The 142753-nt window shown below is 48.7% G+C and overlaps 5 protein-coding genes across 5 annotated transcripts; 2 read left to right on the top strand and 3 right to left on the bottom strand.

Annotated features, from left to right (window-relative positions):
* Positions 1-46058: 46058 nt before the first annotated feature.
* On the top strand, positions 46059-54437 carry LOC136647562 (protein THEM6-like). Its single transcript, XM_066623178.1, has 3 exons — positions 46059-46230; positions 51082-51626; positions 54324-54437. The coding sequence occupies exons 1-3, from the start codon at positions 46059-46061 to the stop codon at positions 54435-54437; spliced, it is 831 nt and encodes a 276-aa protein (XP_066479275.1).
* An 8346-nt stretch (positions 54438-62783) lies between these two features.
* Positions 62784-66442, top strand: LOC136647560 (protein THEM6-like). The gene is made up of 2 exons (XM_066623171.1): positions 62784-63296; positions 66329-66442. Exons 1-2 carry the CDS (start codon positions 62784-62786, stop codon positions 66440-66442), a joined length of 627 nt encoding a protein of 208 aa, XP_066479268.1.
* A 2363-nt stretch (positions 66443-68805) lies between these two features.
* Positions 68806-106871, bottom strand: LOC136647559 (ly6/PLAUR domain-containing protein 2-like). Its single transcript, XM_066623170.1, is given in 5 exon segments — positions 68806-68831; positions 73154-73172; positions 73174-73283; positions 73684-73803; positions 106799-106871. Coding segments are annotated over 5 exon segments (348 nt in total).
* A 4626-nt stretch (positions 106872-111497) lies between these two features.
* LOC136647557 (lymphocyte antigen 6E-like) lies at positions 111498-118258 on the bottom strand. Its single transcript, XM_066623167.1, has 3 exons — positions 118207-118258; positions 115206-115307; positions 111498-111703 (listed from the first exon to the last, which is right to left on the bottom strand). The coding sequence occupies exons 1-3, from the start codon at positions 118256-118258 to the stop codon at positions 111498-111500; spliced, it is 360 nt and encodes a 119-aa protein (XP_066479264.1).
* An 8419-nt stretch (positions 118259-126677) lies between these two features.
* LOC136647555 (lymphocyte antigen 6E-like) lies at positions 126678-137971 on the bottom strand. The gene is made up of 4 exons (XM_066623166.1): positions 137852-137971; positions 137062-137281; positions 129577-129696; positions 126678-127547 (listed from the first exon to the last, which is right to left on the bottom strand). Exons 1-4 carry the CDS (start codon positions 137969-137971, stop codon positions 127336-127338), a joined length of 672 nt encoding a protein of 223 aa, XP_066479263.1. The 3' UTR covers positions 126678-127335.
* Between the last annotated feature and the right edge of the window lie 4782 nt (positions 137972-142753).

Raw genomic sequence — 142753 nt, 5'->3', positions numbered from 1 at the left:
CCATGAAGCTTCCTGGATGACCCTGGGCCAGCCACTCTCTCAGTTGCACCTACCTCACAGGGTTGTTGTGAGGATAAAAAGAGGGGAGGAATGAGATATGCCAGCCTGACCTCCTTGGAGGTATTATTGGCAACCTTCAGTCTTGAAAGACTCTGGTATCGTGCTCTGAAAGGTGGTTCTGGCACAGCGTCTAGTGTGGCTGAAAAGGCCAATCCCTTCCACACCAGGAGCAAGTGCAGTCTGTCCCTGGTCTGTCTCCCTGGTTATGGGCCTTCCTTCTTTGCCTCTTTGCCTCTTTGCCTCAGACTGTTGGCCAAGTGTCTCTTCAAACTGGGAAAGGCCATGCTGCACAGCCTGCCTCCAAGCGGGCCGCTCAGACGCCAGGGCAGGATAAAAATGTGAGCAATAAATAAATAATTAAGTTTCCACTGACATATTGAAAAATATGCAACAGACTGATGTACATTTTAGGTGATGCTACCTAAATGTTTACTGAACAATATGTTTTGCTGCTTGTTTTAATTGTAAAAGTGAGGTGTTGTCACAGTATGTGTCATGTTCCCAGTAATGCAGCTTTTTAAGCTGCCATCTGTTATCCTGTCTATGCCAGCTTAAAAAGCAAGTGGCCGCAGCTGGTGAGTGACCTGCCAGACACAAGAGGTTGGTCCCCACAGCACCCCCTACTCCCTTCCTGCCATCCTGGACAAGACTGCGAGGGGGCCTATCTGCTCTGGAGACAGAACTACCTGTATGAGTTAAGTTTCAACTTGGCTGCTGTTTCCTAACTTCCCCCTGAGGCTCCTGGGCTACTGGAAGCATTTCAGCCCTCCAGCCCTCTAGGAAATTATCACCCTCTGATCAGGTCAGAGGCACTTTAACAAAGAGAGGGCTTCCATAAACTTCATCAGCAAATCTACACTACACTTTGAAACAGAAGAAGCCCTGCAGGCAGCATCTAAACTGCCTGTTGAATGCGCAGACATCTGATGTGCAATGGAGCATGGGGATGGGGGGAGGTTTTGACTGAATTCAACCAACCACAGGCAGGTGAAGAGTTAAAACCTCAAAGGAGTTTATTAAAATTACAAAGGAGTGGGGGTGGATAATTCAGGTAGGAAAGAATAAAATGAGCAGGTTTGGAAAACGGCTTGTGTGCTGGCAGTGCTCAGGCGAGGCCCTTAGTAAAACAGCAAGCAGGTGATTACAGGCAAATGTAAAACCAACACAAATCCGGAAGGCTTTGGGCAGCCCAATCCTACCCTGCACTGGGCTGCCAACCATAGCGCCTTGTGAGAACTGAGTGGCCATATGGGAAGTGCTGCAACAAGAGGCAGCAGAGCTCCTGGGATGTCACCAGGCCTCATTGCACCTGCCATAGGAGGTAAGGCCTGGACCATACACACAAACGCTTCCTCGGAGGGAGCCAGGCCAAAACACACACCAACCGCCTTGGGCTGGACTATAAGAAATCCTAAGCTCAATTTTGTCATTGAACCATCCAATTGGTTGGATTTGCAATTGGTTGGCATTAGCCCAGGTCCATTCGATGGGTTGAGTAGGATGCATCAAGTAGGATGCTTTGTTCAGAGGGAAACCAGACAAAGACAAGGAGCCCCCAAAACAATTGTCTGCTTGTCCGAGCTGTCTTTCTGCAGTGGCACTGATTTCGAAGTGTCTCAGGAAAGCCCCTTTCCTATTGCCTCCTACACTGAGGCTTTATTCGAGGAAACCTATGGGGGGGGGGGGAGAAGGGAGCAAGGAGTTCAATCACTGCAGCCCCCTTTCATGGCCTTTATCACTCCTATATTGAGTAGCAGGAAGCATCCTTAATGTTGACCCCTCTGTTTAAAAATAATAATAATAAGATAAAGATCTTTTGCTGTTTGCTTTTGGCAGGGTTCATCTTGAAATATTTGGCTCTTTAATGCCAATTCGTTGTAGGCTTCCAGCCAACATCCTCCCCCCTTTCTTTCTTGGTACTTCCAGATCTGGAGGGCAAGGTGCTTCAGACAGCAAAAGGCCCCACCCAAGCCAAGACAGTGGCTCTCTCTCTCTCTCTCTCTCTCTCTCTCTCTCTCACACACACACACACCTGTCCATTTGTTCATTCTTTTGTGCTATTTGTCACAACTTCCCTAGGCTCAAACCTGACAGCTGATTTAAAGGGGCAATGATTCATGACATTCAGCATTTGTATGAGTCCTTCTGGCTAACCTAATTAAAAACTCCTTTCTATGCTGCATAGTGATTCATGCTACAAGGACTCATTTGGTTTCAAAAGTAACAGAAGATTGGATCAGGTTGCATCTGAATGGGGCCGTGATAGTCAAGGAGAGGAAGCCCTGCACTCAACACCCTTTTTTTCTCTCCTCCAACCTACCCCTAAAATGGTTGGCAACCTTCAGTCTCGAAAGACTCTGGTATAAGCCTACAGCACCCGGTATTCCCAAGAGGTCTCCCATCCAAGTACTAACCAGGCCTGACCCTGCTTAGCTTCCGAGATCAGACAAGATCAGGGATGTGTAACAGTTGCTACAACCTACCCCTATTTCATAATAAAAGGGTAGTGCTCACTGCCACTACCAAGGCTAAGGCCAGACAGAGGAGGAACACTTTGGAGATCACCCCTCCCAGATGCATTGCAGGAGATCCAGATCCCCAGCAGGGTCACACAACATAGATGCAGTAGCACAAAACTAGTGGTTCTTCTGGGAGGGAGGTAATCCTCTCTCCATGTTGCTAACAGGCCAGGCAGGTTAAAGATCAAACTATGAGGGATGCTCATTAAAACAGGGGTGGCAGGAAAAAGGGGCTGAAAGGGAAGGTGCAAGAAAATATCAGCAATAAGGCTTAAGCAACAGTTAGCTATGCAAGACCCTTACACTGCTAATGGCTATTGGGTAGGCAAGCATGTGAAAAACAGAAAACTGTTGTGCCTTTCTTACCCTACACCCCAACCCCTGCCACGGTATAGAATGCCGATGTGCCAAGATTGGCATAGAGAAAAGGGGACTGGGTGAAGATGGGGGATCCTGACACACCAAGGCCACCAGGATTCACCCCCTTCCTCCCTTGATCCCCAATCCACCTTGAAATGATCAAGCCTTTCACAAACATTGTAAATCCTAATTTGGCCATAGGTGCTGGCTGCCCCCCCCCCCCAGCTCTTGATCCTCTAAGAATTTGATAAGTATCCCCTCTACCAGGTCATTTATAAAAATGTTGAACAGTACAAAGCCCAAGATAGAGCGTTGTGGCACCCATTCAGTACCTCCACCCAGACTGATGTGAGCCATTTAAAGTTTCTCTCTGAGAATGGTTGCTCAACCAGCTTGGAACTCACCTAACAGCTGCACCATCTAGCTCACATTTTACCATTTTATCCTCAAGAATATCATGGAAGATTTTGCTTTGCTGAAATCCAGGTACCTTATGTTCACCACACTAGTCACCCTACCAGAGAAGGACATGGAAGTTGCAGAGGAGAGCGACTAAGATAAATTACTGGGCTGGGGCACCTTCCTTATGAGGAAAGGCTACAGCATTTGGGCCTCTTCAGCCTAGAAAAGAGACGCCTGAGGGGGGACATGATTGAGACATACAAAATTATGCAGTGGATGGACAGAGTGGATAGGGAGATGCTCTTTACACTCTCACATAACACCAGAACCTGGGGACATCCACTAAAATTGAGTGTTAGGAGAGTTAGGACAGACAGAAGAAAATATTTCTTTACTCAGTATGTGGCTGGTCTGTGGAACTCCTTGCCACAGGATGTGGTGACGGCATCTGGCCTGGACGCCTTTAAAAAGTTTCTGGAGGAAAAATCCATTACGGGGTACAAGCCATGATGTGTATGCGCAATCTCTTGATTTTAGAAATGGGCTATGTCAGAATGCCAGATGCAAGGGAGGGCACCAGGATGCAGGTCTCTTGTTGTCTTGTGTGCTCCCTTGGGCGTTTGGTGGGCCACTGTGAGATACAGGAAGCTGGACTAGATGGGCACATGACTTGATCCAGCGGGGCTGTTCTTATGTTCTTATGAAATGACATATCATTGGGGTGACATATTCTTGACAAACCCTCACCCCATGAAATCACCCCATTGTTTTCTAGGTGACATTCCACAGACATTCCACTTAATAATCTGTTTCAGGATCTCTCCAGATATTGCCATCAACCTGGCCAGCATGTAGTTTCCCGGATCCTCCTCCTGTCCTCCCCTTTTCAAAGCTAGGGACAACATTTGCTCTTTTCCAGTCTGCCGGCATTTTGCACTCCAGTCTCCAGGAGTTCTCAAAGTCTTACATGTAGAGGCTCCAAGAGCAATTCCACAAGCCACTTCAGTACCATGGGGTGTAGTTCTTCTGGGCCTGGGGGCTTAAATTCACCATGGGTCCAATCCTATACTTTCTGTGCATTTTCGTTCCTGGAGCTCCGCTGGTGCTGTTGTAAAACCGTCAGTGCCAGTCACAAAAGGCACTCTGTCAGTGCACTACTTAGCAGAGCCGGCTAAGGACTCTGTAACACCAGTAGGAAAGACTGCAACAACATGCCTCCCGACACTGATCAACTAAGGGTGCAATCCTAACCCCTTCTGTCAGTGCTTTCCGCACTGACATAAGGGCAATGCAGCTCCAAGGAAAGGGAACAAACATTCCCTGACTTTGAGGAGGCCTCCGTGAGTGACACCCAACTGCAGGATGCAGCACATGCCCCATTGGCACCGCTATGCCAGTGCTGACATAAGGGGATAGGATTGAGCCATATGGTAAGTCAGTGGGAGAGGCAGGAGGGGTGGCAGGAGGATGCAACACGGGCAGGAAGGGGGCAAAACGTGGCAGGAGAGGGGTGGCAGATCAGGTCCTGGGAGGGGGGGGGACTTGCCAATATCCTAACCCCCTTCCTGGACCCGATCCTGCGGCGCAGTGTCAACATGGATTTGTGACAGCTATTTAGCTGTCGCAGGTCTGAGTAGACTACTCTGTGCTCCAGCAGCTTATCCCTGGGTAAGGGAATGATTGTTCCTTTACCTAGAGGAGACCCCTGCAATTGCCTCTTTTACACCAGCAGTTGCCATTCTGGTGCAGATACATCGATGGGGATTAGTGGGTAGAATTAGACTGTATATCAAGTACAGTGATGACAAAATACTCACAACAAGAAGAACCTGTACTGGATCAGACCAAATATCCATCTTACAACACTCTGACCAACAACAATATCCAACCCTAATACTAGACTAATACTAGACTAGTAGTTAGCAACCTTCAGTCTCGGAAGACTCTGGTATTGCGCTCTGAATGGTGGTTCTGGAACAGCGTCTAGTGTGGCTGAAAAGGCCACACTCTACTGAAAAGACCTTACTAGACTCCACTCTAGACTATTGAGGAAGAGGAGGAGAGTAGTTAAATATTCCCACCACTCCAGCTACTACAAAAGACAGTCAACTGTCAGCATCAGAAAGAGAGGGAAAATCCCACCCACCCCCTTTTTCCACTGAAAGGCTTTCAGCTGGCAGCAGAAAAGAGAATGGGCAGAACCAGCTCTCCACGTTTCCACCAAGGATAATCTTCCATATGATGTTGCACTAAGTTATTATAACTGTTTTGTGCCACAGCATTTGGTCGGCTTGAGCATCCTGACGAAAGGGTAGACTACCAACCCTGCAGTGTTTGACAGCCTCTCTGTGGGCACTGCATGCTGCATTAACCCTTGCTGGCACAGATGGGTTTAGAAGCCTGAGTGGTCAAAGGGCACTTTGGCTGGCTGAGAGAGGCTGAAAGGGCCCCTGCAGTTCTTCAGGAGGAAGTCCACGCTCCAGTTGCTGCCAAAGCTCTGCTCTTGCAGTGACCTCTTCCTCCCCTGCTTTCCCCCTGGGCAGGTCTCCAGAAGAATAGGGTGGGGAGGAGTGAAGGAGGTGGGGCTCCAGCCAAAGCATATCTTTCCCACACTTGAGCAAACCAGTTCTCAGCAGCTACATTTCTGAACTCGGAACCAAAGCTGCAAACACCTGCAGCCTGCACAGCCCTCCAGGATGAAAATGGCCCTGGCTACTTTTCTCACTCTTGCCACGTCCCTGGAGCTAGGTAAGGTGGCTGAGCATTTCCTCAGGGAATATTTGTGGGCTGCCGCAGTTTGGCTCTGCAATTTGATTTTTGTATAGAAGATGAATAATAATAATAATAATAATAATAATAATAATAATAATAATAATAATAATAATAATAATACAGGTATTTATATACCACCTTTCTTGGTCCTCAGATTTCTCCTCAGACTTTATTCAAGGCGGTTTACAAAGGCAGGCTGTTCTAAATCCCCGTAGGGATTTTTACAATTGAAAGGTTCTATCTTTCAAGAACCACAACATTTCGGATGGATCTTTCTGATCTGGTACCACATTCTGGCCTCCAGTTTCCTCCCACGCAAGCTGACAAGCAGCTCCTTCATCTCTCACATGAAGGGCAGCCAAGACGCTTCTTTGCTCACACCGAAGAGCACGTGGAATAACTCGGCTTGACTTGTCAGTTGCTTCAAGGTCTCGCCATTCACGGTGCCGGTGGCCTCGAACTGGCAACCTGTGGATGTTATCTTCAGGCAAATGGAGGCTCTACCCCCTAGACCAGACCTCCTGCACAAATGGAGCAGGAGGTGGAGAGGGAGATGGGAGAGGGATTCAGGCTAAATCTTGTCTCTGAGTCACACAGGTTGATTTTGGTGGCCTGTCCACCAGCCCAAAGGTGTGGCAACCGCTTGCCACTGCCCTGTGCATGTGGAAGGCATGTACATGTGAAAGGCAGCCTGCTCTCACTCAGGCACAATCTCTCCTTTATTATTTCTTGAACCTTTATTTATTCAGCCTATTTCCCACCCTTCCCCCAAGTAGTGTTCAGGGTGACATACCTGGTTCTCCTCCCTACCCATCATTTTATCCTCACTTTTGTCCTTGTGGGGCAGGTGAAGCTGATGGACCTGCCCAAGGTCCCCCACTGAGGTGCAGGGCTGAGTGGGGCTTGATCCCTCATCTCTCCAGTCCTAGACCCATCTCACACACACACTCATTTTGTGTGGCTTTCCCAGGGTATGTTTCATTGCTTGATTGTTCTCTGGTCTCCCTTCTGAGCTGTTCTATGATGCTTCTATTGTTATTTTTGTTTGATCGCTTGGTTATTGTATTTTAAATTTTACTGGTACTAGCAAGAGGCAGGCTAAAAATCAACTCATAACAGGTTGAAGTATGCAAATGAATAGAGAGATGGTCTCTCAAGCTGGGAACTGTGCATGATGGTGTAGTTATTAATGATTATTGGTTTTATCAGCCATAGCACTACTAATGTACATGGCACTTTATAAAAGGCCATAAACAAAAACTGACCACAGAGACAGTCCCCTGCCCCCATGGAATTTGCAATCTGCACTGAATAGCAGGGAAGATGTAGGCGGCCAGTGCTTGGCTGCTTGAAAGGGATCCTAAATCACAGGTAGATCACTTGTACTTTGCACCGATCAGGTTATGGAAACCCAGAACAGGAAATGCTTCTACCTGAGGCTCTGGGGAGAGGCTGGACATTCTGGGCTGAGTCATTCTCAGTTGGCACATCTACTTCTAGAATCTGGCTTCCCCCAAAGTCCACGTATATGGGAATTGACCTAACAACATCTCTGCAAGGTTGACTAGCCAGGCTGTGGCATGCAGAACACTCCTATACATGTTTACTCAGAAGTAACCCACAGTGTTTTCTGTCAATGGCACTTGCTCCTTGGTAAGCATGCACAAGTATTCAAATGCAGCTACCCAGGAAACTCTGTGGTAGATTTGCACCCAGGTTTCTCTGGTCTGAGAGCAATGTTCTCTTCATTGCAAATTCTTCAGTGTTCCCCCAATGAAAACAGAGTAGTTCTGCATGCATGCCACATCCCTGATCTCACACAAGAATGATTGTCTGAATGCCCCCTTTTATACACTTGGAGATGCAGATATCTGAGTCTGCTTTATACTGTAGGTGTCCTCTTTATGATGAGCTCACAATATTATCAGATCACTTTAGAATGAACTCTCCCTGGCAAAACAAGGCTCACTATGCAAGAGTAATAATGGGCTCCAAATAGCAGCATGTTTAACCAGTGGTGTAGCTAAAAGGGGCGCAAAGCACTAAGTTTTGCAAGGAGCCTCACCGCAGCTTGCAAGTGGACCTCCCCTTTGGAGCCATTCTGGGCAGGGGCAAAATGGGGAGTAAAACAGAGGCCTTTGCCTCTTCTCTGGCTTGCACCTCTGTTTTGCTTTCCCTGTCCCGAATGTCTTCGAAGCAGAGGGGGAGGGGCCATATGCATGCCATGTGGAGGCTCCCTGCAAAACTTAGTGCTTTGCACCCCCTCTTGCTATGCCACTGGGAGCATGTCCTCTCTGCTTACATGGCATGGAGGTTAAGGCCAGGTGTCTCAACTTAGAATTTCCATGCTCTTAGGAGCATGAGTGAATTTCTGAGTGCCTTAATTCTACCTTTGCGTGAACCAAACAGATTCTTGAAATTTTAGAATATATTCAAGCATTCCATAAGCATCTCAGGCTGGAATCCTATCCATGCTTATCTGGGAGTAAGCTCCACGGACTACAATGGGACTTTCTGAGTAGACACGTCTAGGACTGGGCTGTTAAGTGTCTCCTCCTCACCAGAGGTGGATTCAGCTCTCAGATTGCCACTTGCAAAAATATGCTCTAACAGCCATTCCTCCCTTTGTAGTTCTCTCCTTGCAGTGTTACACCTGCAAAGAACCCACCGACCTTCACAACTGCATGTCCTACATGAACTGCTCAGTGGGGGAGACTGCATGCAAGACAACAGTGCACTCAGTGGATTCTGGTAAGAGCAAAGTTCACACACTCAAAGCCCCAGAGGTCATTTCTCTGTATTCCTATCCCATCTTCAATACAAGCCCTATTAGTGTAGCACAAGTACATCTGGTTTCCACTGACAAGATGCAGAGAAACTTATGATTCTCTCTTATTTTTCTTTCAGCCCAATCCTAACCTTCTCCCTCCCACTGCTGCTGCAGCCGCCCCAAAAAGGGGTGTACTGTATCCAGTGGGGAGGGGGGCAGATTAGGTCCTTTATGACTGTTTTTCAGCAGCAGCCAGTGGAACATGTGTTCTGCTGGTGGCTTCTACCCATGGAATTGGGAAGTTTGTTTTTAAAACTAATACTATCTGGCCTTCATAGTATTGGAGATTACCATAAAAGCATGCTGGCAATTTTTGCCGAAAACTTAATTGTAGGTGTTCAAAACAATTGCCAACAGTATAGATATTCCTGTGGATCCTGTGATCCAAAGGTGGTCCAGTGTGCACATCAGGAGCTCTCAAGTGCATGTGAAGTTCTCCATTCACTTCAAGGAATGAGGCATTTGCATGCCCCAAAAGCTACCCACCCCACTGAAAAAGAGATGCTCAACCATGGTACGTATAGGAAAGCTGGAGCAGCTCTGAAGGAGGGTGGGGAGTTTTTCCAGTACCTGAACATCAAATATGATGGAAGGAGAGCCTCATTTGATTGACTGCTCATAGTTTACACTCTGCATAAGTGGCAAGAACATGCAGGACAACATAACAGGGCTTTTCTTCTTTTGGATGAGAGAGCATAGGAGGCTAATGGGATTTTGTGAGAGCTCTTTATTTGCAGCTGTACAAGCAGAGCAAAATACAAGCCAAAACAATGAGTACTGTATTAGAGAATTCCTACACTGCAAGCAAGCTTCAGCCAATTCACTATTATCTTCATGTGTCTCAATAGAAACTGCAAATTCAGCTTCAGATGGTTTCTCTGCCTCTTCCCCCAGCTCCCCAAAGCAGTTCCCCAAAGTCTGACAGGTATTACAGTTCAAAGCTGGAGTACAGACAGGGAGATTTCCCGCTGCCAATCAAGACACCTTGTCCCCTCATTAGCTCCTGTGGATGAAATATGAATCAGCCACCTGGAAGATTGGCAAGCCATCAGCCAATTAATGGGCGATCTTGACAAATCTAAAACAATAGGTTTCTAAAACAGCAGGGGCTTGCTTGGAGTGACAGCTAAACAGCACACCTGAGACACCTCCTTTCTCACACCGTTTCGCCCATATCTTCCAGGCTACCCCTTTTTCGGAAATATCACTGTTTCCAAGTCCTGTGTCAAGAACTGTGTCCCTTCTGACCCGGATGGAATTGGTGACAGTCACCCAGACTATTGCTGCTACACTGATCTCTGCAACGTTGGTGCCGGACAGGAGGCCACGGTCACCTTTTCTGCCCTGGGTGTGTCAGCAGCAGTGGCCTTTGCCCTCCTGTGGACCAGATTCTGAGGCTGCGGGATGGGTGGCTTTGGAGAAAAGAAGCCTGGAAAACCTATCCTGAGGACAGAAATGACTGAGGCTGCAGGCAGGCTGGTTGGCTTCCTCCAGAATGCTATGAATGTTCTCACTTGAAATGGAACACCCCAGAGCAGGAAGTCAAGAATCTTCAAGACTACAATTGCACGACAGAAGGGCAATTTCAGGGTCACCATCAGTAGTTTCTGTACCCTCCATTTGGACCCGCTTAATAGTTACAACAACATCAATTCCTTGCAAGATGTCCTGGTTGGGGGGGGGGGTCATTTGTACTGCACAGATTCTTAATATTGGAGCAGTTCTTCAAAATGTGCCTATTTAACAGTAAAATAAGAGGCTCTTGCCTTGGTATTTGGTCTACCTACTTGACTTCTTTATAGTCCAGTCTTTGAAGTTATAAGGCTTCTCATATTTGGGACCTTGGTTTGAAATGTATACTGAAAAACAGGTACATTTGTTGTATCTAAAAGTAAATATGTATCTCCTAAGACATGGGGGGGGGTGTATGATTTTTTTTCCTCCATGGGAAGGGTCAGCCACCAGTTCCACTGGAGACATGGGGCTTCTACAATAGTCACTGCCCAATTTAGAGTACAAGCCTATTAGCATAAAACAGGCATAGCTCTTTTCAGCTGACAGATGCTTGAGGGATGCAGAGAGTCCTGAACATGGCAATTTTCTCCCTTTGCTTTAAAACGTTTCTGGTCCTCATGGTTACAAAGACAAGCATGGAATCATCCTGGTTGTTTTGCTGGGAAAGCTTACTTGGAAACCCACAGTCCAGGCAGTCCAGTCCAGGCAGACAGGCAGTCCAGCCACAGTCCAGGCATACAGAGACCAAGATAAAGGTGACCAGAGACCCTTTTAAAGGCATCCAGGCCAGTCGCCAGTCTGGCCTGGACGCCAGTCACCAGTGATGGCCAGTCGCCATCACCACATCCTGTGGCAAGGAGTTCCACAGACCAACCACACGCTGAGTAAAGAAATATTTTCTTTTGTCTGTCCTAACTCTCCCAACACTCAATTTCAGTGGATGCCCCCTGGTTCTGGTGTTATGTGAGAGTGTAAAGAGCAGTTTCCAGACAGTATGTTCTGATGCTTTTCTAACCCAGTGAACAGGTCTTTCCATGCAATAAACCCTTTCCACAAAACGACCAACGCTTGATTCACTATAGCCCGCTTCACACAGTATGTCAGTGTGGTCGGTGACCACAGTTACAGGGAGATGGGACCATGACAGGGGGCTCTGCCCCACCCTAGCCCTGCTCCCCACTCTTCCTCTAGAGGCAAACACTATACTGGGGAGATATCACCCAGTGATTTCAAATGCTGGGAGTCCAGTAATCGAACCCGTGGCTCCCAAGGGATCCTTTGACCTCATAATACTTTTTTCTCTTTGTCAGGCCAAGTTTCCACCCACTTAAGAGATCACAAAAGCTTTCAAGTTACACTTTAACCAGCAAATTCTGCTCTTTTGTAAAATGCTCTGTATAACTCCAAAGCTTACAAGTTTGTATGATAAAATTATCCCAATAAGGGTGCAATCCTAACCACCTTCCAGCATCAAGGTAAGGGCGATGCAACTCTGAGGTAAGGGAGCAAACATTGCCTTACCTTAAGGAGGCCTCCGAGATGGCCCCCCAACTGCAGGATGCAACACGTGCCCCACTGGCACAGTTATGCCAGTGCTGGAAAATTGGTTAGGATTGCACCCTCTTATAACCAGGGTTGTATGTATTTTGCAATATTGTATGCTCACATGCACAAGACACAGAACTTTAATGAGCTGAAAGTCTTAGGCTGCAATCCTATGCATATTTTCCTGGGAGTAAGTCTCATTGAACACAGTGGGAGTAGACATGCATAGGATTGGGCTGTTAGTTTTCTAGCCTTTGTTGACTAAGGACCAAATCCTAGCCAACTTTCCAGCCCTGGTGTAGCCATGCCAATGGGATATGTGCTGCATTCTGTAGTTATGGAGGCCTCCGCAAGATAAGGGAATATTTGTTCTCTTGCCTACGGGCTGGAAAGTTGGACAGGATTGGGCCCTAAGGCAGCAATCCTATCCACACTTTCCCAGGAGTAAGCCCCATTGACTATGATGGAACTTATTTCTGAGCAGACCCGCATAGGATTGGGCTAAAAATCATGAAAATAAAAGACAGAGAGCCCATTGCAGGGCCAGTGCAGCCATGCCAATGGGGAATGGGCTGCGTCCTTTGGTGGGGAGGCAGTCACAGAGGCCTCCTCAATGTTAGGGAACGTTTGTTCCCTTACCTCCAGGCTGCATTGTGGCTGCACCAGTGCTGGAAAGTTGGATAGGATTGGGTCCAGAGGCTGCAATCCTAGCCACACTAACCTGGGAGTAAGCCTCATTGACCCTAATTGACTTCTGAGTAGATATGCATAGGATTGGGCTCAGAGTCTGTAATATATCCCAAGGTAGATGAAAGATACCGAGCTCGATACCGAGCTAAACAAATGCATCGGTAAAGCAGCTACCACGTTTTCCAGACTCACAAAGAGAGTCTGGTCCAACAAGAAGCTGACGGAACATACCAAGATCCAGGCCTACAGAGCTTGCGTCCTGAGTACACTTCTGTACTGCAGCGAGTCATGGACTCTTCACTCACAACAGGAGAGGAAATTGAATGCTTTCCACATGCGCTGCCTCCGACGTATTCTCAGCATCACCTGGCAGGACAAAGTTCCAAACAACACAGTCCTGGAACGTGCTGGAATCCCTAGCATGTATGCACTACTGAAACAGAGATTCCTGCGTTGGCTCAGTCATGTTGTGAGAATGGATGATGGACAGATCCCAAAGGATCTCCTCTATGGAGAACTCGTGCAAGGAAAGCGCCCTACAGGTAGACCACAGCTGCGATACAAGGACATCTGCAAGAGGGATCTGAAGGCCTTAGGAGTGGACCTCAACAGGTGGGAAACCCTGGCCTCTGAGCAGCCCGCTTGGAGGCAGGCTGTGCAACATGGCCTTTCCCAGTTTGAAGAGACACTTGGCCAACAGTCTGAGGCTAACAGGCAAAGAAGGAAGGCCCATAGCCAGGGAGACAGGCCAGGGACAGACTGCACTTGCTCCCAGTGTGGAAGGGATTGTCACTCCCGAATCGGCCTTTTCAGCCACACTAGACGCTGTTCCAGAACCACCTTTCAGAGCGCGATACCAGAGTCTTTCGAGACTGAAGGTTGCCAACTAAGATGAAAGAGGACTTAGAAGGCCTGGCAGGGATGAAAGCACGAGACTTTAGTGCCCTCCCTCCCTATCCCTGGTAGAAAGGAAAAGCAAAATATGCCATGCAAATAGATAAATATATGCAAGTGGTGGGCATCAGGTGGGCCACTGTGAGATACAGGAGGGTGGACTAGATGGGCCTTTGGCCTGATCCAGCGGGGCTCTTCTAATGTTCTTAAGTGGGTTTAAATAAGACATTTTTCATAAGGGGGTTGAAAGGGAAAATAGCTGCTGGTGCACACTTTTTTGGGCTGGTGGTGTTAATGCATCTCTGCAGTGCCATAGCCAGAGAGGGGTCAAAGCAATAAGGATGCAATCCTATCCACACTTTCCTGCAGGTAAGTCACATTGACTTTAATGAGACTTCTGAGTAGACCACATAAGATTAGGCTCTAAGTCTTGCAGGGAGTCTCACCATGGCGTGCAAGGGGCCCCTCCCCCTCAAAGCCATTCCAGGTGGGGGGAGCAAAACAGGAGCAAAACAGAGTGCTTTGCCCCCCCTCTAGCTATGCCACTAGCACCCAGCCCAGGAAAATGCACTGAGCTTCACTGCTGCCACTCCAGCATGGGAGGGGCAGGAAGACACAGGGGATTCATGCACACCTGGACAGTTTCCATGCATCCTTTTCTGGGCGTCTGCGCCCTCTGCTGGTGCAGCTGCACATAGTGGGCACCATCCAGCAGATCTGCCCCAGGAAAGTCACAGCCCAATCCTATGCATGTCTACTCGGAAGTAGGCCCCATTAAATTCAGTGGGGCTTACTCCAAGGAAAGTGTTCATAGGCTTGCACCCTTAGGCTCCCAGTGCAGTTGAGCCCAGTGGGGTGCAGAAGCACCACCGCCAGGTGCATGCGGGCATGGACACCGCATCAGAAATCTGAAGAACATCAGAAGAGCCCCGTTGTATCTGGCCCATCCATCCAACTTCTTGCATCTCACAGTGGCCCACCAGATGCCCAAGGGGGCACACAGGACAACAAGACACCTGCACCCTTCCACCTGGCATTCTGAGGTTGCCTGCTTCTAAAAGCCTGCTTTTAGCTTTTAGCAGGCTTTTGCCTGCTGAGGTTGCGCGCACCCATCATGGCTTGTAACCCGTGGTGGACTTTTCCTCCATCAGTCTGTCCAATCCCCTTTTCAAGATATCTCGTTCTGGCTCCATCGCCACATGCTGTGGCAAGGAGTTCCAAAGACTAATCACACGCTGGATAAAGAAAATATTTTCTTTTGTCTGTCTTAACTCTCCCAACACTCAATTTTAGAGGATGTCCCCTGGTTCTGGTGTTATGCGAGAGTGTAAAGAGCATCTCTCTATCCACTCTGTCCATCCCCTGCATAATTTTGCATGTCTCAATCATGTCCCCCTCAGGCGCCTTCTTTCTAGGCTGAACAGATCCAAATAGTGCAGCCTTTCCTCTCACGGGTGGTGTCCCAGCCCAGTCATCATTTTGGTCGCTCACTTCTCTTCAAAAGCAGGCAGCAGCCCACTCAGCAGCCCCCCCCCACCCAAAAAGACAAGGGCAGTCACAAAAACTATCACACACACCTACACCTGCCATTCCACTCTGTACCTGAAACAACAGAGCGGGGGCACTGAATGGAAGCTCACCAGGGCCCCTGGGAGGAATTTTATCAGGGTGTACAAAGTTCCTTTGGGGGCTTCTTCCCTTCTCCATTGGATCATGATTTCTATGCATTACAATATATAAAACCATGCCGGCTTATGCAAAATGAGAATGCACATCTTCACACAACATATGCAAACATTTTCTGAGATCCCAGGAAATTTCAGGCTCCCCTCCTTTGGCTTCCAGGCCCCCTTTTTGACTCCAGGACCAGGTACGATGTATCCTCTACACCAGGGGTCTCCAAACCTTTTGGCCAGAGGGCCGCATCAAATATCTGGCATGGTGCGGAGGGCCAGGGAAAAAAATGTAATTATAAAATTTAAATAAGTAAATTAGAGATGGAACTTAGATGAGTGAATAAATGACTGAATGGGCTCATTCATTCCACCTCTTTGGCCCTCAGAACACCCTCCAGACACAATCAGAGCACAGTTCTGGTCATGTTCAGTTGAGTGGGCCAGAAGCTTTCAGGGGACAAGAGGTTGGCCACGGGCCAGAAAGAGGTTTGCTGTGGGCCACATCTGGTCCCTGGGCTGGGTTTTGGAAACTCCTGCTCTACACCCTCTTCTCATGGGCCCTGCATGAGATATGGAAATGTAAGTCCCCAGGAATTTTTTGGGCCTCCTCCGTTGGCTCCCGAGCCCCCACTTTTATCCTGAACTCGGATACAGTTTATCCCTGCACTCCCTCTCATGGTCCTGGAGCTCGCCAGAGAGTGGCAGCAGTATATGTCTTGTATTCTCCCTGAAGCCTCTGATGGGCCACTTGTGATTCAGGAACCTGGGGTAGATGAGCCCTGGGCCTGATCCAGCAAGGCTCTTCATAGGTTCTTATGAATGGACACCCTGTGGAAGGACAGTACACCACTGTTTTGCTCCCACTGCCTGGAATGGCTCCAAAGGGGGGAGGGGGAGAGGCCCCTTGCACGCTGCAGTGAGGCTCTCTGCAAGACTGAGAGTCCAATCCTATGCGTGTCTACTCAGAAGTAAGTCCCATTATAGTCAATGGGGCTTACTCCCACGAAAGTGTGGACAGGATTGTAGACTCAGTGCTTTGCACCTCTTCTAGCTACACCACTGAAATGAGGCCTCTCCAAGAGTGGGGAGGCATAGCTGAGTCTATGCAAAGGGAAGGGCTCCAGGTTTAATGCCTGGCCTATCTAGTGAAAAGAAGCAGGGAGCAGCTGGGGCAATGCAAGGCTCTGAGGTAGGTGGGAGGAAGGCTTTCTGGGCTAGGGGAGGATGGGCGGTGGGCAGTCCCAGGGGGCTGGTGGTCTGAGAGCAGTAGGTGGGGCTGGTATCCAGCAGTTATCCCGCATCCCAACCCCTGTTCCTGGGGAGATCAGAGCGGCTTCAAGCCACTCCGCTCTCCTCAGACTTGTGCCACCTCAAGAGGTGGCACAAATCCGAGGAGACCCATAGGGGAGAAGGTGCCTTACCCAGAGGTAAGGAGGAAAGTTTCCCCTTGCCTCTGGCTGAGCCACTTTTGGCCTCTATCCTGTGCTGGATACAGTGCAAGCCTCCTGGTTTCCAGCGCAGGATAGGATTGTGCCCTTACTTGTGTTTGTTGCGTTGCACCTGGCCTTCCAACCCAGAAGTAACTGGCAATGATGTTGTCGCCAGTCACTTCCAGCGGTACTTCAGATAGATGGACCATGTGAAGTGCTACGACAGAGGACTAAAGTTGAGAACACTGGGTTAAGGCAAACAGCTTTCCTGGGGAACTCGGTTTTGTATCCCTGATACAAACCTGTGCAACTTATTTTACACCATTTCTTAGCACTGAGGGCATATTAAAACAGAGACCTGGTTCTCACTGAAGTGGTCCGTCTGTGTTTGGGTTGTCCCATGTACAGATGTTGGGCCTTGGGGTCAAATGAAGGAAAGGGACCCTGCTGTGTATGGAGAAGATTCCAGATTCATCCCCAAGTGGAAGAAACCCTGGAGAGCTGCTGGCAATCAAGTGGAGGCAATACTGAGCTGGTGAACCCACAACGGTCTGAGACATCATGTTCTGCTACTAGATGTGACACAGCAGTCCCAAGATTGGCAATTCTGACATCTCCAGCCAAGTTAGAGAGGCTGTGAAGGGCAAGAAAGCTTCCTTCCGTAAATGGAAGTCTTGCCCTAATGAAGAGAATAAAAAGGAACATAAACTGTGGCAAAAGAAATGTAAGAACGTGATATGGGAGGCCAAGCGAGACTATGAGGAACGCATGGCCAGCAACATTAAGGGGAATAATAAAAGCTTCTTCAAATATGTTAGAAGCAGGAAACCCGCCAGAGAAGCGGTTGGCCCTCTGGATGGTGAGGGAGGGAAAGGGGAGATAAAAGGAGACTTAGAGATGGCAGAGAAATTAAATGAGTTCTTTGCATCTGTCTTCACGGCAGAAGACCTCGGGCAGATACCGCTGCCCGAACGGCCCCTCCTGACCGAGGAGTTAAGTCAGATAGAGGTTAAAAGAGAAAATGTTTCAGACCTCATTGATAAATTAAAGATCAATAAGTCACCAGGCACTGATGGCATCTACCCAAGAGTAATCAAGGAATTGAAGAATGAAGTTGCAGATCTCTTGACTAAGGTATGCAACTTGTCCCTCAAAACGGCCACGGTGTCAGAAGATTGGAGGATAGTAAATGTCACGCCTATCTTTAAAAAGGGAAAGAGGGGGGATCCGGGAAACTATAGGCCGGTCAGCCTAACATCTATACCGGGTAAGATGGTGGAATGCCTCATCAAAGATAGGATCTCAAAACACATAGACGAACAGGCCTTGCTGAGGGAGAATCAGCATGGCTTCTGTAAGGGTAAGTCTTGCCTCACAAACCTTATAGAATTCTTTGAAAAGGTCAACAGGCATGTGGATGCGGGAGAACCGTAGACATTATATATCTAGACTTTCAGAAGGCGTTTGATACGGTCCCTCACCAAAGGCTACTGAAAAAACTCCACAGTCAGGGAATTAGAGGACAGGTCCTCTCGTGGATTGAGAACTGGTTGGAGGCCAGGAAGCAGAGAGTGGGTGTCAATGGGCAATTTTCACAATGGAGAGAGGTGAAAAGCGGTGTGCCCCAAGGATCTGTCCTGGGACCGGTGCTTTTCAACCTCTTCATAAATGACCTGGAGACAGGGTTGAGCAGTGAAGTGGCTAAGTTTGCAGACGACACCAAACTTTTCCGAGTGGTGAAGACCAGAAGTGATTGTGAGGAGCTCCAAAAGGATCTCTCCAGACTGGCAGAATGGGCAGCAAAATGGCAGATGCACTTCAATGTCAGTAAGTGTAAAGTCATGCACATTGGGGCAAAAAATCAAAACTTTAGATATAGGCTGATGGGTTCTGAGCTGTCTGTGACAGATCAGGAGAGAGCTCTTGGGGTGGTGGTGGACAGGTCGATGAAAGTGTCGACCCAATGTGCGGTGGCAGTGAAGAAGGCCAATTCTATGCTTGGGATCATTAGGAAAGGTATTGAGAACAAAACGGCTAATATTATAATGCCGTTGTACAAATCTATGGTAAGGCCATACCTGGAGTATTGTGTCCAGTTCTGGTCGCCGCATCTCAAAAAAGACAGTGGAAATGGAAAAGGTGCAAAAGAGAGCGACTAAGATGATTACGGGGCTGGTGCACCTTCCTTATGAGGAAAGGCTACGGCGTTTGGGCCTCTTCAGCCTAGAAAAGAGGCGCCTCAGGGGGGACATGATTGAGGCATACAAAAGAAAATATTTCTTTACTCAGCGTGTGGTCGGTCTGTGGAACTCCTTGCCACAGGATGTGGTGCTGGCGTCTAGTCTAGACGCCTTTAAAAGGGGATTGGACAAGTTTCTGGAGGAAAAATCCATTACGGGGTACAAGCCATGATGTGTATGCGCAACCTCCTGATTTTAGAAATGGGTTATGTCAGAATGCCAGATGCAAGGGAGGGCACCAGGATGAGGTCTCTTGTTATCTGGTGTGCTCCCCGGGGCATTTGGTGGGCCGCTGTGAGATACAGGAAGCTGGACTAGATGGGCCTGTGGCCTGATCCAGTGGGGCTGTTCTTATGTTCTTAACTACAATTCCCAGGAAGCCTTGCATGTCTCTTGTTATCTGGTGTGCTCCCTGGGGCATTTGGTGGGCCGCTGTGAGATACAGGAAGCTGGACTAGATGGGCCTATGGCCTGATCCAGTGGGGCTCTTCTTATGTTCTTATCTCAGCTCACAAACCCTTCTCGGAAATCTCCTCCCTTAATCATGAGATGAAGGGAATGGAAGTTTACACCCTTTCATTAGTCTGATGAGTTGTCCACGATAGCAAGGGACATTGAAGGTTCTGATGTCCTGTTTGACAAGGGACTTGACAGGTGGGAACCCCTTGTTCCAGCCCTTGCAGTTTGGCTTGGGGTAGAGCAGGCAGGCAGGAGAGGTGGGTGGATGTGCTTGCATTCTGGGTTGCTTCAGGACTTTCCACATCTAGCAATTATATTAATAATTAGAGGATTGCAAGGGCAGCCTTTCTCAATGGGACAGCTTCGCAAGCAACGATGTGATGCCACTATGTGAAAGAACCGGTTGCGACAGCAGTCATTTTGGTGGCTGCTGGGCACGGTGAGTTTATGGGGCTTGAGTGTTCAGGGGCACTTTGCCACAGTCAGTAGTGGCTACTAGGAGGGGCACTTGCCTTCAGGACAGGCTTTTGGCTTTCCAGAGCCATCTGTGGCAGTCAGGATGCTGGACTTAGTGGACCTTCATGCTGATCCAGCTGAGCTTCTCTTAAATAGCCCTTCTGGTGCTCACACCAAAGCTGCGCTTTCTGACGAAGGTTGGTGGTGTCTCACTGATGGCAGCTTTGGTGGCATAAGACTCTCTCTACCTGGGACAACATGACCATCCTCTGCAACAACAAATGTCTAGTCTGTTTCAGGGCTCGGTTCAGTATGCTAGGAGTATTGGTGTTGGAAACCTTAAATGGTCCAGGGACTGCTTGACAGAGGGGATGTAAGAACATAAGAACATAAGAACAGCCCCACTGGATCAGGCCACAGGCCCATCTAGTCCAGCTTCCTGTATCTCACAGCGGCCCACCAAATGCCCCAGGGAGCACACCAGATAACAAGAGACCTCATCCTGGTGCCCTCCCCTGCATCCGGCATTCTGACATAACCCATTTCTAAAATCAGGAGGTTACGCATACACATCATGGCTTGTACCCCATAATGGATTTTTCCTCCAGAAACTCGTCCAATCCCCTTTTAAAGGCGTCTAGGCTAGAAGCCAGCACCACATCCTGTGGCAAGGAGTTCCACAGACCAACCACACGCCGAGTAAAGAAATATTTTCTTTTGTCTGTCCTAACCCGCCCAACACTCAATTTTAGTGGATGTCCCCTGGTTCTGGTATTATGTGAGAGTGTAAAGAGCATCTCCCTATCCACTCTGTCCATTCCCTGCATAATTTTGTACGTCTCAATCATGTCCCCCCTCAGGTGTCTCTTTTCTAGGCTGAAGAGGCCCAAACGCCATAGCCTTTCCTCATAAGGAAGGTGCCCCAGCCCCGTAATCATCTTAGTCGCTCTCTTTTGCACCTTTTCCATTTCCACTGTCTTTTTTGAGATGCGGCGACCAGAACTGGACACAATACTCCAGGTGTGGCCTTACCATCGATTTGTACAACGGCATTATAATACTAGCCGTTTTGTTCTCAATACCCTTCCTAATGATCCCAAGCATAGAATTGGCCTTCTTCACTGCCGCCGCACATTGGGTCGACACTTTCATCGACCTGTCCACCACCACCCCAAGAGCTCTCTCCTGATCTGTCACAGACAGCTCAGAACCCATCAGCCTATATCTAAAGTTCTGATTTTTTGCCCCAATGTGCATGACTTTACACTTACTGACATTGAAGCACATCTGCCATTTTGCTGCCCATTCTGCCAGTCTGGAGAGATCCTTTTGGAGCTCCTCACAATCACTTCTGGTTTTCACCACTCGGAAAAGTTTGGTGTCGTCTGCAAACTTAGCCACTTCACTGCTCAACCCTGTCTCCAGGTCATTTATAAAGAGGTTGAAAAGCACCGGTCCCAGGACAGATCCTTGGGGCACACCGCTTTTCACCTCTCTCCATTGTGAAAATTGCCCATTGACACCCACTCTCTGCTTCCTGGCCTCCAGCCAGTTCTCAATCAACGAGAGGACCTGTCCTCTAATTCCCAGACTGTGGAGTTTTTTCAGTAGCCTTTGGTGAGGGACCGTGTCAAACGCCTTCTGAAAGTCCAGATATATAATGTCCACGGGTTCTCCCACATCAACATGCCTGTTGACCTTTTCAAAGAATTCTATAAGGTTTGTGAGGCAAGACTTACCCTTACAGAAGCCATGCTGACTCTCCCTCAGCAAGGCCTGTTCGTCTCCGCCTTCACGTTCTGACTTGCGCTTTGAGAACTGGGGGTCTCTTTTGTGATGGTGCATTTGGCAGTGACGAACTTCAGAAGAGACCTGAATCAGATATGGCCCAGTTTCATCCTGAAATGAACAACTGGAAGCCTCCAACCTGGCATGAAGGCCAATGATAATCCATAGCCATTCTGCCTCTGAACAAGAAATTTCCATATGGCCACATAAGAACATAAGAGCAGCCCCACTGGATCAGGCCAGAGGCGCATCTAGTCCAGCTTCCTGTATCTCACAGCAGCCCACCCAATGCCCCAGGGAGCACACCAGATAACAAGAGACCTCATTCTGGCGCCCTCCCTTGCATCTGGCATTCTGACTTAACCCATTTCTAAAATCAGGAGGTTGCGCATACACATCATGGCTTGTACCCCGTAATGGATTTTTCCCCCAGAAACCTGTCCAATCCCCTTTTAAAGGCATCCAGGCCCGTCGCCATCACCACATCCTGTGGCAAGGAGTTCCACAGACCAACCACACGCTGAGTAAAGAAATATTTTCTTTTGTCTGTCCTAACCCGCCCAACACTCAATTTTAGTGGCTGTCCCCTGGTTCTGGTATTATGTGAGAGTGTAAAGAGCATCTCCCTATCCACTCTGTCCATCCCCTGCATAATTTTGTATGCCTCAATCATGTCCCCCCTGAGGCGCCTCTTTTCTAGGCTGAAGAGGCCCAAACGCCGTAGCCTTTCCTCATAAGGAAGGTGCCCCAGCCCCGTAATCATCTTAGTCGCTCTCTTTTGCACCTTTTCCATTTCCACTATGTCTTTTTTGAGATGCGGCGACCAGAACTGGACACAATACTCCAGGTGTGGCCTTACCATAGATTTGTACAACGGCATTATAATATTAGCCGTTTTGTTCTCAATACCCTTCCTAATGTTCCCAAGCATAGAATTGGCCTTCACTGCTGCCGCACATTGGGTCAACACTTTCATCGACCTGTCCATCACCACCCCAAGATCTCTCTCCTGATCTGTCACAGACAGCTCAGAACCCATCAGTCTATATCTAAAGTTTTGATTTTTTGCCCCAATGTGCATGACATTACTGCACTTACTGACATTGAAGCGCATCTGCCATTTTGTTGCCCATTCTGCCAGTCTGGAAAGATCCTTCTGGAGCTCTTCACAATCACTTCTGGACTTCACCACTTCGCCACAATGGACCTTCACAAATTTGCCTTATCCCTGTTTTCAGGTCATCTAAGCGATCAGCCACCACCGCATCTAGAGGTCAAATCACCTGGTGCCACAATCCAGAACACCACCTGAGGCTGCCTCTGCGATCAAAACACACTTCCCATGCTTCATGTGTGCTTCCATGGAACCCGGAGGTCCCGCACTTCCAGGTTTCATAGCAGTGCATGAGGAGCAGGGTAAGGGGGGGAGGGAATATCTGTTCCTCCCTCAAGCAAGTGGGAAGCAGATTGTTGTGGCTTGCATTGGCTACAGGTTGGAGGGAGGCAGCAATGTTGGCAGCTTTAGATGACTGCACCACCCCCTCAGACCTCTTGCAATCTGCTGCTGATGCAACCTGCATCCAGTGGCCTTTTTAGATGGTCCAGCAGTAGGAGGCACACCTGTCCATGTCCCTAACATCAGCTCTGCATTCTGAAAGTAGCAGTTCTGATATTCTGCCAGTGATGTCAGTAAGTGAGGCCCAAGCATCTCGAGATTGACAGCAGGAAATGCAGAAAGTTTCCCAAATTCTGTCACACTTCACATAAGACCACAAAATGAGGGCAGGGCAGGTGGACGCTGACAAAGTTTTCAGGTGCTCCCATGGGATCTTATAGGACAAAGGAAAAAGGCAGCTATTTGGGACAGAGTAGGGAGGCAAAATATTTTTTTTCTCATTGGGGGGTGGGGTAAAGTTGCATTGAGGAACATTGTTAAGAAGAGAGCTAAACCCAGTCCTTACTCCTACTGTCTTCCTGGATCATGGGTGATGCTTGGGGCTGCCCCCTCTCAAATGCATTCCAAATTACAGTCTTTTCCTATAATTTTATGGGACAGAGTTGGAAAGAATCTTAGAGGTCATCCAGTCCAACCCTTTGCTCAGTGCACGCAACTGCTACAACATCCCTAACATGTCGTGGTAAAGTCTTTACTGGAAAACCTGCAACACATTTGCCATGTCTCATCTAAATTAACCTCCTGTCTATTTCACGCCATTGGTTCTTGTTGTGTCCTCAGGTGTCTCAAAGATCAAGTCCTCCCCTCCTTCTGCTGGGCGGCCCTTCGGTTGAAATCGGTGGTTGTATCTCCTTTAGTCTTCTCTTCTTCAAGCTATATATCTCTTAACCGTTTGTCATAAGAGTTTCAGACCCCTTCCCATCTTTGTTGCCCACCCCCCCCAAACCTGTCCCAGCTTGGTAATGTCCTTAAACTGTGATGCCCCAATCTGGATGCAGTGTTCCAAATATTATTGTTGGCAACCTTCAGTCTCGAAAGACTATGGTATCGCGCTCTGAAAGGTGGTTCTGGAACAGCGTCTAGTGTGGCTGAAAAAGGCCAATTCGGGAGTGACAATCCCTTCCACACTGGGAGCAAGTGCAGTCTGTCCCTGGCCTGTCTTCCTGGCTATGGGCCTTCCTTCTTTGCCTCTTAGCCTCAGACTGTTGGCTAAGTGTCTCTTCAAACTGGGAAAGGCCATGCTGCACAGCCTGCCTCCAAGCGGGCTGCTCAGAGGCCAGGGTTTCCCACTTGTTGAGGTCCATCCCTAAGGCCTTCAGATCCCTCTTGCAGATGTCCTTGTATCGCAGCTGTGGTCTACCTGTAGGGCGCTTTCCTTGCACGAGTTCTCCATAGAGGAGATCCTTTGGGATCCGGCCATCATCCATTCTCACGACATGACCGAGCCAACGCAGGCGTCTCTGTTTCAGCAGTGCATACATGCTAGGGATTCCAGCACGTTCCAGGACTGTGTTGTTTGGAACTTTGTCCTGCCAGGTGATGCCAAGAATGCGTCGGAGGCAGCGCATGTGGAAAGTATTCAGTTTCCTCTCCTGTTGTGAGCGAAGAGTCCATGACTCGCTGCAGTACAGAAGTGTACTCAGGACGCAAGCTCTGTAGACCTGGATCTTGGTATGTTCCGTCAGCTTCTTGTTGGACCAGACTCTCTTTGTGAGTCTGGAAAACGTGGTGGCTGCTTTACCGATGCGTTTGTTTAGCTCGGTATCGAGAGAAAGAGTGTCGGAGATTGTTGAGCCAAGGTACACAAAGTCATGGACAACCTCCAGTTCATGCGCAGAGATTGTAATGCAGGGAGGTGAGTCCACATCCTGAACCATGACCTGTGTCTTCTTCAGGCTGATCGTCAGTCCAAAATCTTGGCAGGTCTTGCTAAAAGTATCCATGAGCTGCTGGAGATCTTTGGCAGAGTGGGTAGTGACAGCTGCATCATCTGCAAAGAGGAAGTCACGCAGACATTTCATCTGGACTTTGGACTTTGCTCTCAGTCTGGAGAGGTTGAAGAGCTTTCCATCTGTTCTGGTCCGGAGATAGATGCCTTCTGTTGCAGTTCCAAAGGCATGCTTCAGCAGAACAGTGTTCCAAATGAGATCTGACTAATGCAGCCTGCAGTGAAACTATGACTTCATGTGATCTGGACTCTGCCTCCCTTAATGCAGCCCAGCAGCGCTTTTTCTGCCACTGTAAAAATCCCATGGGAACCCCTGAGAACTGGCTATTCCACTTCAGTCTGCAGGCAGGGGCTCTCACATGATTGAATGCACCTCCATATTAAAAATCAAACACCAAACTCCCTGCTTGCACATAGCCCCGGGGGGGGGGGGGGCCTCTAAGGGCTAGCAATGCTCTGATCAAGTTTAAACACACACAGGCAGGCAGCCAGTCAAAACATAAAAAGAGTTTATTAAAACTACAAAAGGGGGGGTTGGGGGAAGCAGGTTGGAGAGAAAAATAAGTAGGCTTGAGCAGCGGCTTGGGCGTTGGCAATGCCTGGTGTGGATCTCAGCAAAAATACAAGCAGGCATTTATAGGCAACCTGGGCAGGAGGTCTGGTCTAGAGGGTAGAGCCTCCGTCTGCCTGAAGATAACATCCACAAGGTCGCCAGTTCGAGGCCACCGGCACCATGCAACCTTGAAGCAGCTGGCAAGCTGCAGCTGAGCTGCTCCATCTGCTCTGAGCGTGGGAGGATGGAGGCCAGAATGCTGCAACCAAATCAAGAAAGAAACATCTGAATTTGTTGTGGCTCTTGAAAGACAGAGCCTTCTTTCAATTGTAAAAATCCCTCCAGGGATTTATATTAGCCTGCCTATGTAAACCGTCTTGAATAAAGACCAAGAAAGGCGGTATATAAATACCTGTTTAAAAAAAAAAAAAAGTGAAATGATTCCCTAATGCACCAAACTCTATCTGGTACTTACTCCGAGGTCAGCCTGAAGAGTCCATCACACTTCTCTGATCCCCGGGTGGCAGCTTGACCACACACATGTTCTTCCTCTAAGACACAGGTCTCCAAACCCGGCCCGGGGGCCAGATGCGGCCTGTGGCCAGCCTCTATCTGGCCCACGACCAGCCTCTGATCCCCTGAGAGCCTCTGGCCCAGCTGACCAAACACAACCAGAGTTGTGCTTGTGGGGTGGGGGAATGGGGGTCCATTTAAGTGTGTGTGTGTGTTTTGTTTTTTTTCTTGGGTTGTGTTTGTTCTTGGAGAAGTCTTGGACATTTGAGCCCATTCATTAATTCATTCATCTAAGTTCCATCTCTAATGTGTTTATTTAAATTTTATATTTAATTTTTTTTCCCGTCCCAGATATTTGATGCGGCCCTTTGGCCTAAAGGTTTAGAGACCCCTGCTCTAAGAGAGCCAAGCCAGCACTCACTCAAACACCTTTGGATATGATTTGAAGAGACCTGGGTCAATGGCCCAATCGGTTGCCATGGTCCCTCTGATCGCACGACCACCTGCACTCTCCTAGCTGCCCTCTGAGCTGGTCAGGTGGGTTTCAGTGCCCCATCAGTGCGTGCACTCAGTCCCAGCAGGTGGGCTCATTGTCCTGGCTGCACGCAGATAAAGGCACTGAATTCACAGAACGCCTGCAGTCTTTCTGCAGTGGGGCTGATTTCAGAGCGTCGAAGGGGAGCCTCTTTCCTATAGACTTTACACTGGGGCTTTCCTTAAGGGGAATAGATGGTGGGAGGAAGCAGAGAGCAAGAGGGAGCTCAGTCATCACACTCCTTCTACACGAAAAGTTGCACGACAGCAGAAAAGCCTGCCTTTCTTTCTGGAGTGAGAGTAATGCAGGAGCCAACAGTCGTTCCTTGGGTTTCATTTCCTAGATTTCCTCAGACCATGGAGTGTGTGCCTTTTGCCAGAGTTCAGTTGGCATCTTCTTTTTTTACAAACGGGTTACCAGTCTGTTGGAACACCAGGTCGTATGCCCATGGATGAAACTACAGGGCCAAAAGCCATCCCGCTATGATCTCCAAGAGGCCTTTTTGCCACAGCTGGGTTTCATGCAACTGAATGGCAACTGCGCACTGGGAGAGGCTCCAGCCTTCCCTATTCTTCATGGACAAGGAAGCTGCAATCTGAGCAGGACAGGCTGCCTTGTGGTGTACAGCTCTGATGTTCAGCTTATCCTATCAGCAGCACAGCCGGCTGAGTTACTGATTGTGACACCAATAGCATTGGGACAGCCACTGCATTGGAGTTAATTAAAAGGAGTCGAGGGAGGGAGAGAGTGGGCAGGACTTGTTCAGACCTGCTCTGCAGCCAGAGTTCAGAAGTTCTCTCCAGAGCCAAAGAAGCAATACTGTACTTCCAAGGTGTGATAGCCCTTCATCCTGAGCGCCATTCTCTTGGGGTAGTGTCACAAAAGCGGTTCTGCTTTGAGTCACATCAGAATGTCATTGCAGGACCATCTTGGCCAGCGTTTGCTTTCCACTAATAGCCACCTGGCTGGGCACACAAGCAGAGCATGAAAGGCAGCAGCTCTCCTGCGCAGCCAGCATCTGACACTCACAGTAATGTAGCCATGCACATGACAGTTTCTTTCAGCTGGTATGGCTATTAGTTCTTCCTAATCTCTTTTTTTTCAAGCAGCCTAAGCCAGCAACATTCATCTTGTGGTGGTGAGTTCTATAGGTTACACATGCATTGGTGAGGAAGGTCTGTTTCTCAGGACTGATTCTGCTGCTCAAGCCCTTCCTGATACATTGGGATATGGTGTGATGACCATGTTCAGATGTCCTTTTGTTGTCATACATGCAAAATAAAACATCAGATCTTAGGTTTTTCTAAGCCTGGTAGTGAACGACTCATTCTGGAGAGCAGGACTAGAGAACCCCAACTGAAAGGTCATGTGCTGTTTCCTAGTACTGGGGTGAAAAATTTACTTCTGGAGTTCCTGGCAAGGAGTGGCAGGCCTGGAGGTGCTTTGAGTAGCTATGTGGCACTTCCCGTCACACTTTGGGGGTGGGAGCGTGATTGGCTGACTGAAGAGAGACTCTTCTGCATCCTGGAGTCAAACTGCACACCTTGCCAAGGGGAACTTTTCTCCCAGGTCAGAGGAGACTGGTGGTGAGCAACAAGGGCGGGTGCAAATAGTTAAAGCCCCCCCCCCCGTCCCATGCTGTGGTTCTGAACCAGGGCCCCCCGACACCCCCAACAATTGCTATTTATTATTGTGTTGCAGCCAATTAACTGCTCAGGGCACAATCCTAACCAACTTTCCAGCACCAAGTAAGGGCATTGCAGCTTTGAGGTAAGAGAACAAACATTCCCTTCCCTTGAGGAGGCCTGCAGGATGCAGCACATGCCCCACTGGCACAGCTGTGTCAGCGCGAGAAAGTTGGTCTGGATTTGGACCTTAATGTAATTTGATTCTGTGGCATATTTTTATTCAATCTTCTTTTTATCTTTTGTCTCTTCCAAATTGGGGGGGGGGGCCATGTTCTTTCCGCCAGCACCATTCAGAATTGTAGAGCCTTTGATTTACAAGAAGACTTGAGGTGCTTGCAAATTCAGAACCCACCAATAAGCAAGCCATGGTGCATAAAGCTGCCCGGGCTCCATCTGAGTTATATAAGCCACTCTGCCTCCTCAGGGGTTGTGCTTCTTACAGGTCAATTCGACAAGCCTTTATTAGGCATAGATATATGATAAATAACATCTCCGTGCAAATACCATACAAAGAATAAGCTTGGCCTCCTCTGTGTACCCAGGCTTGACAGGCTGGGAGCAACAGTGATGCTCAAGGCACTGTGGGGACAGTGGCGCCCAGCTGCACGTGGACTCCCTGCTTCCATTTAGGCTGCTTTTTTCTCCTCACAGCACCCTGACCTCTGTGATCTTCTCTATGGTCTTTGCCTCTCGCGATGACTCTTCCAGGTTCTGCTGCTCTGTTTCTAGAGCAGGGGTGCCCAAACCACGGCCCTGGGGCCACTTGTGGCCCTCGAGGCCTCTCAATGCAGCCCTCAGGGAGCCCCCAGTCTCCAATGAGCCTCTGGCCCTCCTGAGATTTGTTGGAACCCACTCTGGCCTGACGCAACTAATCTCAGCATGAGGGCGACTGTTTGACCTCTTGCGTGAGCAGTGGGACGAGAGCTCCCTCCACTGCTTGTTGTTTCATGTCTGTGATGCAGCAGCGGCAGCAAAGGAAAGGCCAGCCTTCCTTTGTGCAAGGCCTTTTATAGGCCTTAGACATCTGCAAGAGGGATCTGAAGGCCTTAGGAGTGGACCTCAACAGGTGGGAAACCCTGGCCTCTGAGTGGCCCGCTTGGAGGCAGGCTGTGCAGCATGGCCTTTCCCAGTTTGAAGAGACACTTGGCCAACAGTCTGAGGCTAAGAGGCAAAGAAGGAAGGCCCACAGCCAGGAAGACAGACCAGGGACAGACTGCACTTGCTCCCAGTGTGGAAGGGATTGTCACTCCCGAATCGGCCTTTTCAGCCACACTAGATGCTCTGCCAGAACCACCATTCAGAGCGCGATACCATAGTCTTTCGAGACTGAAGGTTGCTAACACATTTTATAGGCCTTGAGCTATCACAAGACCTTCATTCCTTCATATAAGTTCATCTTTAATATATTCATTTATGTAAACTAATGTAAATTTATTCAAATTTTAAATGTAAATTAATTCTTTTTTTCCCCGGCCCCCGACACAGTATCAGAGAGATGATGTGGCCCTCCTGCCAAAAACTTTGGACACCCCTGTTCTAGGGCAACTGTGTGCAGTAATTGTCTCTCTTCCTCCACAGAGCCGGTGAAGGAAAAGGGACAGACAATTTGATACTACAGACAGTTGCCCAAGTAACACAGCCTCAGAACTTGGAAGTGTTTCTCAGTGATTTTCAATCTCTGTGCTCCAGCAGCCCGCCTGTGGACCAATGGGCTGTGACACACTGGTTGAAAATCGCTGGGCTAGAGAGGATAGCGGCCAGCTGTACCTTGAGAACACAAGGCTGGTAGACGGTTGGAATGTGGCAATTTGGGAGAGTGCGGCAAACTCACAGGGGAGGGCCTATACACCATGTCTGCCCACCACCAACAGAGCTGCTGTGATCCAGTGAGCACGAGGAGGATCCAGACACCCCATTCTTCTCCTAGTGCTACCATAGCCACCTTGCTCTCCTTGCTCACACTAGACTGTTTAGGAGAGCAGTGTAGTTTTTACCCAGAGCCCTCCTTACCTTCAGCTGCACACCCATCCTATTTATTTCAAATAAATCAATCCTGTTTATATTGATTTTACAAATGGGTTATGTCAGAATGCCAATGCAAGGGAGGGCACCAGGATGCAGGTCCCTTGTTATCTGGTGTGCTCCCTGGGGCATTTGGTGGACCGCTGTGAGATACAGGAAGCTGGACTAGATGGGCCTATGGCCTCAGCCAGTGGGGCTGTTCTTATGTTCTTATGTTCTGTTTATTTTAAACAGGAAGGGTGGAACATACTGAGACAAACCCTTCTCATTATAAATTTTAGCGATAATTTGTTTGTCGTTTAGACATAGTTCCCTTTCAAATTCTGATTTGTGCTGTTCAATGCCAAAGGTTCTTTTGTCTTTCCTGAATTTGCAAGTAATGAAACCACTGGCACACATATTCTTCATCTAATATTTCCTCTCTTGATCTTAACACACTTTCTCCCTGGGAAAATTTTAACACATCCAATTGGATAAGTCAACCAGTTATGTATAGTTATCATTTCTTTTCTATGCAGAGCTTCTTGTGGTGATAACCGCAATGGAGTTTTTGGGCAAAATCTAACTTTATATTTATTCCAAATTCTCAAAATGGCACACCTAACAGAGTGGTGATTAAATTCTGCATTAATTTTAATTTTGTCATACCATATATACTCATGCCAGCCAAACCTCAAACCATGTCCTTCTAATTCCAGTAATCTTCTGCTTCTCAATTTTATCCATTCCTTCATCCAAGTTAGACAACAAGCAGCAAAGTATAATTTTAAATCAGGTAATCCCAACCCTCCTCTTTCTTTAGCATCCTGTAGAATTTTATATTTAACTCGTGGCTTTTTCCTTTGCCAGATAAATTTGGATAAATCTTTTTGCCATTGTTTAAATGGTATATCAGATGTTAAAAAGGAATTGTCTGGAACAAGAATAGCATTCTTGGTAGAACATTCATCTTAATTGTTGCTATTCTTACCATAATCGAGAGTTGAACTTTATCCCATCTTTCTAAATCTTTTTTTTTTTATTTCACTCCATAGCTTAACATAATTATTTTGACAGACTGCAATTCTTGTTTGTCAAAATGATACCCAAATACTTTACCTTCTTTTCAATCTTAAAACCTGTTTTATTTGACAATTGTAATTGATCTGGTATTGGCATATTTTTAGTTAAGATTTTAGTTTTCTCATTGTTAATCCGAAATCCAGCAACTTCTCCGAATTCCTTAAATTTAGCCATTAAAATGTCAATCCCTTTTTATTGGGTCTTCCAATATCAACACCAAATCATCTGCAAATGCTCTCAACTTATGCTCTTCTTTCTTAATCTTTATACCCTGAATTCTATTCATGGTTGGCAACCTTCAGTCTCGAAAGACTATGGTATCACACTCTGAATGGTGGTTCTGGCAGAGCATCTAGTGTGGCTGAAAAGGCCGATTCGGGAGTGACAATCCCTTCCACACTGGGAGCAAGTGCAGTCTGTCCCTGGTCTGTCTCCCTGGCTGTGGGCCTTCCTTCTTTGCCTCTTTGCCTCAGCCTGTTGGCCAAGTGTCTCTTCAAACTGGGAAAGGCCATGCTGCACAGCCTACCTCCAAGTGGGCCGCTCAGAGGCCAGGGTTTCCCACTTGTTGAGGTCCACTCCTAAGGCCTTCAGATCCCTCTTGCAGATGTCCTTGTATTGCAGCTGTGGTCTACCTGTAGGGCGCTTTCCTTGCACGAGTTCTCCATAGAGGAGATCCTTTGGGATCCGGCCATCATCCATTCTCACGACATGACCGAGCCAACGCAGGCGTCTCTGTTTCAGCAGTGCATACATGCTAGGGATTCCAGCACGTTCCAGGACTGTGTTGTTTGGAACTTTGTCCTGCCAGGTGATGCCGAGGATGCGTCGGAGGCAGCACATGTGGAAGGCGTTCAGTTTCCTCTCCTGTTGTGAGCGAAGAGTCCATGACTCGCTGTAGTACAGAAGTGTACTCAGGACGCAAACTCTGTAGACCTGGATCTTGGTATGTTCCGTCAGCTTCTTGTTGGACCTGACTCTCTTTGTGAGTCTGGAAAACGTGGTAGCTGCTTTACCGATGTGTTTGTTTAGCTCGGTATCGAGAGAAAGAGTGTCGGAGATCGTTGAGCCAAGGTACACAAAGTCATGGACAACCTCCAGTTCATGCGCAGAGATTGTAATGCAGGGAGGTGAGTCCACATCCTGAACCACGACCTGTGTTTTCTTCAGGCTGATTGTCAGTCCAAAATCTTGGCAGGCCTTGCTAAAACGATCCATGAGCTGCTGGAGATCTTTGGCAGAGTGGGTAGTGACAGCTGCATCATCTGCAAAGAGGAAGTCACGCAGACATTTCATCTGGACTTTGGACTTTGCTCTCAGTCTGGAGAGGTTGAAGAGCTTTCCATCTGATCTGTTCCGGAGATAGATGCCTTCTGTTGCAGTTCCAAAGGCCTGCTTCAGCAGGACAGCGAAGAAAATCCCAAACAAGGTTGGTGCAAGAACACAGCCCTGCTTCACTCCACTTCGGATGTCAAAGGGGTCTGATGTGGAGCCATCGAAGACAACAGTGCCCTTCATGTCCTTGTGGAAAGACCTGATGATGCTGAGGAGCCTGGGTGGACATCCGATCTTGGGGAGAATCTTGAAGAGGCCGTCCCTGCTGACCAGGTCGAAAGCCTTCGTGAGATCTATGAAGGCTATAAAGAGCGGCTGTCGTTGTTCATTTCCCCTGCATTGGCCATTTTCGTTCATCTTCCCAGTGCTGAACTGACCTAAGCAAGTGGGCCACAAACTGTGATCAGCACCAACTCTAGCATTGAAATAGTTGAGGATGAAAAATGGCTCTTTTACGGGGATCTTCTTGATAGTGGTGGCCATGTCATCGTAGAATTTGTCTTTGGCTTCTTCTGGAGACAACAGAGTCTGTGCATAAGCACTGATGAGAGTGACAGGTCCTGCTGATGACTGGAGCTGCAGGGATAAAATTCTTTCACTTCCTGCAGTAGGTGGGATGATGGATTCCAGCAGGGTATTTCTGACCGCAAAGCCAACACCATGTTCCCTGGTTTTGTTTGGTGGTTTTCCCTGCCAGAAAAACGAGAAATTTCTCTCCTTGACAGATCCAGAATCCGGCAGCCTCGTCTCTTGAAGGGCGATGATGTCCATCTGCAGTCTGCTCAGCTCCATGTCTATGACAGCTGTTTTGCATGCATCATCTATTTCTTGCAGGTCGTCAGAGAAGCGAGGTGTCATTGTCCTTACGTTCCAGTGGTCAACTCTTCCTTGGGGGAGGGGACATTGCCGCTCGCTTTGAAGCGGTTCGCCCCCTCCTGAAGAAGCCCTCCCTGGATTCCACTGTGTTGAATAATTACCGGCCAGTCTCCAACATCCCATTTCTGGGCAAGGTAATTGAGCAGGTGGTGGCAGCCCAACTGCAGAGGGTCTTGGATGAAGCAGATTATCTGGACCCTTTTCAATCTGGTTTCAGGCCGGGCTTTGGGATGGAAACTGCCTTGGTCGCCTTGGTGGATGACCTACGCCGGGGACTGGACAGGGGGAGTACGTCCCTGTTGGTCCTGCTGGACCTCTCGGCGGCTTTTGATACCATCGACCATGGTATCCTTCTGGGCCGATTGGCCAAGTTGGGAGTTGGAGGCACCATTTTGCGGTGGTTCCGCTCCTACTTGGAGGGTTGGTCCCAGATGGTGGTGCTGGGGGATGCCTGTTCGACACCCTGGCCTTTGAAGTGCGGGGTGCCGCAGGGTTCAATTCTGTCCCCCATGCTATTTAATATCTACATGAAACCGCTGGGAGAGGTCATCCGGGGGTTTGGAGTGAGGTGCCATCAATATGCTGATGACACCCAGCTCTATCTCTCCTTTCCTCCAGACTCCAGGATAGCGGTTGAGGGCGTGGAGCACTGTCTGGAAGCAGTGAGGATCTGGATGGGGGCTAACAAGCTGAAATTAAATCCGGATAAGACAGAGGCTCTCCTGGCTCGGAAATCCTCTATGCAGGTGCTGGATTATCGGCTTGCTCTGAATGGGGTTGCACTCCCTCTGAAGGAGCAGGTCCGCAGCTTGGGGGTCCACCTGGACTCGCAGCTGCTCCTGGATTCCCAGGTGGCGGCTGTGGCTAGGGGGGCCTTCGCTCAGCTTCGGCTGGTGCGCCAGCTGCGGCCATACTTGGATCGTGCAGACCTGGCCACGGTGATCCATGCTACGGTGACATCGAGGTTAGATTATTGTAACACGCTTTATGTGGGGCTGCCCCTGAAGACGGTTTAGAAATGCAATTAGTGCAGAATGCGGCGGCCCATGTGGTCACTGGAGCTAGGTGGTTTGACTCGGTCAGTCCGCTTCTCCAGGGACTACACTGGCTGCCCATTCGTTTCCGGGCCCAATTCAAGGTGCTGGTTTTGACCTTTAAAGCCCTATACTGCCCCGGGCTGGGCTATCTTAGAGATCGCCTACTCCCGTACAATCCGGCTCGTCCTCTCAGGTCATCAGAGAAGGCCTTTTTACAAGTGCCACCACCCAAGGAGGTTTGTGGGGCGGCGGCAAGAAATAGGGCCTTCTCAGTAGTGGCACCAACATTGTGGAACTCCCTTCCCCTTGACTTGAGAATGGCTCCCTCTCTTGAATTTTTTCGGCGGGCCCTGAAGACCCTGTTCTTTAAACAAGCCTTCTGATTCCATACCCTTCTTAACTTTTTTATACATCTTTTAGTTTCTGTTTACAGGCTGGATTCCTATATGACTTGCTGTTTTATGCTCTTTTTATTCTGACTTTATTCTGACTACTGTTTTTATGGCCTCTCTTAATGTGTTTTTAATATGTTTTTATCTTGTTAAATCATGCTTTAAAAATTGTTTTTATATGTTGTGAGCCTCCCTGGTTCCCTTTTAGGGAGAAGGGCGGGATACAAATAAAGTTTATTATTATTATTATTATTATTATTATTATTATTATTATTATTATTATTATTATTATTATTATTATTATTATTATTATTCCAGGTGCCCAGCTTTAGGGCAGGAGTTTTCTGTTTTCTGTTGCATGGTGCAGAGTTGTCGATCCGCTGGTCGGTTTCCACCCTAAACCCCATGCACCCCATGAGTTTAACAGACTGTGGCGAGGCAACACCTTACTGGCTGGGGACTGCCCAGCTTAAGGCGGGCGGTAGCTGCCCAATGAGATGCAATGATCTCTCCCACCATTGGAAGCAGCCTCTGGCGTCACACTCTACGCCAATTGAGCAAAGACTTATAACCGGTAAACTGCTGCTTCGTATGTTGTGCCAACGCTGTATGGGGAAGTTGGAGTGTCCTCTCCAGTGCGCAAGGCCTGGGTAAAGTGGGTATGGAGGATAGGCTGTTACCCATGCAGCAAATCCCCCCTCTCCACATCGCTGGAATGGTCCAATGAAAAGGCAGAAGCCAATACGGTAGGTTCCAGCAGGAAAAGGAGTTGCCAGTGTGTGACTGTGTACAGCCGTGAACTGCCTCAGGGACTCTGGCTCCTGATTTTGCCTGGAGGTTGACTCCTGAAGCCTTTTCCACAACTAGATATAGCCACAAGGCAGTAAAAGTTTGAGGTCAGAGTTTCCTTCTCGTAGATGAGCCGCCTTCCCAGGCTGACGAGTCCCATCTACCCAGTGGCTGTTTGGTTGCCTCTTACAACAAGTACAGCCAAACTGAGGGCCTGTTCTTATCCCCAGCCCCCAGGGGATGATACAGGAATGGAGGGGCAGAAAGGGAGATTGTGGGGGATGGAGGGCGAGAGAGGAGGGTTGTGGGTAACGGAGGACTGCAGGGAGAGAGGGGGGTTGTCAGGAACAGAGGACTGCAGGGGGTTGTGGGTAATGGAGGATTGCAGAGGGAGACAGGGGATTAGAGTAATGGAGGATTGCAGAGGGAGAGAGAGGATGGGGTAATGGCGGATTGCAGACGGGGAGGGAGGAGAGAGGGGGTTGTGGGTAATGGGGGATTGCAGAGGGAGAGGGAGGATGGGGTAATGGAGGGATCATTTTTTCATATGTGGTGATTCTGCAAATTTGCAAAAATATTTTGGACACAAATTCATTTGCAGATGCAGAAAATTTTAAAGATTAATATACAGTGGAAGCCAGCGTTTTTCATGTTGGTTGTGATGGACAAACAATTGGAAAGAGAGCATGGGTTATGATTGCTGTACATGATAACAGCAGCAAGGATACTTTATGCGCAGAAATGGAAGTGCTCCAGTATACCAACAATAGAAGATTGGCTGGCAAAGATGCTGGAGCTGGCAAAGATGGCAAAGTTTACAGCTTTAATTAGAAAAAAGAAAATAGACTCATTTTTGACTGAGTGGAAGCCGTTTGTAATTTTCCTGCAGAGCTCAGATTGTAATGAATTATATACCTGTGGGTTTGGAGACTGAATAGAAGAGACGGATATAAAAGAGATCTAATATTAAGTTTATTATTTATATTGTATTAAATATTATAAAGAAAGATATTCTTATTATGTATGTTTGTAAGCCTGTAGTAGAGAAAAGTGGAAGGCTTTTAAAATTTTGTGTTAGTTCAATATTGTAATGTAAATAATAAAGTTCTTCAAAGGGGAAAAAAAAAACCCTTCTCATTATAGATAAAGTAGAGGAAACCGAGAAGGAATAAGTCATTGACTTGCACGCTGGACAGAATTAAGAAGTTGGGTGCTGTGAGGATCTGCACAGGAAGGGAATTGTTTTCTCCCTCTCTCACAACCAGAGAACCCAGGTTCATCCAGCAATACCCATTTTGGAGTCCCTGAGGCAGTTTGTGGCTGTACACAGTCATGCTCTGGCAACTCCTGAGACGCTGCTGGAACCAACCGTATTGGCCTCTACCTTTCCATTGGATCATTCCAGCGACGTGGAGAGGGGGGATTTGCTGCATGGGTAACAGCCTATCCTCCATACCTTCTTTACCCAGGCTTCGCACACTGGAGAGGACACTCCAACTTCGCCATACGGCGTCGGCACAACCCATTTTGGATGGACAAAGGGATTCTTCTTCAAAAAGAGCATTAATAACCTGCAGCGTCCATGGTCACAAGTTCTGACTCCGGCAGCTCACTTGGATGACTGTAAAGGGGCTTGGAGGACAGATCCGTCACTGGGTGCTGGGACTGTCACTGGGAGAGGTGTGTGCTGCCTCCAGGTCCAGCCACAGCTTGCCACTGAATATTGGGAGTGGGGGCAAGGGAGAGGTTTGCCCCTGTTTCCTGATGGCTTCCCAGAAGCGGGTCACTTTGCAAAATACAATACTGCACTGGCCGGCCATTGTTCTCATCTTAGGTCCTTAAGAAATTTGATTCCTGTGCTGTGGTGTGATGAAACCCACTCTACCCACTCTGCCAAAGATCTCCAGCAGCTCATGGATCATTTTAGCAAGGCCTGCCAAGATTTGGACTGACAATCAGCCTGAAGAAAACACAGGTCATGGTTCAGGATGTGGACTCACCTCCCTGCATTACAATCTCTGAGCATGAACTGGAGGTTGTCCATGACTTTGTGTACCTTGGCTCAACGATCTCCGACACTCATTCTCTCGATACCGAGCTAAACAAGCGCATCGGTAAAGCAGCTACCACGTTTTCCAGACTCACAAAGAGAGTCTGGTCCAACAAGAAGCTGACGGAACATACCAAGATCCAGGTCTACAGAGCTTGCATCCTGAGTACACTTCTGTACTGCAGCGAGTCATGGACTCTTCGCTCACAACAGGAGAGGAAACTGAACGCCTTCCACATGTGCTGCCTCTGACGCATCCTCGGCATCACCTGGCAGGACAAAGTTCCAAACAACACAGTCCTGGAACGTGCTGGAATCCCTAGCATGTATGCACTGCTGAAACAGAGGCGCCTGCGTTGGCTCGGTCATGTCGTGAGAATGGATGATGGCCAGATCCCAAAGGATCTCCTCTATGGAGTACTTGTGCAAGGAAAGCGCCCTACAGGTAGACCACAGCTGCGATACAAGGACATCTGCAAGAGGGATCTGAAGGCCTTAGGAGTGGACCTCAACAAGTGGGAAACCCTGGCCTCTGAGCGGCCCGCTTGGAGGCAGGCTGTGCAACATGGCCTTTCCCAGTTTGAAGAGACACTTGGCCAACAGACCGAGGCAAAGATGCAAAGAAGGAAGGCCCACAGCCAGGGAGACAGGCCAGGGACAGACTGCACTTGCTCCCGTTGTGGAAGGGATTGTCACTCCCGAATTGGCCTTTTCAGCCACACTAGACGCTGTTCCAGAACCACCATCCAGAGCGCGATACCATAATCTTCCGAGACTGAAGGTTGCCAACTTAATGTCCTTAAGAAATTTGATTCCTGTGCTGTGGTGTGATGAAAGTATCTCAAGGATAAAAGTGCTTCATCCCTTTCTCCTATATGCATATCTCAGGGGAGGGAGCTCTTCCACAACTTTTAATTAGCATTACGGACTGGCTGAATCCAAGCTATGGAGTTTATGCAGCCAACTGGGAAGCACCACTTGAAGTGAAGAACAAGCTGAGACGTTGTCGTGTGAGGTTCAGGAGGAGGCCAAGGGGAGCCGAGTGGCACTGTCCTGAGCTGGAGGAGTCTGGCCCTGGTGACCGCGGACCCACGCTGAAGCACTTTTGCAGGCCTGCAGGTTGTTTCTCTGGAGCTGGTCATGATGATCACCTGGTTCTGTGCCGTGTCCAGCATTCTCATATTTCTGATTTGGAACTTGGATTCATTACTTTTGATGAGATTTCTAATTCCGCACTTCTATACTGTGCACAGAAAAAAGGCCCTTAAAGACGTACTCAAAACTCATGTCTTCCACAGCATTGTGCTGCCTGTGGACTTGGACTTCTTGTTGCACATGAACAATGCCCGCTACCAGTGTGAGGCTGATATTGCACGTTCTCACTTTTTTCCCCGGTACAAGATGCTTGAGGTGCTCAGTTCCTTGGGAGGCTATATGGTCGTGACTGCCAAATGCTGGCGCTTCCGCCATGAATTGAATGTGTTTCAGCGCTTTACCATTCACACGCGCATCCTGGGCTGGGACGATGGTAACCTCTACACGGAGCAGCGCTTTGTTCGATCCTCTGATGGCTTCATCGTTGCCACAAGGGTTGGCTTGCTCAATGTGATGGGGACAACCCCTGCAGTGCTGATGGAGCACATTGCTGGGACAAAGGTAAGAAGCCAGGCATGGGGCCTTTGGTGCAGTACCTGGAGAATTGCCTTGAATGCTGAAATCTTTGGTCCTGACTGAAGTCATTTTAATCAGTTCTTTCTACACATCCTGTTTTTACTCCCCCCACCCAAAAAAAAAAAAAAATATTGGTCAACCCTTTTGGACACTCTCTTCTCTCTTTCCCTAATCCTCTGAATGCCTAGCAGATGGTAGACAATTTGTTCTCCAGGTTAAATTTGGCTCCTAAGTGTACAGGATTGGCAACTGCAAATGAATGTAGCAGGCAACAGATGAAGGAATGCTTCGCTTTTCCTCGATTAAGTCCACTGGCTGGCATCCAGCATAACCCTTCATCTGCATGTGTGAGTTGAACATTCCTTCCATTCACAGAGGAAAGTTCCGTTCTCAAAAGTGATGCTTTGCATTCTGCCCCCAGACTTTCATTTAACTGAGAATAATGTGTGTGCTCTTGAAATGGGCACTTGGAAAACTCAGCTCCCTCCTGGAATCTGAAACCTCTCAGCTGGAAATTTGAAAATTAGAGACCCTGTTCACGGATTTGACTTTTAACTCCTTGTGCTTAACAAACTGTAAGGGAATGAGCTTGCAGGGTTCTTGCTTCACATGAGTCTCAGCCAGGCCTGGCCCAGCCATGAAGTGGGGGAAGGCGGATTCTGGGTACCCATCATCCCAAGTTAGCCAACACAGACACAAGCTGCATTGATCGCCTTCAAACCATCTACTTCCTTGCCATGTCTGTTGCAAAGTTTCCCCAAACCAGGAAGCACAAAAGTTCCTGTTTTATTGAAAGACACCATGCAAGAAAGGATCCTCTATGGCAGGGGTGTCAACAAACAGCCCATGGGCTAAATGCAGCCCCTGGGAAGCAATTTATCTGATCCCCATTATAACTGGGTTCTCCCAGTGTGATATTTGGGATCTCTTGTATCTTGAAAATATGAACAAGGTTTGCACATTTTCTCTTCCATCCTGTAGCTAATGAGTCCCTAAGTGAGAACAAAATGCTTATTTTTAAGAACATAAGAACATAAGACCATAAGAACAGCCCCACTGGATCAGGCCATAAGCCCATCTAGTCCAGCTTCCTGTATCTCACAGCGGCCCACCAAATGCTCCAGGGAGCACACCAGATAACAGGAGACCTTCATCCTGGTGCCCTCCCTTGCATTGGCATTCTGACATAGACCATTTCTAAAATCAGGAGGTTGCACATACACATCATGGCTTGTAACCTGTAATGGATTTTTCCTCCAGAAACTTGTCCAATCCCCTTTTAAAGGCATCTAGGCCAGATGCCGTCATCACATCCTGCAGCAAGGAGTTCCACAGAGCAACCACACGCTGAGTTTCAGGCCATCATCTGCTTAATGATGTCACTTCTGGTCCTCTGCAGGCACAATGAATGCTAAGATCAGCCCTCTGTATGAAGTAAGTTTGAAATCCCTGCTCTATGGTGTGCAATCCCTGGACATAAAACAGGAAGTCCCCCAGTTCCTGGTTTGGGAAAACTGCATGGTGAAGAGATGTTTCAGTGTGCTGCTGCAGAGGCTGTCACGGAGGGTCAGTTGTGCCATCCCTGGTGTCAGCATCAACATTTGATACGCCAATCATAGATGAGGTTTTTCTGCCTTCATCTCCATTATGTATTCTTGCAGGTGAAGTCCCCTGAACTGCCCGAAGAGATCCTGCACTAGATTAACTACAATGAACTCGGCAGCCAGAGGCTAAGAGCAGAGAGTGATCTCCAGAACAAAAACAAAGTCCACTAACTCCAAGTTCCTGAGTTGATCTCCTGAGTCCTCCGGTCCCTCCCCCCATTGCACTTACAGTGCATAGATTTGGCAAGCATTAAAAATCAAATGAACACATGCACACCTGCTAGCCCAGGGGTGTCAAAGGTACAGCCCGCAGGTCAGATATGGCCCAGGGAGCCATTTCAAGCAGCTCCTGTGCTCTGGGGGAGTTCTTGGGCTGCCCCACCCCAGCTTACTCCAATCATGACCAGAGTTCTGCTCTGGTCACGCTGGAGGAAAATTCTGAGGGCTGGGAACGCCGCGCACAGCATCAGCGACCTTCAGAATGAGGTTCTGAGGCCTCATAAGGCCTTGAAAGTCACTTACGGGTTTTCGGAAAACCCAGAAATGACCTCTCAAGGCTTTATGAGGCCTTAGAACGTCATTCTGAGGGCTGGAGATGCTGTGTGTGGCGTTCCCGGCCCTCAGAATCCCTCCAGGCACAACCGGAGCAAACACTGAGTGGAGCTTGCAAGCTTTCAACCTACACAGAATTCCGCGCTGGGGTGCCTGGAATGGCTGTGGATTCCCAGCCATTCTGTAGGAAGGAGGAGTCTTTTGAATGCAGAAGTTTGTCTGTTGCACGGGGAGGAAAGCAGGAGGTCTGGTCTAGAGGGTTGAGCCTCCATTTGCCTGAAGAAAACATCCGAAGGTCGCCAATTCGAGGTCACCAGCACCGTGCAACCTTGAAGCAGCTGACAAGCTGAGCCGAGTTATTCCATCTGCTCTGAGCGTGGGAGGATGGAGGCCAGAATATGAAACCAGATCAGAGTGAAACATCCGAAATGTTGTGGTTCCTGAAAGATAGAACCTCCTTTCAATTGTAAAAATCCCTATGGGGATTTAGAACAGCCTGTCCATGTAAACCGCCTTGAATAAAGTCTGAGGAGAAATCTGAGGACCTAGAAAGGCGGTATAGAAATACCTGTATTATTATTATTATTATTATTATTATTATTATTATTATTATTATTACTTGTTACTGTACTGGTCCCTTAGAATAGCTGCTCGTGCAAAGTTACTGTATATGGAGAACATATTATTTTCATCTCATTGATATCTGCAGACCTTTGATGTGGGGTATCTTGCTAAAAAAGAAGCTATTAGCCACATTTTTGGACCTAAGGCTGAAATAAAAAGGTTACTCTGGTAGAATAAAATATAGTGTTTTGCAGAGAAAATTAAAAAAAATAAAATCTTAACAATTGTGCTGCAACTGCATTTTGGGCACAATCCTAACCAACTTTCCAGCACTGACATAGCTGTGCCAATGTGGTGTGCACTGCATCCTGCAGTGGGGAGGCAGTCAAGGAGCCTCCTCAAGGTAAGGGCATGGTTGTTACCTTACTTTGGGGGCTGCATTGCGGCTAAGTCAGTGCTGGAAAGTTGGTTAGGATTGCGCCCTTTGTGTTTTTTGGCACTTTTCTGCTACTTTCCTGCTGCTGGACTGAAAGTTTAAAGTGATGGCTAATTAGGGAGGGAGGCAGATAAAAATCTACTGGGACTAGAGTATTTGCAACCTAGATTTTTGTGTCCTGATCAAAAGCTTCTCTGGACATTGGCTGTGTTTCTTTGTGGTGGGGGGCCACGTTGGTAATATACATCCCAGTATAACTGGGCAACAAACTGTAATTGGTCAATAAACCCCCTGTTATAGGAGGTCTGTTATATAGGGCAGGAAGTCTGGTCTAGAGGGTAGAGCCTCTGTTAGCCCGAAGATAACATCAGAAGGTCGCCAGTTCGAGGACACCGGCAGCTCCCTGAACGGCTGAGAATGGCGAGACCTTGAAGCAGCTGACAAGCCCAGCTGAGTGATTCCACCTGCTCTTGGTGTGAGCAAGAAGCGTCTTGGCTGCCCTCCATGTGAGAGATGGAGCTGCTTGCCAGCCTGCCTGGGAGAACTGGAGGCCAGAAGTGAGACCAAACCAGGAAGATCCATCTGAAATGTTGTTGGTTCTTGAAAGAAAGAACCTCTATGATTGTAAAAATCCCCTTGAAGGATTTAGAAATGCCTGCCTATGTAAACCGCCTTGAATAAAGTCAGAGGAGTAATCTGATGACCAGAAAGGCGGTATATAAATACCTAGTTGTTGTTGTTGTTGTTACATACCCTTACAGAGCAATCCTATCATGTGCTGGAACCGGCAAGCCAGGAGGCTTGTGCTGGCTCAGCCAGAGGTAAGGGGAAACTCTTCCCCTTAACCCCGGGTAAATCACTGCAGCCCCTATAGAGGTGGTGCAAGTCCGAGGAGAGCGAAGCGGCTTTAAGGAACGGGGGTTGGAATCTGGCATAACAGCTGGATGTTCCTGAAAGGAAATTAGCTTCATTCACCACTTTTTGGCACACAAACTTTGGAGGGAAAAAAAGGATCAGCATTTATTTTGGACACTAGCAAATGGGGGGAGTTGCCTCCACACAAGAGATCAGCAACAAAAACCCCACAAGTTAAGCTTTCAGTACACTTTGATGGAAAAGCTGTGCATTTTACACCTAGGCACAGACACTTTCCTGTGATGCTTCCTTTGTCTTTACCTTTTGCACCAGCTCATGGCTGGCCTTGCGGTTTCCGCTCAGCACCTTTTGCAAACTGCAAGTATGTTGCTGTACGCAGCCGACACCGCAGCTCCAGAGACCCAAGGTCAGGCAAATACTCCCGGAAAATAACGAGGCACACGGCAGTTCCACCACCAGATGTTCCTTTACTTGAAGTATGTACAAGATATTTACAGTTCAAAGGCAGCTTTGCAAGCAAACAGCACAGATAGCTCTCTTTCTCGACACTCCGATCACGAATCACGCCGACGAAGCTTTCCGCAGACACTCCACATAACATCTCCCACATAGCAGCTTGCACGGGCTGCAGTATATACTGGCACTGGCCAATGAGAGGCGGGCTACAGTCTGGTGATCCTATGACTCACCATCTGGTGACACATCTGGTGACATGGTATTGCATCAGCCACTCCCATGATGCTACACTGTATGCAGGCCAAGACATCAGGGCCTTGCTCTATCCAGCCTGTAAATTCTCTACAGGCCTGGGGCATGCTGCCAGCAAAATTAGCACAAGGGCATCAAAGCAGATTGATCAGTATTGAGGGCAGTAGGATGATGATGCATTTTCCTGGTCATTTGAGGACACCCGCCCTGCCTCCCGCTCCCTGCCCACCCCTGGGGCCACCCTCCGTCCACCCTCCCCCATCCTGGAACACCTCCCTTCCGCCTCCTCCCCGCCCACCTGAGAGCCTTGTGTCAGCTGAGCTCGGCTGATGCAAGGCTCCCTCCGCAAGCTGCCACTGGGCCAGCATATCTCTGTGCACTGACACAGCTTGCTCCTGAGGAGGCGCAAACTTGCTTTACAGCACATTTGCGATCCTCCTAGACTGCCTAACTCATGGTTAGGATTACGACGGTCAGGGCAGTTCAGTAAGGGAACAGATTGCCAAGTGAGGTGGTGGACTCTCCCTCACTAGAGATCTCCAAGCAGAAGTTTGACAAGCACCTGTTGGAGATACTCTAGGAGGATTTCCTGCCTACAGGCATGGGGTTGGACTAGATGACCTTCTAGCACCCTTCCAAATCTGTGATCTGCTCCCCTTCTGAGAACAGGTTGGTTCCTTCTCTGCAAGTGTCTCAGTGGTGTTTGTAAAATTTCCTTTTTATTTTGGCCTCCCATGATCCGGGCTGACACCCCAAAAAGTGTTCTGGTCTGCTTTGCTGCCTTTGAATGCACTGTTCTTTTTAACCTTCAGTGTAGGCTGCCTTGCAGGTGGGTGAAGGAGGTGTACATGATTTTTTAACATCAATAAATAGCTGGCCAAAGGGCAGTAGCTGTGGCCAAACATAAGCAGGCACTTAGTGGCACAGAAGTGCTCACACTCTGCCTTTGTTCTACTGCAGAGGTGTCCAAAGTTTTTGGCAGGAGGGCCACATCATCACTCTGACACTGTGTTGGGGGCCAGGGAAAAAAAGAATTAATTTACATTTAAAATTTGAATAAATGTACATAAGTTTACATAAATGAATATATTAAAGTTGAACTTATATGAATGAATGAAGGTCTTGCAATAGCTCAAGGCCTATAAAAGTCCTTGCACAAAGATAGGCTGGCCTTTCCTTTGCTGCCTCTACTGCATCACAGACGTGAAACAACAAGCAGTGGAGGAAGCCCGCATCCCACAGCTCACGCGAAAGTTCAAATAGTCGCCCTCATGCTGAGAGCAGCTGAGAGCAGTTGCCAGTGTGGGCTCCACAAATCTCTGGAGTGCCAGAGGCTCATTGGAGACTGGGGGCTCCCTGAGGGCCACATTGAGAGGCCTCAAGGGCCGCAAGTGGCCCTAGGGCCGGGTTTTGGGCACCCCTGTTCTACTGTGTTCTGTGGGCAGTGGTCCCTTCTGCTCCATGGGGCCAAAGATCCCACAAGCCAACAGCTTCAGAGGCCTCCCTCTACAGGCCACTCAACTGTGCTGGGGAGCTCCCTCCCATGCTCCCCCACCCCGGTGATGCCTGAGGCTGCCAGGGACTCTAGCACTCTCAGAGCACCACAATGGCTACTCAGGTCACTGCAACCCACCCCCCAGCAGTGGAAAGCAGGAAGAGCTCATGGCAGCTTGAAGCCCTGCATGGACCTGTGAACACCACTCTTCTGGGGCACCCCCGGGAGGCACTCGCTCCCCTCCTCGCGACAGCTTTCCAGGGATGGCAGTCTTTGCCCGCTATGACGAGTTGAAGAGGGAAATTGACGCGCTTGTCGCTAAGCCTGAGGAGCTCAAGCAGCTGGTTCAGCTCCTGCGAGAGAACCAGGAGCTAAAGTCCATCCTCCGCAACCAGTACAAGGAGAACACCCTGCTGCCGGCACTTGATGGCCAAGGTTAACTTGAGGAGCGGGAGGCCAAGGCCCAGGCTGGCACCCCGACCCTGGGAGTCGGTTTCCGGGATGACTCCAGGCTCAGGTGGTGCAGATGTTGCTGGGTGGGGAGTCCCAGGGTCAACCCGATGGCATCTCCAGGTTGGGACAGGGAAGACCTTCCTCTACCCTGGAGTGCAGGGACCAAAACGTCCAAAGTCGGGAGGAGACCTGGGCACTGGTTCCAACAATGTCCACCTGGGATGCAAATTTGGGGACTGAGGTTGGCCTTGATAATTGACTAGCCCCCCCCCCGCCCCTGAAGTTCCATGACTGAAAACCCGTGGTCCCATTCCCCCTTCCCTGCACTGCACTGCAGATGGGCTTGGCTGGTGTGAATTTTAGCCGACGGTGAGGAGCTGGGGAACTTGGCTGTGGGATCCTTCCCCTCTGTGAGGACTCTCCAGCACAGGGGTCTGAGGAGAAGAGCTGGAAGGAAATGTTGCAGGTTCAGGAAAGGATGGAAGCGGACACCAGGAGGTTTCAAGGAAAACAAGCTTTTATTCTCAGCCGGCTGATGGTCACAGAGGAATAGCTTCCAAAGTCTGTGACCCCGATTTTCTCGGGGCTTTGAGCTGATATACAAAACAAATCTTCATTGTAAAGCATTGGTCAGATTTCTGATTGGCAGAATGCAAATGGCAAAGCCTTGGATACATTCTTGATTGGCAAACAACAATCAGTGGGGCTTTGTCCTGGCCTACACAGCCCCCTATTCAAATTCTGCTTTAGCATGCTCTTACTAAATATGGCACTTTACAAACATGTGAAATCTTTCTTACTGTAAAAATCCCCTTCTTCCCCTCCCTGTAATGGCTAAGAGCACACTGGAAAAAGTCTCTTTTCTTTTCTAACTACCTCTCTGTTGCGGTTAGCTAGCTGTTTCCTGTTTTTGAGGTACTAGCTGCAACACGACTTCTTTTTTAACACACACACACACGAAAGGGCACTCAAGGGGCATCTTTTAACATACCCTGTTGACCCAAGCAGCCAAGCATAGGGTCTGCTTTGCACCCTGCTTATGCTCACAGCTAGGCCCAAACGGGGGCCTGAATGGGTTCAAACACTTTAAGTTCTGGGGGTTCCCAGAGCAAACATAGCTTTGCAGGGCAGCTTAAGATTAGCTTTTGAAGAGGTTGATACAGACGTGGGCAGCATATGTTGGAGACTGCACTGGTGCCAGTTGGAGGGGGGGGTGCAAGACTTTCCTGCACGTACTTCTAACTTCTGCACAGGATGTGGTGACGGCACCTGAGGCTGTGGCCCCTTTGCAAGGGGACTGGAGAGACAGGGAGGGTGTCGATCGCAGGTGACAAGAGTGTCATTGATCCACGGAACTCCTTGCCACAGGATGCGGTTGTGGCACCTGAAGGCCTGAGCCCCTTTCAAAGGGGACTGTGGGGGGAATCAATCGCAGGTGACGAGAGTGTCATTGATCCGCGGAACTCCTTGCCACAGGATGCAGCTGTAGCACCTGAAGGCCTGAGCCCCTTTCAAAGGGGACTGTAGGGGGAGTCCATCGCGGGCGGCGAGAGTGTCATTGATCAGCAGAACTCCTTGCTACAGGATGCGGTGAAGGCACCTGAAGGCCTGAGCCCCTTTCAAAGGGGACTGTGGGGGGAGTTCTGGGAGCCCCCTGCCTGTGGCGCATGTGCTCTGCTATTGATCTGCAGCCCACCTATCTGGGCAGACCCCCAGTGTTTTCTGGCCCAACGCTTATTGAGCTGGGGCCAACTATTTAAAAAGCTGTATGCAGGAAGACTGCAACTGGGAAGGGGCTGTTGAGTCAAGGGATAAAATGCTCCTGAAATAAGAGGAGAAACTGTACAGGGATATGTTGGGGCAAATGCTGAAAATGAACAGAATTTTGCTTCTGTTGTCAGGAGTGTCCTGTCACCCTCATGCCCAGAAGGAAGTCAGCCTCATTATCACAGAAGGACCAACATCAAACCACTAAGGTTTTATCGTTCAAACCTGCAGAGGATTTTCTAAAAGATAGCTTGGACCAGCTGCCTGGCCCCAATCCCAAGGAACTTGCAGACCTCCTTCCAGCTTCCTTTCCTGGGCTGACTCCTGGCGGGATCGCCATCTTCGATCCAAAGCTAAGGCTGCCATCATGGAACACATTTCAGCTACTGAAGCAAAGAGTGACCAAGCGTCTAAGCCGTCTGGATCCAGGTTGGTTGGAGAGATGCCTAGAGACAAAACTGCAGACTGGAAAGGGGCAATTGGGAGATAGCTGCCCTACTTAGCTGATGGGGCAGAACCAAGCCAGAGATCACCAGAATGTAGTTCCCTGGAAATTGGGAGTAGTTTTCTTTCCCATGATGGAGAGAGGAAAGGGGTAACCAGACTGCAGGAAAGACCACCAAAGAAAAGGCCATCATTGAAACAAATGTTGTGTCTTCTGTGCTCGATCATTTCCATGAACTGGAGACATGCAAAAGGAATGCTGCTCAGAGATGCAGCTTCTGGTGCAAACTTCACCCAGAATGGGAGAAGCCTTTTGCGTATTGGCGGATGGACCATTGGACCATTCCAGTAACGTGGAGAGGGGGGATTTGCTGCATGGGTAACAGCCTATCCTCCATACCTTCCTTACCCAGGCTTCGCGCACTGGAGAGGACACTCCAACTTCGCCATATGGCGTCGGCACAACACGAGAAGCAGCAGTTTACCGCTTATAAGTCTTCACTCGATTGGTGTAGAGCTTGACGCCAGGGGCTGGTTCCGACAGTGGGAGAGATCATTGCATCTCATTGGGCAGCTACCGCCTGCATTAAGCTGGGCATTCCCCAGCCAGTAAAGTGTTGCCTCTCCACGGTCCGTTAACTTCACGGGGTGCATGGGGTTTAGGGTGAAAACTGACAAGCGGACCGTGTGTGCTTTCTGTGTGACCTTGGGCGAATCACGATCTCCCATCCTCACCTACCTCACAGGGGTGTTGTGAGGATGAAAGGAGGGAGGAACCATATACACTGCTCTGAGCTCCTGGGAGGAAGAGCAGTATAAAGATGTGATAGAAACAGTGACTTATCCAACATTACCCATGAGCTCCATGGCTGAGGAGGGTTTTGAATGTAGAACTTCCTGCTCCAAGTCTGACATTGTGACACTGTTTCACCCTGGCTGGTAAAATAGAGGCCTTTTGGCAAAATTCTACCTGGGCCTCCTGCTGATAGAACCTGTGAACTCCTGTGAAAGGTCCACCAGTCTTGTAAGTTGGAGCGGGGAGGGGGAGAGCAGGTGGGAGGGGTGGATCTAAGTGGTAAATGCACACGTTGCATCCTATCCTCAATTTTCAGCCCATCCTGCACTCCTTCTCTCCTTGGATTTTTCTCTCCTTGGCTCCACCAGTCTTGGTATGCAAGCCCTGCTCCTGAAAGGTAAAAAAAGAGGAAATGCAGAAGGACTAAATGAACCATTTGCACACTGGAAAGAACTAAAAAGTCGGATGCTGTGAGGATCTGGACGGGGAGGGAACCTTTCCCTCTCTCACAGCCAGAGAAGCAACGTTCATCCAGCAAAACAGATATTGGATGGACAAAGGGATGCTTCTTCACACAGCACATTAATAACCTGCAGCATCCGTGGCCACAAGATGTGACAATGGCCATTCACTTGGATAGCTTGGCAAGGGGCTTGGAGGACAGATCTGTCACTGGCCACTGGTCTAAATAGTCATGCACTGCCTCTGGGTTCAGCAGCAGTTTGGCTCTGAATACTGGGAGCCTGGGGGAGGAGAGCAGGGAAGAAGCTTTCCTCTATTTCCTGGTGTCTTCTCAGAGAAGGGTCCACTGTGGGAACAGGCAAGCTGCACAGAGAGGCCTTTGATCTGATCCATTCGTTTCCGGGCCCAATTCAAGGTGCTGGTTTTGACCTTTAAAGCCCTATACCGCTCTGGGCCAGGGTATCTTAAGAGATCGCCTACACCCGTACAATCCGGCTCGTCCTCTCAGGTCATCAGAGAAGGCCTTTTTACAAGTGCCGCCGCCTAAGGAGGTACGTGGGGCAGCGGTAAGAAACAGGGCCTTCTCAGTAGTGGCACCAACATTGTGGAACTCCCTTCCCCTTGACTTGAGAATGGCTCCCCCTCTTGAGACCTTTTGGTGAGGCCTGAAGACCTTGTTGTTTAACCTTGCCTTCTGACTTTATGGCCTTTTAAACATCTTTTATACATCTTTTAGTTGCTTTTTACAGGCCCGATTCCTCTAAGAACTGCTGTTTTAATGCTCTTTTATTCTGACTTTTCTGACTACTGTTTTTATGGGTTCTGCTAATTGTGTTTTTAATATGTTTTTATCTGCTTGTTAAATTATGTTTTAATCTGTTTTTAATATGTTGTAAGCCGCCCTGGGTCCCTTTAGGGAGAAGGGCGGGATAGAAATAAAGTTTATTATTATTTATTATTATTATTATTATTATTATTATTATTATTATTATTATTATTATTATTATTATTATTATTATTATCCAACAGGGTCCTCCTTACATTCTTAGGAGGCTTGACTCCTGGGCTGTGATGTCACGAAGGTATTTTGAAGTGAGCAGTGCCTCACCTCCTCCTCCCCCGTTCACATGTCATGGGTGGAACCTCTTCTACAACTTGTAATTAGCTTTATAAAAGATCAGACTGGCTGAGTGCAAGATGCAGAGTCTATGCAACCAACTGGGAAGCACACTGCAGCTGAAGAACAAACTGGGATGTTGCTGTGTGAGGTTCAGGAGGAGGTAAAGGGGAGCCGAGTGGCAGTGGCCTGAGCTGGAGGAGTCTGGCCCTGGTGACCGCGGACCCACCCTGAAGCACTTTTGCAGGCCTGCAGGTTGTTTCTCAGGAGCTGGTCAAGATGATCTTTTGGTTATGTGCTGTGGCCCTCTTTCTCTTACTACTGATCTGGAGCACGGATTCGTGGTTTCTGTTGAGAGTAGGAATTCCATACCTCTATATCTCAAAGAGGAAAGAGACCATTAAAGATATATTCAGAACCCACGTCTTCCACAGCTGTGTGCTGCCTGCGGACTTGGACTTCATGGGGCACATGAACAATGCCCGCTACCTGCGTGAGGCTGATATCGCTCGTTGCCACTTTTTTTTCAGGTACGGGATACTTGAGGAGCTCAGCAGCTTGGGAGGTTATTTGGTGATGACGGCCTCCTGCAGCCGCTTCCGCCATGAACTGAACGTTTTTGAGGGCTTTGACATCCAGACACGCCTCCTGGGCTGGGATGACCGTACCATCTATTTGGAGCAGCACTTTGTTCGACCCTCTGATGACTTTGTCGTTGCCGTGGTGCTTGCCCGGTTCAATGTGATAGGCCCAACCCCTGCGGCGCTGATGAAGCGCCTTGCTGGGATGAAGGTAAGAAACTGAATGTTTGGTGCAGTGTCGGGGAATTGCCTTGAATACTGAAATCTTCATTCTTCTCAAGTCATTTTAACAAGTTCTTTCTATGCATCCTGTCTTTATCCCCACCCCCATCGCTTACTTTTTTGGTGGATGCTTCTGGGATAGATTTGCATGCAGCCAGTCCCTACCGGCCATTAGGTCTAAATGGGGTTCCCGTACAGATGACGATTTAAAATGTGGGCCAACAAGTGGAGACCTCTGCCGTCCTGCCCTCCTCAAAAGCTTCAAGGAGGATCTGACTCTCCTCCAAGGGAAAGAGACTGCTGGGCTAGACATTCCTTTGATCTGATCCTGCACAGTGTTGTATTTCTCAGCCTCCGTTGACAGAGGGATCTAGTTCTTTTCAGACTAGTTTGCAGTTCTCCTCCCCTTCAGCCTTGTTACATTTAAATTCATTACTTGATGCCTTCAGGGCAGGGGAAATCAGATAAGTTTCAACAAGTCCTGCCTCTGCACAATGGAGGAGAGAGTGTGCTCCCCTCCTCTCCAGTGTGCTGGTGTTGCAGGATAAAATGAGCCAAGCGCTCTCCAAATTCCATGGATGCAACTTCTATCCCTTGAGAAAATGGGGGGGGGGGAGGGCCTTCAGTGCCCCTGCATCTCACATCAACATGAAGCATCATGTTGCCTCATATATCATCTCACTTGGGTCCACACTTCAAAAGGAGGTTTGGAGTTTTGTTTCCAAAACAGTATGAGCTCCCACACACCACTATGCAAGTCTCTTGGAAAGGAAAGGAGAACTTCATAAGCTGCTTGTGATATTCCACTGTGGTGGGGAGGGGAGTGTTTGAAAGTAGAAAACTCAAGGGTGCCCACAGGGTGCAGGAGCATCTGTGTGGGGTAGATGGACCTCTCAGTTAATTCAGTTGGGCAGTTCCATCAGGTAAGGAGATCCTTCCCTTGTGCCCCTCTATAGTGTGGGCAAAACTCATCAAGGTTTGCCATGACCAAAAGCAGTGCCCAATGATTTTTAACAGCTGTTTTGCAACCAAATAGGTTAGAAACTTGCTTTTGGGATGGTGGTGGGACGGCTGAATGGTCCTGATTCCATCAGTGATGCCCTATTGCCAAGGCAATCCAGGTATAGCCATGACTGCTTGCAGTAGACCTGAAATGAAATCTTGCTTCGCATGAGTCTCAGTGATGACTGGCCCAGTCATAAAGTGGGGGAGTGCTAGATTCCAGATACCTTTGACCTGCGTAGTGCTGCACACATGCTGCATCCCCCTCAAACCATCTGCTTCCTTACCATGCTCAGTGGCAAAGTTTTCCCAAACCACGAAGCATGGAAGTCAAGAACATAAGAGCCCTGCTGGATCAGACCAAAGGGGGCCCATCTAGCCCAGCTTCTTATGTCTCACAGTGGCCCACCAGATGACTCAGGGAATACACAAGGCAACAAGATACCTACATCCTCTTGCCACTCCTTTGCACCAGGCATTCTGAGGTAGCCCACTTCTGAAACAAGAAGGTTGCAAATACTCCACACAGCTTGTAATCTGTAATGAACATTTGTTATGGAAATCTATCCAATTCCCTTTCAAAGACATCTAGGCCAGGTGCCATCACCACGCCATGTGCAAGTGTAATTATACACTGGGTGAAGAAACATTTTCTTTTGCCTGTTCTAATTCTCCTGACATTCCATTTTAGTGGATGTCCCCTGGTTCTGGTGCTGTGTGAGAAGGAAAAGAAAATCACTCTATTCATCCCCTGCATAATGTTTTGACTCAATCATCCTCCCCCCCCCCCCGCACCTTTAGAAAATGACTTCAGCAGATGACTGAAGAGCCTCAAACACTGTAGCCTTTCCTCATAGGGAAGGTTCCCCAGCCCAGTAATCATTTTGGTCACTCTCTTCTGCACCTCTTCCATTTCCACTATATCCTTTTTGAGATGTGGTGACCAGACCTGGATACAACAGTTTTTCTCAAACTGTGCGTCAGGACCCACTAGGTGTGTCATGAGCCAATTTCAGGTGGGTCCCCATTCATTTCAATATTTGTTTTAATATTCTAGACTTGACGCTCCCCTAGTATGTGACTGCATTTGGGGAAATGTGACAGACCTGTACTTTTAACAAGCTACTATGTATATTAATTTAACAATGACAGTAAATGGGACTTACTCCTGGATAAGAGTGGGTAGGATTGCAGCCTAGGGATGTTAAAAATTGTCCTGCTTGATGATGTCATTTCCGGTCATGACATCACTTCCGGTGGGTCCTGACAGATTCTCACTCTAAAATGTGGGTCCCCGTGCTAAATGTGTGAGAACCACTGGGATACAATATTCCATACGTGGCCTTACCATCCATTTGTACAATGGCATAATAATATTGGCCATTTAATTCTCAATCCCCTTTTTAATAATCCCAAGCATGGAATTGGCCTTCTTCACTGCCATTGCACACTCGGTTGACAATTTCATCGAGGTGTTCACCAGCACCCCAAGTCTGGGAAAACTGCAACTGTGCATGGTAAGGAGACATTTCTTAGTGTGCTGATGCAGAGACTGTCACGAAGGGTCAGGGGAGGCATCAGGCTGCATACCAAGTTGCACCATTCCTGGTGTCAGAGTTAACATCTGATACACGGATCACAGATGAGATTTTTCTGTCTTCATCTCTGTTACGTTTTCTTGCAGGTGGAGTCCCCTGAGATGCCTGAAGAGGTCCACCACTGGATGAAATACAACCAAATCAGCAGCCAGAAGATGAGAACAGAAGGTGATTTCCAGAACAATGGCAAAGTCCGCTAACTCCCTGAATCCGATTTCCTGCTTCATTTATGGTGGACCAGACCTGCACTTATGTTCTTATGTTTTTATGCTAAGAATTACAGAACTGCTTCTTCACTTCAGTTGCAGGAAAGCGATACTGCATAACACTCTTGACCAGGGGTATCAAACATAAGGCACAAGGGCCAAGCGCAGCCCTTAGAATCTCTTTATCCAGGCTTCATGATAATTGGACTCTCCAATTATCACCATCAGCTGCTCTCAACTGATTTCTGTAGGACTGGAGGAAAAGTCTGTCACGGGTTACAAGCCGTGATGTGTGCAACCTCCTGATTTTAGAAGTGGGCTACCTCAGAATGCCAGATGTGAGGGAGGGCACCAGGATGCAGGTCTCTTGTTGTCTTGTGTGCTTCCGGAGGCATTTGGTGGACTACTGTGAGATACAGGAAGCTGGACTAGATGGGCCTATGGCCTGATCCAGCAGGGCTGTTATTATTATTATCTTGCATATCACAGCTGCTTGTTCTTTAGCTGGACTTGGTATTAATTACTAGTTAATTACTAGTTAACTAGTCAGGCCCCATCCAGGGTCCTAGGACGTCATAATATATTTACGAATAATGTGTGCTGAACCAAGCAGGGTAACTTTTTGAATTTGACTGATAGTAATTTTGTCAACATTCAGATGTTTTAAATGCAGTTCAAGCATTTTTGGAACTGCAGCCAGTGTACTAATCACCACTGGGGTAATCACTGCTAGTCTGAGCTATAATCTTTGGATTTCAGTTTTAAAATCTTGATATTTACTAATTTTTTCATGTTCTTTTCTGTCAATTCTACTATCGCCAGGTATTGCAATATCGATGATAGTCACTTTATTTTTTCTATTACTGTGAGGTCTGGTGTATTGCGCGTCAAAACCTTTTCCATTTGTATTTGGAAATCCCACAAGATCTTCACTCTGTCATTTTCTGTTACTTTTTCTGATTTCTGCTCCCACCAATTCTTGACTATTTTGAAGTAATTTCCACATAAATTATAATGGATCATTTGAGCCACTGTATTATGACTGTATTTATAATCAGTCTTGAGATCTTCTTGCAGGAACTATGTATATAATCAATTGTGTCTTCAGATTCATTGCACAACCTGCATTTTGCATCATTTGATGATTTCTCAATTCTGGCCTTTATTGCATTTGTTTGAATAGCCTACTCTTGGGCTGCTACTATTAATGATTCTGTTTCTTTCTTTAAGGTTCCAGATGTTAACCATAGCCAGGTTTTATATTATTATTAACAACAGGATTTATATACTGCTTTTCAACGAAAAATTCACAAAGTGGTTTACAGAAAAATCAAACAACTAATGTCTCCCTGTCCCAAAAGGGCTCACAATCTAAAAAGATGCAAAAGAACACCAGCAAACAGCCACTAGAAAAGACAGTGCTGGGTGAGGAGGGCCAGTTACTCTCCCCCTGCTAAATAAAAGAGGAGTACCCACCTGAAAAAGTGCTTCTTGCCCAGTTAGCAGGGTTCTTACTGTTCTTATTGAGAGCTCAGATACTGAGTTCTGAAGTGATGCCTCGGCTGAAGCAGTGGTACCGAAAGTATGGCCCTTGTGATAACGGAAGACTTAGTTAAGCACTTTAGAAGAGAAACCTGCTTATGTTCTTGAGTTGGGATTGATGCAGATCCAGGAAGTTGGGGAAACCAAAATATAACCACAGCAAGAGCCTTACAGTGTTGGGAAGACCACCTACAGTCAAGAATCACTGACTGACAAGACCACCTACAGACAAGAATCTGCAGTGGTTGATCTCCTGAATTTTTTTACTCCCGCACCGTTACACTTATAGTGCATGTTGCCATTTTAGATTTGGCAAGTGTTAATAGTCAAATGAACACCTGCACGTCTGTTAGCCCGAAAAAGGCATACGGCATGGTTTGAATCTTACTGAGAGTGTACTGGGGAGGGTTTAAAGTTTTCAAAATTTGGAGACATTTGCGTGGGAATTCCATTTATCGCATCCATTTGCTGCAAACATACATGGGCCCGGTGGCGTAGCTGGAGGGCGGGTGGAACACCCAGTCTGGCACAGAGCCTCAGCACAGCGTGCAAGCGGCCCCTCCCTTTGGAGCCATTCCTGGCAGGGGGAGCAAAATGGAGCCGTATGGCCGCCACACTGAGGCTCCCTGCCGGATTGGATGCTCCGCCCCCTCTCCAGCTACGCCCAGAGTTCTCTAATGTTACCTGGTACTATCATTTCTTGGAAAAGGCCGCCAGCTGTGCATGTGGGTGGAAGACAAATTGTTGGGTTCCCCCCCCCCATTGTGACTTTCTGCATAGCTATTGGTGGTGGGAGGGGGCAAGCTTTTGGTGCCATGTGTAAAGCCAGCGCATGGGCTTCCCCAGGCCTCTTTGTTCCTCGGCAGCAGCAAGTAGTACACTTGGTGGCTACTTGGCAGCCCTGACTTTTGAGGCCAAGGCGCGTGGGCCACCTGACTTCACTGGGGACTTTCACATTCAGAGGATGTTAACAGGGTGGTTTACCTTTTATGGAAACCTGTAACCTGAAACACACCTAACTGGTGTCTCTGAAGTTATCTACAGCCTATTAAGAGTTTGCCCTATCTATGATGTGGATTTTCAGCTAATAGGAAGTCTAGATTTCAGACAAAGAGCCGAGAATCGTATTAAAAGTGTCCCACGCATCTGAAAAGGGCCTTTCTGGATTTGAGCTAAGTCTCCCAGAGGCCACAGACATGTCTTGCTAAAACAATAAACAGCCTTCATAGCCTTCCACCTCTCAGTGTCTTGCTTATTTGCTCTCAGCGGCACTGGACAGACCCACCCCTGTCTACCAACTGGTGCTGCCCGTCGGGGCAGGGCACAGGTGCCATCACCACATACTGTGGCAAGGAGTTCCACAGACCAACCACATGCTGAGTAAAGAAATATTTTCTTTTGTCTGTCCTAACCCTCCCAACACTCAATTTTAGTGGATGTCCCTTGGTTCTGCTGTTATGTGAGAGTGTAAAGAGCATCTCCCTATCCACTCTGTCCATCCCCTGCATAATTTTGTATGTCTCAATCATGTTCCCCCTCAGGAGTCTCTTTTCTAGGCTGAAGAAGCCCAAACGCCGTAGCCTTTCCTCATTAGGAAGGTTCCCCAGCTTCATATAAATATCCATATAAAGTGCCAGAGGAAAGTTGAGACTTCCTTTGGTTCTGCCCTCAGTGTTGGGTGGACTTGTATTCTATCCTGGTGGAGAGAAGGGACATTGCATCAGACTGTGTTGTGGTCACATGCGATTTTGGGCCAATCAGAAGAGCAGAGTCATTCCCAAAAGCAAGCCTTCTGCTCCATTGACCCCCTTCAATAGCAACTGGGCACCTATCAACTCATAGGCATTGATTTGTCTGATTCATCTCTTCTACACTGTAGTATTAGAAGGACTTTGATGCTCTGAGCTGTTCTTTGGGCACAGGACGTGGAGGTTGGGTGTACCAGCACTGACGTTTGCAGTTGGAGAGAGCCCACAGTTACCTACTATCCAAACAGGTCTTTTGTTCAGTGTATTACAAACCATGAACTTCCACCTGTATAAAATGCTATTGCAAAATGCAGTCCTGTCCACCTGAATATATGAACCAATAGAGGGCGTTTCCATCTTTATCTGCAGCCCCTGGACAATGATAGGGTAGATGCACTCCTCATCCTGAGTTCCAGCCCAAGATCATTGACAAAAATGACCAGGTTGCACGGGCCAAGAGGTCTACTTCCGTGTCCGGTGTCACCCCACAAGGCATTCTAGGGTGCCCTTGATGGCTTTAATTCTAAGCCACGATTATCCTGTATATATACAGAGGGAAGCAATTAGTGAGAAGAGGTGAATCCCAGCAACTGTTCCCAGGGCACATTTCACATGCTGCCACTGCTTCCCTTCATCTCCTAGTACTGGTGGAGAAAGCACTAATTATGCCACAATAGCTGCACTGCTATAAAACATACTCCAATTATGAATATGTGGAAAGCAGTGGAAGCCAGTGAATTGAAACAGATAAGTTAGAAGAGTAACACTTAGAAAGGCAAAGAGGAAATTAAAGAGGAGGCAGGGCTAGTTTTTCAGCCTAGGAGTCTAGGAATTAGAGGGCAGGTCCTCTCCTGGATTGAGACCTGGTTGAAGACCAGGAAACAGAGAGTGGGTGTCAATGGAGAGAAGTGAAAAGCGGTGTGCCCCAAGGATCTGTCCTGGGACCGGTGCTTTTCAACCTCTTCATAAATGACCTGGAGACAGGGGTGAGCAGTGAGGTGGCTAAGTTTGCAGACGACACCAAATGTTTCCGAGTAGTGAAGACCATAAGTGATTGTGAGGAGCTCCAGAAGGATCTCTCCAGACTGGCAGAATGGGCAGCAAAATGGCAGATGCGCTTCAATGTCAGTAAGTGTAAAGTCATGCACATTGGGGCAAAAAATCAAAACTTCACATATAGGCTGATGGGTTCTGAGCTGTCTGTGACAGATCAGGAGAGAGATCTTGGGGTGGTGGTGGACAGGTCGATGAAAGTGTCGACCCAATGTGCGGCGGCAGTGAAGAAGGCCAATTCTACGCTTGGGATCATTAGGAAGGGTATTGAGAACAAAACGGCTAATATTATAATGCCGTTGTACAAATCGATGGTAAGGCCACACCTGGAGTATTGTGTCCAGTTCTGGTCGCCGCATCTCAAAAAAGACATAGTGGAAATGGAAAAGGTGCAAAAGAGAGCGACTAAGATGATTACGGGGCTGGGGCACCTTCCTTATGAGGAAAGGCTACGGTGTTTGGGTCTCTTCAGCCTAGAAAAGAGACGCCTGAGGAGGGACATGATTGAGACATACAAAATTATGCAGGGGATGGACAGAGTGGATAGAGAGATGCTCTTTACACTCTCACATAACACCAGAACCAGGGTACATTCACTAAAATTGAGTGTTGGGAGAGTCAGAACAGACAAAAGAAAATATTTCTTTACTCAGCGTGTGGTTGGTCTGTGGAACTCTTTGCCACAGGATGTGGTGATGATGACTGGCCTGGACGCCTTTAAAAGGGGATTGGACAAGTTTCTGGAGGAAAAATCCATTACGGGTTACAAGCCATGATGTGTATGCGCAACCTCCTGATTTTAGAAATGGGCTATGTCAGAAGGCCAGATCAAGGGAGGGCACCAGGATGAGGTCTCTTGTTATCTGGTGTGCTCCCCGGGGCATTTGGTGGGCCGCTGTGAGATACAGGAAGCTGGACTAGATGGGCCTATGGCCTGATCCAGTGGGGCTGTTCTTGTGTTCTTAAGAACATAAGAACATAAGAATGCTACCATGGCATGTGACTGCATTTGGGGAAAAGTTACAGATCTGTACTTTAAACAGGCTACTATGTATATGCTTTTAACAATGATAGTAAATAGGACTTACTCCTGGGTAAGTATGAGTAGGATTGCAGCCTAGGATTGTTAAAAATTGTCCTGCTTGTTGATGCCACTTCCAGTCATGACATCACGTCCAGTGTGTCCTGACAGATTCTCATTCTAAAAAAGTGGGCCACAGTGCTAAAAGTCTGAGAACCACTGCTCTAGGGTGTGGCCTCGTTTCAAATCCTGGGTGCAGTTGAGGCCATTTCTAAATGGATGCCTCACCTGAGTGGCAGCAACTGGTACCCTGCACATACCTGATCTCGGAAGCTAAGCAGGGTCAGGCCTGGTTAGTACTTGGATGGGAGACCGCCTGGGAATACTGGGTGCTGTAGGCTTATACCATAGTCTTTCAAGATTGAAGGTTGCCAACCATCAAGAAACATGATTAGCAGGTCCACATGGGCAAGTCCTTGTGGAGAGCTGGTGAGGTGCTACCAGGGCTAGGAGAGGGGGGGTAAAGGGGGTAATTTGTACCCGGGCCCAGGGTCATAAAGGGAGCCCATGAGCCAACGGAGGGGGCCCAGAAATTTCCTGGGATCTTACATTTCTACTCAGACTCGCTGCGCACATGGGATGCTGGGGACACTTCCACAAGTGTGCAGCTGCACCTACTACAGCTTCTGGCAAGCCATATATGCTGGCCTGAGGAATGCACACATAACACTCCTTAACACATGACAAATCTGGGAGGAAACTGAACTGCGACAGTAGTTCTTTGGTTTGTGGATCTGCTTACCATGAAGGAGTGTATAGGGGCTCAGGAAAACAGCTGCAAGGCTACAGCTGCTGCAGAAAATAACAACAAAGATTAGTACACACAGGACAACTTTTCAATCTAGTGCGAGCCTAAATATGATGATGCTAATTTTCTGCATGATGTTCTATATTTAAAATTTTTTAGAGAGATTTAGGTGTGCGTTTGGTTTTCCGTATTACTGTATCTAGCTGCCCATGCCATGTGGGTGGGTAGACCTGGGCTCCAAAGACTTTCCCAGCTGTTTCCACTCTCTTCACCACCCTGCTTTGCCCCACCTTGCCTGCATTCTACTCACCCATCACCACCCTTCCCCGCTCTGTTTCACCCCTCCCCCTTTGCAAAGGGACCCAAAAGAAAAGTTCTGGTCGCCGCATCTCAAAAAAGACATAGTGGAAATGGAAAAGGTGCAAAAGAGAGCGACTAAGATGATTACGGGGCTGGGGCACCTTCCTTACGAGGAAAGGCTACGGCGTTTGGGCCTCTTCAGCCTAGAAAAGAGACGCTTGAGGGGGGACATGATTGAGACATACAAAATTATGCAGGGGATGGACAGAGTGGATAGGGAGATGCTCTTTACACTCTCACATAATACCAGAACCAGGGGACATCCACTAAAATTGAGTGTTGGGCGGGTTAGGATAGACAAAAGAAAATATTTCTTTACTCAGCGCGTGGTCGGTCTGTGGAACTCCTTGCCACAGGATGTGGTGCTGGCGTCTAGCCTAGACGCCTTTAAAAGGGGATTGGACGAGTTCCTGGAGGAAAAATCCATTATGGGTACAAGCCATGATGTGTATGCGCAACCTCCTGATTTTAGGAATGGGTTAAGTCAGAATGCCAGATGCAAGAGAGGGCACCAGGATGAGGTCTCTTGTTATCTGGTGTGCTCCCTGGGGCATTTGGTGGGCCGCTGTGAGATACAGGAAGCTGGACTAGATGGGCCTATGGCCTGATCCAGTGGGGCTGTTCTTATGTTCTTATGTTCTTAAATTTTGTACCCCCTGATAAAATTCCTCTCAGAGGCCCTGGGTGCTGCACCTGTGTCTGGGATGTTCCACTTCAGACTAAGAAGACTAGGCTAGAATTCCTTTCTCTGGCACCATGGAAACAGAAAGTGAAGCACTCTTGGTTGAAGTGCCTAGAACCATGCGCAGTCTTTATGATTTCTTGATGTCTTCATAATGTCTAAGACTCCCTGCTCCAAGACCGATACTGTAACACTGTGCCACTTTCAGCCCAATTCTTTCTGGGCCTTTCGCTGCCAGAACCCACAGAACTCCAAGAGGCTCCACCAGTCTTGGTAAGTTGGGGGTGGGGCCAGGAGGGCATTCCAGGGGAGGGACTGGGGAGCAGGTGGGAGCAGTGGATCTCAGTGATACATGCTCACATCACATCGGACCCCCCATTTTTCATCCTGTCCTGCCCTCTTTCTCTCCTTGGACTTACTCCAGCTACATATCTGGCATGGATCCAAAGAGACCCATAGGTGGCCAGGAAACCTACCTTCTTCAGAAGAAGAAGGGATTCTTCTTCACACAGTGCATTAATAACCTACAGAGTCCGTTGCCACATCTGACTCTGACTACTCACTTGGATGACTGGAAAGGGGCTTGGAGGACAGGTTTGTCCCTGGCCTCTGGTCTGGAGAGTTATATGCACTGCCTCCAGGTTCAGCTGCAGTTTGCCTCTGAATACTGGGTGCAGGTGGGAGGGAGAAGCTTCCCTGGTGGCTCCCCAAAGGTGGGCCACTGCGAAATGTGACACTGTACTGGCCAGCCTTTGATCTGATCTGGCAGGGTTCTTGTCTTATGAGGATTTTCTCATGTGCTGAGGTGTGATGAAGGTCTTTGTAAGGAAGAGGCCTCGCCCGCATATCTCAGGGGAGGGAACTTTTCCACAACTTGTAATTAGCATTATAAAATATTGGACTGGCTGAATTAAAGATGCAGTGCTTAGGCAGCCAACCAGGAAGCATCACTTCAGCTGAAGAAGAAGCTGAGACATTGTGTGAGCTTCAGAAGGAGGTGGTTTGACTGGGTAACAGGGAGCAGAGTGATGCTGGCCTGAATCAGTGGAGTCTGGCCCTGGTGACAGTGAAGCTACCCTGAAGCACCTTTGCAGATGCGCAGGTTGTTCCTCTGGAGCTTGTCAAGATGATTGTCTGGTTCTGTGTGGTGGCCTTCATTGTCTTATTCATGATTTGGAACTTGGATTCGTGGTTTCTGATGAGACTAGGACTTCCATACCTCTATTTTTCACAAAGGAAACTGGCCGTGAAAGACATATTCAGAACTCACGTCTTCCGCAGCCTTGTGCTGCCGATGGACTTGGACTTCCTGGGGCACATGAACAATGCCCGCTACCTGCGCGAGGCCGAATTTGCCCGTTGTCACTTTTTTGCCCCGTACAAAATCCTCGATGTGCTCAATGCCTTGGGAGGCTATATGGTGATGACGGCCTCCTGCTGCCGGTACCGCCGTGCGCTGAATGTCTTTGAGCGCTTTGACATCCACACGCGCATCCTGGGCTGGGACGACAGTGCTGTCTACGTGGAGCAGCTCTTTGTTCGACCTTCGAACGGCTTCATCGTTGCCGTAGTGCGTGCTCAGTTCCGCGTGACCGGGACAACCCCTGCAGCGCTGATGGAGCACCTTGCTGGGAAGAAGGTAAGGAGCCAGGCATGGAGCGTTGATGCAGCGTCTGGGTAACTGGCTGGCATCATTCTTGACTCAAGTCTCTTTTAACCAGTTCTTTCTATGCATCCTTTCTTTCCAGTAAAAAGGACCATTGCCTCCTGGACAACTATTTTCAGAACAAATCGGTCCTGGCATTGGTCATTTGCACCCATTCTTTTTGTGTTCCAGACATTTGCGTCCCAATCTATGTGTATTTATATTAGATGTACTTTTTATTTTTGCGATGCAAAGTTAGGGTTAAGGTTAGGGCTGGGATAGGAGGCTTAGGATATATAACCTGAGGTTTGTTGCCCAGTTATAGTTTGTTTGTTGCCCAGTTATAGTGGTACACAAATGACCAAGAGGCAAAAAAAAAAAAAAAAAAAAGCAGCAGGCAAAAGCAGTGCAGGGATGCCACTGGCCAGGATGCCTTTGACGAGGACACAATCATCCAGAATGTGAATACCCTAGTATAGTGTTTTACAAACTGTGGGTCAGGACCCACCACTGGGTCGCAGTCTCATTGTTGGTGGGTCATGAAACTGAAACTGACATCTGAAAATCTCTTGAGCCCTATGGAAAGTGAAACTGAGCCGCACCTGCCTGTTTACTTATGAGTAGGCAAACAGGCCTGGGCTCTTATGGCAGGCCAGGCAAAGGGGAATGCAAGGTCACCCAAACTGGGCCTGATCCCATGTATGTGGAGCTCAACAATCACTCCAGGCTGGGAAAGACCCTCTTTAAAACCCTGGAGAGACTCTGCTGGTCAGTGTGGTGAAATTACGGAGCTCTTTCTAGAAACAGGCTATGTCAGAATGCCAGATGCAAGAGAGGGCACCAGGATGCAGGTCTCTTGTTATCTGGTGTGCTCCCTGGGGCATTTGGTGGGCCGCTGTGAGATACAGGAAGCTGGACTAGATGGGCCTGTGGCCTGATCCAGTGGGGCTGTTCTTATGTTCTTAACTACAATTCCCAGGAAGCCTTGCAGGTCTCTTGTTATCTGGTGTGCTCCCTGGGGCATTTGGTGGGCCGCTGTGAGATACAGGAAGCTGGACTAGATGGGCCTATGGCCTGATCCAGTGGGGCTGTTCTTATGTTCTTAACTACAATTCCCAGGAGGCCTTGCAGGTCTCTTGTTATCTGGTGTGCTCCCTGGGGCATTTGGTGGGCCGCTGTGAGATACAGGAAGCTGGACTAGATGGGCCTATGGCCTGATCCAGTGGGGCTGTTCTTATGTTCTTAACTACAATTCCCAGGAGGCCTTGCAGGTCCCTTGTTATCTGGTGTGCTCCCTGGGGCATTTGGTGGGCCACTGTGAGATACAGGAAGCTGGACTAGATGGGCCTATGGCCTGATCCAATGGGGCTGTTCTTATATTCTTATCAACCTCCTGATTCTAGCTGGATGGACCAGTGATTTGGCTCTGTAGAAGGAATAATTGTGTATAAATGAGTTATATGAGATTAGCAGCCCAAGCCTAACTAACTTTCCAGCACTGATGCAACTATACTAATGCAGTGATGCTTCGTGTGGACCCGGGTGGGGGGTCATGGAGGCCTCCTCAAGGTAAGGAAACATTTTTTCTCTTATATTTGAGTTTCGTTGCAGCTGTATTGGTGCTGGAAAGTTGGCTAGGATTGGGCTTCAGGGCTACAATCCTATGCACATATTCCTGTGAGTAAGTTCGTTGAACACAGTGGAAATTAATTCTGAGTATGCATGCATTAGGACTGCACTGAAGGTGTGTTGCTGCTCATACACACACACACACCATGGTATGGCAAGTGTCTTTGGAAGCAGAAAAGATCTTCATAGACAATTTGTGATATTACATTCGGGAGGGGGGAGTCAGCTGTGGAAAATGATTTTAAAAGCGCACAGGGTGCCCATTTGGTGCAGGAGAACCTGTTTGGGGTAATTGGACTGCAACTCCCTACTTGTTTCTTACCTACCATCCAGAAACTGGACGTCCATTTGAAATTGGAAATCTTATTCACGCATCTGACTTTTAACTGGTTATATTTAACACACAATAAGAGCATAAGCATGCAGTGTTCTTGCTGCGCAGGAGTCTCAGCTTTGTCACGTGGTTGGGGAGTGGCAGATTCCAGGTATCCTTCATCCCAAGTTAGCCACCACAGACACAAGTTGCATTTATCCCCTTCAAACCATCTGCTTCCTTGCCATGCTCCGTTGCAAAGTTTTCCCAAACCAAGAAGCACAGAAGTTGCTGTTTTATTTAAAGAGACCATGCAAGAAAGGGAGCCCTTTGGTGTGTAGTCCCTCTAAAGGCCCTGATTCCTGATTTGGGAAAACTGTGCAAAAGAGCACATTAAAGAAATATTTCTTAGTGTGCTGCTGAAGAGGCTTTCACAAAGGGTCAGGGGAGGTATCAAGTTCTGTACCCCAGTGCTTCTCAAACTGGGGGGTCACAACGCCCCAGCCTGAGAGTCCTGGGCTCTGTCCCCTTAAGGGGCGGGGGTGGGGGGAAGGCAGAAAAGTGATCCCCTGGATCGCACCTCTGATCAGGGCACAGGGGTGCACTTCCACTCACCCCCCCCCCCCGCCTGCAGCAGCCTCCCAAGGTTCGGAGGAGCCGGTGATAGCCTCGGCAAGGTTCTCCACGCAGTGCAGACCCTTGCAGAATGCAGTCGCGACCACTTCCAGTTTTGCAATCGAGAAACAGGAAGCGGTTGCGATTGTGTTTTGCAGAGGTCTGCGCTGTGAGCCTTGCTGAGGCTGGCAGTGGGCTCCTCCAACCCCTGGGAGGCTGCTGCAGGCAGGGGTGAGCGGAAGTGCGACCCTGTGCCCCTCCACAGCAGCGAGATGCTAGGCATTGTGTTGCTGCTTTCCCCTGCCCCCGCTGCCTTCCTCCCACCCGTGCAAAGACTTACAGGCTCTCAAACTCTACCAGAGAGTTTGAGAACCACTGGCGTACCCAGTTATGCCATCCCTGTTAACATCTGATACACCAATCACAGATGAGATTTTCCTGTCTTCATCTCTGTTACGTTTTCTTGCAGGTGGAGTCCCCTGAGATACCTGAGGAGGTCCGGCACTGGATGAAATACAATGAAATCAGCAGCCAGAAGATGAGAACAGAAGGTGATTTCCAGAACAATGGCAAAGTCCACTAACTCCAAGTTCCTGAATCTGATTTCCTGCTTCATCCATGGGGGACCAGACCTGCACTTCAGTAGAATTTTGAGAGCTGAGAGCAGCGTCTTCCCTCCAATTGCAGGACAGTCACTGATGACCCTACACAACACTCTTGACCAAGGGTATCAAACATAAGGCCCAAGGCCGCATGTGACTCTCAGATGCTCTTTATCCTGCCCACATGATAATTGGGCTCTCCCAGTACCACCATCACCTCTTCAGGTGCTGATTTGTGAAGTGACATGATACTTAATAATTAATAAAAAATATTCACTGACGATAAATATTATTACTGAGAGTGATAATAATCTCACTGACTCTCACAATGTGTGAGACAGACTCAAGGTGGTTCACATAGGCAGGCTATACTAAACCCATTTGGTTACAAATGAGTTTTGACAATAATTGTTCCACAAGCAGCTCATAGAACCCTTCATTCCGGAAGGATCCCTGCAAGGTGATCCTGCAGAAGCAGGAACATCTGAACAGAAGCAGCGTGCTGGAAGCGCTGCTAGGAAGTGCCCAATTATCATGCGGTGCCACATCTGCCCAGGGTCACTTTTCAGAGCACATCTCAGCTGCTCAGCTCTGAAGCAGAAAGGGTGCTGCTGAAAGGGCAGCCCACGTGATCATTGGACCCTCTTGTACCTTGGAAATATGGTTTGCACAGTTTCTCTTCTGTAGTTTACGGGTCAAATATTCCTATTTGCCATCATGTGCTTAACAATGGGCACAATCCTAACTTGTGCTGGAACAGGCAAGCCAGGAGGCTGTATCCAGCGCAGGATTGTGGCCAGAAGTGGCTCAGCCAGAGGCAAGGGGAAACTTTTCCCCTTACCCCTGGATAAGGGCTGCTGGCACCTATGGGTCTCCTCAAACTTGTGCCACCTCCTGAGGTGGCACAAGTCCACGGAGCGGCTTGAAGCCACTCTGTTCTCCCCAGGGACAGGGGTTGGGATCCAGCATAACTGCCAGATCCCATCCCCGCCTCCCGCTCCCTGCCCGCCCGCTCGCCCTCCCCCAGGGCTCCCCATCATCCTCCCTCCTCCCGCCCAGGAATGCCTTCCTCCCTCCTCCTCCTCGCCCACCTTTCGTCCTTGCATCGGCTCATGTGAGCCAACGTAAGGAGCTGGGGGAAGCTGGCGCGGAGGCTTCCGTCAGCTTCCGCAGGTCGGTGCTTCTCAGAGCTCCAGCCTGGCTTCCTCGCGAGGAACTTTACGGCACTTCCAGCCCTCAGCAGGCACGGTGAATACTATTTGGCCTGCTGTATGAAACAAGTTTGACACCCCTGCTCTTGACCAAAGAAAGAACAAAGCAAGCCAAAGAGAGGGAAACTATCAGTAGCCAAAGATGATGAAGTAGGCAGGCAGAGCAACCCAATCATGGCCTCACTACAGTAGCAACCACTGACCAGCATAATATGCTGGGTTGCATGGGCATCGATCTCTAGGTCTAATGTGTCTTCATGCTCTGCCAGGGCAGATGGCCTAAGGACCAACCAACCCAACCCTCATCCAGTGGGCACACGCAAAGGAGAGGATTGTGCTGTGTGGTCATCAAGCCAGTCATGCATTTAGCACAACTGGTGCAGTTCCCTTCAGAGAAAGCTGGCTCTGTAGTTCTACAATCGCCTCTGCAGTCCTGATCACGTGGGAGAGTTAAACACTTTCGAGGAGAAACCTGCTTATGTGCTTGAGTTGAGATTGATGCAGATGCACAAAACATAACCACAGCAAGAGCCTCATAGTGCTGGGAAGACTCCCTGCAGACAAGAATCCGCAGCGGTTGATCTCCTGATTCCGCTGGTTCCCACACAGTTGTGCTTACAGTGCATGTTGCCACTTTAGATTTGGCAAGCATTAAAAGTTAAAAGAAAACATGCATGCCTGCTGGCCTGAAAACTGCATGTGTACGCCTGAGCCAGGCATACCGTAAGGCTTGGCGCTTACTGAGAGCGCACTGGGGAGGGTGTAAAGTTTTCAAAATTAGGAGACATTTGCGTGGGAATTCCGTTTATCACCTCCATTCGCTGCAAACACACACGGGCCTACCATAGTCTGATAAGGAAAGCAGAATCAGCCAGGCTTCAATATACTATGTAAGCCCAGAGTTCTCGCGTGTTACCTGCCACTATCATCTCTTGGAGGTTTCTCCCATACTTCTGGTTGACACTAAATTGGCAGGCTGGAAGCAGGAGAAATGTTCATGCAGACAAGATTCCAAAGAGTTTGGGGGTTATTCATTATAGTGGAAAATTTGCTTATTCGTCATTGTTATTTGGTGGTTTTCATTAAGAGGCGGTTATTCAGCAAACACTGAGTGGAGCTTGCAAGTTTTCAACCTACACAGAATTCCATGCTGGGCTGCCTGGAATGGCCGTGGATTCCCAGCCATTCTGTCTTAAGGAGGAGTCTTTTGAATGCAGAAGTTTGTGTGTTGCACGGGGAGGAAAGCTACTTGTTACCGTACTGGTCCCTTAGAATAGCTGCTCATTCAAAGTTACTGTATATGGAGAACATATTATTTTCATCACATTTATATCTGCAGACCTTTGGTGTGGGGTATCTTGCTAAAAAAGAAGCTATTAGCCACATTTTTGGACCTAAGGCTGAAATAAAAAGGTTACTCTGGTAGAATAAAATATAGTGTTTTGCAGAGAAAATTAAAAAAAAAAAATCTTAACAATTGTGCTGCGACTGCATTTTGGGCACAATCCTAACCAACTTTCCAGATGAGATTCCAAAGAGTTTGGGGGTTATTCATTATAGTGGAAAATGTGCTTATTCTTCATTGTTATTTGGTAGTTTTCATTAAGAGGCGGTTATTCAGCAAACACTGAGTGGAGCTTGCAAGCTTTCAACCTACACAGAATTCCGCGCTGGGGTGCCTGGAATGGCCGTGGATTCCCAGCCGTTCTGTGGGAAGGAGGAGTCTTTTTGAATATGAGAGTTTGTCTGAATGCACGGGCATGAAAGGTGCTCCCTCTGACAGATTTTCTTCCGCTTGTTACAGCTGACACAATTGTGAGCAGTATGTGTGCCAGCAAAGCATGCGCTGCACCAGTGCCAAAAAGCACTTTCCAGTGATGTAGCGGTTGCTGGTGCAGGTGCAAAGGACCGCACCATCCTGTGCGTGCCAGCGCAAGGAGCAGTGCGCACCATGGAAGGTACATTCCATGCTGAAAACGCAAAGGTGGAACAGAGCTGGGGAGGGCAGGGCACGGTGTAATGGGGCAGGGGGTGGCAACAGGGGTGGGGTGGGTAGTTCAACCCCGAGGAGGCAGGATTGGCAGTAGTGGTGTATGCTGTATCCTATACCCCTTCCTGGGCCCTATCCACCAACATGGATCAACATGGACTTGCCCCTGATAGCTCATGCAAGTCTGAGTTGCCCCATTGTGCCTGCTGGGGTTTACCCTGGTGCAAGCAGACAAATGTCCCCTTACCCTGCAGAGACCTCCAGCAGCCACAATTCCGTGCGAGCAATGCTGCATCGCTGTATGGGAACTTGTGCCGGATTGGGCTGTGTATTGTCCCAAGGAATAGCTGCTTATACAAGGTGACTGTAGTATGAAGACTATTTTTCATTCAGGAGATACAGTATACGGTTGGTATCTTGCTACAAAAGAAATGAAGGACCAGCCACATTTTGGGGGAAAGGCTGAAAGGGATAAAAAGTTTAATCAGCTAGAATAAAATACAAACCGTTTTGCAGAGTGAATTAAAAAATCATCACTGTGATGCATGAGTGTTTTGTCTTTATTTGCACTTCTCCTTTCCCTGCTGCACTGAAAGTTTACAATCGTACCTAATTTGGGGACGGAGGAAGAAGGAGGAAGTGGTTGGTCTGTGGAACTCCTTGCCGCAGGATGTGGTGATGGCGTCTAGCCTGGATGCCTTTAAAAGAGGATTGGACAAGTTTCTGGCGGAAAAATCCATTACGGGTTGCAAGCCATGATGTGTATATGCAACCTCCTGATTTTAGAAACGGGCTATGTCACATGCAAAGGAGGGCACCAGGATGCAGGTCTCTTGTTATCTGGTGTGCTCCCTGGGCATTTGGTGGGCCGCTGTGAGATACAGGAAGCTGGACTAGATGGGCCTAGGGCCTGATCCAGTGGGGCTGTTCTTATGCTCTTATGTAAGAAAATAAACTGAATTTAGATCAGACAAAATGTCTGTAATGGTTGCCTTTTGGCCAGGTGGCACCTGAATCTGCTGAACACCCTGTTCTCCCAGACCATGTAGCCTCAGCTTGGCGGCCCTGCAAGGCAGACAAACACGTGCAAGCAGTGCCCCGCTTGACCATTTGATCTTCTGGAACCCTCCGCTCCCTACTTTCTTCAGAAGGGGCAAAGTTTGCATCTTGCATCAGCAACAAACTTTGGGCCGCCGCTGATGCCAGCAGCGGTGGGCAGAGAACATAGCATAGGAACATGCCCCACTGGATCAGGCCATAGGCCCATCTAGTCCAGCTTCCTGTATCTCACAGCGGCCCACCAAATGCCCCAGGGAGCACACCAGATAACAAGAGACCTGCATCGTGGCGCCCTCCCTTGCATCTGGCATTCTGACATAACCCATTTCTAAAATCAGGAGGTTGCGCATACACATCATAGCTTGCAACCCGTAATGGATTTTTCCTCCAGAAACTTGTCCAATCCTCTTTTAAAGGCATCCAGGCTAGACGCCATCACCACATCCTGCAGCAAGGAGTTCCACAGACCAACCACACACTGAGTAAAGAAATATTTTCTTTTGTCTGTCCTAACCCTCCCAACACTCAATTTTAGTGGATGTCCCCTGGTTCTGGTGTTATGTGAGAGTGTAAAGAGCATCTCTCTATCCACTCAGTCCATCCCCTGCATAATTTTGTATGTCTCAATCATGTCCCCCCTCAGGCGCCTCTTTTCTTGGCTGAAGAGGCCCAAACACCGTAGCCTTTCCTCATAAGGAAGGTGCCCCAGCCCCGTAATCATCTTAGTCGCTCTCTTTTGCACCTTTTCCATTTCCATGTCTTTTTTTGCTTTGCTCAAACACTCCCACCTTTGCAAACCAGAAAAACTTGATGCCCGCAGACAAGGAAAGAAGAACTGCTTTGCTCTCAGCACATGGAGGAGGGGTCAGGGGAATGCTTTCAGAAAGTCAGTCTCTCATCTCCCTCCCCACACATTTTCCCACAATTCACCATTGTGAGGACCCCTTTATTACCGACCAGTACACCAAATTGATGAAAACAAAATAATGGGAGCAGAAGCCCCAGCTGGGCTCAGGCAGCACCAGCAAACCAAGCAGGAGAGAGAATGCCTGGGCTCTGCCTTTCTCTGGCTCTTCCTCTAGCTTTGAGGAAGGGGGGCTTCAAGAGACAATTCCCCAGCTCCCCTGGCTATTTCAGCAGTTCCCTGGGGAGCAGAGGCTCAGTTTGGAAGCCACCGCTCTAGGATGTGCACCCATTTCAAATCCTGGGTGCCGTTCGGGCCCAGTGGCTAGAGGGGGTGCAAAGCGGTACGTTTTGCAGGGAGCCTCACCACAGCATGCAAGCGATCCACCCCCCCTCCCCTTAGGCATTCGCCTCCATTTTGCTCCCACTGCCCAGAATGGCTCCGAAGGGGAGTGGGGGGGGCCACAGTTCAGGCCGTTTTCTAAATGGATATCTTAGAAAACAATCCAGAGTACAGTCTCCAGATCTGTGGTTAACAGCCCTTGCTGCAGCTAAGCAAGTCTACGTGGGCAAGCGGAGAGCAGGTGAGGGGTTACACCTGTACCTGGTGTGGAACTCAGATGACCCAAATGCTCCTCCATGCACGCCGAAAAATCTTGGCCTAGGGCAACAGATGTGTCATGCAGAAGACTAGGCTAGAATGCTTTTTGCTGGCACGATGGGAGCATCGAAAGTGAAGCCATCTTTATTGTAGTGAAGCCGCCTAGAAGCAGGTGCAATCTTTATGCCTGTCACATTGGGCCAAGGGCACCTGTTAATTAGTGATCTTCTCTCTGCCTGTGATCATTTTTTCACACAGCTCTTGTTCTGGTCAGTGACTCAAGCAATTAAATTTTTAAAGCACGCTGCTAAAATGTTTTAAGGCGAAGGCAGGAATCACTAAGACATGAGCTGGACTCCCTGAAGGAAAGGACTACTAAGAATGGACTGATTGGCGCCATCAAATTACTGAAGGATCAGGTTTCTGATTTGCTTGCAGCTACGGATAGACAGGATTGTGCTTTTCACAGCCACCATTTCTCTCCCTGATTTCTTCTCTTGCTGCAGACATAAGAACAGCCCCACTGGATCAGGCCATAGGCCCATCTAGTCCAGCTTCCTGTATCTCACAGCGGCCCACCAAATGCCCCAGGGAGCACACCAGATAACAAGAGACCTCATCCTGGTGCCCTCCCTTGCATCTGGCATTCTGACATAGCCCATTTCTAAAATCAGGAGGTTGCACATACACATCATGGCTTGTACCCCGTACAGACAGGAGTCTGTAACAGAAGAGAGCCTACTCTAGCCATTGACCCAGGAGGCAATGGGGCCCCCAAGCTGGGAACATGAAGCCAGCTGACTGGGTCTCTGGGAGGTTCTGCTTTGAGGAAGATGAAGAAGGAAGCAGCTGAAGATCCTCAGGAAGATGAAGAAGGCAGCAGCTGAGATCCTCACTGGGAGAGAGCTGGCCTGCAGACCGGCTGCACCATCCTGGTTGCAGAAGTCAAGTGTTGCAGCAGGACACGGGGCGTCTCGAGCCAATCCCATCCACGTCGGAAGGGATGCATCTTGCAGAACATGCCCGTGTGACAGTCGCATCACCCAGGTAAGGGTATACTGTGAAAACAATCACCAAAGGTAAAACGATCACCTCTTGCTTTTCATAGCTCACCTGAAATTCGCCACAGTGCAGTGCTAAGCTTCCTGTGTGCATTTTCAGTTTCTCCACCATTGGGATCAGGGGCTGTTGCTACCATGATTGATGCTTACGGCAATAACCACAGTATCACAAGCCTTAAGGAATTTTAAGAGGGCTGGAGGGACCACCCATAAATTCAGTCCACAGGATCAACAAAGGCTTTGCAGACTGAAAACAGATCAGGAGGTTTACACTGCCCCCACTTTACACAAGGCAAACCAATTCCTTCCTTTCTGGGGAAGCTTTCTATGATGATGCACATGAAGCCCTCGCCTAGGTGTACAATGTCCCAAAGACCATCCTGGTCAAGCCTCTCACCTTCCTCACGGGAATACATTATCGTCTTGCACATGGTGTCATTCTGTGTGCAGTTGGCAACAGTCAAGCATTTTTCAACACTTGTGGGCTCCAGGCAAGTGAAACACTGCAGAGCTTGGCCTACCAGAAAGAGAAAAAAAGGATCTCAAGGAACTGAGGTTCTCTCACTGCTTCATTGGAGCCAGGGACACACCAGACCTCAGCTCAAGAAGCTATTTCCCTAAATCTTCTGCCAAGCTTCTTCCTCCTCCATTTCATTCTCACAACAACTGTCAGGTAGGCCAGGCTGGGAAATAGTGACTGGACCAACATTAGCATAAGATTCATGGCTGGGGGGGGGGGATTTGAATGTGGGACTCACTGCTCCGACATTGCAACACTCTGCCACCCTGGCTCTTTACAATAGAGGACTTTTGGCCCAATTCTACCTGGGCCTTCTACTGCCAGATCACACGAACGCCAAGAGGTTCCATCAGTCTTGGAAAATTGGGGGTGAGACAGAGAGGGTGAGATATAGAGGCATTCGGGGGGGGGGGAGATGAATCTCAGTGACACCCACACATGCAGGATCCTATCCCCATTTTACATTGCTGGCAAGGGACTAAAACAGTGATTTTCAACCTTTTTCATCTCACGGCACACTGACAAGGCACTAAAATGGTCAGGGCACACCACCAGGTTTTTGACAATTGACAAGGCACACCATGCTGCCAGTGGGGGCTCACATCTCCCATTGGCCCTATTAATAAATGACCTTCCCCCAAATTCCTGTGGCACACCTGTGGACCACTCATGGCCCACCAGTGTGCCACGGCACAGTGGTTGAAAATGGCTGGTCTAAAAAGACCCATAGGTGTCCAGCAAATCTACCTAGAGGTAAGTAAGGAGGTTTTCTATTTACTTCTGGATGGTGTTGTGATTGCCCCCACTGGATGCAACATACGTTCAGTTAGCATGGCTGCATCAATGGTGGGTGACAGGACTGGGCTGATTGGGTGATGCTCACCCACTAGTGAAACAGGTTGGAATTGTTTTAGTATTTGATGTCCTGTATCTTCTTGGTAGTATTGTTGATAACCCTCCCAGGAAGGCCATTACGCTATGGAGAAAGAGTCATTATAGCTTGGCAAAACTGAGATTCAAAATGTTCTGTGTCTTCTTGCACTTTTCCAAATGTAGGAAGTTTATTTTTATTTAATTTTTTCACATTTTTAAACCGCCCTTCCTCCAAAGAGCTTTTGTAGGTGAGGCTAAGCGATAGTGACGGGCCCAAGGTCACCCAGGAAGCTTCGTGGTTCAGTGGGGATTTGAACCTAGATCTTCAGGGCTGACTTGAATCCCTACCCCATCCTGGCTAACACAATCACTATCAATATGTAGAAACTACAGCAAAACAGACTTCCACAAATAAACATTAGAATCATAGAAACACAGAGTTGGAAGGTGCCTAAAAGGTCATCTAGTCCAACCCCATTGTGACAATGGTCACATAGTTAGTTAGTTAGTTGGCAACCTTCAGTCTCGAAAGACTATGGTATTGCGCTCTGAAAGGTGGTTCTGGAACAGCGTCTAGTGTGGCTGAAAAGGCCGATTCGGGAGTGACAATCCCTTCCACACCGGGAGCAAGTGCAGTCTGTCCCTGGCCTGTCTCCCTGGCTATGGGCCTTCCTTCTTTGCCTCTTAGCCTCAGACTGTTGGCCAAGTGTCTCTTCAAACTGGGAAAGGCCATGTTGCACAGCCTGCCTCCAAGCGGGCCGCTCAATGGTCACATAAAAGCCCCTCAAAAGAACAAAACCTTAAACCTGAAAGAACAAAACACACAATAAACCCAGAATGACTAAATAAAACTCAGTATCACAGCACTCAGGTTTCAGTTTTTTCTGTCACCTTCCTGTTGCTATATTGAGAGGATTTTGCCATATCTGGGTTCTTATTTTAGCTATCTGAATTCCTATCAACCAGGGATAAAAGGCAGCTGTCCTGTGAGCTCATCTTCTGGTTTGCCCTGACCTCTTCTAATGCAAAAGGCGTAAAAATTTCTGCATGATCAAAGATCTCAGCTTCTGATGAGTCAGATTCCCCACTGCAGTGATGGTTTCAGCTTTGTGAGTTTCGGCAGTCACTGGCTAGGCAACTTATGACAGTAACATGAGCAGTTTGCACCGAATTCTAAGGTGCTTATTCTCCACATACACATAGAGAAACAATACTTGAGGCAAGCCAATAAGTCTGTAGAACTCCTTGCCACAGGAAGTAGTGATAACATCTTACATAGATGCCTTTAAGAGGGGATTGGACAAATTTCTGGAGAAAAAGTCCATCACAGGATACAAGTCATGGTAGGTATGTGCAAGCTCCTGGTTTTAGAGGTAGGCTATCTCAGAATGCCAGCTGCAGAGGAGGGTACCAGGACGCAGGTTGGGTCTTGTTTTGCGTGCTCCCTGCAGCATTTGGTGGGCCATGGTGAGATGCAGGAAGCTAGACTAGTTGGGCCTTTGGCCTGATCCAGTGGGGCTCTTCTTATGTTCTTACTGCATCTCAGTACTCTGTCAAGCACGTATCTCTTTCCACACAATCCCAGCAACAAGATCCAGCAAGGCAGATATAAAAGAACATTTTTCACTGGGGTGTGGTGCTCTCTGACATGATTAGATACAACTGTTCTGAAGCCGCTTTTACAAGCAGCATTAAGTGTGTTGTGCCAGTCATCTGCAAAGTGTCTACATCACAAGTACTTGTAGAACACGCGTTCTCTTTGTTCCTCTGTTTACATAACAGCTGATGATACAACCAGCAAACATTGTCACGGTCCAAATCAAGCCCTTGGAGCTATAGAGGCTGTGGTTTGTACAGGTAGAATGTTATGATCTGGATCGGGGTTCTCAAACTTTTATGTATGCACTGCTGAAACAGAGACGCCTGCGTTGGCTCGGTCATGTCGTGAGAATGGATGATGGCCGGATCCCAAAGGATCTCCTCTATGGAGAACTCGTGCAAGGAAAGCGCCCTACAGGTAGACCACAGCTGCGATACAAGGACATCTGCAAGAGGGCTCTGAAGGCCTTAGGAATGGACCTCAACAAGTGGGAAACCCTGGCCTCTGAGCGGCCCGCTTGGAGACAGGCTGTGCAGCATGGCCTTTCCCAGTTTGAAGAGACACTTGGCCAACAGTCAAAGGCAAAGAGGCAAAGAAGGAAGGCCCATAGCCAGGGAGACAGACCAGGGACAGACTGCACTTGCTCCTGGTGTGGAAGGGATTGTCACTCCCGGATTCGCCTTTTCAGCCACACCAGACGCTGTGCCAGAACCACCTTTCAGAGCGCGATACCATAGTCTTTCGAGACTGAAGGTTGCCTATATATATATATATATATATATATATATATATATATATATATATCCCTGTGACCCACTTTTTAGAATGAGAATCTGTCAAGACCCACCAGAAGTGATGTCATGACCAGAAGCGACATTATCAAGCAGGAAAATTTTTAGAGTCACTCTCTCTCGAGTCCCAGTCTTTTCAAAAAGTGAGTCAAGCTGTGAGTCGGCTGCAGCTCCGCAGAAAAAAACAGAAGCAGCAGATGGGGGGAAAGGAGGGTCCCCCCCCAGCAGCCAGAAGGTTTACGATCCAATCTTTGCAGCTTTACTCAGAAGTCTGACAGCCCAATCCTGAGCTGTCCAGAACCCAGAGCAGCATCGGCACCAGAATGACTGCCATTGCATCCTACGTATGCCAGGCAGCCACTGGCGTCTCCGGGTAAGGGCAAAGGCCCCGCAATGAGGCTGCACTGGCAAAATAGCTGGCACAGAGTTGCCAGACCTGTGTCGGGCTCTCCCTTCTCAAAATTACCTCTTGTCCATGCTGAATTACAGAGTTGGAAGGGAGCTGGGAGATAATCTATTTCAACCCACTGCTCAGTGCATTCCTGATAGCATCTCTGACAGGTGGCTCTCCAACCTCTCCCAAAAAGGCAGAGCCTACAACTGCAGGAGGCAGCCTGTTGCAGTTTGGATAGTTAGAACATCTTCCATGTGTCTGGATTAAACTGACTTCCCTGTACTTTCAGCTGCAAAACAGAGGAGCATTCTTGCCCTCCCCGGACGGCTGAGTCCAGCCCTTCTGCACCAAGACCAGCACAAAAACAATACACCTTGGCCACTTGCTGTGATAACAGTGCAGGTCAGAACTATAATGAAGTGGTCAGGTGGCACAATATTTAAAAAAAGCATACCATTTGTATCTTCTTCTTTTACATGTTACAGTAACCCTATAAAATAGGTCACAAGGATCTCAGCTGACTGACACTGGACCTGTCAGTGTCAGACAGAGGTCTAGTGTCTAAGAAACCTAAGAAAGAGGCAGAGAAGTTGGAAAGGAGGGTGAGTCTGGCAGAAGGTCCTTCTAGTCTGGCATTCTACCTCCAGCCAGGGTGGTGTAGTGGTTTGGGAGGTGGACTTAGACCTGGATGATCCAGGTTCAAATCCCCTCTCAGCCACAAAGCTTCCTGGGTGACCTTGGGCCAGTCACTTTCTCTCAGCCTCACCTACCTCACAGGGTTGTTGTGAGGACAAAAAAGAAGGGAGGAGCAGCTGTGTAAACCGCCCTGAGCTCTTTGGAGGAAGGGCAGTATAAAAATGTGAAAAATAAAATAAATAAATAAATAAATAAATAAATAGCCAGAGACTCTCATGAAAGTCCAGCAGAATGTACTGAAGACAGCTATATCAGATGGTTTCCCACCCCAGGCACCTGGTCCTCACAGTATGACCTCTCCAGCCACCGAGGTTCTATCCCAATTGTTATTAAAGTGCTTACCCTAGGGGTAAGTGACAAAGATGTCCAAAAGGATGCAACTCAACAGCATTCAAGAAATTCGGCCATGTGAATCATTCACCTCTCTAGGGTTAAACGTTTTGGTCATACTATTTCAGGGCTGAACCATGACTCAGTCCTTGACTCCACAGCAATAAATGATTGAGACATACAAAATTATGCAGAGGATAGACAGAGTGGATAGGGAGATGCTCTTTACACTCTCACATAATACCAGAACCAGGGGACATCCACTCAAATTGAGTGTTGGGAGGGTTAGGACAGACAAAAGAAAATATTTCTTTACTCAGCGTGTGGTCGGTCTGTGGAACTCCTTGCCACAGGATGTGGTGCTGGCGTCTAGACGCCTTTAAAAGGGGATTGGACAAGTTTCTGGAGGAAAAATCCATTATGGGGTACAAGCCATGATGTGTATGCGCAACCTCCTGATTTTAGAAATGGGTTATGTCAGAATGCCAGATGCAGGGGAGGGCACCAGGATGAGGTCTCTTGTTATCTGGTGTGCTCCCTGGGGCATTTGGTGGGCCGCTGTGAGATACAGGAAGCTGGACTAGATGGGCCTCTGGCCTGATCCAGCGGGGCTGTTCTTATGTTCTTAAACTACAATTCCCAGGAGGCCTTGCAGGTCTCTTGTTATCAGGTGTGCTCCCTGGGGCATTTGGTGGGCCGCTGTGAGATACAGGAAGCTGGACTAGATGGGCCTATGGCCTGATCCAGTGGGGCTGTTCTTATGTTCTTATGTAAATGTCAATGGGAAACCCTACTCCATCAAGCCCTTGGGTGCCCACGGGTGCACGGAGGGGTCTGGTTGGGGTGGCACTCTCTGGTCCTGCCCCAATGTGCACAATTCTATTTTCATTCACTAAGGGGCAGACACCTAAACATCCTCAAGTCCCCATAGATGCGTTCCTAGAAAATGAAAGTTACCGCTTGCTCTCAGAAGGGCCTACCGATATCCAGTTACCTGGAAGCTGCCTTCAGCAGAGGCAGACCCTTGAACCGTCCAGCTCAGGACTTTTTACCCCGACCAGCTGCAGCTCTCCAAGGTTCCTTGCCACACTTCAGCATCCCTCCTTTGTATCACCGCAGTGCACAGATCCTGGGTACAGTCAGTCATTGGCTCCCTCCCTTAGCCATCAGGCTTTCATTTTGTACCTGGCCCTGGTTGGAGGACTGCAGGGCTCTAGTCAACAAGCTGCTGGCACCAGGTTGCTGGGGGCTTGGGGCAAAGCTTTGCACTTGGCCCCCATGGAGCCCCTGAGCACTCCTTGCTGAGGCAGTGGGTGCTACTACTGCCACCGGTACGGAGGGTTCGGAAGTTGGCCTGGCCAATGGGCCCTTTTGTGGGTGTGGGCCATCAAGTCATGCCCCACCTGGCTAACCCCTGATGCTAGAAAAAGGAAAAGTCTGAACTCTCTCTCCCCCCCCCCATTTAACCTATTCCAGTCCAGCTGCAGTTGGTGTTTCGAAGTCACAGAATTTGGAATATTCCAGACGCCATTCCAGGTCCTGTTCATGCCTCAAGCCACAGGTGTGCAGCCATCATAAGCCAACCTGACATGTGGAGGGAAGTCTTTCCCCTGCACTGAGCTGCCTCGCCAACTCAGATCCAACCATACAAGCAAAGTAACAGCCGCTGTGAGCGGCTTCCTTCACACACCTATTACTATTACTATCATATTATTATTACATGCGCTGCCTCCGACGCATTCTCGGCATCACCTGGCAGGACAAAGTTCCGAACAACACAGTCCTGGAACGAGCTGGAATCCCTAGCATGTATGCACTGCTGAAACAGAGACGCCTGCGTTGGCTCGGTCATAATAATAATAAATAATAATAAAACTTTATTTTTATCCCGCCCTTCTCCCTAACGGGACCCAGAGAATGGGTCATGTCGTGAGAATGGATGATGGCCGGATCCCAAAGGATCTCCTCTATGGAGAACTCGTGCAAGGAAAGCGTCCTATAGGTAGACCACAGCTGCGATACAAGGACATCTGCAAGAGGGATCTGAAGGCCTTAGGAGTGGACCTCAACAGGTGGGAAACCCTGGCCTCTGAGCGGCCCGCTTGGAGGCAGGCTGTGCAGCATGGCCTTTCCCAGTTTGAAGAGACACTTGGCCAACAGTCTGAGGCAAAGAAGGCAGGCCCATAGCCAGGGAGACAGACCAGGGACAGACTGCGCTTGCTCCCAGTGTGGAAGGGATTGTCACTTCCGAATCGGCCTTTTCAGCCACACTAGATGCTGTTCCAGAACCACCTTTCAGAGCGCGATACCAGAGTCTTTTGAGACTGAAGGTTGCCAACACACATATTGTAATTACTGTATCCTCCACATATTGCAGATAAGAAGGAGAAGACAGTGGCTTGCATAAGGCTATTGCTAGGCTAGAACTGTTTGGGTGCAGCAGAAATTCAAGTCTGGTAATATGAGTCCCTTCCAAACACCTGCGAAGTGGTAGGGACAGACCCTGAGTTGAAGCAGAGAAGGAGAAGGCAGGTGCTGGACTCTTCCCTAATCATTGTTCTTGCCGTGCAGGTGTTTTCTACCTGTGACATGGCCAATCCATGTCTAGAGCCCTGACTTGGGGGAACATCATTAGGGATAGAAGGGTTCAGCTCGCCACCACTACTCCCCTTGGCACTTTGCAGCTGCTTTACAGCCCAGGTTCCCGGACCAGTTCTCCACCAAACATGCACTTTTGTGCTGGAGGACCTAAAGCTCACCTTATTTTAATTGTGTGTTGGCTGTTCCCCTTCCCCCCCACACACTTTTTTATAACAGTTCACAAGAAAGAGGCGAGCAAAATGTGGCAACACCTCAGTGGTGGGGTAGAGGAGCTTAACCCCTTTGCCCCCACAATGCAGTTCGGATCCAGATTGCACTCCCTGTGCATTGTCAGCAGTAGAGAAGAAGCTTCCCATGTGGTCATATTGGAGTGTGCTCATGCCCCACATCCCCAAGTGGGGTGCTGCAGCACAAGCCAGGCTTGGGCTTTCTTTGGTGGAGTAAGATAATACAGACTCCCGCACATGACCAGAGATGGGCCAATCCAGTGCAGCTTGACTCAAGTTGAGTCACAAGTCTCCACCCCCTTGAACTTGACTTGAAAAAGAGCCCTGACTTTCTGAGTTGCACAGAGTGTTTTGGGGACTCTAAAAGACTTGAGTCCCAAATCTTTTCTGTTAAAAAAGTCAGCTGCGGTTCTGCAGGAAAAAATCACTTTCCCCCGGATTTCGCTGCATCCACCTGCCCCTCCCTGCTTGCAAAAACCCACTTGTCCCTATGGTCAAAATCACTTCCCCCATCCATGAGGCTTCTCCTCTCGCCCTCCCAGAGACACAACATCAGGCACATCCTCCGTCCAGTGGATAGCCCGGTGGGCAAGAAGAAGCACCTCCCTCCCGTGTGTTCTGGACATGTGCAGCACCCAGCTAATTATTTCTGCAGCTAGTTACTTCTACAACCCAATTCCCTTAAACTCAAGCAAACAACAAAAAAATTAACCATTTCCCTCCACCCCAGTTCCTGTCTCTGCCTCCTGATTGAACATAACCGACTGCTGCATAATTGTGCAGATCTTAATGCCCTGCTTCCAAATCACGGCATGAGATCTTTCAGGTGACATGAAAGTGGCACAACATCAGGGTACGCAAGCAGCACGCCGAAGCTGTGTCTGGCTGACTCAAGTCATCCAAATCCGTGGCACTTTCCAAGTTAGTATTCCCAGACTCGAGTGTTTGCCCGAGTCTTTGACACCCATGACTCGAGTCCGCATGAGCCAGCGAAAACACATGTTTTCACAACTCTGACTTGAGTCACTTAACTCGAGTTCTGATCCCTGCAAACAACATCCACTACCTGTGTGTTCTAAGCATGGCTGCAGCTGCCAGCGCTTCCCCTTGACTCCCATTGCAGATCAAACCCTACTGCAGTCTGTGTCTCTTTCAGTATCTATAGCAGTGGTCTTCACCATTTCCATGCCACAACCCCAACAAATAAAGTAAGAAACTGGAGACCCAGCACTGATCTCAACCCCTCCCTGGACCTGATCCGCCCAACAGCCATCACCCCCCACCCTGTTTCCTTCTACCTCTCCACAACAACCCTGTGATGTAGCCCCCTGAGCAGGGCTGGCCTTAGGAGCTGCGGGCAGGACTGTGAGAAGAAGCTGTGCAGGTCTGTATCAAAAACTCAGTTTTCATAAGGCAGTACCATTATTGGATTGGATCCAAGCTCACCTCTGCCCAGGCTTTGAAAGGTTGCCATGACCCCAGTGAGGCTTTGTGACCTCATTGCGGTCCCAACCCACAAGATGAACACTGATCTATAGCTCATGCTATCCTTATCTTTCTCACTGACCCACAGAAAGTGAGTAATCTGGCACTCACACCTCAGTTCTTCCTCTAAGGTAGAAGGGCAAGTGGGCTCCCCAGTGGGCTCAGGATCAACCAGGAGTTCTTAAGAACCTTTAATTAGCCTCCTGGCTTAATGTGTAAGAAACGCCTGGGCCTTATCCTCCCCCTGAATTCCAGCCGATTGGATTCATAGCATAGCAGAAAGAGCTGCCAGCTGGAATTCTGTCATGTAAGAGCAGTTGATCTAGTATTGAAATTATGACTGCTCAAACTCATTCCCTGAACACTGCCATCTTTCCACAAGAGGCCTTGACTAACTAGCTCTTAAATAACCTAAATAGGCAAAATAACTCCTAGTCTGAAACAGGCAATAAATGAGCATGAGAGAGAGAGAGAGAGAGAGATCGAACTCAAAAGCATGCAGAATTGAAGTCCTTTCTCCATCAAAATCCAGTCCCAGTGATCTATGATGCAAAATGTCCCTCCTTCCACTACTCTGGTACTGATTCCTGAGTCACTCCAACTGGAGCCTTGGGCCACCCTGCCAGTCTGGGGGCCTCCAAACTTCTTTAACTGGTAATTTTTTGCACAGGACCAGGTAAACCAGGCTACCCCAGCCAGAATTCCCCCAGTCTGAATTTTCCCTTTGTTTCCATCATCCCATAAGAACATAAGAAGAACCCCACTGAATCAGGCCAAAGGCCCATCTAGTTCAGCTTCCTGTATCTCACAGTGGCCCACCAAATGCCCCAGGGAGCACACAAGATAACAAGAGACCTGCATCTTGGTGCCCTGCATCCTTCTTTGTCCAGTCAAGTACATAGGACATGATGTCAAACAGCTTCAAGATCTGGGGTAGACTCTGCAGGAGTCACGTGTTGGCAACCTTCAGTCTCGAAAGACTCTGGTATCACGCTCTGAAAGGTGGTTCTGGAACAGCATCTAGTGTGGCTGAAAAGGCCGATTCGGGAGTGACAATCCCTTCCACACCGGGAGCAAGTGCAGTCTGTCCCTAGTCTGTCTCCCTGGCTATGGGCCTTCCTTCTTTGCCTCTTTGCCTCAGACTGCTGGCAAAGTGTCTCTTCAAACTGGGAAAGGCCATGCTGCACAGCCTGCCTCCAAGCAGGCCGCTCAGAGGCCAGGGTTTCCCACCTGTTGACGTCCACTCCTAAGGCCTTCAGATCCCTCTTGCAGATGTCCTTGTATCGCAGCTGTGGTCTACCTGTAGGGCGCTTTCCTTGCACGAGTTCTCCATAGAGGAGATCCTTTGGGATCCGGCCATCATCCATTCTCACGACATGACCGAGCCAACGCAGGCATCTCTGTTTCAGCAGTGCATACATGCAGGGGATTCCAGCACGTTCCAGGAATGTGTTGTTTGGAACTTTGTCCTGCCAGGTGATGCCGAGAATGCGTCGGAGGCAGCGCATGTGGAAAGCGTTCAGTTTCCTCTCCTGTTGTGAGTGAAGAGTCCATGACTCGCTGCAGTACAGAAGTGTACTCAGGATGCAAGCTCTGTAGACCTGGATCTTGGTATGTTCCGTCAGCTTCTTGTTGGACCAGACACTCTTTGTGAGTCTGGAAAACGTGGTAGCTGCTTTACTGATGCACTTGTTTAGCTCTGTATCGAGAGAAAGAGTGTCGGAGATCATTGAGCCCAGGTACACAAAGTTGAACCGAATGGGCCCTTGTACACACACTGCAAAATCTACTGGGCTGGTTTGGATGTTACTTGATTCATTCAGTGGGTCCACACTATTAAAAAAATCTGCATGCTCACGGAGTGCACACATCCTGATCCCCTCCAGTAGCATCCAGTAGCATAACTATAGGGGGGGCAAAGCACTAGGTTTTGTAGGGAGCCTCACTGTGGTGTTTGCCAATACAATACCTGCAGAACTTAGTGCTTCCCCCAACACACACACACACACACACACCACTGCTCCTCTCACAGTTAGGGGAATTTGGGGTAATCCCCAACTAAGTCATCTGCAACCCCCCTCCCCTGCACACACACACACACACACACACACACACACACAGAGATGCACATACTTTTCAAGAACATTTACCAGTGTGCATAGAATTGTCATCCCTCTCTAAAACTGACAAATTGCCCACATCCCCTTGGGTGTGAGGGTGAGGGACCAGGATCACAAATACATATTTCAAAACCATGCAGTCTTTGTTTTTCCCAATAAAAATATCTCCCCTACCAAAACTGCTCATTCCAGCCTGAAAAGCAAGACTTGCGCATTTCAGTGGAGGTTTCATTGGGGCTTATCTCAGGTTGGGGAATCTCTGAACAAGTGTGTTGAATGAGAGTCACTTTTTGAAGCTCAGGGGCTGAGCATTTGACATGCACACGGACAGTCTCAGATTCAGGCTGCAAGCCTAACCACACTTTCCTGAGAGTAAGCTCCATTGAACAAAATAGGACTTACTTCTGAATAGACCTGTTTAGGACTGTGCCCTCAAGCTCCAGTGCTCTAGTCATAATATCTCAGGTAACAGGGCTTAAAAAGAGCCTCTCTGCCTGAAACCCTGGAAAGCTGCTACAAGACTGTAGCACTGATCTGGGTCAACCAGTGGTGAGTCTCAGCTTGTGAGCCTCAGAGGATCTGTAAGACCACCAGCGTCATCAAGGTAAATCTCTTTTGTGAGCATGCACTTTTCTGAGCATGATTCTTGCTTATTTCTGGTTCTGGATCTGTCATAAGCAGGTTTTTACTTCACGGTCATACGTATTCTGTTGTGTTTTCCTAACATTTATCTGGTTTTGCACCCATCCTGGCTGATCATCAATGAATTGGCAGAACCATTGTGAATGCAGGCATGGGTTTCCTCAGACCCATACCATCTGTGGAGCTGGCCTAAGACTGAGGAGATGAAAGGAACGGGATGGACTGTGAAAGAGGGTTTAGGATCCTAGTGCAAGTCACTGCCACCAGGCTCCACCCCCTTCCTCCAGTGAACCAATCCCAGCCCTCCCTGCCCATGACACGGCCCCACCAACTCTGCCACCGCTGCAGCATGGAGATCCCACCAACAGTGGCCTCACTAGGGTGTGCAGGGGGTACAGGCTGCACGGGGGGGGGGTGACACCACTACTCACCAAAATTTTTAAAATCGTGGTATTTTCAAATACCATCATGTTATATATCAATCGATGTGTAATTTCATGCAGAATGCAAACAAACAAACCACAATGAAGTTATTCTATCAAAAGTTATAGCCAAACGACCAACAGGGGTGGGGCAATGGCACATCACCCCGCCCACCACCTGGGGCATTGTCCCGCCCACTGCCTGGGAGGAAGGCTGTCCTAGGGTAATGCATTGGCCTTCCGCACCAGATAGTGACACCACTGCCCACCTCCTTGTAGCAGTGGCTGCAACTGGCCCAGTACCATGGCTGGGCCTTTTAGGACAGCATACTGGGAGATGTGCTGTTTTAAAAGGCCCATAGGATTAGGTCGTCACTGCTTGAGAATGAGTCTTGAGACACGGGGTTGATATGATGAAAGCTTTATTCTGGTTGCAAAAGGCCTAGAATTCATCATGCTAGCTTTGTTCATTAATCCCTATATCGAATGTCTGATTTCATCCCTGTCCATCATACTTGCACAAGCAAACAATCTGAGTGGCCAGCCCTGGTGTAGCTCGTACTTTGGGGCGGGGGTTCTGATCTGCTTAAGTAGCTTTTTGATCAGCCTCTAATTAACTAGGCTTTTGGGATCCTTTTTAATCCACGGCTGGCTCTTGCTTTCTGACCCTGGCATCACTCCCTCGCCTTCTTTGATGCCATCAATATGACCCTTTATGAACCTCCAACTAGACTGGGCATCCCAAGAGGGCATCCCTCTTGGTTATGGTGCCATGATGTTAGGGTAAAATTCAGATGGCAAATCATACATGAGCTGCCATTAAGTTTCAAGGTGCAACCTCAAACTCACCTCCCAGAAAATAAACCCAACTGAATGCAATGAGATTCAGTACTGAACAGTCCAGCCCAGAACTGCATCAGAGGTTCCCTCATTTAACCTAGTAAAACATCCCCACTAAGTTGAAGGAAAATTATCAAGTCCATGGGCACCACGCTTGATTCTCTGATTGGTGAAGATGGGGAAGATCAGAGAGAGAGAGAGAGAGAGAGAGAGAGAGAGAGAGAGAGAGAGAGAGAGAGAGAGATTATTAAACCACAAACTTGACAAAAAAGAATGGTTCTTATAAGAAAAGAAAAAGTAATTAGGGTAAAACCGAGGAATGGAAAAATCTATGAATAAAATAAATCAGGGATTGGGGGGAGTCTTTAGTTTGCTGCTTGGGATAGAGATCTTTCCAAACCGACAAAGCGTTACCACAGATCTTCTGGCTGCAAAATGCTCTGCTTTGAGGGGCAGACTGAAGCCACCACACACACACACACACACACACACACACACACACACAAAGAGCCTTGTCCAGTCATTTGGTATATCAAGCTCAGCACCATTTTCACTAATTGGTAACAACTCTTCAGGGATAGGGTCTTTCCTAGCTCTGGTAAAAAGTCCTGATTATCCCTATTTTTCCCCTTCCCCCTTTTCTGGACCTTTTCAATCTCCCCCAACTTCTCGCTAGCCATCATCCTGGGATGCTGTCCTTTGTTTGATCATCTTCATCTTCTCCCTTGACCAGGAAACAAAGGAATTTGAGCCTGCTGATTGGACCATGAAGGCCATCTGATGTCCAAGAGCAGGAGATTTAGAATCCCAGTTGATCCTCAGATGACTAACCCCAGGTAAAGCTGGCTTAATGCCTATTGGCTATGTAAAGAGGGGGGTACACACAACCCTTCTTCGTGCTGCAGGTTCATCACTCGAAGTGGCCATTGTTTTGCAGAAGTCTTGCCTACTCACCACACTGCATTTGGGGACTTGGGGACCAGGCCTTGGGACAGAATACAGAAATTAGGGTAGGGATCAGCAGTTCAATTGGGATGTGTTGCAAACTGAACATTTTCAGTAAAACGGTGTGAACACCCCCTTTTACAATTTCAGGTGAATTGGCCCCATAGAGTGTAGGAGAACTGTTTCAAGGCAGGCATTTCAAATGACATCATGACTGAAGTTTATTTTTGAGACATCCTTTAACCACTGCTCTTCCTGAAATTATTTCTGTGCATGCAGAATTTACATGCAATTGGTTTAGTGAACAGGAAGCTGGCCCACTTCAGTGCTCTCATGCACATTCAATTTCACAATGCGGTTTCATCAGCAGAGAGCTTTAGAAGACTCAGCAAAAAATTGTACCAGGACTGTCATATTCTAGTTAGAAAGGTGTGAACTGATGTGTGCAGTTGGGCAGTTTTTTGGTATGAGATGACTCAAAACCATGTGTGAGAATCGTGGTTTCATGTGCCTTGCCCAAAACTGACCAAACTACTAACTCCCTGGCTCAAATGGCTTCAAAATGGTTTCCTTGGCTTCAGATATTTACTGAACATCACCAGTAGTTTCGGTCTCTTTGATTAGTCTGTGAGGTTTTTTGTTCTTTTTTTTCCAAACCTAAGATGTATAGATGTCCCTCCAGGTTCTACTTCAACACAGCCTATGCTGGGCTGGATATTATCTGCAATTCATGATCTAGCCAAGTTCCTGGGAATCACAATCATTATAGGTTTCTTGCTGTTCTGGGTAAGGTTATTTTCTGGAGCTGTAATTTGTTCAAGGCCAAGAATGTTGAAGTGGCTAATCAGACTTCTAGGTGCTGCTCCAAGGGCTCCAATGATAATTGGCACGATATCGACCTTCTTCCAGCAACGCCTAAGTTCTTATCACAGGCCTTAATAACTTTATTTCTTGGATGTTTATCTCCTTCTAATCATTGGTCAGGGCTCTGCCCTTGTTGCTCAACAGAACATTTCAAGCCTGGTTGCACAACGGCGGAGCCTGTACCATTTCCGCCGAAAGTCCAGGGACACCTGCTTCTGACATGGTCCTTGGTAATCCAGACAATGACCAAGCTGGTGTAGATTTCATAATTATGTTTTGCAGCATGCTAGGAAGGGTGAGACAAATTTTGTCTGGCCTCCCAGAAGGGTTGTCTGGTATGGGTGGCCCTGTCCAATTAGCCCTCTGCCTCACCAGAGCATACAAGCCCCTCTGCCACTACAAGGTAATGTCCTATGGGGAATGATGATGGTGATTAAAAGAAACATGGACAAATCAGGGTCTCCAAGTGCCTCTGGGAACAAAGTGCCAGGTAAGGCACCGCGAGTTTAGCATTTGGGCGAGGAGAAGGCAAGTGGACCACTGAGTTTTGGAGAAGGAGAAGAGGAGGACGAGAAGGAGAAGGTAAGTGTACTCTTTCTAACTCTTTGTCTATCTAACTCCTTGTCTTCTAACTTTAAATCAACCTTAAATCAACATTGAAATTTAGCTTTACCTAAGTTAGCACTTAATCTAACCTGATGGAGGGAATCTAAGGTCCAGCGAGTTGGGGCACAGGAGCTAGGTGAGGGCAATAAAAATAAAAACATAGGTGTGTACATAGGTCTACTCTGAGAAGGAGCAGAGTCCTACTCCCTCACGGTCCCTCACTAAAGGCTACTGAAAAAACTCCTCAGTCAGGGAATTAGAGGACAGGTCCTCTCATGGATTGAGACCTGGTTGAAGACCAGGAAACAGAGAGTGGGTGTCAATGGGCAATTTCCACAATGGAGAGAAGTGAAAAGCGGTGTGCCCCAAGGATCTGTCCTGGGACCGGTGCTTTTCAACCTCTTCATAAATGACCTGGAGACAGGGTTAAGAACATAAGAACATAAGAACAGCCCCACTGGATCAGGCCATAGGCCCATCTAGTCCAGCTTCCTGTATCTCACAGCGGCCCACCAAATACCCCAGGGAGCACACCAGATAACAAGAGACCTCATCCTGGTGCCCTCCCCTGCATCTGGCATTCTGACATAAGCAGTGTCAGAGTGTCAGTGTCTGGTTGAGCAGTGAGGTGGCAAAGTTTGCAGACAACACCAAACTTTTCCGAGTGGTGAAGACCAGAAGTGATTGTGAGGAGCTCCAGAAGGAACTCTCCAAACTGGGAGAATGGACAGCAAAATGGCAGATGCATTTCAATGTAAGTAAGTGTAAAGTCATGCACATTGGGGCAAAAAATCAAAACTTCACATATAGGCTAATGGGTTCTGAGCGGTCTGTGCCAGATCAGGAGAGAAATCTTGCGGTGGTGGTGGCCAGGTCGATGAAAGTGTCGACCCAATGTGCGGCGGCAGTAAAGAAGGCCAATTCTATGCTTGGGATCATTAGGAAAGGTATTGAGAACAAAACAGCCAATGTTATAATGCCATTGTACAAATCAATGGTAAGGCCACACCTGGAGTATTGTGTCCAGTTCTGGTCGCCGCATCTCAAAAAAGACATAGTGGAAATGGAAAAGGTGCAAAAGAGAGCGACTAAGATGATTATGGGGCTGGGGCACCTTCCTTATGAGGAAAGGCTACGGCGTTTGGGCCTCTTCAGCCTAGAAAAGAGACGCCTGAGGGGGAACATGATTGAGACATACAAAATTATGTAGGGGATTGACAGAGTGGATAGGGAGATGCTCTTTACACTCTCACATAACACCAGAACCAGGGGACATCCACTAAAATTGAGTGTTGGGAGGGTTAGGACAGACAAAAGAAAATATTTCTTTACTCAGCGTGTGGTCGGTCTGTGGAACTCCTTGCCAAAGTATGTGGTGATGGCATCTGGGCTGGATGCCTTTAAAAGGGGATTGGACAAGTTTCTGGAGGAAAAATCCATTACGGGTCACAAGCCATGATGCATATGTGCAACCTCCTGATTTAGAAATGGGGTATGTCAGAATGCCAGATGCAGGGGAGGGCACCGGGATGAGGTCTCTTGTTATCTGGTGTGCTCCCTGGGGCATTTGGTGGGCCGCTGTGAGATACAGGAAGCTGGACTAGATGGGCCTATGGCCTGATCCAGTGAGGCTGTTCTTATGTTCTTATGTTCCTCATAAAGTCCACCTTTTCACTATATGATTCCTGATTGACGGGGCTTACTCGGCAGTGCTGGCCCAACCATGAGGCAACTTCATGTGGCTCACATTTAGGTGGGTGGTGGAAAGCATGGCAGACTGGGATGCCCTTCACCCTGGGTCTGCCATCACCTCCTCCCAGCCCTCCAGAAAGACAAGGTGCATCAATCCGCTTCTTGTTTGCTCGAGTGAGATGTTGGTCACCCCCCTCCACAACTGTTGTGCAGTTTTTGCAAACCTGATATCTAAAACCTAAAACTCCCGGTTTTAGATATCAGGTCCATATAAAAGAAGGAGCTCTTCAAATGTCCAGGCTTGGAGCGTAGTAAAGAGCTCTCCCCCTGCCCCCTAATGCTGCAGCAGGCTGCACCACCCCAGCTCTTGATGTGAGATAGAAGCCCTAAGCAGATTTTTTAAAAAGTGCTAAAGTAGCAGCAGATCAGGGAAAGAAATGCCAATGAACAGGACCAAATGCAGGTGAACAATCATATGTAAGGATGGGTAGGCGGAAGGTTGCGTAGGGTCATGGCAGTACATTTGCCCCCAACTTGAAAGAGGCGAACAGTGCAGCACTAGCCTGGGGCTGATGCACAGATAGGTGGGCTGTGATGTGTGCACAAGCCTCAGAGCCCTCCGCAGGCACTGAAGAGGGGATGGGGTGGTAGGCAGGATAATCCCTCTGAGTTGGCGCGGCCTACTATAAAACGCCGAGTAATAATGCATCCTGGCTGCCTGCCTGCCCTTCAGGCTCACAGCTCTGTCTGTTGAGATCAGGGCACTGGAGCAGAAAAATCTGCCTCCGGGACTATGTTTGGGTGCAGCTCTCCACGAGTCAGACTCTGACTCTGACTCTTTCAGAGTCCTTGGTCCCCAACTTAAATTCTTTGGTCCCGAGTAGGATTTTTTGCTAGCACCCTGTACTAGGTGTGTCATGGTGGAGAATGTTGTTAACTTAGAAACCTCTCTCTCTCTCTTTCACACACACACACACACACAGAGTCCTGCAAGAGAGCAAGCTGTAAAAGGACTATTTTGTAATCCTCCCCAGAACTCTTTGCTGAGCTACAGAATGGACAAGGATTGAATTGCAAAGGATGAAGGGATTAGTGAAGGGCTAACAACACATTCTGCTGAAAACAGGAGATAATAGACCAGCATTGTGCAAAGAGAAAAGCAGCTGCATGGGAAGGGGGAGTGGGGGGGGGGCTGTTTAACCCTTACTCTCCCTCCACCCCCATGCACCCTACCACTGGGTTCCCAGTTTTATGCATCTGAGGGTAGACACTTGTTTAAAACCCTGTAAGGGTCAGGATCTGAAATTTAGAAGCTATGGGTGGGAAGGAATTTCAGCACCCTCTCCCTCGCTGCTGTTTCTGCATTCTTAATTGCTCTGCAATTAGTAAAACAGCATTGGGACTCTGTGGCGTGCATTTTCATGCAATCTATGGTGCCACTTTGTCGGTGCATAGGAATACCTCAGTTTGTTTTGTACACCCCAGTTAAGGTGAGTGAAGGTGTCCTCAGAAAAGCTGGGTGTGCCTTCCAGAACTCCCTGCTATGCTGTACTCCCACCCTCCCCCATGTGTGGGAAGTCAGCCAACTGTGCAAGCTGTGCAAGAGGACAAATGCGGTCAGTGCCTCTGAAAGCCCTTGGGGAAGGCCCTACCCCAACTGATTTCTGCCCTGTATTTACAATTAAAAATATTGTTGCTGCATAAGTGAGTTCTTTATATATAAGTAAAACTGTTCTCTTCTCTGTCCCAAAGACAAGAGCAGGAGGGCAGGCTGAAGGAAGCTCTAAGAGGAGGACACCTAAGAGAGTATCACTGACCTGATGTGAAAGCCCAGGGTCTGTGCAGAGACAGCTCTCAAAGCCGGAGGATCTCAGGGTCTCCAGGTACAGAACCTGAGTGTTTCTGGACATGCATTTAGGCAGAGAGCAAAGGACAGCTGCAAGGGAAAGCTATTACTATCAGTCCTCCTGAGTCTTTGGAGCTTAGCCTGTGGAACTCCTTGCCACAGCATGTGGTGATGGCATCTGACCTGGATGCATTTAAAAGGGGATTAGACAAATTCTGGAGGAAAAGTCCATCACAGGTTACAAGCTGTGATGGGTATGTGCGACCTCCTGATTTTAGGCTACCTCAGAATCCCAGTTGCAAGGGAGGGCACCAGGATGCAGGTCCCTTGTTGTCTTGTGTGTTCTCTGGGGCATCTGGTAGGCCACTGTGAGATTCAGGAGGCTGGACTAGATGGGCTTTTGACCTGATCCAGCCGTACTTTTCTTATGCTCTTATGTTTTTATGAGCTGATATTCAGCTTTCCTCTTTCAGGTGTCAAATTATAGAGGAGGAGAAGGAAGAGAGAAGCGCAGCAAAATCGACTCCCTCTTTTCTTGTTCTGCAACAAGAAGTCCCTCAACTTTAAGAAACAAACTGAAGTCAACAGACGATGGAGGCAAGAAGTGCAAAGTTTGCCAAACCGAATGCAAGAGCTTGTGGTCTGAAAGTTACTGAAGCTTGATGCAGGAAGGGAGAGGGAGAGTCCCAAGGCCAGCCACCATCATAGAGAACTTACTGCTGCAAGTCGCCAACATTTAAGTGCCAAAAGGTGATTGGGCCTGCAGCAAAGACAACCTCATGGGTTGGGCAGTTTCACATAGGGAGAGATGATCCTTCAAGTGTCCGGGTCCAAGGCCATTTAGGGCTTCACAATTTGAGATGTGCTCGGAAACACAGAGAAATAGGTAGACTGTGACACAGCTGAAGTCCACTTTCACACTTGTTCTCTTTCCTATGTATAGAAATGTGGGTTTTGGTGCCAGTGAATTCACCAATGCCAGTGGTTCCCAAACTTGCCAGGGTCATAGCAGCCTTCTTTCATGATGGCCTCTTCTTCTCGACTCTCCTGAGCACTGCCATCTTGGATTGAACAAAATCTTATTCAAGATAAGAGAGAGCCTGGGAGAGCCAAGAAGAAGACATCCTGCAGTGGACCTGTGAGTTCACTGTGGCATCTGAGGGTTTGGAACCACTGACCATTGCCAAAGCTTTGAATTTTATTTTGCTAAATGTTGCCCGAGGTCAATCATACTTGGTGTGTTCCGGGGGGGGGGGGGATCTCTTAGGCCTCCCTCTTTTCTCTGATTTGCCCCAAGGATAAAGCCAAGCAGAGACAGACCATCCTTGAAAGCCTTCCTCCCAGCTACGTGTGGTGGGTCTTCACAGATCATCCATGCTTGCCCTTTCAGATTGGTCAGGGTTGTGGCTGGTCCACTGTTACCAGGGATTTTCTTATGTCATGTCAGAGAAACTTCCTGCTTGTTGCCTTGATTTCCTCAACTGGACTTGGGCCCCTCAACTAAGTACTTTCCATTTAACAATATTTATCTCATTGTTCCTTCCAGCCCATCTCCAAAAGGAACCCGATTCTCCCAAAATGCATGAGAATATTGTGGTCTATAAGCCCAAACAATATATGTAGGCCTCCAGGCTGCAAAATTTGCTGTGACTCTAGTATCTCTGAGCATAAGCAAAGTTCCTGCATTAAAGATAAATTGAAGGGCCTGTGTTTGCAGCAAGCTGCTTGCCCAGGGGCATTTGGTGGGCCGCTGTGAGATACAGGAAGCTGGACTAGATGGGCCTATGGCCTGATCCAGTGGGGCTGTTCTGATGTTCTTATGCTTGCCAAGCCTCCATTCCAGATTCTCACTTTTCCAGCCAAGTAGCTGGCCAAATTTGCACTCTTCCTACCAAGTAGCAGGGCATCTCAGATGCATGGGAATACTACATACCTATTGTTTTATGGCTTGGTTCCTATGTGCATCATTGCCACAATTTATGTAATCAGCTACAGCTCTGTTAGTAAACAACCCATGTAAATTGTCCAAGAATTTGAAGGCCCAGGTTGACCATAGGTGGCCCATTATCATCATTGGTGACCCTAAGGTGGCTCATTCTATGCATGTCACAAGCTTTTCCATTGTACTGTAAAATTCACATAACCTGTGGATAACCATTTTCTTGTTACAAGCTGAAAAAAGCCACACCTGTTAGCTCAAGATGTACCTACTTAGGAATGTGCTTTGAAGTTGTCTTAAGGCACAATCCTATCCTGTGCTGGAACAGGCAAGCCAAGAGGCTTGCGCTGTATCCAGCACGGGATAGGGGCCCAAAGTGGCTCAGCCAGAGGTAAGGGGAAACTTTTCCCCTTATCTCTGGGTAAGTCTCCCTGACCCCTATGGGTCTCCTTGGACATGCGCCACCTCCTGAGGTGGCCAAGTCTGAGGAGAGTGGAGTGGCTTGAAGCCACTCCAAACTCCCCAGAAACAGGTTTGGGATCCAGCAACTGCTGGATCCCAACCCCACCTCCCGCTCCCCACCTGCCGGCCCCCAGGGCTGCCAACCACGTGCCGCCCGCCCTCCCTCCACCCCGGAACACCTCCCTCCCATCTCCTCCCCACCTCTTCTCCACCCACACCAGAGTCTTGCGCTGGCCCAGCTGGGCCAGCCTCCGCAGGCTGGCGTGCTTCTCCACGCTGGCTTCACAGCTCTCGAGGAGGCGCAAACGCGCCTTACGTTTGCAACCCTCCTGAGCAGGCTCAAGGTAATTGCGCTCACCCAAGGGCGCCTCTGGATTGCGCCCTTAGTCATTTTGGCATGAACTAATGTCTTCATAAAAAGTGATGCCAAACCCTATCAGTATGTTGTAAGCTCTTTGTTGGCAACCTTCAGTCTCGAAAGGCTATGGTATCGCGCTCTGAAAGGTGGTTCTGGCACAGCGTCTAGTGTGGCTGAAAAGGCCGATTCGGGAGTGACAATCCCTTCCACACTGGGAGCAAGTGCAGTCTGTCCCTGGCCTGTCTCCTGGCTATGGGCCTTCCTTCTTTGCCTCTTTGCCTCAGACTGCTGGCCAAGTATCTCTTCAAACTGGGAAAGGCCATGCTGCACAACCTGCCTCCAAGCGGGCCGCTCAGAGGCCAGGGTTTCCCCGAGTTGTTTGCCCGAGTTGTAAGCAGTACCATCAATAAGTATCATCCATAGTAGAACAGTACCATCAATAAGCAGAAATGATTATTGCTGGATATTTAGATTATGCTAACAAATTTTGGGGATGTCATTGCAGGGAAAGTGTATCATTTCAGAGAAATGGGAAGCTAAAGTATGCTTTCTGTTCATGTCAAGGTTTTGGGGAAAAACAAGTGCGCTATACATGGTTAATTTTAGATGCATTCCAGATAAGGGGGGGAGAGTCCAGGGGTGTCACTAGGGAAGTGCAGAGGATGCAGCCTACACTGGGTGTCACCCTCAGGAAGGGTGGCATCCTCACACCCAAGCCAACAGCAATGTTGATCTCCAAAACATGTTGTTCTCTTGCCACTCTTCAGCCCATTCTGGGAGCCTTCTTGAGAACTTTAAGTGATATGTGCACATGAGAACACAAAGGGCTGATGAAGAACCCTGTAAGCTGGTTGCAGAATGCTGGGAGATCAAAGTACTCCAGAGATCAACACCTCTGTCTGGCTGGATTGGAAGGTGGCAGCTGTGGCGGCTGGCCCGGCCCCTTCCGGGTCGCTTCCAGGGCCACTGGCTCTTGCATGATTTGGGTACTCTATCTAGAGGTCCAGCCAGCCATGTTGGCCATTGTGGCGGTTCTGGGGCAACCAACCGCCAGCCATCGGGGCTGTGGCTGCTCCATGCTGTGATGGATGGTGGGTGGTTGCCCTGGAACCGTCACAACGACCAGAGCAGCTGGCTGGGCCTCCAGAGCATGTGAAATTGTGCAAGAGCCAGGCGGCCCCAGAAATGACCCAGAAGGGATGGGCCAATCACCACCACTGCTGGATTTAAAGATAGCCAAGTGGTAGCGGAAAGGGGCTGGCAAGAGCTAGTGGCGGCCTCAACGCCTGGGAAGCCACCCCTGACCTGGAGAACCAGCCGAAGCCGTGGTTTGCTCCAATTGCTGCTGCCACCCACACTCTGCCCTTGACCAGTGTCCTTAGACAGCATGGGCTGAAGCCTCCAATAACCCCCCCTCCCCACACCCATGACCTGCATGATCAGTGTGGCCTGTGTGTAAAAAGTGAAACTGTTCTAATCATCCTGGCTGATCTTGCAGGGTCGGGTTAAGTGATCCAGGAAGAGGGATCAATGCCATCCACAAACCAGGTTTTCCTTCTCCCAAATTATTGGCACCCAGCAGGGGTTTGCAAAAGGATCCACTGTCCCCCCTCTGTGGGATCTTTCTCACGGCCTTTGAAAATCCTTAGGCTTTCTTAAAATTCTAGATTGATTAATGTTGAGTGTTTTCATCACTACTCATACAGATGGAGATCACGGTCGCAACACAAACTGGGTCTAAATAACTTGGAGAGTCTTCTTTTTCTCATGCAAGATGGATTTGTGTTGTGTCTTGACTGTAGGGGATGGAGAGGCTGGCAGTTGGCCATTATAGGCTGAAGGGAGCCTCCACCTTCAAACACAGTGTATCCCTGAATATCAGGTGCTGGGTGGATGGATGCAAACAGCAGGGAGAGGTCTATTGGCTTGCTGCCTTGCGTGTAGGATTCCCGGAAGCAGGATACTGGGCTAGCGGAATCTTTGATGTTACTCAGTAGGATCATTCTAACTGCCATTGATGGTTCTGAAGTCTGTAATGGCTTGAGACAGAGAAGGGAGTTGGGGGGAGGAACTTTTCTTTGTAACATGTGGGTGGGTCACACCTTTCTCCATCATCCCTATCCCAATTATCCCTGAGGAATGAGGGTTTACCATCTCTAGGTGTGCAGTTTGGGAACAGCTTAAGATAAACTTACTCCAAAAGGGCAGGAGCACCCTTTGGTCTGTGAACATTGTTCTTGCAAGAAATAGCACGGTGGGTCATTAAACACTTGAGGCTGTAAAAAGGGGGGGCCAGGATTACTCTTGGTCTGACTCTTGTGGATGCCTATATCAGCAGCAGCATAAAGGGACCTAGATATGATTGTCCCATGAATGTAACTGATTCTTCATATTCAACTCTTAATTGATCTCATATTAATTAACTAAGATAGATGCTGCACATTAATCTCTATGCAGCAGCACAGAGATGAGGTAATATTCATTAGAGTGTCAGAATGGGGAGAATATCTCTATGCCAGTGATTTTCAACCTTTTCCAGCTCATGGCACACTGCCAAGGCACTAAAATTGTCAAGGCACACCATCTGGTTTTTGATAATTGCCAAGGCATACCATGCTGCCAGTGGGGGGCTCACATCCCCATTGGCCCAACTAATAAATGACTTTCCCCCAAATTCCTGTGGCACACCTGTGGACCACTCATGGCACACCAATGTGCCATGGCACAGTGGTTGAAAATGGCTGCTCTATGCCATTAAAGATTGCCTGGGAAGATTTTGCTTTATCTCTAGACTGGGGATTGCAAGCCTGCCTGCTAACTTAAAATTTTATTTTGTGCTTGATGTATGCAGGCTGAAATGAATGTAGGATGGGAGCCAAAGGTTGAGTCATTCCTAATTAAAAACTGGTACTCTTTCTGCAAATGTATCCCAAAATAGTGGGTGACGTGTTACCACACCGAATGTTAATGAAATACTTGTCCCATCCAAATATTCCAACTCCCTTCTAATACCCACTTTTTGGCTAATTAATACCCACCTTTTCCAAGAACAACAGCTGTGGTGTACAAAGAAATGAACAGAACTCCTTATCAGTTGAGCAATTAACAAGACTTTATTACTACAAACACATACACTCCCTGCAAGTCCTCTTGTCCAGAGGCTTTCCCTCCCCAAAACTCCACTTAACTCAGTGGATAAAGGTCTGAAGCCTCCAGTCCAAGTCCACGGTCTAATCTCCAAAGCACAGTCCAGTCTTCCCAATTCAGTCTTCTGCAGCAGAGTCCCTCCTCTCCAGCAGTGTCCTCTCCAGCAGTCCTCTCTTCTGTGTCCTCCAGCAGTCCCCTTCTCCCATGGGTCCTGGTCCATCTATGTAGGTCTGGGGTCCTGTAGGTCTGGATCCAGGGTACCTGTGGTCAGGTAGCCTCTGGGTCAGGTGGCTTTGCTCCTGCTGAAGCTGCCTTTTATCCTTGTATGTCCCATTAAGTCCAAATTAGGCTCAGGTGAGCCATCTCTTCAGTCCATGTCCATTCAAAGTCCCATCAAGGTCAAATGAAGCTCAGGTGTCCATCTGAGTCTCCACTGGTCTTGATTGATTACAGCTGTGGAGCCAGCCCTGCCCTTCCCAGAGCTGTCAACCAGCTGTCAAAACATGGAATCGCTGCCAACACCACATCACCCACCTGATGATCTTCTGATCTTCCATAACAGTACTTGCTGCAAGTTTGTTGCAACTTCAATTCTAGGGTTCCTGTACCAGGCTATAACTTCTGAGACGGGCACCCCAATCCTAACCTGCACTGGCACAGGGAGGCTGGCTGGCCACATGGAGTTGGGGCCAAGAGCAGCTCAGCCAGGGGCAAGGGGAATCGCTTTCCCTTATCCCAGGTAAAGCCACAGCAACCCCCAATGGGGCTATTGAATCTGCACCACCTCTTGAGGTGGTGCAGATTCAAGCAGCCCAGAGCTGCCACAAGTGCCAGATCCTGGTCCTGCCCCCACTCACCCCACCCCACCCACAGGCCCACCCACCTGCCCTCCCCCTGACCCAGAATGCCTCTCTCCTGCCCTCCCTACAGACCAGCTTACCATTGCACTGGCCCAATGGGACTTGGGCCTGCCTCCCTCCTCTTAGGTCGTCGCAAAAGTGCTTTACGGCACTTTCGCAACAGTCATCAGCCAGCGCAAGGGATTTATGCCAGCCCAGGGCACTTTCTGGGCAGCCTTCAGAAAAAAATATTCTATAGCATAATTATAAAGCTGCACAGGGAATTGTAGTTGAGGTTCTTTTCATCTGCTCAGTTTGTCTGTGAAAGCAAAATGATAGGAGGAAGAAATGGAACATATCCAAAACTCTCACCCCGCTTTCTCTTTGGTTGTACCCTTCTGCTAATTTAAGGAGCGGGATAAGCGATAGAAGTTTATACTGAGCTGTCTGCTTATAGAAGAATTCCTAAATTACTATTGCTAATAAAAATGCAACAAAGGTGCAACCTCCCCGTTCCTCAGAACACCACCTGGAAGCAACCGGAAAGATCCTTCCGGTCACGTTTGGGGGCACTGACTTAGCCAGAGGGGGCACAAAGCACTATGTTTTGCAGGCATTTTGCCATGCCATGCAGGCGGCTCTTCCCTTTCCCCTTCGGAGCCATTCCAAGCCGCTAGAGCAAAACAGGTGTCTGAAGGGGAGTTTTGAGGTGCCTGCAAAACTTAGTGCCTTGCACCCCCTCTAGCTATGCTACTGTGTGGGAGGTCCCTGAGGCCCCTCTGTCACAGGCCCAACACCTGTGTTTGGTCAGATCCTCAGGTGCCAAACCTGGGGACGAGAAGGGCTGACATATACCTTCCTAACAGTGTGCAACCTGAGACAGCTGGCCTGTGTCAAGTGTGCTGGCCTGCCCACAGGCCAATTGCTCTTAATAATAATAAAGAAAAGAAGGAATCTCTCACCTAGAAGCTGCTGTTGTTGTGTCTTGAGTGTGTGATTTCTCTGGTCAGAAGAACCCCAGGGGAGGAGCTGGTTCCCCAACATATAAATACCCTGCTGCTTTGTTTTGCCCTTTGGACAGGACTCTGCAATTCTGTCTGTCTGTGTGTGGCTGCACATCCCAGTGCTTGAGGCACTTAAAATAAAGAACTCCTCGTAAGTAAACCCTGAGTCTGTGATATCTTTTCCTTGGCATCCCAAGCAACCTTCAAGCCCACACCCAGGGCATACAGTATAATAAAACCTTCATTTCCTGCATCACATTGTTGATGGCTTCTGTTTTGATTTCTTACTTCAGCTGCTCTTCTTCTCTAGAGTAACTAAAAATAACCAGAAGAAAATACAGCATTGAAATGAGACTACAAAAAAACACACACACACACAAAAGAAACAATAAATGCTTAAATAAAACCAGCAGAAGGGCAAACAGACTCAGCAATTAAAAAGAGCTAATTAAAGGGCTGGAACACCTGAGTGAAGAAAATGTCTTTCTCCTGGTGCCAGGAGAATGTCTCAGACAAAGTATTCTAGGTGTTGCGCATGGATATTGCAGGTTGGGGCAGCGGCATAGCTAGAGGGGGGCAAAGCACTCAGTTTTGCAGGGAGCCTCACTGCAGCATGCAAGCAGCCCCTCTCCCTCCAGGCGGCAGGAGCAAAAATGGCTCCAAAAGGGAGGGGGAGGGACCGCTTGCACACTGCGGTGAGGCTCCCTGCAAAACTGAGTGCTCTGCAGCCCCTGCGCTGCTTCCTGTGACTGGGTTCCCATCTCCACACTCTGTGTCTGAAGAGGGCTCTGGTCTCCCATCCTGAGGCAAGTGGTGACCCAAGAGAGGTCTTTGGGCTGTCAAATCTAGAATGCCCATCCTAGAGCAACTCACTTTCTGCCTTTTAAAAAATGTCCTTTTAATTTTCCAGGGCATTTGTAAGTTTTAGAACCAATCTCATTGTTATGTTTTCTGGCTTTGGCTCATTTTTGTGGTTTTACGGCTGCTGCTTCTGTGCGGCTAAGATTTTTTATTTCACATCTCACTGCATTTGTATCATACAGTATTTATGTATATTCCAGGCTGCGTGGGGACTTTGGTACTGAACAGCAGCCCGTGCATTGACTAAATGAATACATAAAAACACTGGACCAAACATATGTCAGTCCTGGATCAAGGTCCTCCCTCCTTCCCTCCCTGCAACAGGTGGACTCGAAATTCATTGGCTGGCATTATAATTTAGAGGGTTTTCTCCACCCATAAGAACATAAGAACAGCCCCACTGAATCAGGCCATAGGCCTATCTAGTCCAGCTTCCTGTATCTCACAGCGGCCCACCAAATGCCCCAGGGAGCACACCAGATAACAAGAGACCTCATCCTGGTGCCCTCCCTTGCATCTGGCATTTTGACATAACCCATTTCTAAAATCAGGAGGTTGCGCATACACATCATGGCTTGTAACCCGTAATGGATTTTTCCTCCAGAAACTTGTCCAATCCCCTTTTAAAGGCTTCCAGGCCAGACACCATCACCACATCCTGTGGCAAGGAGTTCCACAGAGTAATATTTTCTTTTCACCCTGACTGGCAGGGGGAGTACTGTCCAGTAGGGAAGGGCGTGCCGATAATGATCAGGGCATGAGGGGAGCTGAGCTGATGGCACTGGCATCCTGGGACACGCTGTCTCTTTGAGATCCACCCTCAGAAAGCTGGCAGTGCATTTTGAACAGAAGAAAACTGAGGAAAGCTCATCAGTTTTGCAGCAGACACCTGAGCAAATGGTGGGGGCTGTATGATCTCCTTGGGGGCCTAGGGCAGCTCCCAACTATGTTGCTGGCTTGTGTGTGTGTGTGTGTGTGTGTGTGTGTGTGTGTGTGTGTGTGTTCCCCTCCCCCCCACTAACCTACATTTTACACACTGGAGTTGTCATCAATTTGCTTGCATCTCCAATATGCTCCCGCCCTATCAGGCAGATCATGAACTGGCTTCCCTGAGATAAAAGTTAATTGTGGGGCCCATTCCTACTAATTTCATCTGTAGCCTGGCTGGCCTCCTCTCATTATGCCTCCTCCCAGTCGCTCCCATCCAACCTAATTAGTCTGCAGTGGAGACTTGCCCACTTTCTCACACCCTGCTGGCTGCCTTTGGCTTGCACATACTGAGATATTTAATCACCATCATCATGCACCGGAGTTTCACAGAATCATCAGAATCGCACATGAAAGATTCCGGAATCCTCCCTGAAGTTTCATACAGCATCAGCACCCCTTAGCTTGGGCCAGAAAACAGTTTTTGTCTCTAGGAATCGGGGCAAACGGAACCCCCAAATCACACAGCTCAGCTGGCTACCATGCAGATCCTTCCAAAGGACAACAGAATGTGCTTCCGAAGACAGTGCTCTTCTCAGAAAGAGAAACAAGCGGCTAGTATTAGGGCACAGCTAAGAACATAAGAAGTGCCTGACCAATGGAAATAGGCCCCAGTCCCACTTAGTGGCCCCCTGTATCCCTCAGGGGCCCACAAGCTACCTCTGGGAATCCCACAAGCCACTCTGAAATGAGTATTCCCAGGCATGCTGACACTGACCCCAGAAGTAGCAAATAGCAATCATCCATTATTATTTTTTAAGGCATCCAAGCTAGTAGCGGCCATCACCACATCTTGTGGCAGTGAGTTCCACAGACAAACAGCCCTATCCTAGCCATCACCCACCCCTGCCGATGCATCGGTGTCAAAATGGTGACTTTGGTACGGGGCAGTTGCAGAGGTCTCCTCTGGGTAAGGAAGCAAATGTTTCCTTACCCAGAGGTAAGCTCTGTGCATGGGGGTGGGGGTTACTTGGACTTGCAGTAACTAACTAGCTGGCACAGATCCATGTGGCCCTGTACTGAGGGACTGGGTACAGGAAGAGAAAGAGGTTGTTGGGAGCACCATCCCCTCCTGTGCCAAATTTGCCACACCCCATTTGCCCCTGCCCCACCCTGTTCCACCTCCTCCCCCCCACCTTCTTCCACCTCTCTTGCTGACTTACCTACTCCAGAGAGTGGCTAAGTAGTGTGCTGTCCAAGCCCCTTTTACGACTGTGGCTAACTGCTTTACAGCAGTCAGCACCAGTGCAGGACGATGCACATCATCAGAGGGTAAGCGGTATCATTGGGCCCTGTTGGGGGCAGTCCTCTCCTCCCGTGGGCCGTCCTGCAGAGCCTCTGACAGTTGGTGGTTCTCACCACGGCCTGACTGGGCCGATCCCTGGGCGGTCTGGGCACAGCATCCCCTCTGGAACAGCAACAGAGTCACTGCTTGGACCACTGAGGCAAGCCAAGCCAGCTAACGCGATTGGTGCTGAACTCAGCAACTACCCCCAGGTTCTCTGCAAGACACCTGGGTTGCAGGTGGCCCCATCCTTTCCAGATAACAGGCTGCCAATGCGACCACGCAGCCTCAGTGACCTGCCAGCAGAGCTGGAAGGACAGCCAGGCAGGGAGAGGAAGCTTCCTTCAGGATCAGGGCCTGTGAAGGGAGCAACACATACACCAGAGCAGGTCAGGCCCAGGAGGGGGCAGGATCAGCAAAAGAGGCTTTCACCGTATCCTAACTTCCTTCCAGGTCTGCTGGCATTACAGGGTCTTCTTGGATTTTTGCCACAATACTGGTGGCACAGTACATCTGCAAGAGGGATCTGAAGGCCTTAGGAGTGGACCTCAACAGGTGGGAAACCCTGGCCTCTGAGCGACCCGCGTGGAGGCAGGCTGTGCAGCATGGCCTTTCCCAGTTTGAAGAGACACTTTGCCAACAGTCTGAGGCTAAGAGGCAAAGAAGGAAGGCCCATAGCCAGGGAGACAGACCAGGGTCAGACTGCACTTGCTCCCGGTGTGGAAGGGATTGGCCTTTTCAGCCACAATAGACGCTGTGCCAGAACCACCTTTCAGAGCGCGATACCAGAGTCTTTCGAGACTGAAGGTTGCCAACAATGACTGATGGCACAGATCTGATCAACCCCATTAAGCAGGCTGGGGCTTTACCTGGCATAGGGAAAAGAACATCCCCTTAACCCATGATGGTTGTCCACTTTTGCATCTTTTCCTAGATCTACGATATCCTGCATGAAGTGTGGTGACCAGAATTGCACACAGTGTTGCAAATGTAATGGTGTCAAACAATAGCGCAGCCCAGACCAGCCCTAAGATCTTGTGGAGAGGAATTAACAGTGCAATCCTAGGCATGCATACTCAGAAATAAGCTCTACTGGGTTCAATGAGACTTATTCCCAAGTAAAAGTGTTTAGGATTTCAAGTCCTGGCCCCTGCAATGCCACAACATGCCATTGTGCAAACGGGCGTTCTGCTGCCTGCAGAGGGAGGGGGACCAGAAGCCAAAAGGGAGGTAAGTTAAAAAGAAAATACCTCCATCAGTAGCTGACCTCCCCAGCCCTGCGCCTCAGGTTCACAATGGCATGCCCCCACGGGATGCCGCTGCCCTCCCTGCACAAATCAGCCCCCCTCCCCTTACCTGGAGTGCACAGAACCTTGTGTGACTCCAGGACAGGTCGGGGAAGCCTCCTGAAGGCTCCCCGAAGCTTTAAACTGTGCTTCCAGCAAACCGGAAGCATGGTTTCTGACCAAGTCGGACCTCAGATGCTTCCGAAGGGACCTAAAGGTGTGCAAGGGTCCACCTCCGGGGCACTTGCCCCCTCAAATGAATGGCAGGTCCACCACTGACCTTCATATAGGCCTTCTGGCCACCTATTTATTTCCTCAGCCCTACTCGTGCCTTTTGAGCTGGCATAAAACCAAGGAGAGGAAAGGAACAGGATGGACTGGGAAAGAGGGGAGAGGATCCTGGTGCAAGTTACTGCCAATGGGATACACCTCCTTCCTCCACTAATCCACCAGCCCCTGTCCTCCCCCCCAAGACATGCCCCTGCCAGCTCCGCTCCTCCACAGAGTTTTGCGTTCCCACCGCTTTGTAGCAGTGGCTGCGGCTGGTCCAGCACCATGGCTGGGCCTTCTAGGACAGCATATTGGGAGATGCGCTGTTGGAAAAGGCCCTTAGGATTGGGCTGTCTGTGCTTGCGAAGGAATCTTGAGACATAGGTATAGATATGAAGAAAGCTTTATTTGGCAGGCAGACCTTTATTGGCATACATAACAAACAGTGCATCTAACAGTGAATACAGGCCTGTAATAAATCATACAGATGGATACAGGACAACCAGATCAATCAAGCATATTTATCCCTTATAAACATACTAGATACCATGGTTAGATACCATCTCTTGATTCTACTTGCCACCATCTGCTGCAAATAAACCACCACCCTCTGGGTTATAACACTGGAAACATCACTCAGTAGATATTGTTTATCATCACCATCATAAGTTTTGAAACCTCTTTCAGTTCTGCAGGTGAGCAATCATTTCATGGGAGCTTCATTTTTGCCATACCTAAAAGACCATCCCTGTTAACCAGGATGGGCATCAAATAAGAACATAAGAACAGCCCCACTGGATCAGGCCATGGCCCATGTAGTCCAGCTTCCTGTATCTCACAGCGGCCCACCAAATGCCCCAGGGAGCACACCAGATAACAAGAGACCTCATCCTGGTGCCCTCCCTTGCATCTGGCATTCTGACATAGCCCACCTCCAAAATCAGGAGGTTGCACACACACATCATGGCTTGTACCCCGTAATGGATTTTTCCTCCAGAAACTTGTCCAATCCCCTTTTAAAGGCGTCCAGGCCAGACACCATCACCACATCCTGTGGCAAAGCGTTCCACGGTGGAGTGGGCACTTTGATGCCGCAGACAATAGAGGAGTATGTGTAAAAGAGATTCAACTGACCTCCTGTTACAAGGACAAAGACGATCTTGGTAGGGAATCTTGTGGCCTTTTAGGACAGCATAATGGGAGATGTGCTGTTGTAAAAGTCCCATAGGATTAGGCTGTCAGTGCTTGCAAAGGAATCTTGAGACATAGGTATAGATATGATGAAAGCTTTATTTTAATTGCAAAGGGCCTAGAATTAATTATATTAGCTTTGCTTATCCATCACTATATTAAATATCTGATTTCATCTATGTCCATTAAAATTGCACAAGCAAAAAATTAGAGTAGCTCAGGGGGGTGGGGATTCTGACATACATGAGTGGCCTTGTTCTTTTCATCTACCACCTCCAGTTAATTGCACTTTGGGGTTCCCTTTTAATCCATTGTGCCGGCTCCTGCTTTCTGATTCCTTGTATCACTCCCACTTCTTAGATGCCATCAATCTGACAATATAGTGTTACCTCCTCTGTCCTCCTTGGATAGCGTGATGACCCTCCAACTAGACTGGCCATCGCTTATCCTCTTGATGGTCATGGTGCCAAGATATTAGGGCAGTGGTTCCCAAACTGTGGGTCGCAATGTGAAGATCTTTGGGTAATGAATCTGACAATCTGATGAATGAATCTGATGAATGAATGAATGAATCTAATGAATCTGACAATCTGACAAGGAAAACACATTGAGCCCTAAGGCCCTAAGGAAAGTGAGCCACACGTGTATGTGTTTACTCCTGAGTAGGAGACCATACCTTGGTCCACTTCAAAGAGCAGGCAAAGGGGACCGGAAGGCCACCTGAACAGCCCCCCCATAGTGAAAAAACAGAGGCTTGAGCAGCTGGTAAAGTGACACTTTTTTTAGGTCTTGTAAAGTTAGGTGGGTCCTGATACAAGTGTTTTTTTCAAAAGTAGATCCTGGCACTAAAAAGTTTGGGAACCAGGGTAAAATCCATGACCACGGAATGTGTGAAGGCCTTTAGGAAAGGCCAAGCAAAGTCCGTTGGATTCCTGGAGTCTGGAAATTCTCAAATTAATTTCAGCCATGTCCGAATCTCACAGCCAGTCTTCAGCCATGTTCTTTTGCCCATACATGCATGCGGCACGATTGCAAAGAGGGACTGTTTGTGGGCCAACAGTGTGCGTGTTTCACCTTGGCTGTACTTTGCTTCCAAAGTAGCCAATTGTCTTTGAGAACTGTAAGTTTAAATATTTTACAACAATCCTTGCTTTTACAGATGGCAGCACATGGGTGCTGAGGCTCAGGGTCTCCTGATTCTTATGAGCAGGTTCCCTCCATATTTCTTCAAACTATGGGATTATCAGGGCAACTGGGCACCCTCATAGCCTGGCTGGAACTACCGCACGATTCCTTGCACTTCCTTTAATATGTCAACATAGAGAAGAGAGGACAACAACTGGGTTGGTGATCTTGATAGCCTTTTCCATCACGCTTTATATTCTTGAAGATCAAATGAGCACCAGTGCTCACTGAACATGCTCGTGTTGTTTACCATTCTCTCCAGTCTTGCGTTCCCATTGTGCTTCTGTGTGGGGTTCCTTCTGCACTTCTACTTCCCACCCTGAGGCGGCCCCCCCTCTGGATCTGCAGCTGCTAGAACCCTTCTCCTCTTAAGGGGGGGGCATGTTTGGGGTGTTACCTGCAGTTTCCACAGCCTCTCCCATGGTTTTCTCCCATTCTTGAAGTCCAGCGATTTCACATTTGAGTTTGGTTGGAGGCCTCGACCCAGTGATTTGTTAATTCTGTATATGCTGCATGCTGAAGCCCAGAATGAGAACTATGTTATTAGTTCCAGCCACCCACATCTCCTCCTCTCTTTGGTAACATTAAGCAATGCGATCAGGGTGATGTGATAACCTCATATCATGTCTTTCATTATGCGCAAGGGGGATAATGTTTCATTAAGATAAGGGGGAGAGGTGGAGGAGGTGGGGAATGGCCTCAATCAGGAGTGGCCACATTTCATTCATAATGTCTGCTTGTCCCGCTGGAACAAGAGGACAGACGTGTATGACTTGCCTTTCACAAGAACAACACCATGGTAAGGACATCTGAGCACATCTTTCAGGCCAGGCAACTGCATAGTTCTCTAGGGTGATGCTGCCTCACCCCACTCATGCATTTGAGACATCCTCAGGATGTTGAAACAGATACATTATTGGAATCAGCATAAGGAGACCAGCGTTCAAATAACTGCTTGGCCAGCATCTGTTCAGCTGGCCTTGAGCACTCACAGCCTCATCCTGTCCTCCACAATCTTCCAACCTTGCAGCCACACCAATGGAGCACGCACTTCATGCAATGATGGGGGGAATGCGATGGTCAGCAAGAGTGACCACAGTGGGTCTTCTTGAGCCCATGCCAGCTATTTTACTGGCAGGTCTGGGGAGAGGTCGCTTATTAGTAGGGCCATTGGGGGATGTGAGCCTCCCGTGAGCAGCATGGAGTGCCTTGTCAATGGTCAAAAAGCTGATGGTGTGCCCGGACAATTTTAGCACTTTGTCAGTGTGCCATGAAATGGAAAGGGTTGAAAGTCACTGCTTTAAGATAGCTTTAATAAGGCAATGATTAAATGTCACGAAAACACCCTAACTACAATTTTAATTAATCGAGCTAGAGGCATGCTAGCAACTTCACTTCTGACTATTTTCTAACTGAAAAACAAATGTGGCCCTAGTCTGCTTTGGGACTCTGCTTCATTTAGGCTCCCTCTCCGATAGGTCTGAAGCAGCGTGGTTCAGTCCAGAGCACAAGTCTTCCCCAACCATCATTTTGTTTTGTTTATTGATACAGATGGCGTTCACAACTGAAGCAATGTAACCGCAACAATTCCAGTCTCGAGCTGGTGTTTTTTTTTCAACTGTCAACTCTCTTTTACTCAACACCCAGACATTCATCATATCACCATCAACATTTCCTAGGAGCCTCACCGAAGCATCAAGAGACCCTCCCCTCTCCTTCAGAGCCACTCCAGGCAGGGGAGCAAAAAGGGGGCGTACACCTTTGCTTTGCTCCCCCGCCCAGAATGGCTCCAAAGGTGGGGGAGAGGCCACTTGCATGCCACAGTGAGGCTCCCTACAAAACTTAATGCTTTGCACCCCTCTAGCTATTCCACTGCCTCAGCTAAACAGTCAGCTCTGGCCTGCTGATCAGGCTGTAGCCTAAGCAGGACTATCCACAAAGAAGATGGAGGTTTCTGAGTGCTTGTTGAATTCCAGAGGTTTGCAAGAAGTTAGAAACTTCTAAAAACACACACACACACACACACACACACACACACACACACACACACACACACACACCCATTTCATATCACAAGAAATGTGTTATCAAACACAAAGTCCAATATTGTTATTTAAAACACTATGTACAGTTTACTAAACGTCATAAGTCTTTAATCTCATTTTCCACGGCCACTGCATCATCTCAGAGTCATCCAGCAGATCCTTCTTGACTGATCAGAGGAATTTTACATCCTGGCCCTGAAGGCGGGCCACTCAGTGGTCCATATGACCAGTTTGCAAGACACTTTGCAGGTAAAGTCACTCACAACACCCTCTCCAGTGTGAACGCCATAGTTAGCACAAAGCCACAGGTTGTGTCTTCAGCAGCTGTTTGTCCTGTTGTTATGGATACATTCTAATTTGTTCACTCCAGGAATGTAGGCCAGGTTGTTGCAGAAGTTCAGCCTCCCACATGTTTATGCAACCCTTGCCTTTCTGGGGTGCTGAAGGAAGTCAGGTGTTGTCTGATCAAGTAGGAAAGGGAATAGCAGGTGCTTGACCCTGTGGTGGCTTACCAACTCCAGTCCTACTTGGATGACGTGGATTACCTCCATACTCATTTCAATCCAGTTTCAGGCCTGGTTATTGGACAGACACAGCCTTGGTAGATGAACTACAAAAGTGACTGGACAGTTGGATCTGAGTGTGTTCCAGTTGATCTGCTGGACTTCTCAGCAACTTTTAATACCTTCAGCCATGGTTCAGCCACTACTTGAAAAATAATAAGTCATAGTTTGGGTGTGCCTCTGAATCTAGTTTTGGATCTGGATCTCCAAATGTTGGTCATGACCAGGGCTTCATTTACCCAACCTTGGTTGGTGCACCAACTGTACCTGTTCCTCAGTTGACCAGACAGGGTCACAGTGACACATGCCCTGGTGAAATTACAATTGGATAAATGCAACATGCTCTGTGCGTGGCTGTAACCACATTGTCACAACAGGTGCATAGCTGCTGGTCTAGTTGTAATTCAATGAGCTGGTTTTGACTTATAAAGCCCTAAATAGCTTGGGACTAAAATGTGTGACAGACAGCTCTTTCCCATATGAACCTGCTTGTATGTTAGGAAAGGCCCTTCTCTGCCCCCTGCCAAGACCGAAAGTGCATTTGGCTAAAATGTGAGAGGCCTTCTCTTCAATCACCTATTTAGTATACATTTGTGTTTATTATAATGGAATATTATGGAATCGGTTAAATTCTCTATAACCGTATATTTCTTTGCTATATCAGCTAGCCTGCTAATTATTATAAGAGGGGTCACTCTATGCTTTAAATCCCTCACATTCATGGAACTCAAATTATGGCCTTGGAAGAAGGTTCTCCCTCAGGCTGACTGACCTGGCAAGGTAGATCAAAGCTGTAAGGTATTCGGTTTACTGAAAAGAACTACCTAAACTACAGGTCATGTTGTGTCCCTTTTTTTTTTTTTTTTTCTTGGTAGAGACAGCAGCTGTGACCCTGCAGTGGCAAGGACATGTTGGCATGAAACAGCCCCCAGGGTTGTCTGGGGCAGTTGTCTGTTCATTCCAAGTCACAGGCAAATTACACACCCTAAGCAACACTGCAATCCAGTGGTGAGCAGGTGGAAGTGCTGCTCGGGAATGGATTGACTGAGGCCTCCAGACAGTCCCGGCTGCCCACTGTCCACAACTCCTGCTGTGAATCAGCCTGTCATTGACACCATTCCACACTTTCCATCTTTCCATCCACATGGGGAACGCTGAGAATTAGCCTGGAAATGAAAAATAAGAGAAAGGCTGTGGATTGCCATTGGCATCACCCTTGAAGGCAAACCAAGAGGAAATCTTGAAGGTGTCTCACTGCACTCGGTCTGCAGAGTGGCTCCTTTCAACTTGCCCCATCAGAGTCCCCAGGTGGTCAAAGCGTGGACGAAGCTGATGAAGATGCTCAGCGCTAGCAGAGGCGGGTGGCTGCTTACATCTCTGGCTCTGTTGCACCCGTCCTCCTGGCAACACATGAATGTGTAATGCTGCGGCCACTGTGTTTTCGCAATGGGGCAGATGGCTGCACAGTCCTGGATTATTAAGTAGCCGGATGTGGACACACCTACACATCACAAGGGAATGGGGGAAAGGGGTGAGTAGGAAATAGTCATAGTTAAAAAGTGAGCATTTGATTGGTCAACCTGATGCCCAGGTTGTACCATTGCTAATTTTTACCACACTGGGCGGCTGCACCCCATGATCACAGAGGTGCTGTAACTCTCCAAGAAAGAGTCTTGGGGTCCCAGGACACTCCAAACATCAGTAGAGACCTTAGCAACAGTGAAAAGAGACACCTTCCATATTAGGAGTCAATGGGAGAGGGGCTGACCTTGAAACGGCCAGGACTGTGATGGATCTGCTTAAAGGTATGTTGCAGCCACACCTGGAAAACTGTGTCCAGTTCTGGCCACCCCATCTCAAAGAGGGTGTTGTGGGGCTGGAAAAGGAAGCAAAAGGGAAGCAGAAAATAATGGTTAAATGGTTAGGAATCTTTCCCATGACAAAAGGTGAAAGAGGGTGAGGTAATTTAATCGGGGGAGGGACGTGATGAGGAGGGGAACAAGTGGACAGAGAGAATTTCTCCCTCTCTCATAACACTAGACAAGGCAGTAGCCTAGCTATGGAGGGGTCAGCACAGTAAATATTGCAGGTGCCACAATGTGCCATGTAACCAGTCCCTCTCATTCACGACTGGAGCAACACACACCAACAGCGAGTGGCAGGGGCTGGTTTCACAGTGCACTGCAGCACCTGCAATACTTATCATGCCAGCCCTCCCCCTTAGCTACACTACTGACTTAGGGGCATCCCAGGAAGCTGAGGAGCAGGAGCAAGCTGAGGACAAACAAGGGAGCTGACCTCTTCACAGAGAGCTTAACACAAGTTGTGCTGGTGACCCTCGGTTTTAAGAGGGAATGAGAGACCGTCCTGGAGAGATCAGTGGCTATTTCCTATGACAGCTAAATAGGACTTCTGACAACTTTTGACAACTTCAAAAGTCAGCTGGCTCTCCCCTGCCAGCTGCTTATGGCCCTGCTGGTGAGCTGCAGGAAGATGTCTGGAAATCTTTGGAAACAAGTTGCTTCATTAGTTGATCTTAGGCCAGTTCCGACAGGACCTTTTTTCATTCTCCCAAATTCTTTGTCACATTGGAGAGGATGCTGAAGCCCAACTCTTGGTCCATGCACATGTGCTCTCATGTAGCTACCATGTAGCTCATGTAACTCATGTAAAACAACAGTAATAGAGGCGCAGCAGAAGTGTATACGGCAAAGAAAGAAGGGCTCCACTAAGTCCAGGAGGGTGCCCGCATGGATAACCAGCCAAGTTAGAGAGGCCATAAAGCGCAAGGAAGCTTCCTTCCGTAAATGGAAGTCTTGCCCCAATGAGGAGAATAAAAAGGAACATAAACTTTGGCAAAAGAAATGTAAGAAGGTGATACGGGAGGCCAAGCGAGACTATGAGGAATGCATGGCCAGCAACATTAGGGGAATAATAAAAGCTTCTTCAAATATGTTAGAAGCAGGAAACCCGCCAGAGAAGCGGTTGGCCCTCTGGATGGTGAGGGAGGGAAAGGGGAGATAAAAGGAGACTTAGAGATGGCAGAGAAATTAAATGAGTTCTTTGCATCTGTCTTCACGGCAGAAGACCTCGGGCAGATACCGCTGCCCGAACGGCCCCTCCTGACCGAGGAGTTAAGTCAGATAGAGGCTAAAAGAGAAGATGTTTCAGACCTCATTGATAAATTAAAGATCAATAAGTCACCGGGCCCTGATGGCATCCACCCTAGAGTTATTAAGGAATTGAAGAATGAAGTTGCAGATCTCTTGACTAAGGTATGCAACTTGTCCCTCAAAACGGCCACGGTTCCAGAAGATTGGAGGATAGCAAATGTCACGCCTATTTTTAAAAAGGGAAAGAGGGGAAACCCGGGAAACTATAGGCTGGTCAGCCTAACATCCATTCCGGGTAAGATGGTGGAATGCCTCTTCAAAGATAGGATCTCAAAACACATAGATGAATAGGCCTTGCTGAGAGAGTCAGCATGGCTTCTGTAAGGGTAAGTCTTGCCTCACGAACCTTATAGAATTCTTTGAAAAGGTCAACAGGCATGTGGATGTGGGAGAACCCGTGGACATTATATATCTGGACTTTCAGAAGGCATTTGACATGGTCCCTCACCAAAGGCTACTGAAAAACTCCACAGTCAGGGAATTAGAGGGCAGGTCCTCTCATGGATTGGGAACTGGTTGGAGGCCAGGAAGCAGAGAGTGGGTGTCAATGGGCAATTTTCACAATGGAGAGAGGTGAAAAGCGGTGTGCCCCAAGGATCTGTCCTGGGACCGGTGCTTTTCAACCTCTTCATAAATGACCTGGAGACAGGGTTGAGCAGTGAAGTGGCTAAGTTTGCAGAATTTACCAAACTTTTCCGAGTGGTGAAGACCAGAAGTGATTGTGACGGGCTCCAGAAGGATCTTTCCAGACTGGCAGAATGGGCAGCAAAATGGCAGATGCGCTTCAATGTCAGTAAGTGTAAAGTCATGCACATTGGGGCAAAAAATCAAAACTTCACATATAGGCTGATGGGTTCTGAGCTGTCTGTGACAGATCAGGAGAGAGATCTTGGGGTGGTGGTGGACAGGTCGATGAAAGTGTCGACCCAATGTGCGGCGGCAGTGAAGAAGGCCAATTCTATGCTTGGGATCATTAGGAAGGGTATTGAGAACAAAACGGCTAGTATTATAATGCCGTTGTATAAATCTATGGTAAGGCCATACCTGGAGTATTGTGTCCAGCTCTGGTCGCCACATCACAAAAATGATATAGTGGAAATGGAAAAGGTGCAAAAGAGAGCGACTAAGATGATTACGGGGCTGGGGCACCTTCCTTATGAGGAAAGGCTACGGCGTTTGGGCCTCTTCAGCCTAGAAAAGAGACGCCTGAGGGGGGACATGATTGAGACATACAAAATTATGCAGGGGATGGACAGAGTGGATAGAGAGATGCTCTTTACACTCTCACATAACACCAGAACCAGGGGACATTCACTAAAATTGAGTGTTGGGAGGGTTAGGACAGACAAAAGAAAATATTTCTTGACTCAGCGTGTGGTCGGTCTGTGGAACTCCTTGCCACAGGATGTGGTGACAGCATCTGGCCTGGATGCCTTTAAAAGGGGATTGGACAAGTTTCTGGAGGAAAAATCCATGACAGGTTACAAGCCTTGATGTGTATGTGCAACTTCCTGATTTTAGAAATGGGCTATGTCAGATGCAAGGAAGGGCACCAGGATGCAGGTCTCTTGTTATCAGGTGTGCTCCCTGGGGCATTTGGTGGGCTGCTGTGAGATACAGGAAGCTGGACTAGATGGGCCTATGGCCTGATCCTGCGGGGCTCTTCTTATGCTCTTATGTTCACAGGGTGCAGCAGAGCTTGTGGCAGGGCCACTGCACCCAGCGGGCAGCCTTTAGTTAGGATTGGGCCCTTAGCTTCCTTTCTCCGAGGATTTCAGACATTGAGCACTGCCTGATGAGAACAGGCCAAGAATCCAGGCATACACTGACCTGTGTATCTCGTGCAGAATTTTTCGCTCGTGGTACAGTTGGTGAGAGTTTGGCAACCGCTGTATTTTGTAGAATTGCAGAGGTAACATCTCAAGGAGTGACCTACAGAGAGGAAGAACCTTTTTGTTTGCTTTCCTTTCTTTCTTTTTTTCTCTTTCTATACTGATAGAAGCATTGGCTTCCAGTGTGTTTTCAGGCTCAGTTCAAGGTGCTAGTTATACTGGGTACCTGAAGGGCTATCTCCTCGCACATCAGCCCACCTGCATGCTGCAGACATCACTGGAGGGCTCCCTTCGTGTCCCACCATCATTCGAGATGCAGCTGATGGGTACATAAAGCAGGATCCTTCCAGCAGCAGCCCTCCCACTGTGGAACTGCCTCCCCCCTTGCAGAGTAGGCTGGCCACTGGGCTGCCGGCTTGGAAGCAGGCAGTTTAATCTGTTTCACGTGGCTTTCTCTGGAGTTTCCTGGGTTTCAGTGCCTCCAGCCGTTTGAGTCTTTGGGACTCTGCTTGTCTGCTTTGCTTCTGATTATTTAAATTCTTGGTTGGTTTAATTGTTACTTTAATGTTATGGATTGATTGTTTCATACAGCCGGCCGAATAGCTTTCATGGAGCCTGCTGAGGGCCGAAAGTGATGTCATCAAGCAGGAACTGATGTCATTAAGCAGGACATGACCAGGAAAAAAGCACTTTTTTTCTTACTTAGGAAATCATCAGCTGCAAATGATAGAAAATATGTAAATCTTGACCATGTTTTCAAGATACAGGAGAGCCCAAGTATCACGCTGGCTGCCCTCTTAGCAAGTGCACCTCAGCAGGGATGTGTGGTGGCTGGGAGGCAAGTGAGGTAGAGCCTCCCCGCCAGAGTCCTTCGGAAAGCACTGCTACCATGTGAGGCGCTCAAGTAAATCTTGACCATATTTTGAGCACTTCACACAGCAGTGGCACTTTTTGAAAGACTCCGGGAGAAGGTTCTGCCTCACCTGCCTCCCCAGCCACCAAATATCCCTGCACCTCAGCACAGCTCAGCAGCTGATGGTGGTGCTGGGAGCGCCTAAGGACCAGATAAAGAGCTTCCGAAGGTCACATCCAGCCCCCAGGCCTTAGGTTTGACACCCCTGGTCTAGATAGTTTCTTCACTGAGACCAAAAGAGAGCTGAGAAAGATTTCAAAATAAACAGTAGTTGCTATCCAAGGCCCAAATGAGGGGGCAGAGAGAAAAAAGAAGGAAGGAAGGGACATGAGAAGCCCACAGATCCAACCCCAACATCCCATCACAGGATGGTGTGGGGTGTGGCTATGCAGATAAAGGGGTCTGTGCATTGTGCATTGGTTCCCAATGGCTCAAGTCACCAGAGGCAGGAAGCAGGTCTAACTCCTTCTCCAATGGTGGTCTTACTGGTATCCCTTTCCTTTCTCCCCATGTTTGGTATTTACCTCTGCCACTGCTGCGCTGTTGCTCACCCCAACACCAACTGGCCCAGCCCTCAGAAATCCCACCGGAGTGCATCCAGAAATGATGGTGGTTTCTCAGTAAATGGATAGAGAAGAGATTATTTTAAAGGCGGCTCTCATCTCTGTGCCTGATCAACAAGCCAAGAGTAACTCAAGGAAATAAACTCTTGCCCTAGACTTTGACAAGGCAGGCTTTGGGCTCTTGCCTTCTACAGGTGTGCAAGGAATACGACGCCAGTTTTGACAGAAAGCGGCATCTACACTTTACGAGGAAATTATCTCAATAGATGTGCTGAGAGTAGGGAAGTGGTTGTTTTGCTGTGGGCTTTTGCTCTGCCCATTAGCAATACACTTGAAAAGAAAAGGAGTGCCTCACTGGCTTGCGGATTTAAACCTGTTTTCTAATCGGGTGGAGGCGGGGGATTTTCCAGCCATGATGACTGCTAGAATGGCTTTGCAGACAACCACGGCGGCAAAAAACCAAGAGGTAAATGCTGATGTGCAAATGCTGACGTTTTTATTGTGGCACCAGCCAATAAAAAGCAGACACTGGGCATATTACCAGATTCCAGATGTCTTCCCCCATCTAGCCCTGCCCAGGAGCCTCTAGGTGGGAGCTCATGACAGCATCATCCTCTGGAGCCCAGAGGCCTCTGGATGGCAGGAACAGTGAGGATCAGACCCACCCCTTAGCCTCAAAGTCCCATCTCAAGGGGGCAGGGACACCAGCCGCAGCTGCAAAATATCTCTAGACATTAATTTATGCTAGCGTCAAGAGGTCTGGGAGGGTGGGGGAAAACTCCAGAATCCAGCAAGCCCCCACACACACACCCTGTAGTTTTCTATCTGGAGGGCCAGCTTAAGCCATGGAATTTCCTCAGTAGAGCTCTCTTTCCTTATTCCTGCTACAAAGTTCTGTTGTACTTGCCTGCAGACAGGAACACTCTATACTGCAGTGGTTCCCAAACTGTGGGTTGGGACCCACTGGTGGGTTGTGACTTGATTTTTGGTGGGTCAGCAAAGGGTGAGGGACAGATCAGATAACTAATTGCCTCAAGCCCAGAGGCTATTCAAAAATCAGATACTGTAGCTGCTAATTATCCTGCAAGCTTGTGTAAATGTAGGGAGATATATGTTTGGGTCTTTTTTTCCTGTTATTATTACTCAAATAAATAAATAAATAAATACTCTTTATAGATCTTTTTTAAAAAATCTGGTAAATCTAGGTGGGTCCCGACAGAGTGTCATTTTAAAAAGTGGGTCTAGATGCTAAAAAGTTTGGGAACTACTGCTCTACAGTTCTTATTTTGGTTCAGAAAGAAGTTGTGCATTTGTAACTGGGTCTTTTAATTTTCTCTTCTCTCAAAAGCAGCCTCTCCACCCACTCCACACTGGATTGTCAGGTCTTTCTCCTCTGAGGACGTGACTGCAGCCCTTTAGTGCAGGAGGATGTTGGGCACATGACGTTCCACCGTCCTTCCCACCTTCTGGCCCTCTCTCACCCCCTCCTCCAACAGCACATGGCCACGATGCCAAAGACTCACCTCTCTCAGCCCAGAGAACGGCAGCCAGCAACAGCACAAGGAGGGCCTTCATATTTCTGGATTCCGCTCAGGATCTCAGGAGGGAGCGGCCTGTCTCCAGAGCTGCCTGTGTTCCTTTGGTACAGAAAGTCATTGCATCAATACGGTATTTAAAAGTTAAGAAATCAGAGCCCCTGCACGCGCATCATGTGCAAATGGTCAGAATGGGAAAGGAGACGGGTAATGATCTGCTGAAGACCCTGAAAGGGCCACTGACTTGCTTTCTGATCTGTACTGTATTTTTATTACTCAATGAAGTTTAGTATGTAAGACAGTGTTTCTCAAGCTGTGGATCAGGACTCACTAGGAGGGTCGCGAGCCAATTTCAGGTGGGTCCCCATTCATTTCAATATTTTATTTTTAATATATTAGACTTGATACTGTCAAGGTATGTGATTGCATTTGGGGAAATGTTACAGACCTGTACTTTTAACAGGCTACTATGTGCTTTTAACAATGGTAGTAAAGGAAACTGACTCCTGGGTAAGTGTGGGTAGGATCGCAGCCGAGGATTGTTAAAAACTGTCCTGCTTGACGATGTCACTTCCGGTCATGACATCACTTCCGGTGGGTCCTGACAGATTCTCATTCTAAAAAATGGGTCCTGGTGCTAAATGTGTGAGAACCACTGACGCAAGAAGTTGAGGTGCTTTTCTGTGTTACTGACGGGTTGTTGCTTTCTTATTTGGGGGGAAGAGGAAAGAAGCCACATTCTATCTGGGGCTGCGATCAGATTTGGTGCAGCGGCATATCAACTGGATTCAAGGTGGATTGTGCCCCTGGTCACCTGAATCCGCTGCCCACTGCCACCTCTCTGTGTGGTGTCATGCGTGAGGGCAGGCAGGTGGGCAGGCAAACAAATGAGCAGGCTTGCCCCCCATTCTCTCTGAAGCCTCCCTGCTCTGTGCCTCTTCTGTATGAAATGAATGGGTGCAAGGAATGCTGGGAACTCAGCACCCTCTACTTCTCTCCCCCTTGCATGCAGCACCCCCTTGCATGCAGAAGAGGTGTAGTGCAGGGTGACCAGGGCATGGTGTGGCCTTTGCAGTAAAGAGGAGGGAGTGGGCTCCAAATTGCCAGTCCCTTCCTACTTGGTGCTTTGTGAGCACCCAGTAGGTGGGGCGCTTTCCTTGCATGAGTTCTCCATAGAGGAGATCCTTTGGGATCCGGTCATCATCCATTCTCACGACATGACCGAGCCAATGCAGGCGTCTCTGTTTCAGCAGTGCATACATGTGGAAAGCGCCCTAAAGGTAGACCACAGCTGCGATACAAGGACATCTGCAAGAGGGATCTGAAGGCCTTAGGAGTGGACCTCAACAAGTGGGAAACCCTGGCCTCTGAGCGGCCCGCTTGGAGGCAGGCTGTGCAGCATGGCCTTTCCTAGTTTGAAGAGACACTTGGCCAACAGTCTGAGGCAAAGAGGCAAAGAAGGAAAGCCCATAGCCAGGGAGACAGACCAGGGACAGACTGCACTTGCTCCCAATGTGGAAGGGATTGTCACTCCCGGATTGGCCTTTTCAGCCACACTAGACGCTCTGCCAGAACCACCTTTCAGAGCACGATACCAGAGTCTTTTGAGACTGAAGGTTTGCCAACAGTAGGTGGGGGGAGAAAACTGATCTGGAGCTATGGCAGCCGCTTGCTTTTTGCTTTTTTCCCCTTTAGCTGCCACTTCCAGCACATTGGAAGAGGACTGGAGCACCAAGTGGAGCAGCAGGCTGGAGGGAGCGGCAGGCTGCAGGCAGATGGACCGGGGGGAGGGGGGGTCTCCGTTCGCCACCCCTCCAAGGGTGCTGCTCCACATCCCCATTTCAAGTGGCCTGATAGTTGAGCCACCCGTGCTTGGTGCAGTGCCCTGTTCTTAGTGGATGGCCTGAAGCTTCAGAGTGCTGCTGAAACCCACTTTGCCCCTGGACATCCAGGTGACGGCCCCGCTGCATTTGACCAGCCCCAGCTGTTGTGTCTGCTGAATGAATTTCTGTCTCAAGCAGCCCATGCCTTACTACTTCTCTGTCAAATTGCTGCTCTATATTTCTCTACATTGCTTGCTACTGAAGATCGTATGAACACAAGTGTCACTGCAAAGGTATTGTCAGGGGTCACTGGTCCTGCCACACCGCTGTCGCTCCAGCTGTAGCGGTTGTCAGGTTGTTTGCAAATACAATGCAAAGTGATGCACTCAGGGGGGGGCGGTTGACACCACTAGTGGCCAAAATTATGAAAATCTTGGTATTTTCAAATAATACCATCATGTTACGTATCATTCAATGGGCAATTTATTGCAGAACGCAATGAAACAAACCATGTTGAAATATCTGTATTCTATCAAAAGTTATGGCCAAATAACCAGAAAAGGAAGATACAACTGCCTTAGGTAACAAAAAGTGGATTTTCTTAACTCAAAACTGACCACTGAGCCTGACTATTCTGAGAGCCAATGAGGTGTTATGACACAGCAAGAAACCAATAAGGTGTTAGTATGAAACAGCTCTCATTTCCATGAATCAAAGCTAATACTAAAACTCTTATTCAGTTGTTTGAGTGACATCAAGTTGGCCATCGGTTTTTGGTTGGTTACTGATTTGTTGGATGACCTGTACTGTTATATATTAAAATAAGTAAGCAAATAAAGTCAATGGGGTTTACACGAACCCTATTAATGCCTCTGCATTTAGGTTGTGTGTATGGTATTGTAATTTATTCTGTATGGTCTGGTATGGGAAAAGGTCCATCATGGTAGTGGGAAAAAGAGCTCTCACACTGACTGATGCAAACCCTACCACCAGCCTCAGATGCCAACATCAGTGGATGCCAGTCAGTGTGCCAGATGAACTGTTGTCCCAAAGCCCCTCTGCACAAAATGGACAGTAAACACACTATGGGCCGTTGAGCCTGAGCCTTTCATGCCAGCTTAACACCAGTGCACACTGTCGCAAATGTGCCATAAGGCACGTTTGCAAGCCCTTACCACGGGCCCAGCACTGGGGGCATGAATGAGCTTTTCCCACAGCTCTGCCAACAACCCTGAGGCTTTCCATAAGGGAAACAAAGGGGGAGGAAGAGGGGAGGAAAGGGAGCCCAGCCCTCAGACAACCTGGAAGGGGATGAGATAAATTCATGGAAGAGGAAGAAAAGCATCCTCAGTTGTGGTGATTTTGTGGAGCCTCCATCTTCAGGAGCAGTCTGCCTATAAGAACAAACCCAGGGCCCATCTGGTCCAGCTTCCTGTATTTCACAGCAGCCCACCAGATGACTCCGAGAGCACCCAAGACCACAAGATACTTGCATCTTGCTGACACTGCTCCTGCATCTATTGACCCTCACACCTCCCAAAGAAAACCCCAGGGTTTAATGTGGGCCACTTTATTAAGCACAAGCGACCAATTTTTAATGCATGAAACCTACTGAGCACACCTTCCCTCCCTCGCCAGTCTGGGGTAGGTGAAAAAACTGCCATCCACAGCCAATCCCAATATGATTGCCAGGGAGATCTTCAGAAGGCATCGGTTTTGCCTGCCTGTGGGCTTCTTGGGAACACCTAGTTGGATTCCACGATAAAGGGAACACTGTGGGAACTGGCCTTTTGCTCAGGTCAGCAAGGCTGCTCTTATATTCTCACCACCTGAACAACATGGCGTAACCAGCAGACATTTGAGCTCCTCCTAGTGGTCATAATCTCACACTGCTACTCTTCATATATTCACCTGTGGAGTTCTGCATTTCTTTAGGCAATAGCACATCTGAAACTCATAAGAACATAAGAACAGCCCCACTGGATCAGGCCATAGGCCCATAAGAACATAAGAACAGCCCCACTGGATCAGGCCATAGGCCCATCTAGTCCAGCTTCCTGTATCTCACAGCGGCCCACCAAATGCCCCAGGGAGCACACCAGATAACAAGAGACCTCATCCTGGTGCCCTCCCTTGCATCTGGCATTCTGACATAACCCATTTCTAAAATCAGGAGGTGAAAGTGAAAACCACTTTCAACTGGTTAGGGACCAGAGCATGAATGCAAGTCAAAAATGGGTGAATGTTAAAGCAGAGCCACATTTAACTTGCAAATTTATTTTGATTGGTGAAAAAAACAGAAATAAGTAAGAATATAACATACGTGAATGTGTACGAAACCTAAATAAAAGAAAAACAAACAGAAGCACGTCAGTGAACGCCGTGGAAGATTGGATGAAATGGGATGAAAGAGGAAAGCATGTGGACAAAATTTGAAATGTGGCTATAATTGAAAATGGCTGAAAGAGCAAAGCGATGAAGGTAAAGTGAAAGAAAGTCAAGGTTCTGCCATATGGAAAAATGAAAAAAGAACAGGACTCTGCCCTGCAGGTCTAAGAAGTGAAAAAGTGGGATGGAGAAAGGGAAAGCAGGGTGAATGGGAGGCAAATATACAATTGCTCCAGTGGAATGCACTTAGGCTTAGATCAAGCAGGGGATGGGAACAGAGGAACCCAGAGCTCCCTAGAAAAGGTGAGCTTTGAGGAGGAATTTGAGGGAAGGGAATAGGGACAACAGCACCAGGGACATATGGTGGGAGCTCCAGCCTAAGTTGCAACAGGGAGAAAGGAAGAAGCTGCAGCGCTGGAGGCGAAAGGGTCAATAGAATGGATTGCTAGGATAAAAGAGAGCCTAGGACACAGCCAGCTGGCCTGCAAGGTGTGGAATGGTGAGGCAACTGTCTTCTGCTAGCACCCTGCCCTCATCCGCAGCCTCCACCTCAGTGCCTCCTTTGCCCTCTGTCCCCTTGTACTGTCACTGCCATCACTCTGCCCAGAGGCACGCTGGTAGCAGTGGCCAGAGAACCAGGGCAGCCTGTTCCATGACCTCTTCCCGGTCGTGTGTCCATTTTCAAATGCCTCCACTGCCCTGCTAGCCAGCTGCGGCCATCACAGCAGTTCCACTGCTGGGTAGCGGGGAAGCCTCCCACCTCCTCTCAGAAACAGCGAGGCCTAGTCTCACTGCAGCAAAAATGGAGAACAGAAAGAGGAAGTGGGAGGAGCAGAGTGGGGGCCACCGGAGTTGGAGGAGCCACTGCTACACTCCTCTCTCCTGCTGCTCTACCTTTGTGAAAGGTAGAGTGAGAGGAATAGGGCAAGAGGAGGAAGTGGTAGGGAAGGGAGGCAAGTTAGTTACTGTTGTCTTAAACAGCTTCCACGCACTCTGGGAAGACTGGACCCTCTTTACCTTCCCTTTCAACTTCTTCCTAACTAGCCTCCTCATTTGAGGGAAGTCCGCCCTTCGGAAGTCAAGGGTTTTGTGTCAGATTTGTTCGGCACTCTTCCCCTGACACGCATGACTGGATCCTCATGGTGAAAGTAATTGCAGCACGGTCACTGTTCCCCAATGGCTCAGTAACATTGACCTCTCTAACCAGGTCCTGAGTGCCACACAATACTAAATCCTGTTGGCAGCCTTCAGTCTCGAAAGACTCTGGTATCGCGCTCTGAAAGGTGGTTCTGGAATAGCGTCTAGTGTGGCTGAAAAGGCCGATTCGGGAGTGACAATCCCTTCCACACTGGGAGCAAGTGCAGTCTGTCCCTGGTCTGTCTCCCTGGCTATGGGCCTTCCTTCTTTGCCTCTTAGCCTCAGACTGCTGGCCAAGTGTCTCTTCAAACTGGGAAAGGCCATGCTGCACAGCCTGCCTCCAAGCGGGCCGCTCAGAGGCCAGGGTTTCCCACCTGTTGAGGTCTACTCCTAAGGCCTCCAGATCCCTCTTGCAGATGTCCTTGTATCGCAGCTGTGGTCTACCATGTTTTCCAGACTCACAAAGAGAGTCTGGTCCAACAAGCTGACGGAATACTAAATCCAGAGTCGCCTAAATCCTAAATCCAGGGACAGTGATCCCCAGAGCTCCCCGCTTTGAAGCATCCCTGCAGTATCTGGGTGGCAGCTGCAGCAGGCCTCACCAGATGCAGGTCATGGCAGGCTTTACAGGTTTGCAAAGGACTCACGAACATGGAATCAAAATAAAACAGCAGCTCCCTCTAGCGTCCCCTTTGGAGTGTTCTTCCCTGGGCCACACTCTGTACGACTCATGGGACTGCCACAGAAAATCTGCTAAAGCCTGTTCAGCAGGGCTGCCATCCTCTCAAAATAAACAGGATGCCATTTTTATCTCATCTCTTAAGGAGCTTAAGGAGGCATCAGTGGTCCTCCCACCATCGTTGCAACCTCATTGCAGCCACACCTGGGGAGGCAGGTCACTGAAAAAGCAAAGGACTCAAGGACACCCAATGAGTTGCACAGCTGAGCATTAATTTGAATCCAGGTCTCCCAGTCAAAGTCTGACACTCCAAGCACCAAACCCCACCGGCTCCATTTCCTTTTAGAAGGGCTCCTGTATGAGGCGGGAATGCAGCAGACAGAATAGGCCGTTCGGTGAAGGGACCAATGCATCCTTGGACAACTATGTCCCAGTAAAAGGCATCCCAGTATTGGACATTTGCGTCCATTCTTTTTGCGTCCCGGACATTTGTGTCCCAATATATGTATATTTATATTAGATGTACTTTTTATTTTTACAGTGGAAAGGTAGGGTTAGGGCTAGGACTGGGATAAGAGGCTTAGGATATATAACATGGGATTTGTTGGCCAGTTCTAGTGTGATGCAAATAACTAGGATTTTAAAAAAAAAAAAGACGCAAATGTCCTGGGACACCAATGACCAGAACACATTCCATCAGGACACAATTGTCCAGGATACAAATACCCTAGTACTATTAGGCATTCCTGCACAACAAAGACACACACTGTAAATGCAATTATTAGAGGTACAAGAGCCCTGCTAGAATTTTTTTTAAATCCTGCCCTCTGATTTTCATCATAGTTTTACTTTTCATTTATTCCTGTCCATATCTTGCCCACTCGGGATATCTTAAGAAACTGCACATTACAATCTCTCTCTCTCTCTCTCTCTCTCTCTCTCTCTCTCTCACACACACACACACACACACACACACACACACCCTTCATACCATCAACCAATGAACTCATTGCCACATGCACTCAATGTCAAATGATTACAATAGCAGAAAATGCCAAGTGCAATATTCACTACCACTAGATTTAGGGTCCAATCCTATCCAACTTTCCAGTGCCGATGCAGCCACAATGCAGCCTTGAGGAAAGGGAACAAATGCTCCCTTACCTGGTGGAGGCCTCCATGATTTCAACCTCACTGCAGGATACAGCACATGCCCCATTGGCATGGCTGCACTGGTGCTGGAAAATTGGATAGCATTTGGCTCTTAGGGAAGTAGCAGTAAGAGATAGGCAATCCCACCACATTGGGCAAAAGCACATAACTGCTCACACACCATGCATTCTGGTGTTGGGCTGTCCTCGTCCTCTTCCCTAACAGAACTGTGCCCATTTGACCCCTCATCCACCTACCTGCTTTATTTATTTCCACCATCTCATCACTTCCCTTAACTGTGGTCTCCAAAGGCATCCCTTTAAAGCACACCACTCTTTTCAGCAGGCCTGACCTGCCAACTGCCACAGAATTCTGCAACTATTCTGGTGGAATCAGAACCGTAAAGGCACTTGGGGCCCAAAGGATTCCAGGAAGTGCACATTCAAATCACCTCTGAGCAATGAACAAGCAGTTTGTTGCCCCTGAATTTTCTTAAAGCCCCTAAAGAAAGGGGGCTCCGGAATCAGCCCTTAGTCTTTTGCTCACTATTCCTCATTTGAAGTTTAAAGCAGACTGTTGCATCTACTGCCGACAGGGGTGCAGGACAGTTGTAAAATTGACATCAGAACCTCTCTAATTCTGGCAATGGGTATTTTTTTAGACAAACAAGGCAGAAGCCAAACAAGGTAGCTACCAATTTTTTTTTGGGCCCAATTCAAAGAACTGGCATTAGCCTTAAAGCTCTCATGCATTGGGGGTTTGATGGCTTCTTCAGGGACAACTCTCTTCGTATGACTCTCTTACGATGCCAGTTGAACCTCTGCTCTGCATCCCGCCCCCCCCCCACCGTGTGATATGAGGCAGGCACACAGAATAGGGTCCTCTCAGCCATTGCTCCCAACCTCTGGAACATCTTTCCCCAGGGGAGATGTCTGGCCCACCTCACTCTCAGCCTTCCAGTGAGACTTGAAGACTACTTTGTTTCATAGGCCTTTCAGGGGAGATGCAGGGAGGCTGCTTCTGTGGCTTGGCAGTTCTACCAGCAGCCAGCCTAGCCCACCTGCAGTCCCCTCTGCCTCCTTCTTGCTGAAGGAAGGCACCTAGAACCTGGCCTTTGGTATCCACTGCTAGGAACCAGGCCCCTCATAACCAACCCCACCCCCCCCCCAATATTGTGAATCAAACCCTAAAAATAAAATTAGAGGGTGCTTCTGTAGACTGCCACATATGCTCAGTGGCATGCCATCAATAACTATGAGAGGGAATAAAATGCAAAGGGATAAAGGACAGAAATGTGTTTATTCAGTTTCAGGAAGCACAGAGAAAACATTTGTTGAACAATTCCCTCCACCTCACCCCAAAAGCCTTTCTATGTGCGATGTTAACAAGCAAAAAATTTGAGTTCGAATCAAGGGTTTCTCAAAAAGATCCCATCCCCTTATCCTAAAGACCCACTTCAGCACAACACTGGAATGACTTGGGGCCCAATCCTATCCAACTTTCCAGTACCAGTGCAGTCGCAGAGTAGCTCCGAGGTAGGGGAACAAATGTTCCCCTCCCCACCACAGGATGCCGTGCACACCCCACTGGGAAATTAGATAGGATTGGGCCCTTAAAGCCCTCTCAGGGGAATAGGAATGTATAAGACGGCTCTCCATTTGCTGCCATTTGCCTTTTCAAAGTCAAAGCCTGAATGGATCTCTGCAGCCACGAGAGGGCAGTGCTGTCAAACAAATCTTTTCCTCCACCCACCCCAACATGCACACCATAGTATAAGTTTTTCTCTCTTTGTAAATGCAATACAAAATGCAGAAGGCTGTGAGTTGTGAAGCCAATACACAAATTCAGCATACAGGGGTAGAAGCAATGCTGCTAAATGCTAACATTTCTGGCTTCTCTCCGGAGAAGACCAACCAGATTCCTGGCGTGTAAGACGGCTCATCGCAGCGTGGCTCCAAAGAGGCAGAAGAAGCTGGCCAGCATTCCCAGGGCCAAAAGCAGGTGGTTGGCCTTCATGCTGGTGGCACCACTGATGTTGCAAAAGGAAGAGGTGCAGCATTTCACAGATACGGCTGCAATGCCGATGTCGATCCCACTTGCTGGGCAAACAGGAGCACAGCCTTTGCTGATGGACTGCGAAGAGTAGGCACCTGGCAAGAAGGAAGGGGGACCACAATCAAGTTCCACCATACACAGAGCTTAAGGTCACTGGCTTCAAACAGAGCAAGCTGTAGGCCCAAGGGTGAGCTGTGAGTCACAAAGACCCTAGTTCAAATATCCATGCTCAGCCAAGAAATGGCAAAGCCCCTGAGACAAGCCAATGGCATAACTAGAGGGTGTACAAAGCACTGAGTTTTGCAGGCTCCTGAATACCATAGTCTTTCGAGACTGAAGGCTGCCAACTGGGAATGGCCCTCCCCCCCTCTCCTTCAGAGCCATTCTGGGCAATGGGAGCAAAATGGAGGTGAATGCTTCCACCCGCGAATTGCTCTGTTTTGCCTGCACCACCTGGAAGGGGTCGGAAGGGGAGGCGCTGCTTGCACGGCGCATTTAGGCACCTGCAAAACTTAGTGCTTTGCACCCCCTCTAGCTATGCCACAGAGACAAGCCACCACTCTCAGCCTATTCACCCAGAAGACTGATTGCAATAACCTTGTTGTGTGCAATGAAGCGCACGAGGCAGTGTGAATTCCCCGAAGCAGCACTGGAATGCCAAGGATGGCGCAGCCTATGTTGGTGCTACTCTCCTTCCTCCTGTTCATCCTTGCAGCTTCCTGCCTTTCGCCTCCAACTTAAGACTGGCAGCTGCTTCTTTTTTTCCTTCAGGTTCAGGATGCCTAAAGGGCTGCCAGCTCTTGCACTTCCTTGGAGAACTACTGGGGAGGCCCTCCTCTGTGGGGACAGGGCCTTCTTAGTCATGGTGCCCAAGCTCTGGACTCACTTCCCTGAGAGGTCCAGCTAGCCTCAACATTTTATAGGTGGGTAAAAACAGGCTCATTCAGGCAGTAATCTTCTTTAGATGGGCCTTCAGCCTGATTTAACTCTATGCCCCCAAAAGCCAGACTTTATATCTGATATACCAAAACAGCTTCCTATACAAGCTGGTGGCTAAGTCACATCCCCCACCCCTTTCCCGAGGCTGCTGAACTGCCCTTTCCAGAACCTCAGGGCCAACTCATGCAGCCACAGGTCCATGGTGATAGCTCAGAGTCCTTGCACACGTTGGCTCCCTGTCCATAGCTAGTCTGTTCAGGGCAGGTGGGGTCGCAAACAGGATTCCTTCTCCAGGGGATCTGTGCACGCCTTTCAGACCAAAGCCTCACCGGTTTACATTCAATGAGAAAAAGAAACAAAAAAACAGGAAAGTAATTTTGTGTCTTGGTTGCTGATTCATTTCCAGGGGAGGAGCAAGTTCAATTTCAACAGCTGCTGGCACTTCTTCCGTGCAGCAGAAAGGACTGGGGCGTAGACATGAGACAGCAGCTACCAAATGCTGGGGACGCAACAGGGGAGCTCCATCTCTTTCATCCTCTGCCCAGTGAACTGGCTGAATCAAGGCTGGTTCAAGACTCTACACCAACCGAGAGGGCATGCTAAATGCCACCCCCACCCCACCATCCAGTGATCCTTCTACTCCCGACTCCCTGGATTGGGAAAAGGAAGATGGTGGAAGAGGAAATGTGAAGGAGAGAAGAGTTGCAGGCCACAGCATCGCTCTTCCTTGTCCAGGAGTGAGTTAAGGAGAGGCAGTGGAGGTGAGTGGGCAGGTGGAGGCGGGCACCCCATTAATCTGTGGCCTGAAGCAGTGGGTTACCAAGGGCAAGGCAGGCAGTCTGCCCCGGGTGCAATCAATAAGGGGTTCCCGCATTGCACGCCTATCATTTTGAATATTGAGTAGACCTGGCCTCACCCAGGGGGTATCACCCAGGGGTGCCCCTTGCTTCAAATAGATAGTGGCCCTGGCGTCCATGGGGAGGGGGGTCTCAGTGCAGAGTCCAGATCTACCCATGGCTTTAAGCGGGCAGGGCAGTGGGAGCATATGCTCCCAGGTCTCAAGTATGCTCGGTACACCACTAGTCTGAGCGTGAGCAGTCCCTGGGCTTTCGTATGCTGCACTGAAGGGGTCTCCAGCCTCAGGCAGCAAAGCAACTCAGATGATTCAAAAGTAAAATCACCCACCTATTCCTCCACCAATGTAGGTTGTCACACAGTAGTTATCCTCACTCTCGCACGACTGCAGCCTCCAGCAACCCCAGTTGGATTCTACTCTGTCGCACCACCAGCACAGAAGGGAAGAAACTGCAAAATATGTTAAAATCCCCAGATCAGAGGCACAGAACTGACAGCCCAATCCTATGCCTATCTACTCAGAAGTAAGTCCCATTGGAGTCAATGGGGCTTACTCCCAGGAAAGTGTGGATAGGATTGGGCTGTGAGTGAGGTTACTCTTTCCAGGCTGAAATGGAGTTAACAAGCATCTTAGAAGTGCATCTAGCACATCTAAAAGGTATTAGAAACATCTTAAAATTGGCATCCTTCAATAAAGAACAGGTTGTTGGAGGCATGTAGGAAACCACACACGAGGAGACCCAACTAAAAGGCACTGAGCCCCACTGAGTTCAAGGCCGCTCAATCCCATGTAAGTATGTATAGAGTTGCAGCCTCAGGATGGTCTTATGAAACCCACCTTGTAAAGGAGAATCGGGGATGTCTTTGAACTTACATAAGTGGGGTAGGAGGAGGTGGGAGTTGTTGCTTCCCTCCTAGAGCAGCACAGAGTGTTTGGCAATTTGGCATTGAATCTAGGACACAGCTGAAAAAGACAGGAGAAAAATCTCTTCTCCTGGTACTAAGAGAATAGAGGCAAAAGGATTTTCTCATCCCACCCAGGACAGGAAGGTCTGCTTGCTGGCTTTGAAACTGGCCAGATTGTTTCCTGTGCAAACCACAACAATTTTCTGTGCAAACCACAGCAAGAGGGTGAAATGCTGGGGTTGTTATTGGGGTTTGCCTCCTCAGGATGAAAAGCATTCACAGCTCCCATATTTAGATTTTTCTTAAGCTAATCAGAAAAGCAAAACTGTGAAGGCCCCTTCTTAAGGATCAACCCCTGCTGACCCCAAGTGCAACAACACTGGACAACCTTACATGTACTGTCTCTTTAAGAACTAAAATCACAACACTCAAAACACTCAGGAACTGAGTCCACAGAGGAAACAGTGACAGCTTCATTCTCTCCAAGGCATTTTCTCATGACCCCACAAAACAAGATTCCTCAACACGATTTTCTAAATCTCCGTAGCTCAAAGGTAAAAACCTGCATCCTCTGCTTTGATGTGATCCCTAAAACAAACTCATAGTTTACTCCTTTCGTTCCACTCATTATCTTCAAACAAGGCTTATCTCTCCCGGAACATCTCCATTAGCTAAACAACCACCCTTCCAGCTTCTTTGCGCCTAAAATTCCGGGAACAAATAAAACTGTTTTTCCAGCAAGTGGATACAACTTGTCTTTTGTGGCAGAGAAACAGTTTTGGTGAGTAGAAACGTAAAGAGTTAAACAGGACAAAAGCCAAAGAGGATGGCGACTCCTTCTTTGATTACACAGGCCTATAAAATGGAGGGTCAGAAAGATTTCTCCCAAAATTTATGGTGGTTTGACATGAATTTGGGGTGCCAGTTCCAAAAATGGCATCCGTTTTGCCCTATCACGTCTAGTTTTGGAGATATAGTATAGCCTCATTAGTGAATGGTTCAAGCAGCTTTCTCATGAGGAAGCCATGGTGTAGGCTTCCTCATGAGGAAGCTGCTTGAACCATTCACTAAAGAGGCTATGCTGTGTCTCCAAAACTAGACCTGATAGGGCAAAACGGATGCCATTTTTGGAATCAGCACCCAATATACCCAGGAATTGGTGCAACGTTTAAGGAAGCAAAATGCGTGTTGGCCTGTGTTATCCCCAGCAGAGATGCCCCAGCTGGAAACACAGCCTGCAGCAGCTCTCTAGGGGTCCACACAAGGGTTCTTCCCAACCCCATCTGGAGATTCCCCCCTCCCCACATTTACATCCTGCCCATCCTCCAAGAAATTCAGGGCAGGAGATGAGCCCCTCCCACTCTTCTTGGTCTCACAACAGCCCTGTGAAGTAGTTTGGGCTGATGGATTGTGACTGGCCCAAAGTCACTCAGTAAACTTCACCATGGAGTGAGGATTTCAACCCAGACCTTCCTGGTCCAAGCCTAGCACTCTAACCCCTGCATCATACTGGCTCACAGAAGGGCCTGGGACCTTGGGGTCTGCAAAGCCTGTGCGCTACCACTGAGTTCCAGGGCACAAGGAAGCTGTGAATCAATGCAAAAGCAACCGGATCTGGCCCCAAATGTCCATTTCCTAACTATCCTGACTGCTGACACCTCCTGGAATCAGTACAAGTTGTCCGTCCCCCCTCCACTCAACACACTAAAAATGATTCTTCCTCTTCCTCCTCCTCCACCAACTGCACTATCACCGCTAAAGCATCCAGTGTGTGGGATGTGGCTGAGATTCAAGCAGTACAAAATGCTTCCTCAATAGTCCTCTTGCAGAAGGCCTGCAACCTTGGCCTGATCGGCCTCCAGTCCTGAACAGGATGTGCACATGATATTCAGAGCAGGGATGGGGCAGAGGGGCAGATGCCCCACACATCAGTGACAGGCTTCTTGTGAAAACAAGGACACACACACACACACCCTTCCTTCAGAGTGACAGCCTTGAATATTTGGTGGAAGCTCTCTATACCATCCGCTAAAGCCTTAGCCAGGAGGCAGACTTTGTCCTGGAGACAGGACTACACACCCTGCAATGCCACTGAAAGAAGCTCGTCTGACCTTTACTTTATTTCTTTACTCAGCGTGTGGTCGGTCTGTGGAACTCCTTGCCACAGGATGTGGTGCTGGTGTCTAGCCTAGACGCCTTTAAAAGGGTATTGGACAAGTTTCTGGAGGAAAAATCCATTATGGGGTACAAGCCATGATGTGTATGCGCAACCTCCTGATTTTAGAAATGGGTTATGTCAGAATGCCAGATGCAAGGGAGGGCACCAGGATGAGGTCTCTTGCTATCTGGTGTGCTCCCTGGGGCATTTGGTGGGCCGCTGTGAGATACAGGAAGCTGGACTAGATGGGCCTATGGACTGATCCAGTGGGGCTGTTCTTATGTTCTTAAACTACAATTCCCAGGAGGCCTTGCAGGTCTTCTTGTTGTCTGGTGTGCTCCCTGGGGCATTTGGTGGGCCGCTGTGAGATACAGGAAGCTGGACTAGATGGGCCTGTGGCCTGATCCAGTGGGGCTGTTCTTATGACCTGCTAAAGCCACAAAGTAGACTGATGTCTCATTCCCTGTAGCATAGCTAGGGCGGACGCAGCACTAAGTTTTGGAGGGTGCCTGTAAGCTGCTCCTCCCCCTCGCAGCCACTCATGGTGGAGCTTTGCCCTTGTCACCATGAATGGGTCCAACAGTGAGCGGGAGGGGCAGCTTACTAGGTGCGTTGAGGCACCCTCCAAAACTTAGTGCTGTGCCCCCTGCAGCTATGCTACTGTTCATTCCAACCACACTCTGTTTTGTTCTCTCCCTAAGCAACAGCAGTCCTCCCAGAAGAAGAAGAGCCGCTGGGGTGGGGGCATTTTGAGTGGGGCACACAGCACTTCTAGGAGGAAAGGGTTCAGCGGCCCCTCCCCTCTCCGGGTCCTAGTCTCCCCAGCAGCTTTTCTTTTAAAAACACTGTAATGCATCATTCCAGTCCAAGTTTCCAAGGCAGCGATGATGTTCTTGGGACATGACTGCTGAGAAGCAGCACATACCCTTCCCCCCTTCTGCCTGTGCTATGCCGAGAACATGTTTCAACAATTAAAACATAAATGGGCGTGTGTGTTACCAGGCTGTGACGCCTGCTTCTCTACAAGCAAAACTTCAGATTTATTTTCCCTACTGTTTTTAAAGATAGGGCACTCTTGGGCAGGGTTTTCCAAACAATGGTTTGGGGAACCTTGAGATTTCCCACATGCTTATTCTTAAGGAGGAACAATGGCAGACAAAGGCCCCAAAGTCAGCCAAACCATCAGCCCCTCCCTCTCTTCTCCTGCCAAATGCAGCCACAAGGAAGTGTGTGTCCAGGGCTGGGTTGGCCACAAAAGCCCCAGCATGGAAAATGTTCCATTCAAATTAATTGGTAGGATAATAATTGCTAGTAATAAACAACACAATCAATGCCAGGCACAGGGGGCAGTTTCAAACTTGCAATCCAACTGTTTCCTGGTGACGACACCAAAGAAATAAGGACATCTCAAATGCACAGTTCTCTGGGTACACTCAGGTTGATACATTAAGTTCTCAGTGACTTCATTTTAAAGATATTAAAGACCTTATAAGAGGCACATGCTGGGGAATGATGATGTCTTAAAATATTTGCACGTATTCTAATAAACTCATGTCTGTGAATTTGCTACAACAGAACATTCACACCATGATAAATATGCTCAACTGATCTTTGGTCCTTCCAGAACAAATGTTTCCATTCAAATAACTTTGGATAGGGGAACAACTTTTTGAGATCTGAACAGAGTGCATGAAATTAAGAATGCAAACCTTTTCATGGTGTTCATAAGTCAAATACAGTTGACCTCCAGTATTTATTTATCTATCTATCACATTTTTATACCGCCCTTCCCCCAAAGAGCTCAGGGCGGTATAAATGGCTGCTCCCCTCCTTTTTTCCCTCACAACAACCCTGTGAGGTAGGTGAGGCTGAGAGAAAGTGACTGGCCCTCGGTCACCCAGGAAGCTTCATGGCTGAGGGGGGATTTGAACCTGGCTCTTCCAGGTCTGAGTCCACCTCCCAAACCACTACACCACCCTGACTTTCTGTGGGGTTCTGTTCTCCAAACCCCTGCAGATAAGGAAATTTGCAGATGTTCAAATCTGCGGTTTTCGGGGACCCTCTGAAACCTCCAGAGGAGAGGGGAGCTGTGCTTCCTTTGCTTCCTGACGCTCTTATGAGCCCCACAGAAGCCACACACATCCACCTGTGGCCTCTGAGGGTATCAGGATGGCTGATTAGATCGGAAAAAAATGCTACTTCCATTTTTTTCATAAAACCAGAAGTGACCTCAGAATGATTTACAAGAAATAAAAAAGTCACTTCCATTTTATGACAAAACAGAAGTAGCGTTTTTGCAGCCTAAAAAGCAATTCTGACACCTGCAGAAGCAGTGGGAGGTCGTGTGTTGCCTCTCCGGGGGCTCAGAACACCTTCCAAAAGCGAGAGGAGCTCAGCTCCCTTTGCAGCCAGAGGATCCAGGTCTGCCGGCCCACCGGAGGGGGGGGGGGTCTGTGGATAAGGAAATCTGCAGGTTCGAAATCTGTGCATAATGTGGGCGGACTTGCAAACCTACCAATTAGACCGCCACACAGATAGGGACATCAGAGTGTTTCCCCAAATTAAAACATTCCAGAAAAGGCAGACCACTGGACCTCACCCATGCTTTCCGGCACTGCATATGAACTTAGTGAGTACCGCAGAAGGCTGCCCTCTTTCCTACAATGGTTCTTAAGCAGAAAATGTGCCTTGAGGATAGAAAGGTTTTACAATTGTTGCTCTAGGACAGCCATCTCCCTGTTCAGACCAGCACTTACCATTCCTTTACACTGCTGCTTTGTTTTCCACTCGATCCGGGCAGAGGGATGCTCAGGGCAGTCGTGTCTATTGCCCAACATCCCAGCAGGCTTGCAGCAAGATGTCTGGGCAGACACAACTGCCCAGAGCATCCCCATGAATGATAAGCGCTCCTCACAAGCAGAGGTCTGGGCTGAATCAAACACTAGATTCGGCCCACCCTAGTGACAGCTGCTCTAGGGTGACTCCAGGCAAAGAAGGACAGAACTCATGTACTGTTGAAGGGGAGGTGTGAATTTTGGCAGCTGCAGCCTTTCCCATCGCTGTGTGACAAGCCAGATCTGCAAGGATCCCACACCCACTGAACTGTGCAACATGTGAGAATAGTTTAAGCATCCCTTGTACCTGCTCCCCTGATAAGCACTTTTCTGGCAGTTTCATCGCAGGTTCACATGAACTTTTTTCCAAATCATTCCTGCAAACAGGTGACATCCCACCAGCACAGGGGTGAGCCCACTTCTGGCCTGTGAAACCCACTGCATCTTTTTTTAACAGCCTCAAGTTCTACCACTCAGATCCTAAATGTTGGCTCAGAGGGCACAGCTGTCTGTTATACCCCCAGACCCTGACCTGGATACGCTGCATGACCTGGTTTACTTGTAGACCAGAGTTTCTAACACAAGCTCAGCAGATCCACCAGCAGAGTTGCTTGGAAGACTTGCTTAAAGGCAGCGAATGGCCCAATCCTATTTGGACACTGCAACAACACTGCATGGAAGCTGGCATGGCATTTAGGAACAGACAAAAGAAAATCTTGTGTAATTAATCTGTGAAACTCTTTGCCACAGGATGTGGTGATGGCACCAGGCCGAGATATCTTTGAAAGGAGATTGGACAGATTGACGGAGGAAAAGTTCATCAGGGGTTACAAGCCATAATGAGTACGTGCAACCTCCTGGTTTTAGAGGTAGGTTGTCTCTGAATGCCGGACGCAAGGGAGTGGCACCAGGATGTAGTTATTATGTGTGCTCCCGGAGGTATCTGGTAGGACATTTTGACATCCAGGAAGCTGGACTGGATGGGCCTTTGGCCTGATCCAGCAGGGCTCTTCTTGAGTTCTTATCCATCATATCCTAAGCCCATCCAAGCAACACCATGGGGACACATCTGTTGCCTGAAGGGGGGGTTAGGATATGGTGTACACGTTGTCACTCCTACATCACACCCCAAATTCCTCCAATGCACTACTTTGATCTTGCCTGATCTTGGAAGCTAAGCAGGGTCAGGCCTGGTTAGTCCTTGGATGGGAGACCGCTTGGGAATACCGGGTGCTGTAGGCTTATACCATAGTCTTTCGAGACTGAAGGTTGCCAACCACTACTTTTCCAACACTGTTCCAGTCAGCCAGCATCCATGGTGCACAGGGTTCTGCACTGGTGGGGCAGTCACTGTGCAGGCACGTGCTGGTGTATCTCATGGATGGGATCGGGCCCCAATTCTCCTGAAGGCTCAACCCAAAGAGGCAATTATTAGCACAGCCTCTGCTGATCTACTGCAAAACACCAGGAGGTGGCCTGGCAGCTCCCCTCTGACCCTCTCCCCCGTGCACGCCCACGGGTGGCAAGCGGGCCCCATGTGCCAGGGTTCAGCCAGGGGACCACCCACAGAAGGGTGCTTGCAGCCGGGGGTGGGCGGCGGGCTCACTGCTGCCTCCCTGCAGGCAGCCCCCCGCCCGGACTTGCTCCCCCAGATCACCGCCGGAGCGGCAACCCACGACCACCCAGAAGTCCCCCCCTTGTAGGGGGGCCTCGCTCCTCCTACGATGGCCATGCCATGCCACTGCCAGGCAAGAGGCTGCCTGCTGCCGAGAGCCAGGAAAGCCCGCGGGCCCCGCTCCCCGCCTCGCCATCCCCACGGGCACCCCACCCCTCGGGGCACGGACCGCTGCCGCCCGCCCGCCCGCACGGATGCCGCGCCGGCTCTGCGGCCGGCCCGCATCCCCGCCAAGGCCTCACCTCCTCCGGCGCCCAGGAGGGCGCCCAGCAGCAGCGGCAGCAGCCCCGCCGCCCGCATCCTCGCCGCGCTCCGCTCCGCTCCGCGCCTGGTCGTGCCCGCCTCCGCCGCGCCCCTCCGCGCCGCTCGCTTTCGTTTCCCCGGCCGGCTGGCTGAACGCCCGCCCCAGGCAGGGCTCCCCGCCAGCCAGCCAGCCAGCCAGCCCGCTGAGCGGAGCGCAGCCTGCGAGCCGGCCACACTTACCCGCGAGTAAGCCCCGTAGAACCTAATAGGACTTACTTCTGAGTAGACACGCCTAGGATTGCGTTCTCAGGCTGCGAGCCGGCCACACTTACCCGCGGGTAAGCCCCGTAGAACCTAATAGGACTTACTTCTGAGTAGACACGCCTAGGATTGCGTTCTCAGGCTGCGAGCCGGCCACACTTACCCGCGGGTAAGCCCCGTAGAACACAATGGGACTTACTTCTGAGTAGACACGCCTAGGATTGCGTTCTCAGGCTGTAATCCTATCCACATCTACCTGGGAATTATTCCCCATTGGCTACAGTGGGATTTACTTCTGAGTAGACCAGGGACGTGCGGTGGGTGGGGAGGCAGGTGAGGCAGTGCCTCCCCACCCACTGCACGCCCCTAGAGTAGGCATGCCTAGGATTGGGCATCAAGGCAGCGATTTTCAACCAGTGTGCTGCCTGCCAATGGTCCACAGGTTTGCTTCGGGAGTTTGGGGGAGGGTTGTTTATTGGTAGGGCCATTGGGGGATGTGAGTCCCCCCTCACCAGCCCTGCAGTGTACCTTGTCTGTTGTAAAAGTTGAAAATTGCTGCTCCAAGGCATCTGCCAGGTCAGAGCAGGGGTCAAAGCAGATTTCGTAGCCCCCTCTCACAAGGAAATCAAATGCTTCAGCAGCTCCCATAGCAGCAGCGCTTTTCAAAGGGCTCCAGTGGGGAGGCACTGCCTCACCTGCCTCCACACCCACCACAAGTCCCTGACATTGTCTAGGATTGGACTCAGAGGGCCCAGTCCTATCAAACTTCCCAGCGCTGGTGTAGCCATGCCAATAGGGTTTGTGCTGCAGCATAAGAACAGCCCCACTGGAGCAGGCCATAGGCCCATCTAGTCCAGCTTCCTGTATCTCACAGCGGCCCACCAAATGCCCCAGGGAGCACACCAGATAACAAGAGACCTGCAAGGCCTCCTGGGAATTGTAGTTTAAGAACATAAGAACAGCCCCACTGGATCAGGCCATAGGCCCATCTAGTCCAGCTTCCTGTATCTCACAGCGGCCCACCAAATGCCCCAGGGAGCACACCAGATAACAAGAGACCTCATCCTGGTGCCCTCCTTTGCATCTGGCATTCTGACATACCCCATTTCTAAAATCAGGAGGTTGTACATGCACATCATGGCTTGTAACCCGTAATGGATTTTTCCTCCAGAAACTTGTCCAATTCCCTTTTAAAGGCATCCAGGCCAGACACCATCACCACATCCTGGGGCAAGGAGTTCTACAGACCAACCACACGCTGAGTAAAGAAATATTTTCTTTTGTCTGTTCTAACTCTCCCAACACTCAATTTTAGTGGATGTCCCCGGTTCTGGTGTTGTGTGAGAGTGTAAAGAGCATCTCCCTATCCACTCTGTCCATCCCCTGCATAATTTTGTATGTCTCAATCATGTTCCCCCTCAGGCGTCTCTTTTCTAGGCTGAAGAGTCCCAAACGCCGTAGCCTTTCCTCATAAGGAAGGTGCCCCAGTCCAGGAATCATTTTAGTTGCTTTCTTTTGCACCTTTTCCATTTCCACTATGTCCTTTTTGAGATGTGGCGTCCGGAACTGGACACAATGCTCCAGGTGTGGCCTTACTATCAATTTGTACAACGGCATTATAATATTAGCTTTGTTCTCAATACCTTTTCTAATGATCCCAAGCATAGAATTGGCCTTCTTTACTGCCGCCGCACATTGAGTCGACACTTTCATCGACTTGTCCGCCACCACTCCAAGATCTCTCTCCTGATCTGTCACAGACAACTCAGAACCCATTAGCCTATATGTGAAGTTTTGATTTTTTGCCCCAATGTGCATGACTTTACACTTACTTACATTGCAACGCATCTGCGATTTTGCTGCCCATTCTCCCAGTTTGGAGAGATCCTTTGGGAGCTCCTCACAATCACTTCTGGTCTTCACCACTCAGTAAAGTTTGGTGTCGTCTGCAAACTTTGCCACTTCACTGCTCAACCCTGTCTCCAGGTCATTTATGAAGAGGTTGAAAAGCACCGGTCCCAGGACAGATCCTTGGGGCACACCGCTTTTCACCTCTCTCCATTGTGAAAATTGCCCATTGACACCCACTCTCTGTTTCCTGGTCTTCAACCAGTTCTCAATCCAGGAGAGGACCTGCCCTCTAATTCCCTAACTGTGGAGTTTTTTCATTAGCCTTTGGTGAGGGACCGTGTCGAACGCCTTCTGAAAGTCCAGATATATAATGTCCACGGGTTCTCCTGCATCCACATGCCTTCTGTGGCATCCACATGCCTCCACATCCATCCTGTGGTGGGAGGGTAGTTATGGAGGCCTCTACAAGGTAAGGAAACATTTGTTCCCTCATCTAGGGACTGCACTGCAACTGCACCGGGCTGGAATGTTGGATAGGATTGGACCCCAAGGCATCTGCTACCAGGGGTCAAAGCAGATTTTGTACCCCCCCTCTCCCCCATGAAGAAATTAAATTTAGCAAGTCAATAAATGATTGAAAAGTTTTCTGGTTAATTGGCCATACCTTTGGATAGAATATAGATATTCCACCAGGTTTTGTTTCATTGCATTCAGCATTAAATCGCCTTTCCAGTGATATATAACATGATGACATTAGTCTTATGTACCAAGGTTTTCACAATTTTGGCCATTAGTGTAAAGCTCAGCTTGTCCCTCCTAAAGCTTTTTGCCAGGTGCAATTGCTGCCCCTTGCACCCCCTTAGCTATGCTACTGGCGGAGGGTCTAGAGCGGATACCCCACAGGGAGCTTTCCTGTTCAGGGGCAGTGTGCCACTGCATCACTGTGGCCAGGAGCAGAGCCGCAGGGCAAAGCATGTTGCCATGGCTGGTGGGCTTCCACACAGCATCGGTTCTGCCGTGGAGGAAACAGCATGCTGCTTTGGATAGACCTGTGATCAGAGGATAGACCACAGAGGTAGATAGAGGTCAATTGACAGATAGAGGTCTATTCTAGAAGGGATGAGTGTTATCTCCACATGCAAGTATGTGAAGAGCCAGTGGGGGGTTGTGGCCAGCCCAGTTGTGTCAAAGGCCCATGAGGAGCCACGGCTCTCCACATACTTGCACATGTAGACAACATGTAGCCCTTCTGGCTACCCCAGCAGGGATCAGCTTTTTATCCAGCGCCCATGATTTGGGCTCTCCCTGCACCACCCTTTCAGCGGCACCACTTCTCCAAAGCTCTGAGAGGGAGCGACAGAAGGCAGCCTCAGAAGGCGAGGAATGCTATGAGGAAAGGGGCAGAACAAGAGGGGTGAGAGAGGGTGCTGGGAAACACCAATGATCAAGCTGGCTGCCCTTTCAGCAGCGCTGCTTCTGCCAAGGTTGAGCTGCAAAGTGATGTTGCAGCAGAAGGCCTCCTGCTGAAAGGGCAGCCCATGGCTGCCCCATGTCTTGACAATATAATCCACAATTGCATATTTTATCATCTGTCATTTGCATCTAACAAGTTCCTACTTGAGAACAAAGTGCTTATTTCTGACCATCATCTGTTTAATGACATCATTTCTTGCTTAATGATGTCACTTCCGGCCCTCAGCAGGTTCCATGAATGCTGTTCGGCCTGCCATATGAATTTGAACTGCTGGGACTTGGTGGACTGTTGCGCTCCGACCAGGAAGACCCAGATTCAAATCCCTTTCCACCACAACACTTACTGGCTGACCCTGGGCCAGTCACAGTCTCCACCTTCAGGGTTGTTGTGAGGTTACAGGGTGAGGGAACCAGACATGCAACTTTGAACTTCCTGGAGGTTAATACACTTTAGGAATGCAAGTGTGGGCATACCTGCCCTGGATTTTGCCTTTAACATTGATGGAAGATAGACATATCTAGAGACCTGAGCAGAAGCTGAAGAAGAGCCCAGCTCAGGAGACTTTCCCAGGAGATTCTGTCCAAAGTGCCTGTCCCTTGACTTGCAACTGTTGCAATGGGATGCAATGAGATTTGCCTCATACAATTTGGGTTTTAAGTACCAGACATCATTAGAAGGCAGTGTCGTGTAGTTTTAAGGGCTGAAGAAGGAAGGATCTGGGTTTTTTTTCGGTTTCATTTACTGCCGGAAAGCATCACTGCCAAGAAATTTCCTTACAAGGTTTATTTGCCTTGGCCATCAGCCATAACGAAACTAAGGATTGTACAAGACCGTTTAAAAAAAAACAACCATAAATGCAATATATAGAGATTTCCAAATTCACACCAAAAGGCTTCAAATAAATAATTTTCTCATGACTCCAGAACACAGTACGGGACCTCAGACACCAAACCTACAGTCCTTTGTATGGGTAGCTGAAAAATGATGTGGAAATTTCACAACTAGCCAAACATTTCCTACATGTAGCTCAGTCTCTGTGACTGTTTTGGGACTCCAACAGGTGTGCAATGAACCTCTTTCTCGTCCCAAAAAAGTCAAGTGAAGTCAACTCGTGCCTTGGAGTTTTGCAGCTTGCTGTAAGGAGCCTTTGGAGAAGGAGTCCAAGAGTGTTGCTTGCTCCACATGTACTTATGCCATGTTTGTCCTGCTCTTTCTCAGAGACTCAGACACAGATGGTCCCCTTCACTCCCCTTTATATTTGCACAACAACTTTGCAACTCTTCCCATGGACAGCACCAGGCCTGCATGAATCTCTCCTGAAACAGACCCAGTAACCCTTGCATTATTCTCTTCAGAGAAGTAAGGGGCACAAACCAGGGACTGCTTCCCTATTGTGAGCTTAAATGGAAGTTAAACCCAAGTATGACATGCCAGGAAGGTGGAGTCGCCAACTTCTTAATGGGTCTTCTGCTCCTGTGCCTTTTACAACAGCCTGGGATATGGAAAACTAGCAGTGAGCTTTTTACTACTGGGGAGGTGTAATGGAAGATCATCAAGGTGGATGACGTGGTGTTGACAGTGATCCCATGTTTTGACAGCTGGTTGACAGCTCTGGTTCCACAGCTGTAATCAATCAAGGCCAATGGAGACTCTGATGGACACCTGAGCTTCATTTGACCTTGTTGGGACTTTGAATGGTCATGGGCTAATGAGGTAGCTCACAGCTGAGCTGCATTTGGACAATGGGACATACAGGAATAAAAGGCAGCTTCAGAAGGAGCAAAGCCCAACGGTACCCCAGACCCAGACCTACAGGAGAAGGGGACTGCCATGACTCTGCTGGAAAGGATAGGGGGGACTCTGCTACAGAAGACTGGATTGGACTGGAAAGACTGGACTGTGCTTTGGGAGATTGGATTGGACTTGGATTGGAGGATTTGGACCTTTACCCACTGAGTTAAGTGGAGTTTGGGGGAGGGAAAGTCTCCAGACAAGAGGACTTGCATATGTGTTTGTAGCAATAAATTTTTGTTAATTGCTCAAACCGATAAGGAGTTGTGTTCGTTTCTTTGCACACCACAGCTGTTGTTTCTAGAGATAAAAGA

This window comes from Tiliqua scincoides, chromosome 4 (assembly GCF_035046505.1).
Source record: "Tiliqua scincoides isolate rTilSci1 chromosome 4, rTilSci1.hap2, whole genome shotgun sequence".
In the NCBI taxonomy this organism is placed as follows: Eukaryota; Metazoa; Chordata; class Lepidosauria; order Squamata; family Scincidae; genus Tiliqua; species Tiliqua scincoides.
The sequence above is the reverse complement of the archived record's forward strand: the minus strand, read 5'-3'. Positions and strand labels throughout refer to the sequence as shown.

Excerpts from the sequence above, each read along its gene's own strand:
- LOC136647562 (XM_066623178.1), top strand. The coding sequence starts at position 46,059 with ATGGCAGTCTTTGCCCGCTATGACGAGTTGAAGAGGGAAATTGACGCG. Across the intron at positions 46,231-51,081 it reads GCCGGCACTTGATGGCCAAG|GCCTGCAGGTTGTTTCTCAG; the intron begins GTTAACTTGAGG and ends GCACTTTTGCAG. Across the intron at positions 51,627-54,323 it reads AGCGCCTTGCTGGGATGAAG|GTGGAGTCCCCTGAGATGCC; the intron begins GTAAGAAACTGA and ends GTTTTCTTGCAG.
- LOC136647560 (XM_066623171.1), top strand. The coding sequence starts at position 62,784 with ATGATTGTCTGGTTCTGTGTGGTGGCCTTCATTGTCTTATTCATGATT. Across the intron at positions 63,297-66,328 it reads AGCACCTTGCTGGGAAGAAG|GTGGAGTCCCCTGAGATACC; the intron begins GTAAGGAGCCAG and ends GTTTTCTTGCAG.
- LOC136647557 (XM_066623167.1), bottom strand. The coding sequence starts at position 118,258 with ATGAAGGCCCTCCTTGTGCTGTTGCTGGCTGCCGTTCTCTGGGCTGAG. Across the intron at positions 115,308-118,206 it reads CGTTCTCTGGGCTGAGAGAG|GTCACTCCTTGAGATGTTAC; the intron begins GTGAGTCTTTGG and ends TCCTCTCTGTAG. Across the intron at positions 111,704-115,205 it reads ATTCTGCACGAGATACACAG|GTGTGTCCACATCCGGCTAC; the intron begins GTCAGTGTATGC and ends TGTGATGTGTAG.
- LOC136647555 (XM_066623166.1), bottom strand. The coding sequence starts at position 137,971 with ATGGGAGCTGCTGAAGCATTTGATTTCCTTGTGAGAGGGGGCTACGAA. Across the intron at positions 137,282-137,851 it reads CAACTTTTACAACAGACAAG|GCTGCGCTCCGCTCAGCGGG; the intron begins GTACACTGCAGG and ends GCCGGCTCGCAG. Across the intron at positions 127,548-129,576 it reads CTACATTGGTGGAGGAATAG|GTGCCTACTCTTCGCAGTCC; the intron begins GTGGGTGATTTT and ends CCTTCTTGCCAG.